The following is a 121,896-nucleotide window of genomic DNA, read 5'->3' as shown; positions in this document are numbered from 1 at the left end:
AGTAAAGAATCTTTTACCTTACCTTGTGTTTGGTTTGAAGGAAAAAATAGGGAAAGCTAGGGAAATCTATATAAATTTTATATTAATTTTCCTATTTTTTCCTTCATTTCTCCACCTTTTCCAAACATAACATTAAGGTTATGTTTGGTTTAAAGGAAAATACAAGGAAAGGTAGAAAAACCTTTACAAACTTTATATAGATTTTTCTGTTTTTCCCTTCCTTTTCCTTCAAACCAAACATAGCCTAATCGTCTCAGAGTGAAATTGTCATAAGGAGGGAAAGTTCGAAGAGCATGTCTCAAACAGCCAAAGTTTCCCTGTGGGTACTGAGTAGGTGAGATACCGTTTCCCCCGGCCATGTAAAATCTCCAACTCCCAGTCCCCCACCAATAATATACCCGATTATTCTCTTCCCTGCCTAAGTCCTAACTACTATTTCCCTGCGTATTGTCTTCGATTTTTGTTTTCTCCATTTTTATCCTCTTCGATAATATACCCGATCCATGATGGCTTTGCAAAACCTAAACTTCCTCCCGAGTCCCATCTGTCCAGCCACTGAGAATCATGCCGTTACAATCTCATCCTCTTTATGCTCTTCTCCTAATGAGCTCCGGATTTATCGGGGGAGAAGTACACGGGTGCCATCACTTTCGCTGGTGGTATGGGCTTTAGACAAGAACAGCGGCAGCAGCCGCAGCAATAACGCTGGTAAGAAAGCGGCAGTACCCAACTCAAATTACGTGGTGCCTCTAGACAAGTCCCCTTGCTTTATGCGCCCACTCGAAGAGATTCTCAGAGACCTCAACAAGAGGGTCCCCAGCAAGATCATTGATCCCGATTCAAATTACATCCCCTGGTACGAAAACTACATACTGATTTCTTGAATAACAACACATTACCCCCCCCCTCTGCCCTTGTTCCGTTTTTCTAGAACTGTACCGTCAGTTTTTAATATTTTATGATAATCTCTCTTTGTCTAACCATTCCTATTGGACGTTGGCCATCCAATGTGAATTTTGTAATTTTTAGCGCATTTGTTCTTTTGTTTCTTCTTGTAGGTACCATGCTAACAGGATGTTGAGCTTCTATGCCCCAGGTGAGCACTTCTTCCTCAGCTGTTTCTTGTGCAAGAACTCATATTGCATGCATGTCTAGGCACTTTACCACATTTATGGTTACTGATTCGGTGATGATAATACATTGAACACTATCACTGTTGCCTCTTCCTCTCCCTCAATCGAACACTTATCACACTCCAGATATCTTAGAATGCAAAACCACACCTTTAGTCTTTAGATAACCTTGCATCTCTCTTATTCTTCCCTCTTCCCATCAGGAGATTAGGTTATTGGAAAAAAAGATTTAATCAATCACGATAAGTGAAAAATACCAAATAATGGCTTCGAATGCCCATGAACTATACGGGCATCCAGTCCCATTAAACTTCAATTCTATTTTTGATAGCCAAAACTTCAAAAGTATGCTAAAAGGTTCATGAAACCAGTGTTTTAAAAATGCAAAGGGGCTGCCTGAGGCACGAGGTGCAAAGCACAAAATTTTAAAAAACTCAAAAAAGAAAAAGAGTAAAAAATTCAAACTAAATTAAGAAAATATTAATTAAAAGGAAAACTTTCATTTTAAACTAAATATTTTAAGAAAGCTCATTAACGTATAAAACACATTCAAACCGAAAATGCAAACAATAAAATCAAACATAGCATATAAAACGTATTCGATATGTAAAACTTTTAAATTTCTTTATTTCTTTCCTAGTTGCACTACTTATCATGGATAATGTGATGTTAAACATGTTTCATTCCTAATCTATGAGCCGCCTTTTGTATTTAACTCCTTGAGGCAACACAAAAAAATTTATGTTAGGGTCTTTAATTCTTAACCCCTACAAAAAAGTGGTTTTGTAATTTAATGATCTTTTAGAACATATCTTCTATTAGGAAGAATGAAATGAACAATATTAGCAAATAGGAAGTTCTTGGAGCCAAGGGGCAAAACACACTAGGCACGTGTCTTTTCAACGGGGCTGCTGCGCTTGGGCCTAGGTGAGCCACAAACCCTAAAATGCACCTCACTTGTGTGCCTAGGCATGCCTTCTAAATTACTGATGCTCATTCAAAAGATAGCATGGTTACAGGTGCATGTCCATAGGCATTTATTATATTTGTTTCTAGTCCATCTAGTTCACTTATTCTATATACAGGTTTTCTGATTACCTCATTGAGACTTGAATTCCAATTTCCACAAGTTCAATGTATTAGAATCATGAAGATCAGTGAAAAGATGGCATCAGAATACGTGCACATCCATTGGCACTTATTATTGGTTTCATCCATCTAGTTAACTCGTTCTACCATAAGGATTTTATACTTGAGACTTAAGTTCCACTTGCCTCACTATTTGGGAGTCTGCTTCATGAACCCTGATTCACATTTACAGTTCTTTTTTTTGATAATATAAAAATTCATAAAAAAGAGAAAAAAATACAGTATACACGGAATATACAAGCTTTGTGGCTGTTAATTCTTGGTGACACCACAAAAAGGACTAAGAGAGCAATTCAACACTAGCAAAAGGAATGATGATTAAAGGACTTTTGTGCATAAAAAAAAGGTCAAACAAAGAATCCATATTTACAACTTCCCTTCATTGTTCTGGAATGAAAGCCAAACCACCTCCAACCTACTGGTGACAATTGTCACAAATATTCTCCAACAACCCTCCTTGAGCTCTTACATAGCACCAAGTCTCCACTAATCATATTCACTCCTTCCCAATAACTTCTCATCTAACCTCATTTTTCTTGTCCAAATGTTTGCCTATTCTTCTCTTTCCAAATTATCCGGCACACCATGAAAGTGATTGCACTCCTAATAATCTTCAACTGCTTATTACATCTAATTTTAGGCCATGAAGCAAATATCTCATTTTGTTGACCTGGAACTGTATCTCTGACTCTTAAAATTCCTGCAAAATATAAAGGAGAGGAAGCCTAGTCTAGACATGGTTCGCCCTCGAGGTCAGAGAGGGCAAAGAGTTCAAGAAATTGATCTTTTAAAAGCGTTTTCCCTATCCAAAGGTCTTCCTAGAAACATATTTTGTCATCCCCTGCCCACATCATAACAGATAGATTTAAAAAGAAGAGTATACCTCATGAATTGCTTTCCACTGAGAAGCTAAAGTTGAGTGATAATTAAATTTTGCATCCCAGTTATTACCCTCCAAACCATGAATACTTACTATTACTTTGTACCACGGCCTAGCTCTTTCAAATGGAAATCTCCACAGCCACTTACCCAACAAAGCAATGTTTCTAAAGACAATATTTCCAAATCTTAGGCCTCCTTTCTCCTTTGGTTTGCAAACCTGTTCCCACTTAACCAAATGATCTTCTCTTTCCTCTCCCAGTTCCCACAAGAAATCCCTCATATATTTCTCTAGTTGATTTGCAATCTTGGTCAGGATATGGAAGGTGGAAAGGAAGTAAATAGGTAGACTTGCTAAAGTAGTTCTAACCAAGGTAATTCTTCCTCCTAGAGAGATATAATTCCTTTACCAAAGAGATAGTTTTTTAGCAAACCTCTCTACCACTAGCTTCCAAAAACTATCAGATCTCGAATTTCCCCCAAGGGCAGACCTAGATAGGTTATAAGCCAAGCCCTAACTTCACAACACAGCACCTCCGCAAAGCTTTTTTTTTTTGGAAAAAGGTAAGGTAATTTATTCATCACAGAAAAACGATGAAAAATACAACAAAACCCAGGCCATAAAGGTTGCCTGGGCCCAAATCAAACTACCTCCGCAAAGCTTAGAAGTTCCCTTTCTTCCAAGTTGAGATTTCCAACAATTCCACTTTTTTTCCAATTTATTCTCAAATTTAAGATTTCCACAGTTTTCAATCAATGATTTCCCTAAACAGTCTTTGTGCATTTGCTTCCACAACCTTTCTACTCAGGACCTCTGTCACTAGGGTGAAAAGGAAGGGGGATAAAGGGTCCCCATGTCTTATACCTCTCTTAGCTGGAAAGAAGTCTTTTACTACCCCATTAATAAGAATTGAGTAATAGACTGAGTTGACACAACCATTTTAGCCATAGCCTCCATCTAGCTCCAAACCCTAGTTTCTCTAAGACTTTTAATAGAAACCTCCAATCTACTAGGTCATAGGCTTTTTCTACATCCAATTTACACACCAAGCCCTTCTCCTCGCCCTTTCTTTTCTCCACAACATATTCATTTGCCACTAGAATTTGGTCTAATATTTGTCTACCTTCCACAAAGCTCCTTGGAACAAAGAAATGACTGATGGTAGAACCTGCTTGAACCTTTCAGACAAAACCTTTGCAATGATCTTGTAAAGACCCCCAATCAGACTAATAGGTCTAAAATCCTTGAGAGAAAATGCCTCTTTCTTCTTCAGAATCAATGAGATGAAAGTTGCATTTGCTTCAAAGGGGATCTGCCCCTTTACAAAGAATTCATCAAAGACCTCCAGGATCTTAACCTTCATAAAATCCCAACATTCTCGGTAAAAAGCCATAGAGAAACCATCCGGACCAGGGGCTTTAGACCTATCCAAAGAAAAGATTGCTTCCTTCATTTCTTCCATTGAAAATCTTCTTTCCAATAATTGGGACTGATCCTTAGATATTATGTTCCAATCCAATTCCGACAAGCTTAATCTAGGGCCAACAGGTTCAGAGAAAATAAATTTAAAATGATTTACAAAAATCCTTACAACCTCCCAATATTCTCTTATCTCTTGTCCATTCACTACCACACTATGAATGGTATTCTTCTTTTTTTCCATTTGCTATTGAATGAAAGAATTTAGTGTTACCATCTCCTTCTGTAATCCATTTGCTCCTTTATTTCTATTTCCAAAATATCTCCTCTTTCCTTAGAATTTCCTTAAGCTTCACCTTTTGATTCCATCTTTCCTTCCTTTCCTCTTCTGACAACATTCTAAGAGACTCTTTCTGATCTAGCTCTTCAATCCTAGAGGAGATTGACTCTTTGAGCTCATCAACTCTTCCAAAATGCTCTTTATTCCACCAACTTTTTGCAAAGCTTTCTGGTTTTCTTTCTCCCTAAAGGCCTGGACTCTTCCCACCAACTTTTTAACCTTTCCATAAACAAAGAATCCTCAAACCACATATTTTCAAAACAAAAAGGTGAAGGACCTCCAAAAGGGGCTTCTTTTCCAGTATAAAGAGGGCAATGGTAATAAAGCCGTGGTTTGGTTTATTTATTTCTCCCGAGAACCTGATCACATTGAAATCTCCCCCGAGACACCAAGGGCTTGCCTATAGCCCTCTGATAGCAGACAACTCCTCCAAGAAAAGAGCTTTGTTAGTGCCCATTCTCTCCCATTCACAAAGCTTTTAATTTTCATAGAAACTGAGAATTTCCCAATTAATTCCTATAAACACTCCAACTCATTTTTCCAAATTGTTAGAATCCCCCCCGGAGGCTCCCCAAGAGGATGCCAATGTCCATCTAAGACCCCTGGTTCTCCAGGTACTTCTGATTGAATTTCTGTCTATCTCTGCTAATTTAGTCTCCTAAATCAGAACTATATTTGGTCTTTCTTTCCTCGAGACATTTCTTATTAATCTTCTCTTCTTTCCACTTCCTAAACCTCTCACATTCCAGCTCAATATCTTCATTTCAACAATCTGAAGGTCCCAGTAAAACTGCCTGTACTCAATCTCCCCTTTTTTTCTATTCCCCTCCTCATAACTTATACCAAACTTGAGCTTTTTAAATTCACACTTCTTTCTCTTTCTTTGTTTCGTTTTCTTCCTCAAGTAGGCTTTTGTTTCCTCCTTTTTTTCTTTCCTCAACTCCATTGTCTTTCCCCTCACTTCTTCCTCCTTTGGCTAATGGAGCCACTTCCTCCAGGGTAGGTTGCTTTTGTTGATAAGGAACTTGTTCACAGGGTTTTAGATCTTCTATCCCAATTCCCTCAAAAGTCTTCACTAAGTCCAAGGCTGAAGGTTTTCTAGGATTAAGTTTATGATTCTACCCCTCTTCCTCAATATCCCTATCTGAGAGATCATTGGCGCCAAGGCTAATGGCAACATGATAACAACGTTTTGCTCCAGATTGGCTTTGACTGGATCTGCAACAGAAGAGAAGTCAGAGTTAGAAGGGACCTCGGGACAAGAACACAAATCAACATCCACTCAATCTTGCTGATGACTACTCCAGGAGAGGCAGCTGAGTCTTCAAATACACAGCTGTTTCTTTCCTTCCAAAAACCCCCAGAGCAAAGCAAGGGAAAGAAGCCTCCATAATATCTTACCTTTGGAAAAGAAGCCTGTTGTATGTCAGGGAGCTAAAAGAGAAGGCATGTCAGGTGGTACAAACCAGTGCCTTCCAAAGAGTTGCAGAAAATGGACCCAAATCCAAAAGGTGAAACTGCAATGAATTACGATATGACTAGTGAATTCCTGGTCTGTACCACACAACTTGCAGCCAGTTGGCACCACCATACCTAGTCCCTACTAAGTAGGTGATCAACTGTTAAGAATCAGTCACAAGCTGCCATTCAAAGAAAGAATATTGTCTTGGTTAGTGTGTTTTCTCTCCATATCCATGTCAAAGAATTGGAGGCCCAGCTGGAGCCAAGAACAATCCGTAACAAGACCTCGCTGTGAAGCTGCCCAAGGAGTTACCCAACCACACTCTAGAGTCTGGGTTATCCGGATGGATGTGTCTCCTCATACCCATGCAATCTGGATAACAAGGAACCAAAAGCTTCCACCTCCCAGTCATTCATATTTCTTCTAAAAAGAAAGATTCCACACCACCTGGGACCCAGTCCCTTAGTAGGATTCAGCTACTTGTACCTCTTTTCATTAATCAAAGTATTTCTGTTATTTATCAAGAAAAAAAGTATTACAAGTAGGCAACAGCAAGTATGTGCAGTACAAGCAACCCGAAGAGAGGCACAAGACGTGACCCCTCCCTTCATAGAAAGAAAAGCAATTATATATGCACTCCCCCCCACACCCACACACAGACACACCAAAAAAATATCAATAACAGAGTTTCATTAATTAAGAGGAAAATTTACACAAAAGAGGAGCGGTTGCCTTTCTTAACTATCATCACCAAACTTTATATAAAATTACAACTGTGCCCAAAACAATTGATTTCTTCCCATCCCTTGTTAGAGCATGATCTCAAGGTTCTCTAGGAGAGTGGTGTGTGTCAATACAACCACCAGGTATAGTCAAATGTGGAACCTTGGTTTTAGAAAAGGCCTTTGGGAGGGTGATGCACTACACTGATTAACTTAGTTGCTTTGTTGGAGACAACTTTTCTGGGCCCAACCTTAGAAGATTCTAGAATTTGGACTGGCTCTCCTTATGGTCTCTTTCACTTGTTCCTCTTTTTTTCAAGCTTTTAGCCTACCTAGTTCCCAAGGGGTGGACTTCCCTGCAAAAGAAATTTGGAGTAAGCCTATCCCACCAAAAATTCAAGCCTTCTGCTGGGAAATATTCCTTGGAAAGGTTAATACTTGTGATATGCTGCAGAGAAGAAGGCCCTCTCATTGCCTCTCTCTTCATATGTGTTTCCTTTGTAGGGATAGTTGAGAATCCTTATCCCATTTATTTATCTCTTGTTTCTTTGTTTCTCATGTTTGGGAGTCTTTCTGCTCTCCGTTTGGCTACAGATGGGTCTCTCCTCAAGAGGTGGGGGACATTTTCAACCCAAATTTCCTGAGGCAACTAAAGAAAAGGGGAGATTAATGTGGAAAGCAACAAAGGCAGCAGTTATTTGTGTGATTTGGGAAGAGAGAAACAACAGAATATTCAATGGAAAGATTAGAACTGTGGAAGAAGTAATAGAGGCCATAAAAATAAAGGCTGAAATTTGGATTAAAACCTTGGAGAGTGCTTTCAGAACATTACAACTAATGATATCCTACGGGTATGGAAGGTGGTAGCACAGTCCTCTAGAGAAAAAGAAGAATATGATTGGAGTGGAAACCCCCACAAGGCAGCAAAGTAAAGTTGAACTTTGATGGAAGCTCCTTAGGCAACCCGGTATGGCAGGAATGGGTGGGGGCAATCAGAAATTCCGAGGGCAAGATATTAGCTATTTATTCAGGTCCACTTGGAGCAACTAATTCTGTGAAGGCTGAATTGTTGGCTCTTCTTTATGGTCTTCGGTTAGCAAAGCAACTGGGTTTCAGACAGACGGAGGTGGAAGGGGATTCAAAAGTAGTTATTTCTTGGGCGAGATGCAATAAACATATCCCTTGGACACTCAAGAATGCTTGCAGGGAAGTTGAAAGGCTTGCAAGAGAACTAAATGCTGATTTCAAGTGGGTAAGGTGTGCAAATGAGTTAGCTGATTCCCTTGCTAAACAGGGAGTGGAAAGGCAACAGTTGTTTTAGGCTTCTATGTAATCTAACAAACTTACTTAGGATGACTTTATGGTCATCAAATCATACTGTTATCTCTCTAATAATTAATTATTTCAATAGAATATTTTGCTTATAAAAAAAATACCCACCACTGTTTTGGGGTCTCCCCCTGCAGTCATATTCCTATATAATTGAGAGTCTTACCCACTCTTAACCCATAGAGAAGTGCCATTATTTCCACCTTTGGTGAGTCTCCATGTCCAATTGGACCCAAGTATGGAGCTATTTGCATCCTCATCAGCTTGTCTAAATACATCCCCAATGCCTGAATTCCTAAGGCTGCACTCATCAAAATTCAACTGATTCTTGATGGATCAAGTGGCTGCGAAGGAATCTTTAATCTGGCTCTAGAGGAAGAAGATCCAGCTACCACCTGCCAGTTCCTTGCTATATCATTGTATGAGACATCAGAAAATTATGGCAATGTTTTTACCTAGCAGACCACGCTAACCAAAATAGATTTTGCTACAGCTTCCTTGATTAGATATTTGTCTTCAAATATTCTCTTCTTCCTTTCTTCCCAAGCTGTCCACAATAGCTGCTCGTACACACACACACACACATATATATATATAAAGAGGAAAGAAGGGAGACACACACACACACACACACACACACACATATATATATATATGGTGAGGGTCCTCTGCATATTTATTTTTATATTAAATCATTGAAAACCTCATGGGTCTTTATTGTCTCTCATAAAATCCATATTTACTCTCTAATAAATCTCTCTTTCTTTCACCTTAATAGTCAATGTATGTAACATCTCTCCTCCCCATTAAATCGTTATTCTCCTCTGAAATATCTCTTAATCCCTTTTGACTCTCTCTAATAAAGTAGCTTCTATATTAGATGGGTTTATGTGCTTCTCATAATATATAATAAAAAGCAAAATTTGAAGCTCAATAACTAAAAACGAAAAAGAATTTTTTCTACTATTCTACACATAAAAAAGTAGAAATACAGCATCCTGTGCATCTCACAGGTCATCGCTAGTACCTCCATAAAGCCTTACCCCCTTTTTTTTTGGAGGAGAAAAGAATAAGGTTTTGAACAAACTTTTCAAGTCATCTACAGGAGTCCACCTACAGTCAAACTACTAAGAAAAGAAAAATCCCAAATAGCAGAGACAAAGGGACAGGAAATTAGCAAGTGTGATGGGGTCTCACAACTTGCTCTACAAAGGAATCACATATTCGGAGAGATACACCAGTTTACAAAAAGCCTTTATTTTAAAGGGTATAGGACCTCCCTAGACAGCTTTTAAAGGAAAATCTTGACTCAAAGCAGGGTTACAAGAAAGGGCACTGAAAAAAGAAAAACATGAAAAAACCATCTCTCCTAGACCTAACCAAAAGGGATTGAATAAGAGACAAAATCTCAAATTCCTCCTCATCAATAAGACCTCTTCTGAAATTCAGTCCCAAGAAAACCCAGAGTCAGAAATAGAATGGCATTCATGCATCAAAGCATCCCTGGATCAAGAAATAGAAAACAGGGATAAAACTTATCCTTTAATGGAAGACTCCCCCACCAAAGTTTGTGCCAAAATTTGGTTCTATCCCCAGATAGAACCTCCATTGTTGTGAGACTGATAAACTCGGGGAAAATAGAAGAAATTGCTCCATAAGGAACATCCAAAGGTGATCTGGCAGTCAAGCTCGTGTCCTATCCATTTGATGATGATCCAGGGATGCTTTTTATTCCCTCGTGCCACAGCAGCCACACCTATGAGCCTCAATTAGAAACCTGCATAACCACTTGCTCAACGGTGCTTTATTTTTTAGCCCCAAATTATCCATGCCTAGCCCTTCTTTCTTTTGCACACAGTACCCCAATTTATTAAGTGATCCTGTCTAGTTGTGCTTGGTTTCCACAAAAAAATTCTCCAATCATCTTCTCTAGTTTCTTAAAAATCAACATGGGAATTCTAAACAGGAGGAAATAAATGTGCAAGTTTGCTATAGTAAAGTAAGGTCATTCTGCCTCTAAGTGATATAAATTTTTTTCTAGGTAGCTAGTTTCTTGGAAAATCTATCCACTACCAGGTTCCAAAAGCTATGGGCCCTAGGGTTTCTCCCTAATACAATCCAACACTCCTGCATGTTTCTCCACCACCTCTACCTCCATATTTGTTCCCATTATACAACTATTCTGCCAGTTGACTCTTAAGGTTTGATATCTTTTCAAAGCAATTGATTGGAAACTATATATTTATGGTCCCTTCTAGCCCTGCATCCTCACAAGAAATAATGAGATCACCAGCAAACTGCAAATGAATGTCCTTCACATTTTCTCTTCCCATCTTCCAACCTTTCAACAAGTTCATCCTATCTGCTCTAGAAATAAGATGACTGATCACTAGAGACTGTTGTGAGATATATCTGTGGAAGGTTTATTGATGCAGGGGTGTAATTGTAATATTACTCTATTTTTAAATCTTTAATTTTTCTTTCTTTCTTCTTCTTTTCTCTCTCTCTCTCTTCTTTTCTTCTGTTCTTTTTGTAGTTTCTTTCTCAATAGATGACATAGTGTCAGAGACATATCTATTCTTGAGACTACTAGATTTTCCACTACTTTTGACAGTTTTCTTTTCTTTTATCATCTTCACACTACACAAGGTAGGAAAACCTATACCAGATCTGATCCGACCCTTTGTTCTCCTTTTCTTTCATTCTAACCTTGCCTGTAAGACCAAGGTTTAGTTCCTCCGTGTCTCCTCTTGTGATTGAAGGTATGTGAAGGGCAGCTGATAAAAAAAAGGTATTTGAAGGGCTGTTGGTTGCATTATCTGTTTGTGGGATCATATTCAAGATTGGTTTGATCTGATGGACTGCTGGAATGCTACAGGAAAATGTTAGTAAGGGTGTTGATTGTCTCTTGAATGCAGTGAAATACTCTTCTACTGTTCTTTGAGTGGTTAGTTGCTGTTTGGGAAGAAAAAGGTGTGGTTGAAGCAGACTGGACTGGTTCTAGTGGCAGTACAAGGTGCAGAAGCCATGGTAGAAGCACCGCAGGTGTTTGTTGTTGTTGTTTTAAGTCTTAGTGAACTGGGCGTTTTGTAGTTTATTTCATATGTTCTTAGTGGGCCTAATGGGCCTGTTTTCTCTTTTTTTAAATTTGTTATGTAAAACCCGCCTAATAGGGGGCAATCTTGTATTTTTTTTCCATGTTTAAACATGCACTTAAATACTAATTAGGGCTGGACAGAAGCTATTCTTCTATCCCATTCTCCAAGCCTCTCTCTCTTTCTTCTCCTTTCTTTCTGCTTGTTTCTCTATAACACTGGTTAACTGAAACCCTAGTCTGTTTGTGAGCTTCTAGAAGACTTTTTTTCTCAAACTCTAGGGTTCTTCTTGGAAGGAAGGACCAAGAAGACCCTAAGGCACCTTGGTTATGCCCTGCTAGGGTGAGATAGAGGATGAGCAGTCTAAGGACTGTTAGTGAGACCTAAATTTCTGGTCTAGTGCAGGACATCAAATGTAGCAGCCCTGGAAGTCTGCTGGACAGGAGGTACTGCAACTAGAAATTGATAGAATATTGAGCGAATGTGTTTTATGTTTTTGTTTACATTTCGAAACTTAAAAGACTGAAGCTGGACTGCTGCTAACAGCTCCTAGAAGGCGGTCAGTTGTTTCTTGCTGCTGTTTAGAGTTTATTTTTGTGTGTGAAGATGGTATATTCTGCTGCAAGGATGTCTACCATCAGTGAAGTTTCTTCTAAAGAAACCAAGTCAGGGGAGAGTCTTCTTAGTCTTGAAAACCCCACTCTTTAGATCGCCAATATTAAATTAGACAAGTTTAACCATGTTGACTGGGCTATTTCATCCAAGCTTACTATTACAGGTCGAGGAATGCTGTGGTCTATTAATGGACAAATTGCTGAGCCCAAGGAAGATCAACCTAAATTCAAGATATGGTGTAGAGAGAATGCCACTGTTATGTCTTGGTTTCTTTGCTTGTTGACACCTAAGATTGCTAGGACTGTGCAACATTATAGCAGAACCTATAAGATGTGGGATATACTCCTAAAGGCTTATGGGTAGAGGAAAAATTTTGCAAGGGTTTATAGGCTGAATCAGGATACTGTAGCCATGAATCAAGAGGAGCTTTCAGTTTCAACATGTTTTTCACAGTGTTTTAGAAGGCATACGCTTGGAGGTGTATGCTAGAGGCGCTGATGCCTTTGAGGCATTCGCCTTATGTGCCTCATCCACGCTGTTGGAAATATCATTTCAGTTGGTTAATCAGGACTTAATCAGTCCAATTCTTGATGTGAATTTAATAAGAAAAAGTAACAGAAAAGAAGAAGAAGAAGAGAATAGAGAGAAGAGAGAGAGAGAGGAGAAGAGAGAAGAGTGTGGGTTGACCTCAGTTGCCGCACCACTCAACTATTTATATTAATATCAAAAAATAAGGCAGCAATTACATTAATGCCCCTATTGCTTACATAAGCAAATAACTAACAAAAACTAACATCACTAACACAGCCTAACAGCAAATATAAAGTAGCAAACAAGTAACAGCAGCAAGGGGGACCACAATAAAACAACTGACAGCAATATAACAACACTAATTATTGCTCTATATCTCTATACTCCCCCTCAAGTTGGGAATAGATTTATCATTCCCAACTTGCGTAAATCTGTTTCCAACTTGGTCCTTGTAATTGCCTTGGTGAAGAGATCAGCAAGCTGCATATCGGATGCAATATATGGAAGACACACTTCTTGAGAGGCAAGTCTCTCTCTGATAAAGTGTCGATCCACCTCAATATGTTTGGTTTTGTCATGTTGTACCGGATTATGGGCAATGTTAATAGCAACTTGATTATCACAATACAACATCAGGGGCTTCTCATAAGCAATTCCCAGTTCCTCAAACAAGGACCTCAACCATAATACTTCAGCCACACCATGTGCCATAGATCTGTATTTTGCTTCAGCACTGGAACGAACTACAACATTTTGTTTCTTACTCCTCCAAGAGACAAGATTTCCTCCTACAAAGGCACAATACCCAGAAGTAGATCTCTTGTCATCAACACACCCGACCCAATCGGTATCTGTGTAGACTGCTATCTTCATGTGACCATTATTTCTGAAGAGTATGCCTTTACCTGGACATTTCTTCAGGTAAGCAAGAATTCTCTCAACTGCAAGAAGGTGAGTGGTTTTGCGGGAATGCATATACTAGCTAATTACACTGGCTGCATAAGAAGTGTCTGGTCGTGTGAGGCAAAGATAAAGCAGTTTCCCAACCAACCATTGAAACATAACCTTGTCTTCAAGGGGCTCTCCACCTTCGGTCCTTATCTTGTGGTTTTGTTCAATGGGTGTGTCAGCAGGTTTAACACCTAGCTTCCTAGTTTCTTCCAGAAGGTCAAGAACATACTTCCTTTGGGAGACAAAAATTCCATGTTTGGACCGGGCTACTTCAATACCCAAGAAATAACGTAGTTCTCCCAAGTCTTTGACTTCAAATTCGTTGTGAAGCAGTTGCTTAAGAGAGTCAACCTCACGGGTATCACTCCCTGTCACCACAATGTCATCCACATAGATAGCAAGTAGAGTCAAGGAGGAGTCTATTTTCTTAATGAAAAGAATGTGATCTGATTTGGCTTGGGCATACCCAAATTTTCCAAGAGTTAGTCTAAATCTATCAAACCATGCTCTTGGAGACTGTTTTAGTCCATATATGACCTTATTCAACTGACAGACATTCTTCCATGCTTTTGTACTGTAGAATCCAGGAGGTAACTCCATGTTTACCTCCTCTTGCAAATCACTATTGAGGAAGGCATTTTTAACATCCATTTGGAACAGTGGTCACAAGAAATTTGCTGCAATAGACAATAAGACTCTGATAGTGTTCATCTTGGCTACCGGTGCAAAAGTCTCTAAGTAGTCTATGCCATAAGTCTGTGTAAACCCCTTTGCAACTAATTTGGCTTTATACCTCTCAACAGAGCCATCAACATTATGTTTTACTTTTAACACCCATCTACACCCAACCGGTTTCTTCCCTTTTGGATGATCAACTAACTCCCATGTATTGTTTTTGAGGAGGTCATCCATTTCTACTTTCATGGCATCTTTCTATTCAAGTATTGACAAGGCCTCTTGCAATGTCCTGGGAATGGGAATAGTAGAAATAGATGCCAAAAAGGACTTATAGGATGGAAACAAATGATCATAAGTCAGAAACTGAAAAATACAATGTGTTGTAGATGAAGTACAATAGCGCTTCCCTTTGCGGACTGTAATTGGAAGATCAAGATCATCTAAAGGAGGAGAAGGCTCAGTAATGGGAGGCATCTCATTAGGCTCAGTGATAGGAAGTATCTTTTTTTTGGATCATTAACAGTAAACTTTATTAATTATGTGACTATTTGTGAAAACTTAGATACAAAAGGGGAGGTAAAAAAACTTAACTCCCCACTATAGAATACAATGATAGGAAATAAGAAATTAGCCCAGAAGATAGCCTCCCTATTCACCCCCTGCTTGGCCAGCCCATCTGCAATTGAGTTGGCAGACCTCTTCACCCATCTTTAGTGTATCTCAATGTCTCTATTCAACCAACAAAATTTTTTCTTTTCATTGTTATATCTCCACATCAAGGTTCAAAATATCGATATGCCCGATACATTGGTATGGGCGTATCGGGCGAATCGATATAGTGTTTCAGGCCCTTTTTTTAATTTTTTTTTTGCAACCGGTTCTGGGGGCCGGTTTAGGTCTCCTCCACCCCTTGAACCGGTCAGACCTCCAATACACCCACTGTAGGGGCATATCGGAGGGGTCCCAGAACGATACATATTGGCCGATACAGGCTGATACGTGTTGATACTTTGAACCTTGCTCCACATGCCACTGTCCTCTTTCTTACGCCAGCTAATCACCACCTTCGAGTCACCTTCCAAAACCAAGCGTTTGATATTTAGTTCCTTAGCTCTTTGAATTCCTTCTAGAGCTGCAAGGATCTCAGCCCTAAGAGAGTCTCCTTCCCCAATGGGGCCGGAGAACAAAGCAATAATGACCCCCTCATTCCTAACACTCCCCCAATCCCTGAAGGTTCTGGATTCCCCAAACTACAACCATCAAAATTCAATTTTATAAATCTAGAGGGAGGAGGGGACCATGAGGGACTAGGAGACCTCTTACACATAGCAGAAGTAGCTATCTCTTTCCAATTTCTTAAGAAGTCGGCCATAGGAAAGTTTGAAAACTGATCCAGAGATTTAAGTCAATGGGCAGCCTTTAGAAGTATTAGATCTAATAGGTTTGACAGGGACCTGTTCATGTCTGAGAAAATTCGTAAATTCCTTTCTTCCCAAAGGGACCAACATACAGCTTCCCTAATGCTCCTCCACATAATCTTCCCTCTCTTCTTAGGCCACCTGAGAAACGTAGGAGAGAACAACCTCTGGATACTCTCGGGAGGATTCCATGAGCATCCAAAGAGGGAAAGAGCCCATTCCCATACAGTTTTAGCAACCTTACAAGAAACCATAAGGTGGTAACCAGTTTCCCCGTCAACTTTACAAAGAATACACCAATTAGGCAGTAAGCAAGAGTTGGGTCTCTTTTTTTGAAGTAAATCCAATGTGTTACATCTTTCCAGGAAAGGTTCCCAACAAAAACTACCAACCCGAGGAGGAATGAGCTTACTCCAAATCTCTTTAACTGGAAAGGAAACCCCTAATGTGACAGGAGGCTGAGTTAGAGTTTCAAAAAAAGAAGCACAAGAGAAAGAACTTGAGGTGGAAGGAGTCCAGAACCTAGTATCCTCCTTATTAGGATCTAGGTAGACATTCTCAAGGATGGGTAACAAAGATAAGATGTTGTCCAAGTTTGAATCCCTAAGTTCTCAGGCCTTCTCAGGCCTAGGTTCCAACACCAGAGGTGGAATCTAAAGGACCTAAGAAAGAAGAAATAGGTCCATTTTTCAGGTCTGGCAAAGCATACAAGGAGGGGAATTGGTCCTTCAGAGGTGAATCCCCTACCCAAGTCTGTTCCCAAAATTTTATTCGATTACTAGAGTTAAGACCATACTTGACCCAAGGGAAGAAAGCTGGAAGCAAGTCATGAATGGATTTCCAAGGAGAAGTGGCTTTAGCCCTTGCAGCGATTCCAAGATCCCAACCGTTGTCTTCCAGCCCATGTATGCTAGCCACAATCTTAGCCCACAACTTATCTTTTTCCATTGTAAATCTCCACAGCCATTTCCCCAGCAAGGCCATATTCCTTTTCTTGATGTTACCAATCCCAAGGCCTTCTAGCTTTTTACCTCTAGTTACCACCTCCCAACTCACCCTGTGATCTTTTTTTTCCTCTCCAGGCTCCCAAAGAAAGTTCCTCATTAATTTTTCCAGGAGGTTGGAAACCTTAGTGGGGATCTTAAACACTAATATAAAGTAGACAGGAAGGTTAGCTAGGGTAGATTTAATCAAGGTGATTCTCCCCCCTATGGAAAGATAATTTTTCCTCCAAGATGCAAGCCTCTTCTCAAATCTCTCCACTACTGGGTTCCAAAAGCTTTCATTCTTAGGATTATCTCTTAGGGGGAGGACCAAGTACTTCAAAGGCCAATCCGACATTGCACACCCTAGCACACCTGTATATTCGCTTAACTCCCTCTCCATATTCACTCCCACTACACAACTCTTGTCAAAGTTCACCTTGAGGTTAGACATCTGCTCAAAAAGTTGTATTGCTGATTTCAAATTCCGGATCCAATCTATGTCCCCACCTTCACAGAACAGGATTGTGTCGTCTGCAAATTGCAGATGTGTCAGAGGAACCTCCTCCCTCCCTACACGCCAACCTTTTATTAAATTTCTTGAGTCATCTCTATGGATTAATCTCCCAAGTACATCAGCAATCAGGGTGAACAGGAAAGGGGAGAGTGGGTCCCCTTGTCTAATACCTCTCAAGGCAGGAAAAAAGTCAACCACGATTCCATTCACCAAGATAGAATAGTGACAAGTCCTAACAAAACCCCATATCCATTTACACCACTTGTCTCCAAAGCCAAACCTCTTAGCACCTCCAGTTAGAAAGACCAATCAACTAAATTGTAAGCCTTCTCCAGATCCAATTTGCAAACCACTCCCTTCTTCTTAGATTTCCTATAGCTCTCCAAGCTCTCATTAGCAATGAGGATTTGATATGTGATTTGTCTTCCCTCTACGAAAGCACCCTGGTTGGGTGCAATAATAATGAGGGGAAGGATCTTCTTTATCCTGAGAGACAATACTTTTGCAATTATTTTATATAGGCTATTCACCAAACTGATAGGCCTAAAATCCCTTGGTTGTGAAATCTCTTTCTTCTTTGGGACTAGAGCAATGAAAGTTGAGTTCAGCCCCAGATTAATTATTCCCCTTCTGTGAAACTCATCAAAGACTAATCCAAGATCTTTCTTCACAACCTCCTAGCAATCCTGATAAAAAGCCATTGTAAAACCGTCTAGGCCCGAAGCTTTTGTCCTATCCATTGAGAAAATAGCCTTCTTTATCTCCTCTAGATCAAAACTCTTTTCTAGCCACTCTCTTTTCTCTGCACTCAAAGTTGGCCAATCCAAACCCTCCAACCACACCCTCTTATGTAAAGGTCTTCTAAAAGTAGATTTGAAATGATTTACTAAGGCCTCAGCAATTTCTACCGGGTGGGATAAGACTGCTCCTTTTACTTCCAATTTTGATATAAAATTCTTTCTCCTCCTACCATTTGCCACTGAATGGAAGAATCAGGTGTTTCTATCTCCCTCCTTTAGCCACTTACACCTGGATTTCTGCCTCCAACTTATTTCCTCTTTAACCAGAATATCTTCCATTTGCCTCCTCAGATCCCATCTCAACTTCTTGTCTTCCTCTCCAAAAGATCCCCTTTCTTCCTTCATATCCAAATCCTCAATCTGCTCTAGCAATACTTGTTTTCTTTCCTCTATTCTTCCGAACTCCAACTTATTCCACTCCTTTATTTGTGATTTTAGGAACTGAAGTTTCTTATGGAATTTCATTCCCTTCCAGTCTATTGTGGATTAAACTGCTCCCATTACACTCTGATTTTCTCAATGAACCCCGGATGGGTTAACCACATATTCTCAAACCTGAATGGGGTAGGTCCCTCACCTCTCAGTTCCTCCTTGCAAATCACTATAGGCCAATGATTTGAAGTAAGCCTTGGGAGTGCTCTAGATGTTAGATTACCCCAATGTTCCTCCCAATCTAATGAGAACAAAAATTTGTCCAGCTTTGAGCATATTGACCTAGATTGAAGGTTGGACCATGTGAAATTATTATTTAGGAGTGGAAGTTCTTTCAGCTCAAATGTATCCACGAATTGGTTGAATTTCCTCATACTTGTTGTCGGTCTTCGTCTAGGGTTGTTGGTTTCCTCTGTGAACCTTACTACATTAAAGTCCCCTCCCACACACCATGGTCCTTCCCTGAGGCCCCTAACATCACTCAGTTCTTCCCATAATTTCTTCCTCTGCCTATAGTCATTGGGGCCATATACATTTGTTAGTACCCATTCAAATCCATCTTCCACCTATCTGAACTTTAGACAGGTGGAAACTGGAGTGGGATGTAAAGGAGCTGTGGTACCTGGATTTGGAGCCGCAGAGGAAACTGGAGTTGGCCTGGACTATTGAGGACCGAAATCAACCTGTCTCCACTGCTTGTGAAACATCCTCAAATCCCTACACTTATGACAACCCTTCTCACTACACTTCCCTTTAGTGATTGGGACGTATAATGGAATTTTTGATGTGGGTGAACCCATCTCACTACTCTCCCCCTGAGAAGAAACTCTATGATAATAGGGAACACCCTCAAAGAAGGTGACATCCATAGAAACAAACTGTTTCCCAAAAATAGGTTCATAGCAACAATATCCCTTTTGATTTTGTGCATACCAAAGAAAGATGCATTTGGAAGCTTTAGGATCAAACTTGGAACGAAGAGGCCCGAGAATCTAAACAAAACAAGTACATCCAAAAGTTTTAAGGGGAATGGTGAGCAAGTTCTTATCGGGATATAAGAAGTTGAATGGAATTTTCATATCTAGGACCTGTGAAGGAACCCAATTGATGAGATACACGGCTGTATGGATAACATTCCCCCAGAAACGTATAGGAACATTGGAGTTTAGCATAATGCTTCTAGCTACCTCCAATATATGCCTATTCTTCCTCTCAACAACTCTATTTTGTGGAGGTGTACGGGGACAAGTGCTCTAATGAATAACTCCATGGTCAAGGAAATATGAGGCCAAAGGTTTTGCAAAATACTCTTTGGCTTACTTGATATGAAACTTTTGAGTTTGACTCCAAACTAGGTCAGAACCATCTGTTGGAAATTCCGAGTTAGGGTAGGGACCTCATCTCGAGAGTGCATAAGATAAACTCATGCGAAGCGAGTATAGTCATGAACAAACAACAAAAAGTATCGATATCCCCCATATTAGTAATGTGATATGGTCCCCAAAACATCAGTATGCACAATTTCAAATTTCAAAAGGAATAATACTTCTTTTATTGCTCAAAGAATAGGTTGTTCTATAATGCTTTGAAGTTCACAACTCTCACATTTTAAACTCGACATCTGGACTGACTCAAATAAACTGGTAAATAAACTCCTTAGAGACCTAAAAGACAAATGACCTAATCGATTATGCCAAAGCATAATTTGATTCACAAATTGAGAAACAAGAGACCTTCCAACTTCTTTGTTTTCTCCATGCAGATACCCTTCAATCAGGTAGACCATTCATCTCACAGCCAATCCCAATCACTTTCCTTGTCTCTAGATCGTGAAAAACACACAGATTAGGGAAAAATGTCATTGAACAATTTTGATTTTTAGTGATGCTACTAACTGACAACAGATTACTACTAAGCTTAGGAACATGCAAAACCGAGGACAAGGAGATGGCATCCGATAGTCTAATGTCTCCATTCCCATAAATGGGAACGAGGGATGCCTTTGTTAGAGGATTAGCAATAAGTTGTAAACAGAGAAGATAAGCCTGTCATGTGGTTAGATGCACCTGAATCTATGATCCAACAAGGTCCATTGTTACCTGGGCTTGAAACATGATATGCTGATGCCCTTGTACTTGAATGAGCAAATGCTGAAGTAGGAGTAGCAGATGTAACCGGTGGCTGAGATGAGGGGTCTGAAGTGCCAACTTCACTTTCTAACCGAGTCAGAGTAGCTCGGACAGAAGCTAAAGTGTCTAGGGATGTAGCTGTTGTGCTGGATGAGGATGCACCATTAGTGATAGCCACATTGGCATTCTCCTTTTTGTTTCTGAGCTTTTCTGGAATTAAATGTGAATATAACTTCCAACAAGAGTCCTTGCCTGGTTTCTTTACATCCTCATTCACATAACCTAATTTCCCTCTGCCTCCAATTGCCATCATGGCTGACTAAGCCCATTCCAAGTAATTAGAACCATCAAATTTAACGGTAGTAATCTGAGAACTGTTTTCTGCCATGTTTCCAGTCCCCAAAACACCTTCCTCTTGGGTCTTAAACTCAGCTCTTGCCATTTCTATAAGAGGTTTATTGGAAGAAACCAGTTCTCAGCAAGAGAAAACCCCAAAAAGAAAAAAAATTGTGCTGAAACAGATCTGGTAATCACCCAGAAAAAATTTGGAAGCTGAAACTAGCCTAGAAATCACCCAGGAAACAATTTGGAATGCTGAAACTGATCTAGGAGTCACCCAGAAAATTGTTAACAGTCAGGTCTGATCATAGGGTTAAGAAAAAACCCTAAAGAAAACTCTGAGAAAACAGAAAACTCTCAGCCGCCTCTTCTAGATAGGTCACAGTCAGGTCTGATCGTAGGGTTAAGAAAAACCCTAGAGAAAACTATGAGAAAACAGAAAAAACCTCAGCCGCTCCTTCTAGATAGGTCTGATCTATCTCTGATTGGTGTCGATCTCAAGGAAAAATAAGAACTTACTCAGAAAAAAACTGATCGCCACTTCCAATCCTAGTCTGAACCCTAATCTTGGTCTTTCTTGTTCTTCTCTGATTCTTCCTGATTACCAGACACTCTCCAAGCCTCTACAAATCCTTGGACAACTGCTAAACCCTTCCAGTAACCTCCAAGAATCAGCCGACGGTCAGATCTTTTTAAACTTCCAGCCCTAGGAAGTTCTCATGCAGTCGGCTGGATTAGACATACATGAGAAACCCTAGATTAGCTCAAACTGATCGCCACTTCCAATCCTAGTCTGAACCCTAATCTTGGTCTTTCTTGTTCTTCTCTGATTCTTCCTGATTACCAGACACTCTCCAAGCCTCTACAAATCCTTGGACAACTGCTAAACCCTTCCGGTAACCTCCAAGAATCAGCCGGCGGTCAGATCTTGTTAAACTTCCAGCCCTAGGAAGTTCTCATGCAGTCGGCTGGATTAGACATACATGAGAAACCCTAAATTAGCTCTGGTACCAAGTTGGCTAATTAGGACTGTAATCAGTCCAATTCTTGATGTGAATTTAATAAGAAAAAGTAACAGAAAAGATGAAGAAGAAGAAGAGAAGAGAGAGAGGAGAAGAGAGAAGAGTGTGGGTCGACCTTAGTTGCCGTCCCACTCAAATATTTATATTAACATCAAAAAATAAGACAGCAATTACACTAATGCCCCTACTGCTTACATAAGCAAATAACTAACAAAAACTAACATCACTAACACAACCTAACAGCAAATATAAAGTAGCAAACAAGTAACAGCAGCAGTGGGGACCACAATAAAACAACTGACAGCAATATAACAGCACTAATTATTGCTCTATATCTCTACAATTTCCATGTACTCATCTAAAGCCATTTTGTGCCTTTGTACAGTTTCTTTGATCAATAGAATAAGACTTTTTGTTAGAGGCATCCTTGTTATTGCTTGTTTCTGTTCTTTGTTATCTAGTTCAAAGGTTACATTGTAGAGCATTCGGGTGATGAGTGAGACTCATCACGGGAGATGTAGATGACTCAGTTCCTTGTAAACCTAGAATATCCCAACAAAGGGTGGACTTGGGCAGACTACTATATGGTTGGCATATAGATAGTTAATAGTGATATCTCAATTATCGGGGTGAGTCTCCAGGATGCCATGTGGATGTGTATCTTATACACATTGATACTGATCCAACTGAGTTTGATCCATCATAGTATCTCTTGGTCATTGTCAGCTAATAGAATCATTCAGATGCGTGGACTTTTTTGCCGTTGAACTTGGGGAATCCTCAGGGTTGTTGTATCATAATTAGTTACTTTATGTACTATTATAGGTGAGGTCACCATTGGATTGTCACTAACATACTCTATATGTTGGGAGGTTGAAAGTGATATTGCAGTTCTGGTGATTGCCAATAAGGAATCCATACCCTTAGATAAGAGGAGAGTGTCACAACCAAGAAGTTGGTTTACATTAGGACTCTGGCTAGGAGTCCTAGTTGAATTAGGACTCTAGCAGTAGAATCTTAGCGAGAGTAAGATTCGTATACAAGTCTTTGGATAAAACTGAAATGAGTATGTCAGAAATCTTAGTCAAACTGGGACTCTTGGGGTGCAATCCTTGTTGCACCAGAACTCTTATATTTTGGTCCTGGATCACCCTGGGATGAGTATGGGAAGAATCCTAGTAGCACTAGAACTCATAGGAAAGTTTTTTTTTTTTTTTTTTTTTTTTTTTTTTTTTTTTTCTGATATCTTTTGAAGGGCTACACAACGGGGGTAGTCCATCCCCCAACCCATAACCTCCCAACCGAGGTGCAGGCAGGATTTGATCCCAAGTTTCCGCTACAACCAGCAGGAGATCTTACCAACCAGCTGGTTGGCACCTTGGAACTTGTAGGATAGTTTCTAAGGCTTATCCCGCACTGTCTTGATTAACTAGGGAAACTCTAATATACCCGGGTTATTATTTGCTTGCAGTTGTTTTAGAAGTGTTTTTGAATAAGTTTGACATCTTCAGGAGGTTCCCCAGTCTGAGTAGAACTCTTGGATAAATTTCATATTAATGGTGGTTGGTCCAGACAATGACACACATGTGGTTTTTCCTAACCAGAATAGGATACTATTGTGTGGAGGGGCAGAGTTAAATTTATCTTTGCAAGAAAGGGTCTAAGTGATAATTTCCAAGGACTTGAGAAAAAATACCAAGGAAGTTTTGGACTTCACTACAATATTAAAAAATGTTTAAATCCTAGCCACTCATATTGGAGAAGGACTAAAGATATAAAGATTCCAATCTCTAAGTGGAGAGGGGTTTTCTTCTCTTATTATTACTTGTCTCTTAAATTTTGGAAACCTCGTGGGGATCTTACACCCCCAATTCACCTCTCTCTATATTAAGATAAAGAGGGCTCTAGAATTACAGTAGCTCAAAACCCTAGAGTGAGAAAAAGAAACTCTAGAGAGTGGAGATCGAACTGCAACTTCTGGTGCCCAACAAATCTAGACTAGAGAGCGGTGAAAGCTTGCAGACACTGGGAGTAGTGTAAGAGGAATTCGTGGGCTGGTTGGGTCATTGCTATCATAAGAGAAATTCAGATCTATCATCAGTCCAAATTGTGTGGACCAGCTTATTATAGGTATGTTTGAAAGGAAAATTAAAATAGTCAGCTTCCCATGGAGACCTTGGTCTAATTGTGAAATCAATTCATTTTTTTTGGATAGGAAACGGTAACTTTCATTAGATAAAACCAGAGGAACAACTGTCACCTTCTAAAGTAAAAGGTGACCCCTGAATAACAAATAACTTACAATACTGCACAAAACAAAACCTCCCGATTCACCCCTTGTTTTGCTAGGTTGTCAGCTAAAGCATTCGCTGACCTCCTAGACCAATACACTTGTGCACCCAGCTCCCTTGTGAGCCTCAATAATTCCCTTACATGTTGTCCAAGGGACCACGTTCCCAAACTATTTGATTGCAGCCAACCTACTACTAATTTGGAATCCCCCTCCACTTCTAACCGTTGAAAACCCAATTGCTTGGCCCATCTGAGCCCCTGAAGGAGAGCCAATAGTTCAGCTCTAAGCGAGTCCCCCAAACCTATTGGATCAGAATACAAATCTAGGATTTTTCCTTCTGCATCTCTAAACACACCCCCTGTTCCCGAAGGTTTGGGGTTCCCAGTAGAGCTGCCATCAAAGTTCAGTTTGACATTACATTGCATAGGAGGGGACCAAACTGCTTGTATGGTAGGTGATGAAGTAGAAGACCTTGCTAAAATACTCCAACCTCTAAACAAATCATCTATAAAGACATCCTTGAACAGTTCAAGAGTTTTTAGCCAATGTACTGCCTTGATGGTGATCCCTTCAATAACTTCAGGAGCTGATTTTTCTTTCCCTTGGAAAATCCTATTATTTGTCTCTTCCCACACTGCCCACAAGATAGCTGCCCTCGTTATTCTCCACATCACCCTTCCTTTCTTCTTTGGTTGTCGGAAAAAGCTAGGGTCAAATAAATCCGCTACGCTTGTGGGAGGAGTCCACCTACAATCAAAGAGAGAGGAGAACCAATCCCAAATTAGAGCACTAAAAGGACAAGAGATTAATAGGTGATTCACCGTCTCATCATTCCTCAAGCAAAGGCTATAGACATGAGGTGACAAGCACCAATTTGGTCTCTTTCTTTGAAGCACTTCCAAGGTATTGATTTTTTGGAGAACCACTTCCCAACAAAAAGCCCTTACTTTTGGGGGGACTGGAGCGCTCCATACTTATTTTATAGGAAAGGAAGATATCGGGTTAGAAGGAAGGACCAAAGCATTGAAAAACGAATAACAAGAAAAACTACATGTAGAAGTTTCAGTCCAAATTCTACTGTCAAGAGAAGAGTGGTCTAAAAAAATTGAACTTAGAAGAGAAAAAATATCATTTGCCGAATCTACTTCTGAGTCCCTCAAACCTCTCCTTAGTCCCAGATCCCAAGAATCCTCAGAAACACGAAAAGAATAGATAAATTGAGATTTTTTCAAAGAAAGGGAATATAGGTTCGGGAATCTATCCTAAAGGGGAGATTCCCCAATCCAGAAGTCCTCCCAAAAAAGAATCTTATTACCCACACAAGCATCATACCTGATGAAAGGAGAGAAGATAGGCAAGATACCAACAATATCTTTCCACGAGGAAAAGCGCGAAGCCCTTGGGTCGAGTCTAGCGTCCCAACCATTTGCTGCCATTCCATGAATACTTCTTATCACCTTATGCCGTAAACTTTCTTGCTCCTTAGGAAACCTCCATAGCCATTTGCCTAACAAAGCTGCGTTTCTTATTCTAATATTTCCAATCCCTAAGCCCCCTTTGTCTTTCTTTCTAGACACCACTTCCCATTTTACCCTATGATCCTTTTTAGTATCTCCAGGTTCCCACAGAAAATCTCTCATTATTTTTTTCAACCTGGTTTGCAATCTTAACAGACAATTTGAAGGTAGACAAAAAATACACTGGCAAATTTGCTAGTGTTGACTTAATTAGAGTGATTCTACCCCCTAAAGAGATGTAGTTCCTTTTCCAACCCACTAGTCTTTTTGAGAATCTTTCCAAAATTGTGTACCAAAAGCTAACTGACCTTGGGTTTCCTCCCAAAGGTAAGCCTAAATACTTGAGAGGCCAATCACTTACCTCACAACCTAGAGATCTAGCCAAAGATGCCACCTCTACTTCTTGCCTATTAATTCCAGCTACACAACTTTTATTCCAATTTACTCTCAAGTTGGAGACCTTTTCCAAATTCTCTACCAAGACCTTTAAAATTTCCAACTCCTCCGGATCTCCTTCACCAAAAAGAATCAAGTCATTAGCAATTTGAAGGTGGGTTACAACTATTTCCTTCCTCCCTACTCTCCACCCTCTAAGCAAATTTCTAGCATCGGCTCTAGTAATCTGGACACTCAACACATCAATTACTAGGGTGAAAAGAAAAGGAGAAAGAGGGTCTCCTTGTCTTAAACCTCTCTTTGTTGGGAAGAAATCCTTGGCTACCCCATTCACTAGAATGGAGTAGTGGCATGAAGAGATACAACCCTTAACCCACATGCACCACCTTCCTCCAAATCCTCTGATTCTCAATACTTCCAGTAAAAAGCCCCAGTCTGTTTACAGCATTTTCACTTTCACATGCCTCTTTAAGAGAAAAGAAAGAACAGAAAAGGAAAGGAAAGGGGAGGAAAGAGAAAGGAATGAAAGTTCGCCCCTAGACCTCAGACCTCCTAACTTCTTTTTTAATGCAGCCTAATTTGTTTATTTGATCAATAATAGAAACTTTTTATTAAATAGAAAAAATACAAGGGAACCAGAGGAGAGGTTAACTCTCTTAACCCTCCCCCAGTAGAAAATAGAAGCTCATATTACAACACAGCCCAAAACAGTTGCTGCTTTTATTTTTGATGTTTCCTGAAAATCATAGTTGGAATGACAAATGAGATAGATTTCTCATTTCTAAATTACAATTGTTTAGCAAGAGTATCTGCAAAGGCGTTGACACTTCTCTTTACCCACTGTAACTGAATCTATAAACCTTGAGCTAACTGATTGAGCAATCTTTTCTCATTAGCAAACTTCCACAGTCCAATATCCTCCATTTGCAGCCAATCTATAACCAATTTTGAATATCCTTCAATAATAAGCTTACGAATATTCAGTTGAATCAGTTTCTTAAGTCTTCTCTAATCCTTCCATTACCGTCAAAACCTCAGCTCTAAGTGAACCACCTACACCAATAGGACCAGAAAATAAAGCCATAACTGTCCCATTCTCGTCTCTGAAAGCTCCTTCAATACCAGAAGACCCTAGGTTACCTTCACTGCTTCCATTAAAGTTCAATACTTCAATTTAATATATCCTGAAGCTGGTGGAGACCAAATTGGACTGATCTTGGTTTTGAGAGGGACTGAATTTGCCACCCAATGGACCACTCTAACAATTACTGCTTCAATGATGGCATCCCTATTCCTTTCCTTATCATTAAAAATCCTTGAGTTCCTTTCTTCCCAAATTGTGCAGGTCTTGCTTCGCTCCAACTCACTTGCCTCCACTTTAACAAGACAACTTTCATAAAAAAAGAAACAAAACAATAGTGAGATCCTTGCTCTTCTTCTTCCCCCTCTCTCATCATTGTCCCCATTCCCCTTTATGCCTCCTACATTGTGAACTATGCCTTACACCTCCCAGCCATGAAACACCTTGCATCACACCGCCACATTTTAAAACATTGGTTTCAAAATGCTTGGAGGTCTTTTTCTGGGCAGTTTTGTAAGAAAGATTACTGGGGGCTCAACACCTACTTAGGGGTTGACAGCTGTACTTAAATCTGGAAAGTTATTTTAAGTTATAGTAATGAAGTTACCGTTTCCAATAAAAAATGCTTGAAGGTCTTTGAGAAGAGCTGGACTGGATCATTGATTAATTTTGGACTAGGAAAGCACCTAGGATAAGGAAAACATGATAAGCAGATTGAAAAAGTTAGAATAATCAAGTTTCTTGCAAGGCTAAATCCCTCTTATGATGCATTTGCTCCAAATCTTAGGGAGGGACGAGCTACCTGGTCTCCAATTGAAATGAGAAAAGAGATGGGAAGTAAGGTTCAGTTTTGGCCAACTGAACAATCAGTCCTTGTATTTGCTTTGGTTAAAGGAAGTAAGGGTGGAGACAAGAAAAATTTGAAGTGTACTCACGACGGGGAAGAAAAATATACAGTAGACACCTGTTGGATTCTTTATCCTCGTCTCAATCCAGCTGCCCTAAGGAAATATAAGAATCCAAACAAAGGTTCAGGTGGTATGAGTCATGTTGCCATTCAAATGTAGCTGATGGAAGTAAAAAGAATGCGGTTGCAGGTGCTTCTTCTCATTCAGGACAGACCACTACTCCCAAATCTAGCTTTCCTGGCCTTATGGCTAAAGAGGTAGACCTTTTTAATCAGGCTATGACTTTGTTGAAAGAATCCTCATTTGCTTCTTCTTTATTTTCTAAGACAGGTATTGCTTCCGCCTTTGATGTTGTTCAGCCCCCTTCTTCCAAAGTGATTATCAGCTGTTTGATGAAGGGTAGTAAAGCTAACTGGAACTACATAAATGAAATAGAAGATTTAAGTGCTTCTCAAGAGACATGCAATTAGAAATATAATGGGTACAAAGATCAGCCAACAGTTTGGCCAATGAGTTAGCAAAGCAAGAGGCTACTACTAGACAACAATTGTTTTGGGCTCAAATGTAAAAATATGTACTGGGGTGAGATAGCAGGGGCTATGCTCACAATTTCTATATGAAATGTGATGAGACTGCTTTCAATTTATGAGAATCTGACCTTAGTTGGCTTAGGCAAGGCTTCAGCATACTGACATGGGAAACCGGGTGTAATTTCGAGGAAGCAGGAAGCTCCAATTTGTAAGCCACCTGTCCCACTCGTTCACTCACCATGAATGGGCTAAAATACTGAGGAGCTAGCTTCTGCCAAACTTGTCGGGCTACTGAAGCTTGCCGGTAAGGCTGGAGCTTCAAATAGACCCAATCCCCAACTGCAATTTCAAGCTCCCGGTGATTGCGGTCGTAGGACAACTTCATGCGCTGTTGTGCTCTCTGCAAATGCAATTTAAGGGATCTCAATATCTCATCTCTGCTCAACAACTGGTTGTCTACCTCAGCTACTGTAGAAGTTCCCTTTTCATATGGCAGCACTGCTGGAGATTCTCTCCCATATACTATGTTAAACGGAGTGGTTCCTGTTGAAGCTTGATATGTGGTGTTATACCATTATTTTGCCCACGGAAGCTAGTAGGCCCACTGTTTGGGCTTCTCCCCAATGAAGCAACACAAATACGTTTCTAGGCACCGGTTGACCACCTCGGACTGCCCATCAGCCTGGGGGTGGTAGCTGGTTGTGTGAAGCATGTCAACATCATCTACTTACAAAAGCAATTCAGCTATTGAAAAACGTCTAGTGTGCAATTCATCGAACAACCACCGATAAAGGTTAAGACAAAAAACTTGTAAGCACACACTACCCAATGTGGGCCCCATAAACATGAATTAGAGGGTCCTCTTCATAACCCCCAAAATCATTGAAAACATTTGAAACTGAAGAGCAAATGGGTGGGTTTTCTCTGATGTCATCAGAAGGCACTTCCTTCAAAAGAGTGAGGGCCAACTCTAAGAATTGGCATATGTGACCATGAGTTTTTGGGTTCCTCAAGATGTTGTTGTGGACAAACAGGCCTTTACTTATCTCAATAGCTGGTCCTACTTGCCCGCCTCTTTGCAAGTTGTTGGTTTCTTGGTTGCAAGGAACCACACCCATAGGAAAATATCCATCTAACTCCCAAAAAATAAAAGAGAGGGACTCAAATTACCTTCTTTGGTGAGGGTATAGCTGAGGCAGGGACAATGACGACAATGACAAATCTCTTTGTAGCAACAAGATGAGCACTAATTAATCCAACTCCAAATTGCCTGAGCATACTCACAACAACAACATCTACCCAGATATAGGATATGGCACCACTGGAGATGCTAGAATGGACAAGGTGAACAACGACTACGTTAATGATGCTTGGATTCTCACCATTACCTATCATTTCACCCTTTCGTTGTTGACCTGTGTCTAGAGGTCCTGTTGGAACCAAAACCCAAATCATTGAGTTTGCCTTAGCTATTTTGACACCACTGTCAGTGATTGAAAGAATCTGCTGACATCGTAACAACTTGGTGGAAGCAAGCACATGCCCAATGCGATCTTCGTTGACGAAGGTTCCTTGACCACCGGGCTTAATTCCAACAGTGAACCAGAACTCATGGTTGTCACTAGGGAGCAAAGGTGCATTCATCATCACTGGCCTGCCATTAAGCAATCTCCTTACCTTGCATCTGATAAGGTTTGCTTGAGTTGTATTGGAAATAATAATACGGGCTGTGAGTGGGATCGAAGGGTGCTAAGGGATGCTATACAGAGGAGGGTCCCACCCACTGAAATGGAAGGGGAAAAGAACAGGGATCTGTAAAACTAGAGGGTGAGCAGAGATAGGTTTCCGGTGGCATGGTGAGATGGGTCGGGTTATGGTTGCTACCAACGAAAATGATGACCAGGGGTTGAGCAACTGAGACGGACCTTGGCTGGGTATGGACAGGCTCGATTTAAGGGAGTGAGTGAGAGGGGAGAGAACAGGGACCAGGGGTCGAGCTACATGGATAGCGATGGATGGGGTGACGAATTGACTAGGGTTGGGATGCTGGTAGATCTTGGTTGGGGGTATAATCTTCATACTGCCCTTCTGAACCACCTCCCCTATTCTGTCACCTAACATCACTGAGCTCGGTGCTAGGGTTGAAGTCTCAACTTCTGTTGATGATCTTGTTGTCATTATTGGTTTTCCAATGCTCTCTATCAGCTTCGATCCTCCATCTTCTTTGGAATGAGTGTTGATGGAAGGAGCTCGGCAACTATGCTCTTCTAGAGAACCGACCATCGTGCCAAGCTTGTCTAAAATCATCTTCAGCTCGGCCAGAATCCGTTTCTGAATCCTCTGATTTCCCTCAAGATGACTGAGACGGTCTTCAAGCCTTGTCATCCATGCATCCATGGATCTGGATGTCTCTGATACCAATTGATAACCACTTTGAATTTATGAGAATCTAAGCTGGTTCGAGGGAGCTCACCCTCCTGAAACAGAGCAGAAGAGAGGAAGAAGAGAAGGAAGAAGTAGAAGAGGAAGGAAGGAGGAGAATAGTAAAGTTTTCTTTTCCTGTCCGAATAGATGGGGGGTTACGATATTTTATACTCTCTCTTCAGTCTCTCCTGCACATGGACTCGACTGTGACTGCTAACTAACTGGAGGGACGTGGCCTCCTCACGTAAACGAACCTCAGTGGAGGTTGCACATGGGGAATCAGGTGTTTCTCTCGTGCCGGGCCTGATTGCTGTGTGTCTTGGACCTGGGTCTCATGTTGTGCGCCCGAATGGGTAGTTGAGGGCCTATCAAAATGTAAACTCACAACCTCTTGTTGTATAATTCTTTTCTAAATCAACGAATTTCCTGTTTTCTGTTGCCAATAAAAAAAGTTGTGTTTGGGTAGGGATAAAGTGTTTATTTTTTTAATGAATAACAACTCTAAATTTTATCAATAAAAGGATTAAATAGTACACTCTGCAAATATACATTCCCAACAATGCGGATAGCCTTGGCTAACTACCTTTTAAACTTTAGGGGATCTGTCCCCAGAACATATGATTTCTCAATGCCCCTTCTTTGCTAAACTATCTGCTAGTCTATTGGCAGAATGTGGTATCCATGTAGCAATTCTCAAAATGTATGCTTGTACCTCCTAGAACCCTCCTAATTTTCCTTCAACCATCCAATTACAACACACAAATCTCCTTAAATTTTGATATAAGTCAGAGCCTGGCCCTTGGTAAGTCTCCAATTCCTTACCTTCCCAGAGTTTCTTCCCAGTTTCTAAAAGTCCTGCGACACCAGAAGGGCCTGGATTTCCAAGATTGCAATAACCAAAATTCATATTTACGAGTTGTGTAGGTGGTGAGCTCTCCACCTAACTGATGGATAAATTACATAGATAAATTTCATCATGGTATTAGCTGCCTGTCTTATGTTTTCTCTTTTAGCAGGTTGGTGTGGAGAAGTACGTGATGTTATATTCTCTGAAAATGGAAGTGTGACTGTGGTTTATCGTCTCACCATACGCGGATCTGATGGAGAGGTATGATCATTCTGTTCTGATGTATATTCGTATTCTGGTTCCCATTATATTGGCACAAATACCTGGTTTTGGTCATTACCTACAATACTGCATTTAGAATATCCAAATGAAAAATGATTGATTTTTAAGCAACTAGCCCAAGCACAACCATTTCAAAGTGAGAATGTGACTACTTCAAAAATGGCATCCTGATATATATGTATGTATGTATACCTGGTTTTGGTCATTACCTACAGTACTACATTTTGGTAAGAACTAGACCGTGTCAGAGAGATTTGGGAAGGAACTTTGGTGTTAGGGGGAGATTTCAACGCCACTGTTTGTCAAGCAGACAAAGGGTTGTCACACAAGTAGCAGGAGTATGAAACTTTTTGCGGAATTCATTCAGAGATGGGGTCTGATAAATTTTCCGCTTTCTGGAGCAAAGTATACTTGGACTAATAACCAGGAAGAACCTTCTCTAGTCAGATTGGACAGATTTCTGATTTCTTCTGAATGGGAAGAAGTTTTCCCTAATTCTAGTCAAGAAGCCTTACCAAGAGCAGTTTCTAATGACATTCCTCTCTTATTAGATACAGTGGGGCTAAAAAAGAACCACCGCCCTTTCAGACTGGAGCACTGTTGGCTGGAATCAGAAGAGCTGGCAACAAACGTTCAGCAGTGGTGGGCTGAAGCTTTTTTAACAGGTTCAGCAAGCCATATATTTTTTTAAAAAACTGCAATGACTGAAAAGAAAAAATAAATCCTGGCAGCAGGAAAGGGCAAGGTTGGATGAGGAAAAAACAAAATGTTTGAAAATAATAGCTGATATTGATGCGGAGGAAGAAGGAAAGTTTTTGGATGAGGAGGAAAGAAGAAAAAGGAGTGCAACAAAGAGAGTTTTTGACTCCTTAATGGTGTGTCCAGAAGCGTGTTGTTAACCACTTTGAAACACCGGTTTAATATTTATAATTTTTACCGTTTCTCAAAGAACTACTAACCTAGTAAATGGGTGAGAACGAGTCGTATCCATAGGGAAGTAAGTGAAAAATTAATATATACTTAGATCCGGACAAGAGAATGCAATTGGGAATGGTAGAAAATACAAAAATAAAATCTATTATTGCTGAAATTAAATGTTTTCAATTTAAACAAGACAATAAATAAAGATTAGAATATAATAAAGTATGGGAATCAACAAAGGAAATAAAAGAAATAAATAAAAAAACGATTCGGAATCCGGATCCGGTGGCGGTAGCTGTAGATTGGCCAAACAGCTTGCTGAAACCCCTCCTGACAAGAACTGGGCGTTTGTCCTTTCTACAACCCTCGAACCCCTCGAGACACCTTAGCCTTGAACCGAATGAATTCAGATCTGCAAAATAGAGAAACGAACAAGAATTAAATCTAAAAGATTGCAGAAATAAAAATAATAGAAAATAAAATAAAGAAAAGAAAAGAATGGTTGATCAGATCCAGTGGCGGTAGTTGCAGATTGGTTGAACAGCTTGAAGGAACCCCTCCTGACAAGAACTTGGCGTCCTCCCCTTCTACAACCCTTGAACTCCTCAAGAAACCTTAGCTTTGTTAATTGGGTGAACTGACCAACCCCTTCTCCAGGGCCCCTAGAGTCCTTTTTATAGAGAAGGGTGGACACAACTGGGAATAGAGAGAAAGAGGGGGGCGGCAGTTGGGTTTTAGCAAAGTTATGGGCGCTCTAGGGTTTCTGGAGAGTTAGGATGATTCTGGAGTGACCCTAGCGCTGAAAAGAAAAGAAGAGGGCGCTCAATATTATGTAGGGATGAGATTTGGGCTTCCAGAAATGAATGGAGGAGAGGCTCCTAAGGTTGAAAGGTGGAGATTAGAAGAGGTGGGAGGCACCCTAGAGTGGATGGCTGAGATAGAAGATGGATGGAGGGCTGAGATCTAGTGGTTAGGGGCTGAATGGTGAGGATTAACAGTTAGGTGGCGCTCTAGGGTTTAAAAACTACAAAAAGAGTGCCCTAGAATGAGTGGTTGAGATTAAAAGAGGTGGAGGGTGAAGATTAAACACCTAGGGGTGGCTAGGGTTTGCTAAGAGTGAAAAGAATGGGTTAAAAGGTGCCCTAGGGTTTGTTAAGACGTGGGGAGCATGCTAATACAGTAGGAGGGGCGCCAAACTGGGTTTAGCAGCTAGGAGGCGCCCTCCTGCTTTCAGTTTTTCACAAAAACACCCCCTCTCTTAGTTGGACTTCACACCAACTTCCCAAAATCTGCATTTCAGCCATGAAGATTTCCCAGTTTTCCCCAGAATTTGCACAAAGACCCTCAGAGGCCACAACATTGCATTTAACTGGGAAAATGACACATCTTGACTATTGTAAGGCCGGAAATACCCCTGAATTGATGCCCTTAAGGCATCAAAATGCAGAGTTATGACACCCCCAACTTAACCATTGCTAGTCCCTTAGCAATGCAGCCTTAAAATTACATTGAGCATAGAGATCCTTCCCATCTCAAGATCATCCCTGATAGAATTAGCCAAGCATCCTGATTCTAGCATTCTCAAATTCTGTATAGATCGGTATTGGGCCTTAGGGGTAAAACCGTATTGTTTTGAATATTACAGAAACTTGGCTTAAAAATCTTATATACCCTTCCATTTGCAGTCTTGATAATTTGAGATTGATTTTAAAATCAGATAGGTATTCTTCTTATCATTTTTGCCAATGGATTTCTACCATTGAACTTGATTTGCACACTTATTTCTATTGTTACCTTCCACCGTTTGATGCGAATCAGTTTGAGCAGCAGTGTTTACAAAATTTTGGCCAAAATTCTAGCTAGCAGACTAAGATAGGTGATGGATACACTGATCTCTAAGTATCAAGGTGCCTTTGTCAATAACAAGCATACACACGATGTTGTTCTCATAGCCAATGAGTTAATTGATTCAAGAAGTGGGAGGAGAGGGCTTGTCTGTAAAATGGACCTAAAGAAGGCTTATGACTATGTCAATTGGGCTTTTTTGGATTATTTGTTGGAGAGAATGCATTTTGGCTCTAAGTGGAGAAGTTGGATGAAAGTCTGCATAACTACTCCAAGATTCTCAGTCCTAATTAATGGTTCAGTAAGAGGCAACTTCAATAGTTTGAGAGGTTTGAGGCAAGGGGATCCCTTGTCACCTCTGCTATTTTTATTAGTAATGGAAGGTCTCGGTAGAATGGTTGATTGGGATGCAGAGCTAGAGATGTTTGAAGGTTTTGAAGTGAGAACTAATGGCACAAAAATTCCCATTCTGCAATATGCAGATGACTCTTCTTTTTGTAATGCTTTGGAGGACCAAATCATTAACCTGAAACATCTATTCTGGTTCGAGATAGTATTGGACCTAAAGGTGAACCTAGCTAAAAGTGAAATGATAGCTGTTGGAGAGGTTTCCATTACTCAGAGATTGGCAGATTTGTTGGGTTGCAAAGTTGGCTCTCTCCCCCCAAAATATTTGGGGTTGCCTCTCGGTGCCAAATGTACATCCAAAGCCATCTGGAATCCAATTTTAGAAAGGATGGACCAAAAGCCGGCCATTTGGGAAGCAAGATATCTCTCCAAAGGTGGGAAGATAACTCTAATAAAGAGTGTGTTAGCTAGCCTTCCGACCTACTTCATGGTCCTCTTTCCGATCCCTTCAGAGGTGGCAGAGAAATTGGAAAAGAAGAAGAGGGACTTCCTGTGGATGGATTGGAAAGATTCTCACAAATACCACCTTGTGAATTGGGACCAGATTTGTAAACCCCATCCCAAGGTGGTTGGGAATAAGACATATAAAGACCTTCAATTTAGCATTACTGTGTAGTTGGCTTTGGAGGTTTTCTACTGAGCCGGATAACCTATGGAGTAATAGCAAAAAAGTATGGGCTGGACAGGAATGGGTGGAATATTGGCTCACCACCTTCGACATATGGCTGTGGTTTATGAAAGGAATATGTAAAGCTGCTACACTTTTCAGAAGATGGATCAGATATAAAATTGGAGATGGCAGAAGGATTAGATTCTGGTTTGACCCCTGGATCGGTGAAAGCACACTTAAAGAGTTGTTTCCTGCTCTGTTCAATATGGCTACTGATAAGGAGGCATCGGTAGCTGACTCTTATGTGAGGAGGGACAACAACATTTGCTGGACTCCATCCTTTAGAAGGAATTTCAATGACTGAGAGGTCTAGATGGCTGAAGATCTATTCACTACTCTCCAAAACCAGGCTTTAAACCTTCAAACTCATGACTCAAGAGTATGGAAGTGGAACAAGGCAGGAAAGTTCTCAGCAAATCTTTTTACAGCTTTCTAGTGGGAGAAGGTGAAGTTTTTCCCAGTCAGGCTATTTGGGGGACAGTGGCACCCTCAAAAGTCAAGTTTTTGGGTAACAACTTTGGAGAAGTGCCTCTCCAAAGATATGTTGCTGAAGAAAGGTTTCATCTGCAATGACTTGAGATGCTGTCTTTGTAAAGTGGAACTAGAATTAGACTGCCATTTGTTTCTGCATTGCAAGTTTGCTTCAGAAATTTGGAGATATTTTTTGAAGGCCCTGAATTTAAGTTGGTGCATGCCTGCCTGAGGTGAAAGCCTTGTTTGAGGAATGACACATATCTGGATTGACTAAGAAAGGGAAAGTCTGCTGGTCCTCCACCCCAATGGCAATTCTGTGGGCAGTGTGGCTGGAAAGAAACAAAAGAACTTTTGAACACAGAGCTTCTTCTGAAGTTTGAGGTCATCAACATGGCTATAGGGTTTATTAGGAGTTGGTTGTCTATACATTACCGTATTTAAAGATGTTATGTCTGATGGTAATTTTTTGAGGTCCAACTTAGCTTTTGTACAACTTCTCATTGTATAAAGGACCTTTTGCTTTAATACAATCATACTTTACCTTTTCTCAAAAAAAAAAAAAAAACTATAGCAATATTATGTGAAGATGTTTTACAATGGCTACTTTATGGAGTATGAGAGGAATGAAATTCGAGAATCTTTATTGAGTGGTTTCACTTCATACATGGTTTCCCAATCTCCATGAGAAGACCGAAAACATACTTCCGTTGGGAAGTGAAGATGCCATCTTTAGACCTGGCAACTTCGACTCCCGGTCCCAGGAAATATCTCAACTCCCCTAAGCCCTTAATTTCAAATTTTGAGTTAAGGAAAGTTTTGAGTGCTTGGACTTCCTCTATATCACTCCCGTAACCACAACATCATCAACATAAATAAGGTAACCCGAGTACTTCTCTTAAGAAACAAGGTATGGTTAGACTTTGTCTGTCTATAGCCAAACTCAACAAGTGCAGCTTTGAATCTGTCAAACCAAGCTCATGGGGATTGTTCGAGGCCATAAAGGGATTTCTTCAACTTGCAACCTTGCCTTGCCTTTCCTTACCATACATACCTGGGGGAAGGGATATATAGACCTCTTTAGTCAAATCTCCATGTAAGAAAGTATTCTTAACATCAAACTGATGTAATGGTCAGTCACTCACTACCAAGGACAACAGGACTCTCACTAAGGTCATTTTTGCAACTGGCGACAAGGTCTTTATATAATGAACTATATATGCTTGAGTATACCCCTTGGCTAGTAGCCGAGCCTTGTACCTTTCAATGGTGCCATCAGCATGATACTTGATGGTGAACACCCACTTACATCCCACTGGTTTCTTCCCATGAGGTAAATCCATAATATCCCAGGTATTATTTTTGCGAAGTGCTATTTCAGTTTTCATAGCCTATCTCCATTCTGGCTTAGACAAGGCCTCTGTAACTGACTTGGGTATAGATTGAAGAAGATGGAGGAAGGTGGAAGAAAAGAGAAGAAAGAAGAGAGTTCAGTCCCCTCTTCAGTGTCCCAATATTATCTTTTATTCTCTTAATGGTAATATGAGCACAATTACATGAGTGCCCTTATTAGGGCATCCAGCATTAAAGACAATAATAAAAGGAAAAAGAAAAAACAGGCTCACAATTAAGGCCCACTACTTATAAACATAAAACGAAAACATAACTAAACAAAGGAAAGAAACTAAGGCCCATTCAGTCCATCATCTCTACAGGAGCCAGATGAGAAAAATGGAGAGGTGCATTATGAGTCCTATGCGATGAGAGAATGCCACTTAGGTTGAAATAAAAATTTTATAAAGTTACAAGGCAGACCAGGCCCAGGCCCCGGCTATAGCACTTATCATAGGTGCTAAGCTAGCCTGGCGTGGTCCATGATCATCCCCAGTAGCAGAAATGCAAATGTTGAGATGGATGAGTGAGAAAACTAAAGGAATAGGATCAGAAATGAGCGTAATAATAGGAACTTAGGAGTAGCTCCATAGGTGATAAATGAGAGAAAGTACATGGCTTAGTTATGTGTCGAGTAGACTATTACCAGTGGGGAAAAAAGTGATCTGTTGCTAGTTGAATGGTCTAGAAGAGATAGGGGCAGGCCATAAAGGACATGGGTTGAGTAGTGAGACATGATTTGAGGGCCTATAATTTAACAATGGATATGGCACTGAACGGTGGAATGTCAGAACCGTAGAAGTAGAACAGGGATAAGGCTTGTTGAGTTGAACTGAGTATATATGCCAAATACCACTTCAAAGAAACAACTTCACAAACACCCATTTCCCAACCAAGTGCCCAAGTGTACATTCTTTAAGCAACCCTGACTAACAGTTTTATAAACCCATGGTATTTTGCTCATAATCAAAGATTCTAGGTTACATGTTTACAATATAATAATGTTTGCATTACCAGATCCGATCTACAATTCTTTTATTGCTACATATTGATGCAGGCACATCGTGAATCATCTGGAACAGTATCCTCAAGTGATGGCAGCCTTGAAGATCCTGTTGCTGCAGCCGAGGAAATGGCTTTCTGCAGAGCCTGTGCTCGATTTGGCCTTGGCCTGTATTTATATCATGAAGATGAGACAGTATAGGAAGGGGTATTAAAAGCAGTTATAAGCTTTCACATATTTATTGTGGAACCACGACTGTCTACTTGTTATTCCACTTTTTTTTTGTTTGTTTCCTGATGGATATGTTAATCCGCTTTGTTGGGAACTCTGATTCATACGTCTTCCTTTCCGTTAATGTAAATATTGTGTAATACTCTTCATCCGGCTTTTTGTGTGATGTTGCTAGTTTGATTAGAGAAAACCATATTAGAGATTGCATTACTCTTCTAGCTAAAATTATCCCTTTGTCAATGGCTTTAGGATAAAAACATATTTTTCTATTCCTTTTTGGCATGGATATGTAACTAGCGTCAGGACTCAGGACCATTTGAGAGGAAGAGCATTCTGCAGGTGCTCCTATTTGATATTTAAGCATGCAAAAATCTCGAACTTTTGTTCAAAATGATATTTAAGCATGCAAAAACCAAGTTTCGGTTTAGGTTTTAAGCTAAATTCAAAGTAGTAGAAACATAAAGAGTATGGAAATGCATTAAGGAATTACAGGGATAAATACGAACATGGTGGAAAAATTAAAATCTGCAGAAATTTCAAATAAATCTAAAAAATGCATTAATAATACTAAATATAAGTCTGGTATATAATAAAAAAAGGGGATAAGTAGACTGCACTCCGTCTCAGAAATCTGAAATTACAGCCTTTTTCTAGTTTACTAGTAGCCCCCTCCCCATTCTGCCCGTGGATTTGGCATTGGTCCACGGTTAGTATTCATCCCACCTGTACGGTGGAGTTAAGATTTCTGGGGTGGACTGAACAGTAAAATCCTATAAAAAACGGCATATTTTAATAGACTTTATAACCAAAAAGAAAAATATCACAACATACGGTAATGTATATTGAATAACTTCATCATTGGCTCTTATTGAAAAATAAGCCACCGAAGCACTTTGTTTTCCTTTATGGAAGAATTAGATCTTGACATGTTTTTCATTTTGAGTAAAATTAGACTTTGTTCGTGGAAGGATTACTTACTAGTTACTAGTTTACAAGTCTTAAAATGCTTATCTTTCAATTCTGACCAAGGGACGGCAAACTATGCTGTTTTTTTACAAATATATTTATTTCATTTGGCTGCATATTAGAGTTCATCTTGGGCCATTCATCACTAATTCACTATTCTCCTGGTTTTCTAATTATGTATGTTGTTTTATTGATTCTAGTTTGTTTGCATGGCATAGCGTTTTAACCTGTTGGATGACCGGCTTAAATTAGAAGTTTATCTTAGCGGTAGGCTTATCTAAATCCCACACACTTATGTCCTCTTTGAGATCTTACGTACACCTGTTAGCACATGCCTTTTTTTTTTCTATTCTATTCTATAAGGTTATGTTTGGTTTGAAGAAAAATGCAGGGGAAAGAATTTTTTCCTTCAAATCAAACATAACCTAAGTATTTGTTGACAAGGTTCAAAGTATTGATATGAAATGCATATCGGCTGTATCGTATCGGTACTTAGAAACAGCCGAAATATCTTTTCTTTTTCAAATTTTGGTTTTTTGAGAATCTTAAAACATGTCTTTTATTATTAAAAAAAGTTTGGTATCCGAAACACCTGAAAACAGACATTTTGAACTGTATCTTTTTCAAAAGATATGATCGTATCAATACTTTAAACCATATTTATTGCATTAAGACAATTGCCATAATGAATCTCTCACTTTATTTAGTCTGCTTCAGTTAGCTATTTTTCGTCGCATTATTAGAGTTCACATCAACGCCCCACACAATCAAACGCAGACAAGTGTCCTCTCACACGATCCCAATCTTAAACACGTGCGAGCTAACTTGACGGATCCAAATTCTCCCAAAAGGTCAAAATTAGGGCTGTTCATAACAAGACCCAAACTGACCAACCCGATCCGATCCAATCCGAGTTGGTCGGTTTTTCTTCAGCATTGGTTGGTTTCAGGTTACAAAAAAACATAAACCGATGGTTTAGTTTGGTTTTCATGTGTGAAAATCGAAACCGAACCAACTTAGATACATATTATATATAATATATTTCAAACATATATTTGTGAAAATATATATATATATATATATATTTCAGTTTCATTTCAGAAATATACATATTATATATAAAATATCGGTTTAATCCATCAAATCATTTTTAATTTTCAGGCATCTAGCCTTTGCTTTCTTAGACTTGAATCCTTTACCGTTCACACTAAGAGAATCATTCACAAAACCAACCCAAACCGATTCAAATCGACCAGGTCGGTTTTGGTTTCATTTCTAGATAAACCGATCAGGTCGGGTTGGTTGGAAAAGCGTCAATAAACCGACCCAACCCGACCCGTGAACAATCCTAATCAAAATCCCCTTATTCCGGCCTGTTCACTCTCCTCCATCCGAGCTCAAAATCCACAAGTTCTCCGGCGCCAACGATCGTTTCGGTGGTCACACCGTCTGAAGGCACTAACTCCTTGTCTCATCTCTCTCACATCCATTATAGGTTTTGATATTACTTTTTTTTCCCATTACAAACCAGCAAGGGGAGGTACCCACCAGGCCACCACCGGCCATCACCGGTGATCACTGGCAACATTGAACAGGTGGGGTAATAGACAAATTGCAGTATTATGCCAAACTAACTGAAGCTGTAACAAAGTGTTACATCCATAAAATGAGCAGAAAATTGAACTCATGAGAGCGAAGAAAGGAAGGTTCTGTGTGCCATCCAGTGAAGTTCATTTTCTTTTTCCCCCTTTCACCTTTTTTTCTGCCGGTTTGCTCGGATCAAATATCAAATTAAACCAACATAATCCTCAGGATAGAAACTAGGTCAAACATTAAAAGGAGTTCGGATAGAAATCGGCTAACTGTTATACTGCTGATTTCCTATTTCCGCCCGTTTAATGTTGCCCGTGGTTGTTGGTGATGGCCAGTGATGTATACCTCCCCTTGTTTGTTTTATAATGAAAAAAATATCAAAACCTGGAACGGATGTGAGAGAAATGAAAGAGATGGGTAATTATTACCAATTTTAAGATAATCGGATTGGATATAAAACCGAAAAAAGGAAGAGATTTATAGGTCCGAGGTTAAATTGGAGTGATATATATACACTATAAGTCATATAACTACTATATATAATATGTTTTATAATTTTTTTATATATTTAAATACGGAAGATGGATGGTAAATGGAATGGAGGAGAATGAAAAGATACTTTGCTCGGAAGTAGAGTTGAGAGAGAGGGTCGTGCGGGAATTGGGTGGGGGATTTTGGCCTTTTGGGTGAATTTGGGATCTAACAGGACAAACATGCGGCCAATTAGCTCGCATGTGTTTAAGATTGAGATCATGCGGGAGAACAACCTGCCGTCATTGTATGGGGGCACTATGCAAACTCGATAGTAAGCGGGTAATTTGCGTGTTTCAACCGTATTTGAAAATTCGATTTTCGAAATTGGGATTCAATATAATCGAATTAAATTCAAATATTATAATTGGATAATTCAAATTTATATGTATTTGAATTTGATCAATTATTTATTCTTATATATAATTTGTAAACTATTTAAATGCTTTATATAATTTATATGTAATAATTAAATTATATAAATAATTTATATATTTATATACTTTATATAAATAAAATATTTATTTATTATCTAAAATAATTAATTGGTCAAATTCGAATCAAATATTTAATCAAATTCGAATTCAAATATTAATTTTTAATATTCGTCCAATACGAATCAAATTTTCTAATCAGATTCGAATTTAAATATTGTCTGACTCATTCGAATTCAATACATTTACACTCGTAGATTTACTTGTCCGGATACCACATCAACACTCCACAGTTGCCCCACATGTACATCTCAGCAGAGATCGACTTTTATCAAGGCAAACCTATGCACACATCGTTTTAACAGCCTTTCCCAACTTTGCATTGGGAATATTTCCCCATGAAATAAAGCACATAAGTACAAAGATACTCTCAATGCAAGACAATAAAGGCTGCTTGAGCAGGCTTTGCCTTGACTAAAGCTGAATTCATCTCAACATGCGTTTGGAAGAATTCAACTTTCGTTAGGGCAAAACTCATTTGAATAGCCTTTACTATCTTGCATTGAGAATATCTCCATACTTATATGCTTTATTTCATGGGGAGATATTTTCAAATATAAGGTTGGGAATGACTATTAGAATTAGGGGTGGATTAAAGCCGAGCCGAGCCGAACCGAGTCGAATAGTACAAGGATCAAGCTCGGCTTGTCAATGTTGTATAAGGTTAAAGCTCGAGCTCGGTTTAAACACTTAGATCGGTATGGGCACAGGTTTGCCCTGATTGAAGCCGATCTCGCGTGGAAAACATCTCCTGTACTTGTAATTGTATTTGTAATTGAGAGATGTTTCCCAAACACGGTTGGGATCTTCCGTGAGGCGCTGATGTCAACTCGCCCATGACTCGTCACTCGTAACTCATGATCGTGTAAGGTCTGGTTCTAGATTTCTAGGTCGTCGCAGTCCCTGTCCAGTTCCCCTCCACGTTATCCATATACATCTAGTATCCCTTCCTCACGCATGTTGCAGGTAACGGCATTGCCGGCAGAAGCCTATTTCTCCAAGAGAAGGCCAAAGCCAAACTTTCCCTATTTCGGTCTCCACCAAAGACGCCTACTTGTGCCACTGCTGGTGGTGGTGGTGACGGTGGCAGTTGCGTCATTGTTGTCTATCATCTCTTTCCACGGTCTTCTGAAGCTATCCAATACTCCACCAGTTCAATTTGTTGAAAGCAAACTAAATACTCAATTTACGCCATCAAATACGCTTTATCTAGCAGAAAACATCAGTACCAACAACAAAGCTGCGGCAGGACAAACAAGTATGGTGCATCCACCACCGTCGCCGCCACCTCCATCGCTTCCACTACCACCACCACCACCAACAACAGATGCAACGGGTGGTCCATACCATAATTGGGAACTTTTTTCTGCGGATTTTAATGAAATGCTCACCAACTTGAAAATATTTGTTTATCCCGATGTTTTCACCAAAAAACACTCTTCCCCCTCTGCCCCAATTTTCCTTCCCCATCCCAACCCTTTGCATCCAAAGCTTGGAAACTACTACAGCGAGCACATGTTCAAAATAGCCCTCCTTGGGAGCTCCCTTCTCACAACCAACCCAGAAGAGGCACACTTCTTCTTCATGCCCTTCTCCATCAATGCTCTTCGAAACGATCCACGTGTGCGTTCTGAGGCATCCATTGCAAACTTTGTCGCACAGTACACAGCCAGGATCAGCTGGGAGTATATATTCTGGAATGCTTCAGAGGGTTCTGATCACTTTTATGTTTTCTGTCATTCTGTTGGGCGGGATGCGGCTTCAAAGCATCAGAGTTTGTACAGCAATGCTATTCAGGTCACTTGCTCGTCAAGCTACTTCCAGAGGTTCTATGTTAGTCATAAAGATGTGGGGCTTCCCCAAGTTTGGCCTCGGCCGCCTGAGGAAGCATTAAATCCGCCAGATGCAAGGTATGACTGCCTTTGTTACCAATAGAAGGTTCAAACACTGCAAAATGGATGTAGGTGTACTATATAAAAGATATTAATAAAAACTAGTTCAAGAAAGGTTGCGTTTTGTAGAAGTAGAATGGAACGAGTAAATAATAAGGTCTATGCATATATGAATATAGAAAAGAATTTAACTAACACATCTAATTATATTAAGATTGATCGAATTTATTTGTTGTTTAGGCATATTCTAACATATTGTAGATTAGTACCAACTTGGAAAAGGAAGATGTTGTCGACACAAATTTTGTGTCACAAAATATGGAGACAAATTACAAAAATAAATTTGTAATAAAGAAAATACACAAGGGAATGAACTCTCTTTGATTTCTGTTCAATGACGTGAGCAACCTGTGATTAACGGTCAAATTCGGTGAAGACGAGGCCGTTGGCGTGTTTCTCGTACTTCTTGAAGTGTTGATGTAGATTTTCTTAATTTAGGTGCTTTCGTGATATGATGTAGATTTCTTCACTTCGGGTTTTGCGCTTGATCGGCTGTGAAGGATGCTTCTCTAAGAAGGGTCATTTTGTGGTGGCTTGATCTTCTTGGGAGAATTTGAATCCAAGTGTGTTGTAGAGAACAAAGAAGCTTTTCCCTTCTTTCTTCTCTCTTGATCTTGCAGTTGCTGGAGTTTATAGGAGATTGTGGTTGCTTGCAATCTTTAGTGTTGGTGCCTGAGAGCTTCTTGCAGTGTGTTCGTGAAAAAAGGAGAGGAGCCTCCTTCTTTCCTAGGCACGACTATTTATAACCAAGGATTAGGACTGCCATCTCAGCTTGCTTAGCTAACCAATCCCATGTGAGTGGGGTGTTGGGTTAGAGATAACTCCCATACATGCACCATTATGTAGGAGTTAGTGGATTTTCCAATGGGACCACCCTATTACAATAGGAGATGGGATAGATTGGACTTAATACACCTGGATCCTTAGGCCACCAAGACATATTTATGTAGACTTGGACCTTAAGCCCATGGAGACCCATATTAATTCAGAGGCTGTCATGTAAGTTAAGCCCATTTGTTTGGCTTAAAAATTCACATGTCTATAGATATATTGGGAAATAATCCATCAGCCCATTTTTCAGGAATAGAAAAATATTTGGGAAAAAAAGATATATTCCACCATATGACAGAACTTGAAATGAGTGTTAATTGTAAGGCGCTAGAAGTTTGATGTACATGAAAGGTGAACCTCAAAGGCACATAACTTGAAACTCATGGATGTAATTTATTAGTATTCAAATGAAATGGACACAAACCATTCAAATATCAAATCTAAATATTAATTTACTCGTTTGAATAAATCCATTGGCTGCCGCCTTTCTTTGTCAAAATTGCCAACTTTAATAAAAATGCCTCAGTCCTGTTGCCTTATTGGGATGAATTGTTGATCTCAAACCTGAAATAAGCTTTTATACCCAAGCGAAGAGATGACCATGCAAAATAATTATTGATGGATGAGAGTTGTTGCCCATCAAACAAACCCCATCCAAGCCCCTATAAATGAGTCTCATATCAAAATACTCTTAGGTTTAGATCCAAATAGAAATCATTTGGGAAGTGTCTTAGGCAAGGAATAGGTTTTTGGGAGAGAAAACTAAATAAGGTAGAGGAAGTCATTTGAAACATTGAGGTAAACTTTTGGATGAGGTGGTAATGGCTTTTACAGCTGCTTTGAGATGGGTCATGGTTATAGCTTGCCAAATATTATTGGCTGTATTTCTGTCATTGCCCTGATGGTTGGATGGGTTTGCATATGTTGATCATCATTAGTTAGAGTGGGGTCTTGGGAGGGATCTATTGTTTTGTTCGTGGTGATACCTTGTTACCAAGATTTGTATGCTTAATATATTTTCTTTTTTTGTAAATTATTTTTTTTGAGAAAAGGTAAAGTATAATTGTATTAATCAACCAGTCCTTTGTACAATGAGAAGCTGTACAAAATATAAACAAAAGGACCTCAAAAGAAGGCTACCTTCAAAAAATTACAATCCGTTGTATCTTCTTTAAATCCTGTGTGTATAGACAGCCAGCTCCAAAGAAGCACAATAGCCTTGTTAATGACCTCAGCTTCAGAAGAGGCTTTGTGATCAAAAGTCCTGCTGTTCCTTTCAATCCATACTACCCACAAAATAGCCAGGGGTAAATAGGACCAGCACAACTTCCCCTTCTTTGTCATCCCCGGTATATGCCAAGCCTCCAAGCATTCTTTAACTGAGGCTGTCATACTCTAGCTGGCCTTTAAGCTCTTTAGAAAATAGTTCCATATCTCTATTACAAACTTGCAATGTAAAAACAGATGGTTAACTGTGTGAACTGAATTCAGATCTAGGAGAAAACAGAATTAGGGGTGTCCAAAATAGTCGACCCCCACCCCAAAGAGCCTCTTTTATATTAAAGAGATAAAACGTATATACAGTTACAAGAATGCCCTTACAGGGCTGAAAGATAAAAAGAACAAATAAAATAATAAGAAGTATGATACTGTACAACAAGGACTACTCTAATAATGTACATCAAGATATATCTTCACACTCCCCCTCAAATTGATGCGTAGACATCAACATCAGTTTGCCCATAAGAATGAGATGTCGACTCTTAGTCATGGCCTTGGTGAAGATGTCGGCAATCTGCATGTGAGAGGCAACATGAGGAAGAGATATAGAGCCTGCAACAAGGAGGTCTCTAATAAAGTGACAATCCACCTCGATATGTTTAGTCCTCTCATGAAAGACTGGATTAGAAGCGATCTTGATAGCGCTGGTGTTGTCGGCATATAGAGGGATAGGAGTAGGAAGAGAAATCCCAAGATCAATGAAGTGACTTCAGCCAAACAATCTCGCTGCATGCAGAAGACAGCTCTATACTCGGCTTCAGTGGAAGACTTAGAGACAGTTTGCTGTTTCTTGCACTTCCAGGAGAGAGAGTCATCTATGAAGACGCACCACCCAGTAGTGGATCGGCAAGTGTCAGGGCAACCAGCGCAATCAGCATCAGCATAGACCCTCAACTGTATGGATGATGAAGAAGAGAAAAACAGTCCTTGAGAGGTTGTGTCTCGAACACAACGGATGATGCGGCGAACTGCAATCATATGAGGTTGTCTTGGGGCAGAGACAAATTGACTGACGACCTGAACAACATGTGAAATATCAGGCCTGGTCATAGTAAGATAGATCAAAGAGCCAACAAGCTGATGGTACAGGGTGGCATTAGGAAGGATGAGGCCTTCGGATTTGGATAGCTTGACATTCAGCTCTAGGGGGGTATCAACATGTTTCTCATTAGTGATTCCATCTAGTTTGACAAGATCAGAGGCGTATTTTTGTTAACAAATAAAATACCCTGGATTGCTACGATGAACCTCCAAACCCAAGAAGTAAGTGAGAGGACCCAGGTCCTTCATATGAAATGAGTTATGAAGTAAGGACTTCAGCTCACAAATGTCGTCATAGTCATCCCCCGTTAGGAGCATGTCATCAACATATAATAGAAGAATAGTAATACCCTGGGGTCTTCTCTTAACAAAGAGGGAGTAGTCAGAGGAACTCTGATTATACCCGGCTGCAACAACAACATCCCGGAAGCGCTCAAACCAAGCCCTAGGTACTTGCTTCAAACCATATAAAGACTTCTTCAGGCGACAGACATGTGAATGATCACTTCAATATCCAGGTGGAGGTTTCATGTAGACTATCTCCTTTAATTCGCCATGAAGGAACGCATTCTTCACATCAATTGATAAATAGTTCAGGAATAAACAACAGAAATGGCCATAAGGGTCCGAACTGTGGTGATCTTAGAGACCGGGGCAAATGTTTCTTCATAATCAATCCTATATTCCTGACTGTATCCTTGGGCAACTAACTGGGCCTTATATCGATCAAGAGAGCTATTTGATTTCAGTTTGATTGTATAGACCCAACGACTTCCAACAAAAAACATCTGGAGGAGCTGGCACAAGATCCCAAGTGTCATTCTCATGGAGGGCTTGAATTTTGGCATCCATAACTTCTTTCCATTGAGAACTTCTAATGGCTTCTAGGGATATCTGTGGAAGAAAGTACAGCAGAAAAGGAATTATGGTTTGAAGGAAAACCATAGCGGCCAGGAGGTCTAGAGATTCAGGTAGAACGATGAAGTGGAATAATTGAACTACTATCTGAAATAGGAGGATCTTGGGTCAAGGTATCACTTACAGAGGATATCTGAGATGAATGCTTTGGATTGGGTGGAAGGGGGGTTGTAGGCGCAAGAGCCGGGACACGTAGCCGCTTGCGGGTGAAGACAAGAAGATCTCTCTCGGCTGAGGAAGTAGTAGTGTCATTTGAATCAAAATCCTACAAAACAGAGATGGAAGGAGCAGACAATCTAGCAACCCCAACAAAGAAGGAGATGTGTTCAAGAAACACAACATTCCGAGAAATCCGAATACGACGAGTAGTATGATCATAACACAAAAATCCTTTGTGGTCAGGGCTATCCCACAAAGGCACACATAGCAGACTGAGCAGTTAATTTAGATCGTTCACGAACAGGAAGATGAACAAAACAAAGACATCCGAAAACATGAAGGCTAGAGAAATCTGGGGGATAACCAAAAAGTTTTTGGAAGGGAGAGGTGTTGCCTAGAACAGAGGATGGAAGAAAATTGATCAAATACACGGCTGTACTAGCTGCTTCTACCCAAAACGAAGTTGGAGTATGAGACTCCTATAGTAATGTCCGCACAACATTGAGAATGTGTCTGTTCTTCCGTTCAGTTACACCATTCTGTTGTGGAGTTTCTGGGCAGCTACGTTGAGACTGAATTCCATGACTCCTCAAATATGCCAAGAAGTCTCCATCTCTATTTTCTCCCCCTGAATTTGAGCGGAGGATAGTCACACTGCACTTGAATCGATTTTGCACCATAGTATGAAACAATTTAAATGCACCAAAAAGACTTTTGATTTGTGTTGCAGAAAATAAATCCAAGTATATCTGGTATAATCATTTATAAATAATACGAAATATCTGTACCCCAATCGTGAAGTAATAGAAGCAGACCAAACATCACTATGCATTATCTCAAAAGGTTTAATGACATGTTCAGATTTATGAAGAAATAGTAAAACATGACTTTTACTCAAACAACACGTAGTGCAAGAAACATCAAAAGTATCAACATGAGGAATTTTATTCTTAATCGAACCAGAGTCGAACAAAAGTTTTAATTTTTAGGAATATGGATGACCCAACCGTTTATGCCATAAATCCCAAATATTATTTCTATAACTCAACATAAAATCAGACAAAGAAGAACTAAGTAAAGCTGAGGATGCCCCCGGTTGAGACTTCTCGAACTCCAGTGCAAACAGACGGCCCAGCCTACGCCCCTTCCCCTTCACCTTCCTAGTGTACCGGTCCTGTATCAAGTAACCATCATGAGAAAAAGTGAGAACATTTCCTTCATCAACAAGTTAACCAACAGAAATCAGATTAGTAATAAGGTTGGGTACTAAGAGGGTTTTGGAGAGAGGAAAGGATCTGGTTGGTGACAATTGAAGGGACAGATCATTACTACCAATGATGTCTAACTTTTCACCATTAGCCGTAATAATATGTTTATGGTGAGTTTTAGTGGAAGGGATTGGGTGGTTGAGGTAGGCTCCTGTCATATGGTTGGTGGCACCTGAATCTATAATCCAAGCATGTGAAGGGGAAGAACAATATGCAAAAAACTTACCAGACAAGCCAATAGTAGAGAAAGCAGAGGAAATAGCATAAGATACCAGTTTCCGAACCCTTTCTTCATCCATGACACTGTTGATTCACCTTTCATTGATGACTCACCCTTGGTAGATACAGTGTCTATTGCTGGTCCATCTGTTGCCTGATAGGCCCGGTTCTGAGTCTTTTTCTGAGAGCCCTTAGTTGGTCAGACTGGATAGTCTGGAATGATGTGACCATGTTGCTTGCAATAGGTACACACATTCTTCTTCTTACAGTGAGATGCTATATGTCCAAAACCCTTACACTCATAGCACTGGGTTTTGGAGAGGTCCTTGGAGGTTGGCTTCTTACCCCCATGAGCAACAAAGGCTGTTTCAGCCCCAACTTCAGCCATCTTCTCATCAAGCCCGACTGTAGTGAGAAGTCTAGTCTCTTTTCTCAGAAGTTCCCCTAAAACAGAATCCATATATGGAAGTGTTCCCCTACTCAGAATGTTGGACCTGATTATCTCATATTCAGGTCTGAGTCTCATCAAGAACTGAGTTACCTTTCTCTTCTCAAAGTGCTTCTGAAGATATTTTACACACTCCACTGGATCCGAGGGTTCAATGTGAACAATCTCATATTCAACCAATAAATCAAGAAAACCAGAATAGTACTCCTGTATCCTCGTATCTCCTTGGCTGTAAGAGAATATTTCTGATTCTATCTGATATTGTTTAGATACATTGGACTGTTGATAAACCTTTTCTAGGTACATATACATCTCATGTGCTGTTTTCATTCTCCTCATGGGAACATATATATGATAGTCAATAGAACTCAGAATCCAAGAAACAAGTTTACCATTGTCCAACTTCCATTGTTGTAAAGTGTTGGCCTCGGTCTCAGCTGGTTTGGTGACCGTTCCATTCAGATATCCTTCTAAACCCTTTCCCTCAACATAAAAGTCGAAGTGAAACTTCCACATCTCATAGTTCTGTCCATTCATCTTTACAGGGATGATATCAGCTTTGTCTGAAGCCATTTCAGCAAGAAGATAGCACAAATAGGGTTCAACTGAAGATTAAGAAAATTAATCTGAAGCAAAACTTGATCCAAAGACAAGAGAAATATGCTATAATCAATCCAAGAGAGTCAAAAAACTGAGATAGAAACCCCTTACTTTCACCGGAGATTGTTCAAGATCCAAAACGAAGAGAGGCTGAACACACAGTCCAGAAAAGGAAAGTCTGGGCGCAGCAGCCAAGAAGAAGAGTTCAGATCTCTCTCAAAACTTCACGGATCTCCGTGAAAATTTCAGAATATGTTGAGAAGGGTGGGCGACAACTCCTTTCAATTCTTGCTGCAAACGAAGATCAAACGAGAGAGATCCAATAAAATCTCTCTCTTTGGGTGCGCAAAAAACAAAAGAGGAGTTCCTGGATAGATCAAAACTGTCCAGGACCACTCGACAGAGATGTAGGTTTTCAATAGATCACAAGGGCAAGACAGATCAAAGAGAAGTGTTAGTGTAGGGGTATTTCTATCTTTATACTTATGTTGAGGTTGCTGATCTGTAATATTATATTAGAACTAGTGTCCCTCACTTAAATAAGGGCACATGTGCCTTTTCCATTATATTAATAATATAAAAACATGTCTGGCCGAATGGGAGAGGAACTTTTCCCTAATTCAAACCAGACTTTTCTTCTCTTCTTTTCTCCTCCTTTCTCTCTCTTTTTCTTCCCTCTTTCTTCCTCTTTCTTCTTGGCTGTTATCAGACTAACATAACTCAAAGGTAGGCCGAATTATAACATGGTATTAGAGCTCAACTAAGCAACTTGGATCTGCCCAGATTTCTGTTCTCTACGCACTCAATCTAGGGTTTTCCCTTGATTTTTCTGCCATTGATTAGAGATAAGGGAAAGGGCTGAAAAGGAGTGGTCGCCCTCTTCCCTTGGAGGTTTCTATGCCTCCAGTTGTGTCTTGTGTGGTTAGTTGCTGTGGTTTCTAAGAAGCCCTCCCCTAATCGATGAAGAGAAGAGGGCTAATTCGTGTGGTGTGTGGGTGTCTTGTGTGGACTGATTTTCTTATCGTGTGGTTTGTCTTTCAAGTGATGAGGTAAGAGATTTCTATGCATATTTTCTGTTATGAATCAAATAGGAATTATGTTTCAGATTGTATGATGGAATTTTAGACTGTAGTGTGCTAGGGTTTATGTTGTTTTTTTTGTGTGATTTGAAGGAGGAGTGGTGCTCATATAGTGGTGAGATTTCAGGTAGTCGTAGGGTAGGGTTTGTGGTGTAAAGAGTGCAATCTTCAGCAATAACAAGTGCTGAAACCAGTGTGATCAAACAGCGTGCAGTGTGCCGAATTCAGTGATAACAGAATTCAGCAATGGGAGATAACAGTGATAGCAAATCTAATGTGATGATACCTACTGACTACCTGAATGTTCAAATGACCTCCACTAAACTGAATGGAGAGAATTATGTAGCTTGGGCTAAATCTGTAGAAGTTTTTCTGAAGGCAAAGAAGAAGGTGAAACACATAAGGAAGGAGAAATCCTCCACTGATTCTCATGAGTATGAAGACTGGGAACAAGAGGATGCACAGATTATCACATGGTTATGGAATAGTATGGAACCCAAGATTAGTGTAAATTTCATGTTTCTTGACACTGCCAAAGATGTGTGGGACCATGCTAAGAAGTTGTATTCTGGTCAAGACAATACAACTAGAGTATATCAACTGTATCAGGAATACTTTAATCTGCAACAGGGCAATTAGAGTCTTGAGGTGTACTATGCTAGTATGAGAAACATCTGTAATGAGTTGAATGTTTATCACCCCCTCACTTCTGATGTCAAAATTCAACAACAACAGAGAGAATAGCTTGATGTGACTCGATTTTTGGTGGGGCTGAAATCTGAGTATGAACCAGTACGGGCTCAGATACTAGGAGGGTCAGCTCTCCCTTCTTTAGAAGAGGTGTTTGCTCGACTTCGGAGGACTTCTATTGGATCTACTGAGAACTCTAATGTCTCAGATAGATCAACCTTTGCAGTGTCAAGGGGCCGTGGTGTTAGAGGTGGAGCTCGAGGAGCTCAGTCTGGCCGTGGTGGTAGTAGTGGTCCAGTATATGGCCGGAGTGGTGGTGGTGGACCTACATATAACCGTGGTGGTGGTCGTACTGGAGGTAGAGATTTAGGGGGAGCCCGTGGTAGAAGACGTGGCTCAGGTCCGAGGAAGTGTACTCATTGTGGTATGGATGGACATACCATTAATTATTGCTATGACTTGCATGGTCCACCCTCAACCTGGGCCAATCATGCCATGACTAGTGACACCAGTTCCAATTTCAGATAGGAGAATTGTTCAGCTGATCAGATGCCTCCTACATCCACAGATGGTTCCGGGAAGGAGATGGTGAGTGTTCACCGTGATGAGTATGAGAGGTTTGTCCAATCTACATCTCAGCAGAACACGACTACTTTCGCACACTCAGGTATGGCTTGTTTGGCATCCACACCCAATCCCTGGATTATTGACTCTGGAACCTCCGATTACATGATTAGAACTCCAGGTGTGTTTTCTTCCCTCTCTCATTGCTCAACATCACAATCTGTTACCCTTGCTAATGGTTTCACATCCTTCATTTGTTGTGTTGGTAATGCTGACCTGGACCCTGTATCCCTATCCTCAGTTTTGTATGTCCCTAAATTTCCGTTTAACCTTATGTCTGTTAGTAAGTTGACCAAGTCACTTAATTGTTCCATTACCTTTTACCCTTTTATGTGTGTTTTTCAGGATCTCAAGACGGGGATGAAGATTGGTGGAGGGCATGAAGCTAGTGGATTGTATTATCTTGACGGTGGTGGAAGAACATCAACAACTCTCCAGTCATCTCTCCTCTCTAGTGGCATTGTCGATTTTGTCATCCTTCGCTGAAAGTTTTGAAATCTTTGGTTCCTTCGTTGAGTCAACTTTCTGTTTTAGATTGAGTCGTGTCAGTTTGGGAAACACCATCGTGTTCCCTTTAGTTCTAGGGTTGATAACTGTGTGTCGAGTCCTTTTTCTTTGATTCACTCGGATGTTTGGGGTACTTATAAAGTGATGTCATACAATGGATATAGATATTTTGTCATTTTTGTTGATGATTTTTCAAGGATGACGTGGTTCTATTTAATGAAAGAAAGAAGTGAATTGTTTACCGTCTTCCAGAAATTTTATGCTGAGATTCACAATCAATTTGGTATTTACATTAAAATTTTTCGTTTTGATAATGGCCGTGAATATTTATTCTCCTATCCCTCTTACTACCTTCCAAACACACCCCTTCCAAGTTCTATAGGAGGTCAATGGCAGCTATGAATCCTCCCACAACATGGTGAGAAGAAGGTAGAGGGATGTGTAGAAGGAGAGAAATGGAGTTCGTGCAGACAGGTCAGTGGAGGAGATCCTTGAAGATAGAAGCAAAAAATTTCCTGTTCGAAGAGATGAGAATCAGGGGGAAGGTAAGCCTGAAGGTAAGGGAAGCGAAAAAGGGTACAATATTGCTGGAAGGATTAGAAGTGATCGAGTGGTTAAGAGAGTTCATAGCTGGAGCCTGTTCAAAAGGTAAGCAGATCAACTGGCAGGATTTTAGTACATTAGAAGGGAGAAGATATGTTGTTGAATGTAAGAGGAATAGAAAAGGCTTCTTCATAGTTTTGGCTGAATTTTTTGGTAAGGGACGAAGGCAACTGGTGTGTCTACCAGCAGGAAAACAGAACCAAGGTTGGGGGGAAGTTGACTGGTTGTTCAAAGAGTTTTTAGCTCAGAGTAGCAAATGATAAAAAAGCCTCCATAAGGGAGGAGAAGGCATATCTCAGCAACAACAGGGTAGAACAAGGGCCAGTGGTCATGGCAAAAACAAAAGGCTATTGCAGAATGGTGGGAGGTCTAGAGAGAGAAGAGTGGGATAGTAAGTTTGTGATACAAGCCAAGGAAAAGGTTAATTATTGGAGGAGGGTAGCTGACTTATTGGCAACCAGGTTGAAGCTGAAGAGTGTCTTCATAGTAACCCCCTTAGAGCCTCTTTTATAGTGGTGTGATACCATGTGAACTGAATTCAGATCTAGGAGAAAACAGAATTAGGGGTGTCCAGAATAGTCGACCCCCACCCCAAAGAGCCTCTTTTATATTAAAGAGATAAAACGTATATACAGTTACAAGAATGCCCTTACAGGGCTGAAAGATAAAAAGAACAAATAAAATAATAAGAACTATGATACTGTACAACAAGGACTACTCTAATAATGCACATCAAGATATATCTTCACAAACTGATTCCATCTCCCCACTGCACAGACTGCAGAAGTCATTGCACAGAAAACCTTTCTTCAACAGCATCTCTTTTGTTAGGCATTTCTCTAAAACTGCCACCCAAGCAAAAAGTTTAACTTTCGCGGGTTCCACTGTCCCCCAAATGGCCGGCTAGGAAAATGTGCATCATTTCCATCTACTAAAAATCTGTAAAAGGATTTAACTGAGAACACTCCTGATTTCTCCCACTTCCACACTCTTGAATCCTGACTTTGCAAGTTCAGAGTCTGATCTTGAAGCAAAACTAGGAGATTCCCTATCTGTTGAATCTCCCAATCATGAAAGTCCCTTCTGAAGGATGGGTTCCAGTAAATGTTTTCTCCCCTTTGAACAAAAGAATCAGCTACCAGCACCTCTTTGTCAGCTGCCGGGTCGAATAAGGTAGGAAACAACTCTTTAAAGTGATCTCTCCCCAGTCCAAGGGTCCAGCCAAAGTCTGATCCTTCTGCCATCTCCTATTTTGAACCTGATACCATGTCTGAACTGGGTGTTAGCTCTACAAATTCCTTTCCAGAGGCTGCAGCCATAAGTTGAAGGAGGGGACCACAATCCTAACCATAACTGTCCAGCCCAAATTTCTCAGCTATTACCTTCCTCCAAAGGTTATTTGGTTCTGCATTAAACCTCCAGTGCCAGCTGCCTAATAATGTGAGCCTTTCCCAAGCCTCCTTGTGAGTGGGGTTTGCATATCTACCCCCAGTTCACAAGATGATACTTATGTGAGTCTTTCCAACCCATCCACAGAAAATCTCTCATCTTTTTTTCTAATGCCTTCACCATCTCCGAAGGGATTGGATAAAGAGACAAAAAATAGGTAGGCAGGCTGGCTAGAACACTTTTTATGAGAGTTATCTTCCCTCCTTTGGAAGGATACCTAACCTTCCAAGTGGCCAGTTTTTGATCCATTCTCCCCAAAATTGGGTTCCAAATGGATTTTGATGTGCACTTTTACAAGGAATCTTATTGGATCCCCTCTAAGCTGGATAGTAGAATATGGGTCCTTGCCCCTTCCAGTTCTTTTTCATGTGCCTCTTTTAAGAGAGCCTTGTCTCAACCTTCTGCAAACTTGGGGTTAACTTTTCCTGTTAAAGAAGTATGGGGAAGGCCAGTCCCTCCGAGAATAGGGGTCTTCTGTTGGGAATCTCTTTTGAGGAAGATCAATACCTGTGACATACTTCAAAGGAAAAGACCATCCTGGTGCCTGTCTCCTAACTGGTGCACTCTCTGTAAATCCAATGGTGAGAACTGCTATCACTTGTTAATCTCTTGTCCTCTTGTTCTTTCTATTTGGGTTTGGTTTGCTTCTTTGTTTGGTTACAAGTGGAATTCTCCTCTGGACTTACTAATCTTGTTCACTTCCTCAGTCACTAGTGGGATGAAGAGAAGGGTCAGAATTCTTTGGAGATGCACCAGAGCTGCTATTTGCTGGACAGTTTGGGAGGAAAGGACTCAAAGGGTATTTTATAATAAGGAAAGGAGCTTCAGTGCAATTGTGGAGATGGTTACAGCTAGAGTGTTACATTGGGTGAAATCCCTGAAATTATTTGAGGGTATTTCAACAGGTTTGCTGCTTAATAATTGGGAGGAAGTGGCTAAATCAGCGCCAAGGAAAGATGTTCCTTCCCCATTGTGGTCTCCACCAGTTGAAGGGTTTATTAAACTAAATTTTGACGGGCAGTGAAGGTAACCCAGGACCTTCAGGTATTGGAGGTGTTTTTAGGAATGAGGAAGGTCAGGTTTTGGCACTATTTTTTGAGTTAGTGGGTGGAGGTGATTATCTTAGGGCAGAGGTCTTGGCTGTGTTGGAAGGGATAAGAAGAGCAAAAGAACTAAATGTACAAAATCTAATCATTGAAGGTGACTCCAAGGTAGTTATTGGCTGGCTGGATAAAGAAGAGAATGGACTTTGTGAATACGCAAATGAAAAAAAGGGATTTAAGTGGTTGTCAAGGGGTATGGTCATAAGGCTTTAGTGGGTTAAAAGGAGTGCTAACTCCTTTGTTGATGCCTTAGCTAAACAGGGGGTGGGAAGGGCTCATTCATTGTGGACATGCTTGTAAATCTTTCACTGAATCTTTTTTGTCCTTGGGGAGGGCTAAGAGAGTTTACCCCTTCCCTTGGATGCTGTATTCATTATTTTATTTTAATTAATGAAATTTTGGTTATTGTTAAAAAAAGAATTGGTTGGAAAATACATTGTCTCAATTAAATTTAGACAAGTGTCTGATGGCTTTGAATGGGTGTTGACAAATGTGTATGGCCCAAATGGTTATAGGGAAAAAAATGATTTTTGGGAAGACCAGGAGGACATTAGAGGTTTATGTGATGGGCCTTGGTGTTTGGGAGGTGACTTTAATGTTGTTAGGTACATTAATGAGACTATGAACCCGAGACAGAGAATAAGCACAAGTATGAGAAAATTCAATCAGTTTATTGAAGGGTGTGAGCTCAGAGGGTTGCAACTGGCCTACAATAGTCGTACTTGGTCCAACTTGTAGTCCAATCCAATTTGTTCCAAATTAGATAGATTTTTATTCACTTCGGATTGGGAGGAGCATTGGAGTAACCTAGTCTCTCGAGCCATACCTAGGATCACTTATGATCATTGGCCTATCTTAATTTTTAAGGTGGATTTGGAGGGAAGAGGTTTGACACCATTGAGGTTTGAGAATATGTGGCTATGTGCAGATGGTTTTATTGAAAAGGTTAAGGAATGCTGGGAGAGAAGCAATCCAAGGGCTGAATGGGAAGGCATGAAATTTCACTAGAAGCTGAAGGAGCTCAAAGCCAAAATTAAGGAATGGAACGTCCATCAATTTGGGAGACTTGAGGAGAGGAAGCAAGTTCTAATTAAAAGGATTGAGGATTTAGATGTAAGGGAAACTTCAAGCGTGCTTTAGGAAAGAGAAAGAAGAAAGGTGGGGCTTAAGGAGACAGTTGGAGGATTTTTTGCTGAAGGAAGAAACAAATTAGAGACAAAAATCAAGGAATAATTGGCTTAAGGAGGGAGATAGAAATACCAAATCTTTCAATGCTCTAGCTAATGGGAAAAAACACATCTCCGAATTGGTGGTGGAAGGTGTTACCTTGACCAATCATGATGAGATTGCCCAAGCCTTTGTGAATCACTTTAAATCAATCTTTAGGAGACCCTTGGATAGAAGAGTGTGGCTTGGTGGTTTAGATTGGCCCAAACTGACTGAAAGTTCTAAGGATTGGTTGGAAAGAAACTTTGAGATTGAGGAGATAAAAGAAGCTATGTTTTCTATGGATAGATCCAAAGCCCCTGGCCTAGATGGTTTTACGATGGTTTTCTACCAAGATTGTTGGGAGATTTTAAAAAATGATTTCTTTGGGAGAAGTGTGTATTGTGTGGGCAAGGTGTTGAAGATAGCTGTCACCTATTTCTTCACTGCCCTGTTTCAGTTAAAGTTTGGAACCAATATTTCTTTGCTGTACGCCTTGCATGGGTAATGCTTGGTTCAATAAAGGAGTTGCTTTGGAGCTAGGACTTAAAGGGGTTGCCGAAACTTGCTCCTGCTAGAACTTAGGTGGATTTAATTTTGATTTTAGTTGGAAAATTAATCTCTTGGGTGTCGGCAACTAAAGGGATTCATGCCTCATTGTTGGGGGCTAGACTGAATTCTAGCAACTTTTGGGATTTGTAGTTCAGGGGTTGTAGTGGTTGGACCCCATCAAGGTTTTCCTTAGGGGATCCCTTTATATCTTATCTCAATATTAATAAAATTTTACCTTACCTTTTTCTAAAAAAAAAATCTTAGGGAGAGATGTAATCAATCCGGGGCTGAATTCCACATTTATTGCCTTGATCCCAAAAAAGCCTGATGCAGTGTGCCCTAAGGACTACAGACCAATCAGCTTGATCAGCAGCTTGTACAAAATCATAGTTAAGGTGCTTTCCCAGAGAATTAAGGTTGTTTTACCTTCGCTGATCTCTCCATCTCAAAGGGCCTTTGTTAAGGATAGACAAATTATTGATCAGATTTTAATTGCCAATGAGTGTGTTGATGAGATTAAGAGATCAAGAAGAAAGGGCTTGATTTGTAAATTGGATTTGGAGAAGGCTTATAATTTGGTTGATTGGGGTTTTCTGATTGAGGTAATGAAAAATCTTGGTTTTGGTGATAGATGGTACAAGTGGATTTTCAGTTGTGTTAGGACATGTCATTTTTCGATTTTGGTCAATGGCCCTGTGGTTGATCACTTGGAGGTGTTTTTAGAGATGAAAGTGGTGTCATTAGGGCTCTTTTCTCAGGCCCTATTGGAGTGGGTGATTAGTTGAGAGCTGAAACCTATGCTGTAATGGAAGGAGTTCAGAAGGCCAAGGAATTAAATATTTCCAAGCTAATAATTGAAGGGGACTCAAAGCTCATTATTGGATGGCTTCAAAAGGAGGAGGCGGGCTTGTAGGACTATATAAATGAAAAAAGGAAATTCAGGTTCCTAACTCTAGGCATGGAGATTCAACTGCATTGGACTAAGAGAGATGCTAATTGTTTGGCTGATGTTTTGGCCAAGCAAGGGGTGGGCAGAAACAATTTGTTCTAGGCTACATTGTAATTTTTGTTTTCACCTTTTGGAGGGGAGCTAGGAAAGTTTATCTCCCCTTCTCTCTTTGTAGCCCCAAATCGGTGTCTTCTATGTAAAGCCAATAGTGAGAGTTGTTACTGCCTTTTTGTCTCTTGTCCTGTTATTGTTGATATTTGGGGATGGTTTTTCTCACTGTTTGGGCACGAGTAGAGTCAACCAGAGGACGTAAATATGCTATTTGATCCCTTAGTTTTTGCTTGGCTGAAGAGAAGGGGAAGAATCATGTGGAGGTGTGTGAGGGGCTGAGGGCCGACAACTTTGATTTGGACTATTTGGGAAGAAAGGAATGCAATAATTTTCATGGAGAAGGGGAGGAGCAAAGAAGCATTGAGAGATTGTGTGATGGTCCTGGTAATACATTGGATTAAAACTCTGGACTTATTCTCTTAGTTCTCCTTTGATGATATTTGGAGAAATTCAAGGGGGGGGAGTCTACAAACTCTTTCAATAAAGAAGGGAATATGGTTTGGTAGTCTCCTCTTGAAGGTTTTGTGAAATTAAACTTTGATTGGAGCAATCACTCAAGCCCCTCTGGGATAAGAGGGGATCCAAATGAGTTGAATATGTAAAATGTGGTGATTGAGGGGGATTCAAAATTAGTGGTAGAATGGTTGAAGGAACTGAACTCGATAATTTGAGGCTTTAGGGATGAGATGAAAAAATTCAAATGGTTCACTAGAAGTATAAGCTTGAGGATTCAATGGGTGAGGACATTGGCAAATGGCATGACAAATACTTTAGCTAAGCAAGGGGTGAATAGAAATCATTTGTATTGGGCTCAAGTGTAATTTGTAACTTACATGTTTATTGGGAGAAGTAGCATCTTGTGCCTCTTTAAGGGATGCTTGTATTCTGCATAATTATTGATTAATTGTTTTTGAAGAATAAAAGAAAAAAATTCAAGTGGCTGGTGCGGGAGATGGAAGTTAAGACATGTTGGATTAAAAGATCGGCTAATTCCCTAGCTGACGGTTTAGCTAAACAAGGGGCAGAAAGGGATTCACTGTTTTGGGCTAATCTGTAACTTTAGTGTCTTTTTTTCTTTTTTCCTTTCTTGAGGCTCTTTGTGGCTCTTGGAAGATAAGTGTGTTTGGCTTCCACTTATAAATTTTCTACTGATGATTTAATGAAAGTGTTATTGATCAAAAAAAAATTTTTTTGATAAAATAAAAAGCAGATTACAACACTTACAGCAAGGCTTGCAATGACACAAAACTAACAAAAAGAAAGAATGAGACCCCCCCCCCCCACAGACACACACTTCAGACATTGGCTAGTTTCAGCTTCAAACGTCTCATCTTGCCCATCATTGTCCTTATCCCAAACTTTTTCTTCTTTCCATCGCAAATTCTTCTTCATTCTCTCTTCCTTTTTCTCATTTCAAAATTTTCAAAACCTCCTCTAGCGAACTCTTCACCTCCCAAAAGAATAGCCCTAAACTCTTGCCAATTCTAGCCTCCCTGTCCACCATGCTCTTAATCACTTTCTCCCCCTCCTTGTCAGCTTGTTGAGACAAAGCAAGACTACTCTCACCAGCTTGACTTCCCTCGTCCTTCTTATCCCTTGGCCCTGGCCTAACCTCCAGCCCTTCTTTTGTCGAGGTCAGCGTTATCTCCCTTATGACAACTTGAAGCTCCCCACCCCCCCTCCTTTCGTCACCCTTTTTCTTCACTTCTAAGCCTTTTTAATCTCTTCCTCTTGTACACTCTCTTATATTTGTTGGAAGGACTTGGCCCAACCAAACTGTCTTTTATCCTTGACAAAAGAAATATATATATATATATATTTTTTTTCTTTATAATTTAGAGCTTATGTACTAAGTTTTTGGGGGTAAATTTCACATACACCTCACTTAATTAGACTTGTCAAAAAATAATTATAGAATACGTTAGGTTGCTTCTCAAATCTTGGTACATCACTTGGTTGATCTTTGGAGACCACTTCGTTAACCTAAATATTTAGGATGATGGGCCCGATTAGATTAAATTTTGACAAATTATTTGGATGATAAAATTAGCTGACTGATCTTAGGGTGCTATTTTGATGACTCAGATTTTAGGCTTTTTTTGCTTTGTGCCTCACACTTAAGACTCTAGGAACAGGAGGCACTTTAGTTGTGCTTCTTGCCTGAAACGTTGCACATATTGTGCCTTAACTATGAAGCCTTGGCCCCTGGCCTATGTTGAGGCCTAGGGTCAGCCTTGGCTGGGTCAGGCTTGCACGAAAAAACTTAGGACAGGGACTTGAAAGTTTTGATCATCCCCCATTGACTTGTCCTTAAAGCAGAAAGTTTTGGTCTTATTGATGATTTCAAGGTGGTGGATAGAGGAAAAGTTCTCTCACACCTGCTATTTGTAGGCTGACAGCGATTTTGTAGGGCTGTAGGTGTATACGGTTGGAGTGGTTAAAACCATACTTAAGGGCCAATGTTTTAAAATGCGGAGGCGTGACACATAGTTCAGAACGCAGGAGGCATAAGCCTCAAGTATGTATTTTTTTATTATTATAGTGGGTATGTTAATAAAAATAGATATTTTGAGCATAAAAACATATATAACACTAAAATGACTTAATTTCAATCAATATTTGTGTTCTAAATCTCAATTTTCAACTCCAACTAACAATATAACATAGTGAAAATGTGAAATAAAATTCTTTATTCAAGTATGCAGATAAAAAAAAAAAAAACTCTAAGGACTGAAACTCAATCAAAAGACTCTAAATCATCTTCTTCTAGAATAACAAAGGCATCATCATTTGCTTCAAGAGTTGCATCCACATCATGTGGTTCTTTCTCCCTATTTCATCATCTTCATCCTCATCAATCAAATTTAGTTCAACACTCTTGCCTTTCCTTGTCCCTACAAACAAAATCCAATTGCAATTGTCACCTCACTTAATAATCCTCAACTAGAAAATTAATTGGACCACTAGAAGAATAGAATCAATATACACTAATTATTACTTAGTTTGAGATTCAATAGCTTGACCCTTTTGATTTCTATGATCAAATGTCTTGTTGCCACCATCACTTGAGCCCCTCTTTCTTCCACTTGATCCTTTTTTGCTGGTAGGGGTTGTTGGCTCTACTAAATTTGTATCTGCATCTTCAACCACCTCAACTACGGCAATTTCAAGGCCCAAAGAGTGATTATCCACCCAAGAAGGATTAGTTGGAAGAATTAGATCCTCAATTTCAATAATCCATTCATTATCCTCCTCCATATGTTGTGTCCAAATGGGTTCAATACTTGCACTTGCCCTCCTCTTCATGTTTCTTTCCCTCAACTTCATGTTAATACATCACAAAAACTAAAGCATTTAACCTTTGTTGCTCCAATTTGTTTCTCTTTTCTGTGTGTATCTAGTACAAAGACAAAGTATATATTATTAATAACATTGACAAAACACAACTATTACATAAAAACCTAAAAAGTAAATAAGAAAATAAATAATAACCTGCTCAAAGGTGCTCCAGTTTCTTTCATAACCAGAAGCACTACATGTAAGACTCAAAACTCGAATAGCAAATTTTGTTAACTCTGGTGTTTGGGTTCCAAACTATGCCCACCAATCAGCTACAAAGATATCATTTAACAAGACATTAGTAAAGCTTTAAAATATCCAAAAAAAAAGAATTATGCATAGTTGCATACTAATTATCAAACAAATAAACGACTTACCAGGAGATCACCTCTTCCTCGTATCAATTGCCATGTCACAACCAAAATCTCCTAGTGCTTTATCATACATATCCAACTGGCAATCTACTAGGGCATGCTCATGCCTATCAGGAATCATCCTTTTCATACATTCAAATAATCCCTCTCTTACTTCACGATCATTCGAAAAATTTGGCTCATAGCGTAGCTGTGGGTTTAAATAATAACCTGCTGCATGAAGAGGGACATGAAGTTGAGGGGTCCATCTTTCATCAATCTTATTCCAAATAGGCATATATTTACTCTTTATCCCACCACAAGCAAATGCAATTTGCTCCTTTGCTGAATCCATCATTTCATATAAATAAGGCATTGAGGGTCTTACTTCAGAATCAACTTCTCTCAACACTACAACAATTGGCAAAGTGGTCTTTACACAAAATGCTACCTGAGGCCAAAATCTACCATCAAACATTATAGTTTGTTTTACCTTGACACCCTCAGGATGCTTACTCCAATTGCTCCCTTTCCACTTTTCACAAGCAAACATTGATTGAAGAGGTTGCTTCTGTTTATAAATGCTTTGCAATGTCAAGTAAGCAATGGCAAACCGAGTAATTGCTGGACGTAAAATCTCCTGGTTTTTTGTGAAACTCCTCATCAAGTTTAAAACCTATCCATGGCGGTAAATAAATTTTGTGACATGGTTTGCCTTCTCAATTGTTTCATTAAAAACTTTCATCTTCCCAATGGACCCTAACATTAAATCTATACAATGTGCAGCACAAGGAGTCCAATACAATTTTGTCCTCTTTTCCGTCAACTTTTTTCCAGCAAGCAGATAACTTGAATGATTATCTATGATTACTCGAACCACATTATCCTCTCCTACTTCCACAACATCGGTCCAGCAACTCCAACCTCTCTTCGATTGCAATTGCAAATAAAAAGAATAAAAGAAAAATAAGACCACCATATTTGAGACTGAGTATGTGACGTGAAGAAGAAGAAAGAAGAAAGAAGTTGCAGGCTGCAAAGTGCGAAAGAAGAAAGGAAAAGAAAAAAAATACACATACCAGATTGCTCGAAGTTGCAGGTTGAAACTGAGTTGAGACTTGTTCTTCGCACTTTGCAGGTTTCACACTTCAAAGTTCAGAGTTCCTCTCTTTCGAGCCCTAAAGGTTTGAGTTAAGAAAATAATCGAAGGAGGGATATTTTCCCCCTCTTTTACACTTAAAAACATGATCCTACATTGGGGGCCATGATATAATCGTGGCCCCACCAATTAGAAATTTAAAAAAGTAAAACAATTAAATCTTGTGCATGTTTAAATTGCCACACGTGGGAGGCGTAAGCCTCTTTCCGAAGGTGATGCCAGAAGCGTATGCCTCCCTGGAAACGTACGCTTTGTTCACGCCTCTGTACATGAGGCGGACGCCTCAATGGTATGGGTGCTTTTGTCATGCGCCTCCAGGCATTTTGGGGGCACCTCGCCTGGAGGCGCACCTCCAGGCGTACGCCTCCCATGCCTTTTGAAACACTGTTAAGGGCTTGAAAGTGGTATTGTTGCTATATATTAATCTGAAAAAAGAATGCAGTGATTGGTGTAAGCATGTAAGATGAACCTTTGATTGAAAATCGTGAAAGGAATTTAGGAGCTATGGGTTGTCTGCCTTTCTTATACTTTTTTTTACTTAGGTTGAAAACAATCAAAATTTTATTAAAACTTGTAGACTAGCAATTGCTATGTACCCCAGTTTATCCTTACATCAGGCTCCCCTCAGGACCTCATGCCAAAACAATTCTGCTCCATTTACCCCTTGTCTTGCTAATCCATCAGCCATGATTTTAGCACATCTAGGAACCCACTGAAAGTTTAATATACTTTTCTCATACATTGGGTTATTAATTGAGGCAAGCATAAAATGGTATATTTGGTATCTAATGATAAAGGAATTGATTAACAGCTTGCTGGTTGAAAGAAAATGCATCTCTTAGTTGGAGGGAGGATTAGTGTGTTCAAAAGTGTTTGTAAAGCCTACAAATATATTATATGTCACTGCTTTGAGTATGGAAAAAAAGAATGCAAAGATCCAAGAGAACTTCCTTTGTGATGGATATGGAGACAAGAAAATGTTCATCTTGTTAAATGGTAGGGATAGTCAAATAGATTTCTGCGCTCTTACACTCTTTTACCTTTTCTGTACAATATGATATTGTTTAACTGCACTGCACTTAACTGAGGCTGGTTCTTTGGAGAACATTGACCTGCTCTAATCTCAACTGGGGCTGGTGAGCTCAACTGTGTAAAACTGGCTTTGTCCTCCCATGCAAAGATTATCACCTTTCACTTAAGTTTCTACTCCTATCTCTAAAAACTCGATTGATTCAGACCTAGAAGTGCTGAAGCAAGAACAAAAACTAACTTTGATATCTAAAAAGCAAAAGGATCTGAATGTGGCGCTGGACTCTTAATCAAAATTTTCCATTTTGCTTTTCTGTACCTCTGAGTGCAGTTGAATTATTCAATATCTGAATGTTGTAATATCTGAAAGTATACTATGGCACCTGGAGTCTTTATTATGATGTTTTAGGGATGAAATGAAAAGGTTTAAATGGATAACCAGAAACATGAACTTGAAAATCTCTTGGGTTAGGAGAGCAGCTGATGCTATGGCACATGGGTTAGCTAGCTAAACAAGGGGTTAATAGGGACTGTTTGTATTGGGCACAGTTTTAATTGTTTTGATTCTATCTTCTATAAAGTTTGTGTGAGAGGTAACACCTCATGCCTCTCTGTGGATGCTTGCAGCGCCTATTCTCTTTGATATTTAATTGTCAATCTTCCAGTTTGTGAGAACACCAAAGGCTTCAGGGCTGTCTAACAGAATGAATTGACCCCCACACCCAAAGAGTATATATATATATCAATTATATGTATTTACAAAGGACCCCTTGAAGGGCTAAAGGTGAAAAATGAATAATTACAAAAAGGGCCCTTGGTGGTATGAAAGATAAAAAGAAGACAAAGACTACAGTACAACAGGGACCATAGGACTACAGTATATATATATATATATATATTGATCAGAAACGATAACTTTACAGAAGTCAACCCTTATTAAAAAAGGTTGATCCAATAAACATCAAACATTACAGCATTTTCCAGTAAAGTCTCTCCCTTACAGTCCCTTGTTTTGCTAGGGCGCCTCCACATTAATAAGCTCTTTGTTTATTTATCAAAAAAAAACATCTGAAAGTATATTATTTTACAAATTTAACCCTCTTGAATATATCTGTTTGATAAATATAAATATTGTAACTTGTATTGTAAGCTATAAAAAATATATTTTATTATAATAAATATATGTATTTTTAAACATTATATATTATGATATTTGTACTATATGTTTATATAAATAGTATTTATATAATGCTGTAACTGCAATCCCTTCTAGGAAAGAGACCTTTGAGGGTATATGAGGGAGAAAAACTCTGCTGCTAAGTAAGTCATAAGTGGTTGTGATGCTTTGATCAAGCCTCCTGAAAAAAGATCTTGAGAGGAATAACCATGAGATATCCCACTTCCAAATTTTAGTATCAAAATTGATCACAGGCTTTACCTTGTTTAATAAGTTCAGCAGATTTGTGTAGCCATCTTTTTTTTTTTTTTTTGATCAGCAAAAGATTAATTATATCAATAGGTGAAAGAAATGAGTTACAGCAGAGTGGGTATCCATTCACCCAAGAATACAGAGACCTGATACAACAATGCTAATGCCCAATAACAACTTACAATAAAGCCCAAAATAGTTGCTGCCTAAATACCCCTTGCTTAGCTAAAGTGTCAGCCATCCCATTAGTCATCCTGCTTATCCAAGTAAATGAGGCATTCAAGTCTCCTTTCAGGCTTTCTATCTCCCTTAAGGCATGTCTATAAATCCAAGGTACATTATTTCTAGAAGTGGTCCAAGAAGTAACCACTTTTGAGTCTCTTTTGACTTCCATGTTTCTGAAGTTTAATTGCTTAGCAAATTTTAAGCGTTGTAACAGCACCATCAGTTCAGCCCTTCGTGATTACCCTTCTCCTATAGGTCCCAAGTACATAGCCAACACTTTGCTTGAGGAGTCTCTAAACATACCACCAATACCTTCCATTCCCGGGTTTCCCATAGTTCTCTCGTCAAAATTTAACTTTATCTTATCCATTGTTGGGGACTTCATTCCATCATCTTTTTTTCCTTTCCTTTAGAAGAGTGTGCCACCTCATTCCATGCCCTTATTATTGTCTAGCCATCTATTTCCCAATCAAGGATAAAAAAATCGTAACGTATTGGAGCGTATTGACCTATACATATCGTATCTAGGGTTTCCTCAGTATGCCCCTACAAGGGGCGTTTCAGGGTTTGGTCTAGTTCAGGGGGTAAACCAGCCTTAAACCGACCCCTCTGAACCAGTTTCAAAGAAAAAATAAAAAATAAAAACTGACCCCTTCACATTCCAGATTTGATCCCAAGATGCATTACAGAAAAAAAAAAAAAAAAGAGTATCATCTACGAACTGAAGTAGGGCCATCTCTAACCCCATTTCCCACCTTCAAGTCCTCCTAATCGAGCTCTCTCTACCAATCTAAAAAGGGCTTCTGTCACACAAATGAATAACAACGGGGAGAGAGGGTCCCCTTGTCTTAACCCCCTCGAGCTCCTAAACCATCCAAATGAGCTCCCGTTAACCAACACTGAAAAGGAAGAAGAGGATATTCATACTTCTATCCAATTTCTCCATTTCACTCCGAAGTTCATCCTTCTTAACATGTAATCGAAAAAACTCCAGTTTAATAGAAGCGTAAATCAGGATACACTTAAGATTGGAGATCAACAGATAACTCAGTGTGACCATTTCCAGTACCTTGGTTGAATCATCCATAAGAAGGGAGAGATTGAGAAGGATGTCACCCAAAGAATTAGAGCAGGATGGGAAAAATGGAGGGGTGCATCTAGACTTTTATGTGATCGGCAATACCACTTAGCTAAAAGGAAAGTTCTATAAAACAGTTGTAAGGCCATCTATGTTGTATGGAGCAGAGTGTTGGGCAATCAACAAACATGTTTAGAAAATGAGTGTGGTAGAAATGCAAATGCTAAAATGGATGAGTGGAAAACTAGAAAGGATAAGATTAGGAATGAAGTCATCTGTAGGAACCTAGGAGTAGCCCCAATATGTGATAAAATGAGAGAAATTAGACTAAGATGGTTTTTTCATGTGCATAGAAGACCATCAGCAATACCAATTAGAACTTAGAAAGAAATGATTTGTTACAAGTTGAAGGGGCTATAGGATAAGGGTAGACCAAAAAGGACATGGGTAGAAGTAGTAAGAAATGATTCAAGCACTAATAATTTAACAAAGGATATAGCTTTAAATAGATTGGATTGGCAAAACAGGATTGTAGCTGACCCCATATAGTTGGGATAAGGCATGGATGAGAGGGTGGCCCAATGCACGAGGCTCCCACCAATGCTGGGTCTGGGGAGGGACAGATGTACATAACCTTATCCAGTTATCCCTGCACATACAGGGATAAGTCATGGATTCTCATGCTTGAATTTAGCTGTTTTCTTGTTTTGATGATTTCCTAGGTTGTTTCTCAATCAATTAATGATTTCTAGTGGATTATTATTGTTAGGAAGAGTCTTATAGGGTATACAGCTATTAGATAAGGTTATTTATGGGTTTTCCTTATTATTTTGGGGCAGGGGTATTTTTGTAATTTCAGGGTTTTATTGGCTACCGACCTAAATAGAATCCCTATATAACAACATTATCAACTAATGCTCAAAGGAGAAAAAAGAGGATATACAATTACTTCAAGCTTAAGAAAGCTATTTTTCTTCACTCTATTTTCTTCTTTCTCTTGAATTTCTCAAACAGTTTGGGTAATTTTTGCTGTAAAAATCACCTGTTCTCCTGCATTAGGTGGTATCAGAGCCTGAGTTTTCCCTCAGACATGGCCTACAACAATGCTTCCAGTGATGGATCTGAGATTCTCTTAGCCATCAGAGATACAACAGCAACAAGCTGTATCCTTTCAAGGTTTAGAAACTGCTATTAGGCAGTTCATGGAAGCAATAACTAGGACTAATCTTCAGCCACCTAGTACAGCCTCGAGCCAAGAAGAAACTAGGGGTTTGCCTGCTGTACCAGCAAGGAGAGTTGATCTAGGGAATCAGTTTCAGGCACTCCAGCCTCAAGAACAACCACGTTCCAAGCCCTAGCAACAGACTTTGATTTTAGTGAAGCTAGACAACCACATAAAAAACGGAATAATGGTGATAGGGATTACAAGGTGAAGATTGAGTTGCCAACTTTCAATGGACAGTTGCATATTGAAGATTTCCTAGATTGGATTCATGAGATGGAGAAATTCTTTGATTTTTCCAAGACAGTAGAAAATAAGAAGGTGAAATTGGTCTCTTATAAGCTGAAATGGGGAGCCACTACTTGGTAGGATCAAGTTCAGATAGAGAGAGTTAGGGCTGGAAAGCAACCTATAAGGACATGGCCAAGAATGAAGCAGTTACTTAGGGCTTAATTCCTTCCATGTGATTACGACCAATACTTGTTCCAACAATACCAGCGTTGTGTGCAAGGTACACGTGGGGTTAGGGAGTATGCATCTGAATTTTTCAGGCTTTCAGTTCGTAATGAGTTTGGCTGAAACTCCACCACAAAAGGCTGCTTGGTTTATTGAGGGCCTCAAACCAATCATACAAGAAAGAGTTGCAGCCCAAGATGTGTGGGATTTGAATGAAGCTATTCGTTTAGTTGTAAAGGCTGAAAGACATCTTGCGTGAGACATCTAGGGTTAAGACTATTGTTGAGAAGGGGAAAGAGGTTGTTAGGGAGAACCAACACTCTCTCTTGGATGCTCCTAAGGCTGGAATGCCCACTGCCTCATTCCATAACACTTTCCAACAAAAGAACCAGCCTAGAGGGGCAACCAATTCAGCCTCGAATACAATGAAACGAACCTATCCAGCAGGGTAATCAACCTAGAAGTAACAACCCCTATGCACATCCTATAGGGAATAAACGCTATAGGTGTGGGGGAAGTGGTCATACATCTAGCTCTTGTCCACAACCACGCACAAGAGGAGTGAATATGATTGAACAAGTTGAAGACAGCCTAGATTTTCAACCTCAAAATGAAGAGCCTGTTGTTGATGAAGAAGACGTTTTGGGAGACGATATTCATTAGGCTTTTCCAGAAGAAGAGAGGTCTTTTGGTGTAGTCAAATGTATTCTTCATGCAGCTAAGTAACCAATACTCGACACACAAGAGAAAAAGATCAATACACGATGTAGAATAAAAGATATTGTGTATGTCAATTAATTATTGACAGCAGGACAAAGCAAATATCATTTCCAAATCAATTGTAGAGTAGTTAGGCTTGCTAACAAGAACAAGACCTAGCACCGGTCCCTTCATTGCTGGTTGTGTGAATAGGATTCAGCCAGAAAAAAGTTTCACAACAGTGCAAGGTGGCTTTCTCTTTTGGTGATGTACATTTTGATGAATTACTATTTGATGTTATGGATATTGATGTTAGCCACATTATTTTGGGAAGACCTTAGCAATTCCATTATGATGTCACTTATAGGGGCAAGGATAATCTTTATATTTTCACTAAAGATAAACAGAAGATTGTTCTTGCACCTTTGGGAATGAAGGAACGCCCCAAAACTTCTCAAGTGGAGAGGCACACCCTTCTTACTTAGATTCTTGGAGGAATCTAAAGAGACTGGGCAGATATATGTTATTGTTGCCAAGGGTTAAGGTTCCCCACCTATCGGTGTAACGATGCCATGAAACCATTATTTGAATAATATAAAAGTGTTTTCCCTGAGGAATTACCTGATAGATTACCTCCTATGAGGGAAATACAGCATGCTATTGACTTGATTCCAAGGGCTAGTTTGCCAAATTTGCCACATTACAGAATGAGTCTCAAGGAGCATTAGATACTTGGAAGGACAAGTGGATGAACTTTTAAGGAAAGGAATTGTGCAAATCTGTGCTAGCCCATGTGCCGTTCTAGCCTTACTTACACCAAAGAAGGATGGGAGTTGGAGGATGTGTGTGGACAATCTATCTAGTTGGAAGCCTAACCAATGGGATTTAGCTCTTGCATAAGCAAAATTTGCCTATAATAACATGGTGAACAAAATCTACTGGAAAATCTCCATTTGAGATTGTGTTTGGGCACACTCCTAGACATACTTTAAACTTGGTGCCACTTCCAAAATTGCCAGGATATAGTGTTGTAGCGGAGCACTTTGTTGACAACATATCTATTCATGAAGAAGTAAAGAAACACGTAGAAGAGGCCAATGCCAAGTATAAGGAAGCAGCTGATCAGCATAGACGACCAAAGTTTTTCAAAGAAGGGGATGAAGTAATGGTGTTTCTAAGGACTGGTTCCCTACAGGGAAATACAACAAGTTGCAGCCAAAGAAGATTGGACCCTACAAGATCGTGAAGAAGATTAATAACAATACCTATGTTGTAGACCTACCTACTTCCATGAATATATCTAGAACTCTCAATGTTGCTGATCTCTTTGAGTACCATCCATCCATCTCCAAACAAGACTTGAGGGCAAGTCCTCTTCAAGTGGAGGGGACTGTTGTAGAGGCTGCAGCGCTTAATTATGAAGAAGCACAAGGCAAATCTAGAAGGAACAAGCAACTGAGCAAGTGAAGAATTCTTGTGCTTGAATTTAGCTGTTTTCTTGTTTTGATGATTTCCTAGGTTGTTTCTCAATCAATTAATGACTTCTAGTGGATTATTATTGTTAGGAAGTCTTACATGGTATATAGAGTTATTTTTGGGTTTTCCTTACTATTTTGGGACGGGGGTGTTTTTGTAATTTCAGGGTTTTATTGTCTGCCGACCTAAATAGAACCCTTATATAAGAACATTATTAGCTGCTGTTCGAAGGAGAAAAAGGAGGATATTCAATTACTTCAAGCTTAAGAAAGCTGTTTTTCTTTCTTCACTATTGAATTTCTCAAACAGTTTGGGTGATTTTTGCTGTAAAAATCACTAGAACAGATCTACTAGACCTTTTCTCCTGCATTAATAAGGCATGGGACGATGATATATTGCGGGCTGGGGTAGGCTGGGTTTTCAGAATGGGTCAAGAATGATCACACCTAGCTCGAAATCACCTCCCATTGTGCATCTCAAAGCAATCTGTCACCATAGAATTTCTGTTTCTAGCTACCAGGTACAGTGCTGGAAATTCCTCCATTGAGGGGAGGTTGCCATACCATGTGCCCTTTCCAAGGTATTACAGAACCACCAATGTCCACCAACACCTAGCATCCCCTTCATGAATTTACTGTTACTCTTCTCAATTACCCTTCAATATTTCTCAGCCCCTACTTTTCCACTATCATGCCTCTGCAAGCTATCAGGATGGGTATTGAATCTCCAATATCACTTACCAAGGAGGACCAAGTTTACTGTTTTGAGCCTTCTGATTCCTAGACTACCCTCTATTTTAGATATACATACTTTTTTCCAAGATGCTGCAAAGGCTGATATGGAATAATAATTTTAAACATTTGAAAGCAAAATCATCTCCCAAGCTTTTGGATTGGAAAGGTCAAAGTGCACAACAGTTTAAGATGAAGGCCAGACAATTCAATTTAAAGAACAAATACTAAAAGCAAATCCACAGAATTCTTTTCAGATTCTAGGATTATCAAATAGGTCGGTCAGTCTAAAGAATCCATTTGAAACTGTTAGTCCTCTCTCTCTCTCTCTCTCTCTCTTGGATCAAACCACAGAGAAAAGAATGATGATCGTTGATGCTCTCACCAAAAGAAAAAAAAAAAAAAAAACATACAGCTTGCACACGTTCACCTTCCTTCAATGTGTACAATGATGAAGTGATAATGAAAATTGGGTAGATAGGATCAAGAGATGAAAAGGTATGGGAGGTATTACAGTGACATCACAAATTCTATTTGTCTTTATCATTCAATGGAATGTGTTTTGATAGGTCTCTAGATGTATCTATAAGTGAGAGGATTATGTGGGTTATATTGGGGTCTGTATATTCCGTGATGGCTCTGTTTTTACTTGCCATCGTAAATGGCTTTATGCATTTATTTATTTTTTTCTCATTATAGGAACAGATTAGTTTTCTTTGCTGGACGCATACAGAACTCTCAAGTTCGCCAAGAGCTGGTAGACACATGGGCAAATGATACTTGCATGGACATATTTTCTGGAAATCCTCCTTTCCCATACGAGGAAGGGTTTAGGAGGAGCAAATATTGTCTCCATGTGAAGGGATACGAAGTCAATACTGCGAGGATCTCCGATGCTATATACTATGGTTGCATTCCTGTGATAATATCCAATCACTATGACCTTCCTTTTGCCAATGTATTGGATTGGAGCAAGTTTTCTGTCATCATCAGCCATCGAGACATAGCCTTGGTGAAACGGATACTGTTGTCAATATCCAGACAACTGTACTTGAGAATGCACAATAATCTATGTAAAATTAGAAGACACTTCAAATGGCACACAACTCCTAAAGGCTATGATTCCTTCCATATGACTGCTTATCAATTATGGTTGCGAAGAGGAATACACGGTTTACCTTATTGATGCTTTTGTATTCTGCATTTTGAGTTGACTGGTTTATGAGTTCTGGATTTATTTTCATGCATGAACATTCTGAAGACTCTTTTCAAAAAAAAAAAAGAAGAAAAAGAAAACACATGCAGAAGACGCAAAATACCAACGGGTTGATGGCAGATAGGACATGATAAAAGTAGACGGTGGGTATGGTTGTGAACTAGATTTTCATCCAGTACTATCCGCTTTCTTAGGGGGAGTTTTACAACATGAATGTTATTTTGTTTGTTTTTGGAATCGCCACATCAGCAAAAAAACAAAAATATGTTCTTATGTTTTATATTTCAAAGGGAAAAACAAGTTTTTTTTTTCAAAAATAATACATGTTTTTGGAACCAACACAAAACAAAGACAAATTTTCTAATATAGAAATTATATGGTTTATGGAACATCATCTTGAAAAATCAGATGAAATAAACCGGATTCAAGAACATGTTTTTAGTTTCAGTTTTGGAAACAAAAAACACGTACAATTCACGTTGTATACGTTTCCTTAGTGGTGCCCAGTCCCAACTCTGTGCTTTTTATAGAATGATATTATATGCTTTGAAAGTTCTATCAATAACAAGGTTTTCGTGATGAAAATTCTCTCTTTTCTTACTGGTTGATTTTAATTTAGGGTGTGTTGTGAGATCGGAAACAAATTAAAACCATTTAGTTTGGAAACAAATTGATTTTTAAAACAAAACTTGAAAAACATGTTATTGATTGTAAATGTATTTTTGGTTTATGATAAAACAATGAGAAAAAACGTATTCTTGAATTTCTGATTTGAAAAGCATATATTTGTTTTAAATCATATAATATATTTCATCAACATTTGTTTTTGTTTTAAAATCCGATGGTTTCAAAAACATGAATTATTCTTTAAAACAATTGGGCTGGCAGAAATGGGCTAAACAAAATGGAGCCCGTCCCCAAGAAAAAGAAAAAAAAATAAACACGCTGCGCGAAAGCAGTATTTGACTCCTATTACTATATTACAACCAGGAGGAGACTTTACGAGTGAGTGAGCTGGAACCTTTACTCTAAAGACAATTGAGGGGCCCTGTAATTTTTTGCTTTTCAAAACAAAACAACTGTCATGTCAGCAAAAACAAAATCATACCTCATGGCTACTACCTGCTTGGAAAGCATATAAATCTTCCTGTTGTACAGCTTAATTGAAATGCTCTGTGCCTCATCATTGAGTTAATCCATTGAAAATATTTTTAGTGTGCACTTGGATCTAAATGTCTCAAATTTGAAATTGAATCCATCTATTGTTTTACACCGAAATTGAAACTTTTATTCATCTTTTTAAATAGATGGTTCTTTATCCAAAGCAACAATGTTGGACGCCAATTTCCAGTTCCTATATAGGGTTGTTTGACGTGTCTTTACTAAAAAAAAAAAAGTATACACTGTTTCAAGCGTTTGTGAAAATTCGTGAAATTTAGTTTCGGACACGCAAAACTAAAATGTAGAAGGCTAACATCGAACACTTGCAAATTGCAATGGATTTGATGTTTAGATTAAAAAAAAAAAAGATTTAGGGCCTATTTGGTTCTCAGGAACATTTAACTGTTTGGGTGGAATTGGAATCTCATTCTCATTTTTGTTGGAATGGTATCAACGCACCAAGATTGAGGTGCGATTAGGTGTCAATGGACCTGTTTTGGACTGGACCCCATCCAGTCCAAAATCAATTTGGATAAATTGGGTGGACCAACAAGGCATATTGCAATGGAGTATTGGATCAATCCAGTCCAAAATATTTATTAGATTGGATTGGACCTGATTTGTCTGTAATAAATTTATGTTGGATTGGGTTGGATTAAGTCATTATGTAATCCATTGATATAAGATGAGAATATAGATATCAATGGACCGGATTTGGGTTGAAATCAATCTAAATTAAAACGAATTTGAACAGATTGGACAGTCCAGACATTGAATTGGACCGGTCCAAAATATTTATTGGATTGGATTGGACCTGGTCCATTTGTAATGGACTCACATTGGACTGGATCGGATTGGACCAAATCCAGTCCAATTGACACCCCTAGGTGCGACATAAGGTACTAAGTAGTAAGCACCCTACATATAGGGGTGCTCACGGTTCAGTTAACCGAACCGTAGGGCATTTTCTTGAACCGAACTGGTAGTATCGGTTTTTGGAAAACAGGTAACGGAACCGAATTGAAACTAGTCAGTTAACCGGTTGACTAGTTCGGTTAACCGCCGGTTCAGTTTGTCGGTTTTTCATTTTTTTAGTTTTTACAATATATATATATATATATATATATATATATATATATATATAAAATAAAAATTATTAATATATAATAGTATATTTTAAATAATATATAATATATTATAAATATATATTTATATATAATAAATATTTATTAATTTATATAATATAAAAACATATAATATATAATATACATAAATGTATATAAAATATATAGAAATATATGTATACCGGTTGGTTCAGTTAACCGCCGGTTTTTTATATTGGTTAACCAAAACCAAACCGATCAATTCAAACGTTCAATTAGCCGATTTTTCAATTCAGTTTCGATCGATTTGGTTTTTCGTTTTTTTTTGCTCACCCCTACCTACATACACCAAGATCAATTGTCCTTTACTGGCTAATGATTTCAAAGGAAATAAAGAGTTATGGGCTTAATAGTTAAGCAAATAGCATTACCCTAGCAAGCAAAATAAAACAACAAAGATAAAAGCAAGTTTATGAATGAAAATGGCAAATGGTTAATTAAAACTTAAAAACAAATCAATTAAACATGAAACCATGAATACTATAAGCAAATAGGCTAGGTTAACAAATTAGTTCTTAAACTATCATAAATAAGTGGTTTATTTAAATTGTTGTTGCCTTAAAATGCCATAAAGAAGGGAGTATTAGACAATAATATATCAACTCATAACGGACAATACATCTATCACAAATTGAACGCACGTTCAAATGTTTTTTCTTCAATTCATTATATCAAGTTTTTGTCTCTCTTTTTGTTTTTTTTTTACTTTTCTATTTTCCCTTTTTTTGTATTTTTTTTGCTTTATTTTCTTATTTCCCCTTTGTATACATCTTCTTCCTTTCCTTTCTTCTTCTGTTTTTTATGATTTGATTTTTTTCATCACTTTTTTTTGTTTGGTAAAACATTTATTACATTTCCCAAAACTTTGGTTAATTAAAACAAATTCAAAGAAATCCGGATCATCCTCATCCTCTTTTTTCCTTTTCTTTCTTTTTTATTTTTTCTTTCTTAATTATTATTATTGTTTCTAAATGTCTTATAATAATTTTCATCATTTCCTCTTTTTTTATCTTTTCTTTCTTTTTTTTTTTGTATTTTGGTTTTTTCCCTTTTTTGGGATTTTGGATTCTCTTCTTTTTTGCATTTTCTTTGGATTTTGATTTTTTCTTTTTTTTTTCTTTTTTCTTTTTTTTGTATTTTGTGTTTTAGTTTTTTTTACTTTCAATATGTTTTCATTTTTATTTACTTTTGAACTTTTATCTTCCTTTTTTGTTGTTTGTTTTTTTTATTCTATTATAATAATTTTTTACATTTTTATGTTTTTTTTGTTTTACTTTTATTTTTCTTTCTTTTTTCTCCTTTTTTTTGTGTTTCATGCTATCACTGTATACAGATCCCACATTTTACAACTTAGTTATTACTTATTTATTTTTTTATTTTTGACTCTTCGATCAATCTGAGGTGATTTTATTTATTGTTTTTTTGTTTTTTATTTGAAAAAATATATATATTTCATTTTTTCTTTTTTCTTTTCTTCTTTTAGATCTTTAATTCTTGTTTTATATTAATATTTTTTATTTGTACTTTTGTGTAATGATTGATTTCCTTAGTTACCCTAAAGAAATGTATAGAATTTCTCTTATTTAAATGATTTTTTTTGTTTTCTTTATTATTCACTTTTCTTATTTCTTTTTCTTTTCTTTTCTTTTCTTTTCTTTTCTTTTTTTTTTGCTTTTTTCTTTTCTTCTTTTTCTTTTGTATTTCTACTTTTGCTGATTTTTTTAGACTTCTTATTTGATTTTCTTTGATTTTCCCTACATTCGTAATTTTTATTCATAATTGTTATGCTTTTTATTTTGTTTTGTTTTTTTTGACACATCACTTTGTTTTTGTATTTTTTAGAAATTCGATTTTTTTATTTTTTGTTTTTTGTTTTCTTTACATTTTTCTTTTTCTTTCTTTTTTTAAGAGTTCAGCTTTAATTTTTCTATTTTTTATTTTTTTGAATTTATTATTATCTTTTTATCTCTTTTTTTTATTTTTTAATTCTTTCGAGAATATTTTATTTATTTTTCTTGCCTTTTTTATTTTTTTCTTCTTTATTCTTTTTCTTTTTTTTTCAATTTTTGGATTTTTAATATTTTTCTTTTCTTTTGTGTGTATTGGACTAACCTTTCCTATCCCTTTTATTTTAAATGCTTTTTCTTCTCTCATTTTTTTTTATTTTTAAATGTTTTTTAATTTTTCCATTTTTTTATTTATCCTTTTTAAATTTTTATGTTATGTTGTTTTTTGCCCTTTTTTATGACATTATTTTACATGGGCCCCAGAAAAGGCATGTAAGCTAACAAAACTGAAGTGGCTGACACCCTAACTGATTAAGCTGACACGTGAAGCGTGATAGGGGAGGGTTGAAATGGAACGGATAAGAAAACTAAGACAACGTAAAAAAATCATCTTAAATTAAAAGGAAGATAACTCTCAATTAATTTATATTCTATCTGAAATGAATAATCAGTGTTCAGCCAGAACAGTAAAAGAAAATGAATGACCGGACTGAGATCTCCCATCCAAGGTTCTGGAAGGACCCTGTATGATCGAGAGTGCACGTTTTTTGATCAAATAGCAAAAGAGAAAGAAAAACAAAGAAACAGAATAGAAGACACATTTCATCATGTTGCAACTATAAAACAAAATCGCAACCACATTCCTACTGGTATTAATCTCAAATAAGAACAATAAAACAGTAAGGGAGGGAGAAAAAGAAAGCAGTAATATCCTGATCTCTAACAACATTATATTCGAATCTGGACAAACATGGGAGCAGATAGCGAACTCCAGGTCAGATTGGGCTGAAGAATCTACGGAGTGGCCCAAATGGAACCTACTCCATCAATCTGTTCTAATCGTCACTGTAAAAAAAAAAAAAAAAAGAGTTTCAGTGAAGTCAACTGAGTATATCTTGCCGCCTATTCGATGCTGTAACGGGTGAACTCAACGCACTTCGTAGAAATCAGAGGGGTTGAACGAGTCCCTCCTGGTGTGAACGTGCTTTAACGGTTTCTGAGGTCGGCCGGATTCATTTGAAGCTTGCAGAACAGAAAGGAAACCCCAGTCCGCTGTAGGGAACCAAACAAGAAGACGACGCAGAAGAAGCAGGATAGAGATAATTACGTTGGAGTCGGGCTCTTCACAAATCTCGTGGGGACGGAGATGGTTTGCAAAAAAGGGGTAGAAATACCACCGCTGTTCACGGAGATGACAATGAACAGTGGCGAGAAGCTTTAGTTCCAGAGGAGAAGAAGACAAACAAAAAGAATAGAAAAACAGAGAGATTGGAGAGGGAGTTCCGATATAGAGGAGAAAACAGAGAAGCCGCCGCTTCCCTTGTTCGGACGGGTAAGGCGACGAATAGTAACTCTGAAAAACCTCTCCCTCGCGAGACTAGGAGAAGAAGAGCGAGGGGTGAAGCCGGTGTGAGGTAGCCGCCGCTCCTGGTTTTCGGGCAGGAGAAAACGATGATGAACAGTCCCAACCAGTTGCAGCGGCGGAAATAAAAGGGGGAAAGAAGAAGAGGAAGAGGAAAGAAGAAGGAACTGAGAGGGAGAGAGAACGGCCGGAGGTTTAGGGAAAAAACGTCTCTGGGTTCGCCGCCGCTGCCACGAACGAAGGGGAAGAGGAATCGTGTATTTTTTACCGAGTGCCACTTTGTTCCCCTGCGATAATTTATTAGTCGAACTTTCAAAACATAATGTTAACTAGAACCCGCTGTTAAATGGCATTTTGAATTCAAAATAAATTTCTTTCAAGTGTCATCTAATTTTCTTTATCAATTATTTAAATATTGACAAAAAATTAAGTCTTAAATCCTTCTTCTTGAATGGAAAAGCAAGGATTTGGGATTGTTAATTTTTGTCAACATTTAGATGATTGATAAAAAAAATTAAATAACACTTGAAAGGTATTTATATATTTTTCAATTACTACTTAACGGCTGGTTAACAGTTAGTTAACGGCAGGTATTCACGTTTTAAAAGTTTGGATATTGAATTGTCCCATTTTAAAGTTCAGGGACCAAAATGACACTAAGCCCAAAGTATAGGGTACCAAGGGAATTTTAACTTTTTCCAAATGAGAAAGTTATGTAATTGGTTAAATAGTAGGGCATAGGGGTAGTTTCATAATTTTTGGGAAACTTAGGGGGCATTGTTGTAACATTTGAATATTAAAACAAGTATGAGGGTCAAGCTAGGGATTCTAGTTCAATGATAGAGATTTTTGGGCCAAAAAAATGGAGGGTTGAGATGAGTTTGACCGCAGAGTGGGGTTGTGCATGTGCGGGCTAGTAAGATTAGTCAAAATGGAATCTTTTTAGATGGAAGGGTGAGTGAGGGTATTTTTTGCTGAAATTTTACAAGGTAGGGTTTTCAGACATTCCAATTTGATTAGTGGAATTGGATTGGCCCAAGTGGGCCCAAATTGGGCATATCTGGAAAAAGTTTGATTTGATTAATTTGGGGCCTCGAAATGAAATCTTTATGCAATAGAGGGGTGAACGGAGGTACTTTAGGTTGAGATTTCACAAGTGGATATTTGGGGGTGTCCAAGATCTGATGATTAGGTATGATCAGTCTTAGAGGGTCAAGATCATAGGAATTTGGGTCAACGAGATGTTTCATAATGGAATCTTGGTTCGATGAAAGGGCAAATAGGATAATTTAGGGGTGAAACTTTATGGGCAGGTGTTTTGATGTATCTGGAGTTTAATGGTGTGTTTGATCGGTTCGGATGTGTCAAGATCAAGGGAATCTGGGTTCCGAGTGTTTAGACTAACGAGAAATGTCGAAATGGAATCTTAATTTAATGGACGGGTGAACGGAAGAATCTTGAATTCAAATTTCTTGAGTAGGTATTTTGGGTTGTCTGGGGTTTAATGGTTGTGTCTGATATAGTGATTGAAGTGTAAGTGGGCGACTAGGCGTTGATCGGGACTATCAGGTAGGTTTAATGGTGGATTTGGGGGCTTTGGGGCTGAAAATTGAGATTTTTTGTGTTTTTTGATGTTTTAGAGAGACTAAAAGGGTTTGATCGAGAATTTGGAGTGAATTGGGGTTCGTGCAACGGACCAAACAAAAATCGAGTACTGACACGAGTGTTTTATTGAGCTTTTTATAGATTGAAAGTTTAAACATTTGTTTATACGTTACCAACAAATTCGTTTTATAAAATGTGAATTAGTAAATATTGTAGATTGATATGTATTATTTCAAAATTCAAATAATAAACTACTAAAATGTGTTTATCGAAAAAAATATTAAATTGTACATTCTACGTTTAACCATATTTCAGTAATGTGTTCAACTTTAACCATATTCAGATTTACTGGAAGTCTGGCACTAAGTACTGATGTAACCGTTTCTGGTCACGTATCATTTTTTCGTGATGTGTCAATTTTTTGGCTGAGTACCTCGTCATCTCGTATGCTCCCAAGTGGCATGTGACTCAGAGGCTGAAGTGGAGCTCCCTGGTGGCGAGCTACCTAGTGGCGAACTGCCTGGTGCCGAGCTACCTGGTGGCGAACTGCCTGGTGGTGAACTACCTTGATGAGCTGCTTGGAGGTTAGCTACCTTGATGAGCTGCTTGGAGGTGAGCTACCTTGATGAGCTGCTTGGTGGTGAGCTACCTTGATGAGTTGCCTGGTGGTGAGCTACCTTGATGAGCTGCCTGGTGGTGAGCTACCTTGATGAGTTGCCTGGTGGTGAGCTACCTTGATGAGCTGCTTGGAGGTGAGCTACCTTGATGCCGAGCTCCCTGGTGGTGAGCTTCCTTGATGAGCTTTGTTGCTCTTTTAGAGGCCTACAAGGAACCAAATGTTAGAGAACCCAGGGTGGCTTACCCGGCGGGGACACTCCAATGGCTAAGTTAGCATAGTATAGTAGTAGAGAGCTTGAAGATGATATAAGAGAATGACAAAGCTAGAGCAGAGATTACCCATCCTCTCTTTTCGCATCCTCCCTTTGCCCCTGGGGGGTGAGGTCTTTATATACTGGAGTCCTCGTGGGTTAGGTGGAGCAGTTCCTGGATTCCCGCTATGATGGGAACTGCTTTCGTGTTAGGTGGGGATAAAGCCACCAACTGGTAAGGTTACCCATTTCCGCCTGACTCGGGGAGTGGGTGAGCTAATATAGCCGCTACAAGTCACAATCCCGTAAAATGCGAGGTACGGTGGTGAGCTCCTCAGGGTTGTTAGGTTGGCGCCTGTGTCAGGCTGCCAGGTCAGTGCCTGGGCCAGGCCGTCAGGTCGCGCCTGGGCCAAGCCGCCAGCTCGTGTCGGGGCTAGGTCGTGCCTGGGCCAGGCTGTCAGCTCGTGCCAGGGCCAGGTCGCACTAGGGCCAGGCTTCCATCTCGTGCCAGGGCCAGGTCACGCCAAGGCCAGGCTACCAGCTCGTGCCAGGGTCAGGTCGCACCAGGGCCAGGCTGTCAGGCCGCGCCTGTGCCAAGCTACGCCTAGTGGGACACCATCAACTTAGCAAAGGCAAGTTGTTTCCAAAGTGGTCCTGGGTGTCACCTAGTTGTTCTGAGGTGCCAGGCTACATGAGGGTCCTGCCTGTAGCGAGTTGCTTGTGGCAAGCTGCCTAGTGGCGAGCTGCCTGTGGCGAGCTGCCTACTTGTCAAGAGGCTGCACTTAGTTGGCATGAGGTGTCAGGTGTCATAATGTCATTAGAGGGCCAAATCTGCCCTCATCATTTGCCCCCCACTCCCGAGCTGAAAGTAACTCGGCGAAGGGAGTAGATTTCTCCTTTTGGCCCGTAAGTCGACGAGCTCGTAAACGCTGATTCAGTTTCTTAGGCTCTGGGAGCTGCTTGGAAGCGAGCTGCCCGTAAGGTGCTGAGGTCTCTTCCAGTTCGGTACTGTAGCCCTTAGGCTCTGGGAGCGACTTGTGGTCCACTCCTGGACTTTGCCCATTCCGAAGAGGTGATTGGGTCTTATGTAGTATTGTGGCCCTTAGGCTTTGGGAGCGACTTATAGTCCACTCCTGAACTTTGCCCATGCCGAAGAGGCAACTGGGTCTTGAGTAGTATTGACCAGGTGTCGAGTTGCCTGTGAGGTGTCGGGCTGCCTGTGAGGTGCTGACGAGCTGCCTGTGAGGTGTCGGGCTGCCTATGAGGTGCTGGCGAGCTACTTGTGAGGTGTCGGGCTGCCTGTGAGGTGATGACGAGCTGCCTGTGAGGTGCTAGGCTGACCAGGTGTCGAGCTGCCTGTGAGGTGTTGGGCTGACCAGGTGTCGAGTTGCCTGTGAGGTGTCGGGTTGCATGTGAGGTGCTAACGAGCTGCCTGTGAGGTATCGGGCTACCTGTGAGGTGATGGGCTGACCTGGTGCCGATATGCCTGTGAGGCGTCGGGGTCTCTGCCAGTTCAGTACTGTAGCCCTTAGGCTCTGGGGGCAACTTTTAGTCCACTTTTGTTGATTTTGCCCATGCCGACGAGGCAGCTGGGTCATAAGCAGAGTTATGGCCCTTAGGCTTTGGAGCGACTTATGGTCCACTCCTGGACTTCGCCCATGCCGACGAGGCGATTGGGTCTTAAGCGATGAGGAAGTCTTTTATCAGTTCGTTAGTCCGCGCCTGGGCCAGGCCGCCAGGTCGCGTTAGGTCGGAGCATGTGCCAGGTTGCTAGGCTGCGTCAGGCCGTGCCAGGCCGCCAGGTGGGCGTCTTAGAGCTATGAAGCGAGAGCTTCAATTCCTTTGAGTTCATAAAAAACAGAAACTATAAAGTGAGAGCTTCAGTTTCAAAAAAAGGTGAGGACTTAGCTTTCTGGGAGAAGAGGACTTAGAGGTTTTGTAGCGTGTTCCCACAGACGGTGCCAAATGATGTAACTATTTCTAGTCACGTATCATTTTTTCGTGATGTGTCAATTTTTTGGCTGAGTACCTCGTCATCTCATCTGCTCCCAAGTGGCTTGTGACTCAGAGGTTGAAGTGGAGCTCCCTGGTGGCGAACTGCCTGGTGGTGAGCTACCTGGTGGTGAACTACCTTGATGAGCTGCTTGGAGGTGAGTTACCTTGATGAGCTGCCTGGTGGTGAGCTACCTTAATGAGCTACCTTGTGGTGAGCTACCATGATGAGCTGCCTGGTAGTGAGCTACCTTGATGAGCTACTTGGAGGTGAGCTACCTTGATGCCGAGCTCCCTGGTGGTGAGCTTCCTTGATGAGCTTTGTTGCTCTTTTAGAGGCCTACAAGGAACCAAATGTTAGAGAACCCAGGGTGGCTTACCCGGCGGGGACACTCCGATGGCTAAGTTAGCATAGTATAGTAGTAGAGAGCTTGAAGATGATATAAGAGAATGACAAAGCTAGAGAGCAGAGATTACCCATCCTCTCTTTTCGCATCCTCCCTTTGCCCCTGGGGGGTGAGGTCTTTATATACTGGAGTCCTCGTGGGTTAGGTGGAGCAGTTCCTGGATTCCCGCTATGATGGGAACTGCTTTCGTGTTAGGTGGGGATAAAGCCACCAACTGGTAAGGTTACCCATTTCCGTCTGACTCGGGGAGTGGGTGAGCTAATATAGCCGCTACAAGTCACAATCCCATAAAATGCGAGGTACTGTGGTGAGTCAGGTCAGTGCCTGGGCCAGGCCACCAGGTCGCGCCTGGGCCAGGCTGCCAGCTCGTGCCAGGGACAGGTCGCACCAGGGCCAGGCTGTCAGCTCATGCCAGGGCCAGGTCGCGCCAAGGTCAAGCTGCCAGCTCGTGCCTGTGGCAGGCCACGCCTGTGCCAGGTTGCACCTGGTGGGATACCATCAACTTAGCAAAGGCAAGTTGTTGCCAAAGTGGTCCCAAGTGTCACCTAGTTGTTCTGAGGTGTCAGGCTACATGAGGGTGAGCTTCCTATAGCGAGTTGTCTGTGACGAGCTGCCTAGTTGTCACGGGGGTAATCGTTGGGGCCCCGTGCGGCACTCGAAATGGGTGAGTAAGCCTACGAAACAAAGCAAACACACACACAAAGGCAACAAGATGGCACACGAATTAGCAAAAGGCTATTTGTATTGCATTAATCAGTGGTAAGCACAAGCACACAGTACAGTGTCGAGGGGATCTCATGCTTAACCTTTACACGCTTATGAGCTCACTCGACTACCTACCTCCCCTCAAAGAGTACGTTAAGCTTTTGGGGGAGTGACAATAGGAAACATCAAAATGATGGAAAAGCATACTAAGTAATTACAATAACGCCATTGGCGGTCCCCCTTACAAAATACAAGCAAAGCCCACCCATGACACACATGTTGACACCATGAAGGCACGCGGTTGGCACTCGGATGGCTCACTGTAGGTGCTTGATGGCACGACGAAGGAGTCACCTATGACATAGTGGCGAGCTATGTCAAGGAAGGAGTCACGCTTGAATCCAACCCAAGTGTCGATGGTACGAGTTCCACGTTCAATGTCTTGGCAACACCTACGCCACCATAACATTGCGATATCAGTCAAATACATAGCAGTTGTACGTACCTGAATTTGATTGTCAATGATGCCAGTGGCAGAGAAATATTGCTCCAATTGCCACAAGAAGTTGTCAAGCTCCCTAGCATCCCAAGCACCCGAGTAAGGTGTTGGCTCTCGGATCTTGATGTTCATGGAAGCTAAGGTGGAGGGAGTGCTTGGTGTGTTGGCCACTGCCCTCTTTAGGAGAGTCATCTCATCTCTCATCTCATCCAATTGCGGTTGGAATCTGTCTAGCAAGCCCTATAGGCTGCTTTGGGAAGGCTCAGCTCCCGAATTCTGTATGGTGGTGTGCATGTCTCTGAAGGCGCCATTGAAACGTCCTTCTAGTTCCACCACTGCATTCTCAACCGTCTCTAGGTTGAGGTGGAGTTCATCAACCCGATCTTGGGTTTCTCCCACTGTCACCTCGCAACGTAGGAGGCGCATGTCCACGGTAGCTAGTTGGTCAACTGATTTGTCGCGCTTGCTAGCTTTGGTTGTACGCCCCTTTGGGGCTTGTGTCTTGGTAGGTTCGTCAAGTGGAGCTTCGTCAGTGTCGTGGGCTTGAATCCGCCCATGTGGTGTGTCATCGGAAACGCCCCGATTGCTCTTCATTGGATTGATGTAGGGACGAAGACGGTCCAGAGTATTTGTAGGAGCACCTGTTCTGATACCAACTGTCACGGGGGTAATCGTTGGGGCCCCGTGCGGCACTCGAAATGGGCGAGTAAGCCTACGAAACAAAGCAAACACACACACAAAGGCAACAAGATGGCACACGAATTAGCAAAAGGCTATTTGTATTGCATTAATCAGTGGTAAGCACAAGCACACAGTACAGTGTCGAGGGAATCTCGTGCTTAACCTTTACACGCTTATGAGCTCACTCGACTACCTACCTCCCCTCAAAGAGTACGTTAAGCTTTTGGGGGAGTGACAATAGGAAACATCAAAATGATGGAAAAGCATACTAAGTAATTACAATAACGCCATTGGCGGTCCCCCTTACAAAATACAAGCAAAGCCCACCCATGACACACATGTTGATACCATGAAGGCACGCGGTTGGCACTTGGATGGCTCACTATAGGTGCTTGATGACACGACGAAAGAGTCACCTATGACATAGTGGCAAGCTACCTGTGGCTAACTGCCTAGTTGTCAAGAGACTGCACTTAATTGGCATGAGGTGCCAGGTGTCATGTCATTGGAGGGCCAAATCCGCCCTCATCAAGTACTAATGTATTTGTGGTGTGGAATTCTTGATAAGTATCTCAAAATTGTCTTTTTTATACTATTTTTGATGCTAATACTTTCAACCTAGGTTAGAAAATGGTTATGAGCATGGAACCAGGTCATTAGCTAAAATAGAACTCTCGCTAATGCTGCTAGTTGACATTGCAGAGAAGCAAAGGAAAGATTGTAATAAGAAATTCTGCAAAGCATTGTTCTCATCACATTAGGTAGCTATCTTACCACCCTAAGCCATCCTTCGAGAATCATAACGTTATTATTAAAATCAGGTATCAACTAAGACATCTCATAGAGCACATTTCAAACCATTCCACATTAACAAAAACAAGACATAAGAAACGGTTCATGCAGCCAGGTTTCTAACAACCCTTAATTGTAGCTGTAAACAAAGAGTGACAACCAAGACAAACGGCAATGAGAAAATATATGTAGTAGACCACAATCGGTGCCCACTCATTATAGGAATGCATCCTTCTCAAGCAGCTTCAGTACTTCTTGTTGATTGTTCAGCTTGGCAACATCAATAGGTGTTTTTCCATCCAAGTTCTGAAGAGTGCTGCAGTAAAACAACCATGGGAGTGAGCAGAGGTAATAACATGAGAAACCAATTTTGGGTGAGAGATGGCTTCTCTTACACAGCAGCACCATTTTCCAAGAGAATAGCTACGCACTCCTTTCTGCCATAGCCAGCAGCATAATGGAGAGCAGTGTTTTTATTCTTATCTAAAGCATCAACTGTTGCTCCAGCCTCAAGAAGGACCTGAGCACACTTAACCTGGTGCGACAAGAGCAAACTAGATTTAATACCTTTTCATTTAAGACAACAAATATATGACCTGAACTCAGAGTTAAAACATTGCCGTCAATTATTGTAGAAAACAAAATAAAAAGTTACCAAGGCCAGAACTACTACTCCATCCCCCTTAAGTTTTTTATCTGGTTAATAAGATGAAACAGCATTTTAGCTTGTGCAGTCAGCTAAATGCCTCTCCAAGAAAAACAATACTGATCCCTTTGTCAAAACTGAACCTGTAAATTTCTCTTGGGTGTTTGTAGTCAAGAGCATATAGTTGGGATAAAGGCTTTGATGATGATGTTTGTCATGACCAAGGTTTTGAAATGAAGTCATAGACAAGGCAGTTGGGAGTTGGAGAGGCAATGCACAAACTTCAAGGAGGTTTGAGGGGTCTCAAAGTATATATTATATATAATATTGGCACTGAATAGAATGGAATGGCGAAACAGGATTCATGTAGCTGGACCCATATAGTAGGGACAAGGCTTAGATGCTGAGAGCGATGATATTCTTTTATAGCCAATTTACATCTTTCCATCTTTATTACAAACATTCTTTTTAATTTAAAAGTATGCTTTTGAAAAGGTATTTTGCATTTTGTCTTATGTTTATAACCTTCTCTAATTAAATTAAATGGTTTTTGTACTTAATTATTTTCACATATACTTATTTTAAGTATATTAAGCATATTTAAGTCTTAATTTCTGTTTTTGGTAAAAAAATCTTATTAATTCAACCCATATGGTTGAGTATACTATACTTACCATGTTTTTTTATGTATGCTGAGAGCATAATTTACTTCTTTCGTAGTCAACTTATATATTTACTTCATCACATGTATATTTGTTTTAATATGAATCCCATGTTTTAGACAATTTATTTTATGCTTATAACCTTTTACTTAACTTACTAAAAAACAATCTTTTTACTTAATTTACATATACTAAAATAATTTATAAGTTTTTTAATGAATATTTTTCATCATATATAGCTTTATTATTAGAACTACATGGCTTGCAATTGAAAATGGACAAGAAGTGTTTAACAATTTTGTTTAACTTTTAAATTTTCTATTTATACTTTTTATTTTCTGATTTGAAGAAAAATCATGGTCATCATTTTTAGTTTGTAGATTGATGATTCCCATTGTCAGGTGTCATGGATGAACCAAAGAATGAAGATGATATTCCCCCACGTGTAGTACATTAAGACAGAGTAGCACATTAAGATTTATATTTAGTAAGAGAAAAGCAAAGAAACATTTTTGGTTGAAGAAAGATATTATGAGTGATTAATTATCAAACAAAAAAGATATTGAGAGATTTTTTAGTTCAAACTGTCTTGTTTTATTTGTAACCATCCGAATAAAGTTTTGTTTAATTTCAGGAAGTATTATATATTAATATATCTTTTGTCATATGCCTCATCAAAATGAAGCGTGAGGGCATATGCCTCACAAAATTGAGGCATAAGCCTTTAGCCACATGCACAAGACACTGAAGCAAATCAGGCATTTTGGTTCCACCTCATCGCCTTGCCTCAGGGCCTTTTAGAACCATGGTCATGACAACTTGGTTGTCAGCACCAAAATCTAGTACACGGTACTATATGCATGACAAGATATTAGAACTGCCCTGCTGTGCATCAAATTTGACCAGATACAAAATTGTTCCCAATTCCTTGACGAAACTCGGAAACATGCTAGGCTGAAATTGTAACCAACTAAAGCTGTTTTTTTATAAATAACTAAAGCTATTTTTTTTTTCAATAACCAAATTAAGTTTGTCTACCACAAACCTTCGTACCTCACCATAACCACATGCAAAATGCAAAGCTGTCCTTCCTTCAGAATCTTGTTCATCTTTATCAGCTCCAGAAGCCAGCAAATTCTTCAAACCCTACATGAATAACTAATTATTTGAACATTTTTTACTAATGGAAACAAACTATAATTGAAATAAGCTACAAGGCTTAATCATATTAAGCTCAAGGAAAAACTGTGGTAACTCTGGCTACCGAGAAAGACTGAAATATAACAATGCATCAAATAAACCACTAATAGGTCTTGGACCAACACTTTAAGATACATTGACAGGAAATAGAAACCCTAGGCCTAAACTAGATAAAAAAAGCACTTGGATTAAGCCATTTAATAGGAGAAAAGTATTATTATCCCCTCCCCAGCAATAGTCTGAAATATAACTTTGGTTAGACATTAATTGGGTTTTGAACTGGTACTCAAAAGTCTTTGAACTGAACTCCAGAAGATGAAATAAACCAGAATTAAAAACACTTGAAATAATAGTCCAAGTACTGAAAACAATGTCCTAATTATGCCAAAATTAATTTTACACTTTCCTACAATTACCTAGAAAAAAAACATCAAAATAGATTTAGATGAGCCAAAACTTGGTGTCCAGAGACTTGAATTGGCCCCAAAATGATACCCTTGAAACCTTGAAAAATCACCTAAATTGGGCTTGATTGGGCCTTCATCCAGGCCCATGAAGGTCTGAGCCAAATTAGACCAGACCAATTCTGGGTTATTAGAGTCTGGAAAATCTGGATGCGGACTGGTTTTGATCTGGTCCGGGTCTACGATGAATCAACTCATTGTGTCAACTCAGCCAAGTCAAGTGAACCAGGCAGATGGAATTTATATGTATACTTATTTGCAAGGCATTATATCAAACACATGCCATGCACATAAAATGCACATGGGGAGAGTGCCTACAAACTACCACATGGGCCCCTGTCACCTCTGTGGGGCAGCCCTAGTATGTGCAGCAAGGTAAAAAGGGGATATTCTGGGGTGTGGTGCAAAGTAAGTTGTGAGGTATGCAAGGGTGCACCACGAGGGGGCAAGCCTGGGGGGTGGTACTGAATCAGTACAAGCCTGGTTCGTGTCAACCCCTTATGGGTAATCTTCCCTACATGGTATTTCTGTTTTCTTTCTGACTGCTTTATCATCATAAAATATAAAAGAAAAACAATTTCTACGGCTTCATAATTTAGCATCTCAGGTTGAGATTGGGAAAGTTTGTAATTTGTAAGGCTCCAACATGACTGAAACAGATAATTACATAAAACCTGAGTATAAGCCAAGGTCACTGAAACAAGTACACAATAAAATAAATAAATAGAATGTTCATGTTATAGGGCTGGAAACGGAATCCTTTTGTTCAATTTTTATTTTATTCTATTTTATTTAATTATTTTTTATTTTGAGGAGAGATTATTTTCATTAAACAAAATTTACAACCAGATGTATAAGCTATCACCCAGCCTGAAAAACCAAAAAGAAGACCCTCCCATCCAACGAGGCAAAGAAGAATCACTACTATACAAGGAATCCCTATCCACCCCAGATTGTGCAAGAGCATTCGCCATGCTATTCAGCTCTCGAAGGATCCACCTGAAATGGCAATTTACCCGGGACAAGATTTCCCTAATCTCATTGAAGATGTGAGAGAATCTCCAAGGACCATCACTTAGGTTCTGCATTCAACTGATTCCTTGCTTCTCCTTCCACCACCACTGAACAGATGTTCAGAGAAACCATGATCCTCAGACCAAACAAGCTCACCAATGGAATTATGAAACATGTCCCCAATGCCAGCCTGATCCCTATGGCTTGACAGACTAACACAGCTGCCATTGAACTGAAGAATGTTCTCCAAAGGGGGCCAGGTTAACACTGTTAGCAGCAGCCAAAGAAGAACTTGGAACCTGCCCCGAGTTTCTAAATTTCCTAAAGAGATGCATCTGAACTGCTTTGTAGCTAATACCCAAGAGTTGATTTGGAAAGTGGTTCTCCTTAATAATTCCTCCAAAGAGGAACTTTTGTCTTAAAAAATTCTTTTGCTATGCTCCTCCAAATACACACCACATGGCATGGATGACAGCCTGACCAAAAAGGGAGCCTCTTTTACCCAACTTACACCCCAGTCACTGATTAAGAAAATCAATCAAATAATTGAGCGGAACCCAATAAAAACTACTGTTAAAGAGGATATCAAGGAAATGTTGCAAAAGGCTGCAAGCTACCTCACTATTGATAAGAGGCTAGTTGCTGGAATCTGCATCCTTCAAAAACATCACACCAAGTATAAATGCCCCTTCCTTCTCCTCAAAATCCTGTCAAAAGTATTAATACCACCAGAAGTTGCCTCCCACACAAAGAAACAATCAGAGGGACCACTAAGAGCCAATGTTTTACCTAGAGGCTGAACCATTTTTTGCCTCCAGATCACAGGACACCGGTTCAACCATCTGGGTTGAACAGGTCAGACATGACATAGCAGCAAATTACAAATATATACATATAAATGTATAGGTATAGATATAAATGTGTATTTTATCAATAAAATAAGGTATAATTATATTCTACATATAATATATTTATTATTTTAGATTTTCACTTTTTTTTTGAAAAGGTAAGGTAATTTATTAAAGTAAGAGCCAGTACAAAGGAGCCTAGGCCATTAGAGGCTGCCTAGAGCCACCACAAATTACAGATACAACCAGTTCTGAGATCTAAACAACAGACTCAAATTCTGATTTTTAAACAACTCCGATGCTGACACCCATGACAGAAGTTTACCCACAGCTTTCTGCACCATTTCCTCTGAAGATTTAGCTTTGCCCTGAAAAATTCTGTTATTTCTTTCAATCCAGATAGTCCAAAGCACAGCAGCCGGTATAGTCTTCCGAACCAAGATACCTTTCTTGCTGAGACCCTCAATCTGCCAATACAACAGCAGATCCTTAACAAAAATTGGCATTACCCAGCTGATTTCCAAAGGTTGGAGAAAATGCCTCCAAATATAATTCGAGACTGGGCAATGTAAGGCCAGATGTTCAGTAGTTTCTACTACCCCACCACATAAGCCACATGACATGTCTGAAATCTGAATGCCACGTTTCACTAGATTAACTTTGGATAGACATTTATTTAAAGCTATTGTCCAAAGCAAAAACTTCACTTTAGGAGGACTGAATGAGCTCCAAATCTGCCTAGCCGGAAAGTTTTCCTGACCTGAACTTATCAACTTACTGAACATAGACTTAACAGAAAACATGTCATTGGCTTCCCATTTCCATCTCCAAGCATCCTCCATGTTTGGGTCAATCCTCTGGTTCTGGAGCAGGCCCAACAGAATTGCATACTCCTCAATTTCCCAGTCAAAGAGGCGCCTCCTACAAGTTAGGTTCCAACTGAAAGAGCTACCATCCACGTTGAAATTCTCAGCCACCGAGGAGTCCTGATTTACAGAAATTTGATACAAGAGAGGAAAGGCATCTTTCAGACACACTTCAGAACACCAAGTGTCTTTCCAAAATTTGATTCTTTCCCCATTTCCCAAGTTGTAACCAATTCCTTCCTCAAATAAACTAGCGTTATTCATTATACCTGTCCAAATAGAACTTATCCCTCTTGAAATAGGAGAATTGGATCTCCAATCACCCCAGTCCACTCCATATTTGTCCACAATCAGCTTTCTCCACCAAGCATTTCTTTCATTTGCAAATCTCCAAAGCCATTTACACAGGAGGGCAGAATTGAATTTCTTCAATTTTCTTATTCCCAACCCTCCAACTTCCTTAGGAAGACACACTTGATCCCAGTTTACAACATGAACCTTCTACTCCTCCTCCCAACCTCTTCAGAGAAAGTTTTTATGTAGTTGTTCCACTCTGTTAGCCACTTTGGAAGAAATAGGAAATAGGGAGAGGTAGTAAGTAGGTAAATTAGAAAGAGTACTCTTAATCAAAATCACTCTCCCCCCAAAAGAAAGGTATTTAGCCTTCCAGGAAGCCAATTTCTTCTCCATTCTTTCAACCACTGGATTCCAAATCTGAGAGGAAGTATATTTAGCTCCAAGAGGGAGCCCCAAGTACTTGACCAGAAGATGGGCAGTTTGACAAGCCATAACTTATGCACAAACTTCTAGATTTTTAATAAGACCTACAAAGATAATCTGAGATTTACTCAAATTAACCTTAAGGCCAGACACCACCTCAAACCAACTCAAAATTCCAAGCACCACCTCCAGTTGATTAGGAGAAGGATCAACAAAGCATAAGGTGTCATCAGCAAATTGAAGAATATTGACTTTTTCTTTTCTCAGAGCAATTGCAAAGCCCTCCCAAAGCCCATTCTCAGCAGCCTTCTTGCTAAAAAGAGAGAAAATTTCCATGACACAAATGAAGAGTAGGGGAGAGAGAGGGTCACCTTGCCTCAAACCTCTTGAACTTTCAAAAAACTCCGTCGTTTGCCCGTTAATTAAGATGAAGAACTTAGGAGTCTTAACACAAACTCTGATCCAGTTTCTCCAAAGCTGCCCAAAATTCATTTTCTCCAAAACCAGATCCAAGCAGTGCCAGTTAACATGACCATAAGCTTTTTCAATATCCAGTTTACACAAAACACCTGGGGTCCCCTCTCTTCTTCTGGACTCCAACAGTTCATTAGCAATGAGAACAAAGTCAACCATCTGTCTACCTGGGACAAAAGCACTTTGGTTACAAGAGATAACACTGCCTAACACACACTTCATTCTTTCAGCCAAAACCTTAGCCAAGATTTTGTAGAAACTGTGCAAGAGACTAATGGGCCTCTGAAGTCCTTTATATTGACAGCCCCCTCAATTTTGGAATAAGAGTGATGAAAGTTGCATTCAGACTTCTCTGAAAGGAGGCATTAGTGTGAAATGCCTGAAACACCTGCATCAGATTGCTCCTCACAATATTCCAACATTTTAAATAGAATAGATTAGAGAACCCATCAGGACCCGATGATTTATCATTTTCTAGCTTCTTTACTGCACCCTTAATTTCCTCTTCTGAGAATGGTCTCTCTAGCCAGATTTTCTGCTCTTCATTTAACTTATTAAATTGGAGCTCGGAGGGAAAAGGCCTTTGAGCCCACTTCTCTTTATAAAGGTTCTTATAGAAAGTAGCTACAGATTTGACTTCAGAACTAGACTCACCACACCTGTCCTCCCACACCAGCTTGCTGATTGAAGAGAACCTAGCACAAGCATTTGCCATTTTGTGAAAGAACTTTGTATTTTTATCCCCCTCTTTGAGCCAAATGGATTTAGCTCTTTGTCTCCACTTCCTCTCTTCCTCAACTGCCATCTTATCATATCTGATTTTTGCAATTGACCTCTTAAGTCTCAGATCTTCAGACAAGGGACCCGCCTCTTCAGCTCTATCAATCTCTACAATGGTGCTCAACAAAGCCTTCTTATCAGTAACCCACTTCATATTCTTCTCCTTACTCCAAATTTTTAGTTTACCCTTGACAGCCTTTAATTTTGATGCCATAACGAAAGAACTAGAGCCCTCCACTTGCAACTCATTCCACACAGAGCTGATTAAGGGGATAAGATTTTCCTCCTCAAACCAAGCATTTTCAAACTTAAACGGGGATTTGACTCTCACGGAGACCACAAACAAGCTGAAAAGGGCTATGGTCGGACATCGATCTAGGAAGGGTAAGCTATCTGAAATCAGGAAAGAATTCATCCCAGTTTGAAGAAACCAAGAATCAGTCCAGCCTAACCAGGGTCGGGACAGATTGGTTATTGGTCCAAGTGAATCTATTACCCTGAATTGGGACGTCCATTAATTCCATACTGTTTATGAAGTCAGCAAACATGTTCATCGAACCAATTCTTCTACCCCCTGTATTCTTCTCATCTACCGAAATAGTTGCATTAAAATCACCCCCAATTACCCAAGGACAGTTCTGAGAGTCTCTCAAATCTGATAATTCCGCCCAAAAAGCCACCCGAGAGTTAGAATCAACAGGACCATAAACGTTTGTGACTTGAATAAGTTTTCCATCTTGTAGTTTCAGTCTCAGAGTGATTGAGAAATTACCAAATTTGCAAGAAACCAAAGAACAGAAAGTGGGGTCCCAAAGGCTCACAATTCCACCAGCACTCCCCAAGGCAGCCAAGGCCTTCCATCTGACTTGACCCTCCCCCCAAGCACTTCGAATTGTAATAGCATCAACCCACTCCAGCTTAGTTTCTTGGAGCAAGAAAATCTTAGACTTCGATTGCTTTAAAGAACCACATACCATTATCCTCCTCCTTCCCGACCCCAGCCCTCTAACATTCCAGGAAAGAATTCACTTCCATAAGAAAAAACTAAAGAAAAGGACCCACACCTCACATCTTCTTAGACCCCCTTGCAGTCCCTTCACTGCTCCCCACCTTATCATTCAGACCCCAAGTTAATCTCATCATTTCTCTGCTTCTCTTTGTTTTTAATCCCCCCTTTTTTGCCGCCAATTTCCCCCTCTCCATAAGCACTCTTTGTTCAATTCCTTCCAAGAACTTAATAGTATCAGCTTCCATCCCCTCCATCGAAATTCCCAGGAAAGTCCCCAGCCCCAGAAGTTTCGATGTCACCCAAGAAGATTGATTAGTTTCAGACTTACTGTCCTTGCCTACCTCCACGGATGATGAACTTGCTTTCCCCTTGTTTCCTAACAAGACTTCTCCATTGCTTCTCTTCATTTGCTTGGGGCTTACACCACTATTTCCCAACTCTTTGGATTGATCAAGACAATTTCCCACATTCCCACTATGAACCTCATTACCCACCACCGCAATAGGGGTCGCCACCAATGGAGTCTCTTCCACTGGCACCAAAGGCAGCTCTTGACTTTGTTGCCGCCTGTTGTCCATCTCCAACACACTTTTTGAAGAAGACCAAACTTTTTGAGATGAAGTAGCAGCCTGACTCAGATCACCCATCGCCATATTATCAGGGCTAGGAATGTAGGCTAGAGGAGAACCATCACTTGGATTCAACTGCTGTTTGGATGGCAGACTAACCCAAGTCGGTTCCAACCAAACCAGACTATAATTTGTTTGTCTACTAGTGAACCACCGAGGCTCACTAAAAAACTTTTTACCTTCAAGTTTCTTCACCAATTGAGTAGAGCGGGTAGACAAGGACTTAAATCTAGCTTGACCCGGATCCAGTACCTGAGTCCAAATCTGAATCTCCTCATCTTCCTTGGAATCCGATCTGGCCCCTTGTCGAGCCTCCCTCCCCTTAAACCTCGAGACCTCCACGTCTAACTCCGCGTGAGAGTTTTTAAATCCTCCACCCTCGGAAAATCCCCATTTCTTCCCTTCATTAATTCGGGCGTGCGAAGATTCAAAGCACTCAGCCTGAGGACAATCCTGGTCATCCAGCGGAACTGCTTGTGGACGGATCAGATTGATCCCACGACCATCTTCTTCCCCTCCGTTAACCTCCAGCGAGCTACTCAGTGACCTTTTAAGGAACTCTTGCGATAGTGAGCTTTCTCCCTCGTCTTCTAAGACCACCGTATTAGAGATTTTCGAGCTCCTTCCCTGCAATCGGAACTGACTGTTCTCATGAATCTCCTGCGTCCAACTTCGGACCGTCGGCAGCGGCTCAGGCCAAATACAGATTTCAAATATCGACTCCCCCACAACAACCTCCACTTTTTCAGAAATCTTCCCAGACCTTTTCACCTTCATTCGAACCCACTCACAGGTTAAAAGCTCCTCAGGGGAGTCATCGGTTTCCACGAAACCACCACAAGCATCCCCTATGTTCTTGATCACACTCGGGCACCACAGTATCAGAGGAAGACCATACACCCTCACCCAGATGGTTTTTGAACGGTTTGAATCTTCAGTTGATTCCGGATAGAAGCACCAAGCGCTTGCGCCCCACCAGTCCAGAAAGAGATGATTTCTCCCCATTTGCCATGGACCCTGCTTAAGGATCCAAGCCGCCGCTGATCTCGAAGAGAATATGAAAACCCACCCTCCACTGAAATCTTCCCACCAAGCAATCTCTCAGGAATCTCCTTCTGGCCTCTACGCCTTGTGTAAATATCATTTGTCGGTCCTCCACCTTGATTTCAGACTGCCCAAAATTCGGCCAAACTCCAATCATAACCTCCTTACGGTAAGAGAAGTTCGGTCTCCTCCTCGCCCCTTTCTCTATACCCCTGTACCAATTCCTAGCTTCCCATCTCCTTCCACCTCTCTGATCTTTCCGAAGAGATCTACCTCGAAACATCTTCACCCCGAGAACTCAACCCCGAGCACTTAGATTTTCATTTTTATTTGAAAAGATTATCAAAATTGGGACTTGAGGCCAAAAAAGGGGGCTTTTGGCTAAAATAGTGGGTTTGGCACCTTGCCACGCATAGACCTTGAAAAGTTACTAGAAATCAAAAGAAGGATCACCCTAATCGGACATCCGAACACAAAGTTATAGTCTCCGAAAGTTTGTATATACATTTAGTGTGCAACATGCGACCCAATGACTAGGTCGAACAGGTCAAAAGTTTAACCACTTGGCGGTTTTTGACGAAGTCAACAATTTTTTAAGGATTTTTGGGTTTTATGAGAACCAGACCCACGAAACAGGATTCATGTAGTCAATCAAATACAGTTTTTTTATCAATAAAGAAGGATAAATTTAATTAAATTGAAAAACAGATTACAGCCAGAAGAACACAGACACAACAATCAAAAAGAATTACAAAACTGTCCATAATAGATTTTGTCTGTACACTCCTCGTTTTGCTAGCGAGTCAGCCATCCCATTTGCAGTCCTTCTGATCCAAGTGAAAGTAGCATTGAGCTCCCTTGCTAAACTTTCAATATCTCACAAGGAATGTCTATAAATCCAGGGAGTGCTACCTCTGAAATTGGACCAAGAAATCACCGGTTTTGAATCTCCTTCAACCTCCAAGTGTTTAAAATATGCTTGTTTTGCTAGTTTTAACCCCTATAAAAGAGCATGAATCTCAGCCTTTATGGAGTCTCTAATCCCTATAGGCCCTGAATACATAGCCAGAACTTTGTTTGCTGAATCTCTGAACACACCCCCTATACCTGCCAATCCCGAATTCCCTATGGAACTGCCATCAAAATTCAACTTTAACTTATTTGCAGCCGGGGGTTTCCATTCCATCACCATCTTTTCTTTCTTCTTAGTTGAAAATGCCACTTCTTTCCAAGCCCGCAAGTTATCAGCCACAGAGAAGCTTTGGAACAGCTCGAGTGTTTTTACCCAAAGAGCAACTTTTAACTAGTGCTATGCATCGAAAGTGGCATAAGGCACAAGGCATAAAAGATTTTTATTAAAAACAAAGAAAAATGATATCCTCCTTCCTCTTCTTCTTCCTCCCCTTCCTCCTCGTCCCCCTCCTCTTAAGGAGCCTTATGCCTCCTTGTGTTTGGGAGGCTTATGCCTCTTACGTTCTGAACTACGCCTCATAACTCTAGGTAGTGGAACGCTTCACGTCACGCCTCCGTATTTTAAAACATTGCATACAAATTATTTTAACACATTACTCATTGTATAAAATATCAAAATCTTCCAGTGAATTTTACTAATAGTATATATCAAATCGCAATTTGGATAAATATCTTGTTCAAAACCAATCAGTTTGCAGCCCTAAAGACCAACCACATACCAGGTGCGTAGGTTTTCTCTCTCCCCAGTCTCCTTCCCTCCCTCACCCTCTCTCTGATCAGTATAGAACTCTTAGCATATCCTAACAAATCAAGGAATAGAGGAGTTACATTAGAATTACACCTTTTTAAGCAGTCTTATAAGACCACATTCGAGTAATTCTAACACCATCCTCCACTATATCCTCTACAAGTGATTCTTACTCTTCTAGTTTAGCATTTTTCGTTGTTTGTCATACCACCTATATTTCTCATCCACTACTGATTGCCCACAGGTATTCTTTTGTCCATAGTTCCATGTATGTTACTCTTGATCCTACAGATATTACAAGCACCATTTTTTATCAGTATTACAAGCACTATTTTTCATTGATAACAGATCAAAGTTTTATTAATTATGGAAAAAGAACAACGAAGTATGCCCAGAACCCCTTATTCACAGAGTTAGGCTAGCTCCCTGTTACCTACCCTCTATATTCCTTCCCTTTTACATAATCCAATTTGAACCCTAGGAGAACCTACTGCAAAACAAATGGTATTTATATACCCCTCTATTCAAAGCATTAACTAAACTATTTGTTGATCTCTAAATCCAAGTGAATATCATCTTTAATTGCCCTACCAAATATCTCACTTTCCTTACCATGTGTCTATATGGTTAAGATGCTAGACAATCATTTTTGGGCCCACACTTGAGTATCCTTCCACCATAATATCTTATGCCTTGCGGTAATATCAATAGTTCTTCCCTTGTAGAATCCCCATAGCTAATAGGTCCTGAAAACTCCCCCAATGCTCAACTCTCCATGATTGCCCAAGCTACAGCCATCAAAGTTTAGTTTGAGAACATTAAGTGGAGGGGGTACAGTTTAAGATTGCGATGTATGATATAGGACAAGGTAGGGATCCCACAATCAGATCTACTGGCAGGTTTTGTGGAGTAAAGGTGGGGTACTTTGGGTGATGAAGTAAAAGATACATCACTTAGAAGAAGAAATAGGTCAGAGAGGGAAAAAAAGAGAAAAGTTCCTAGCAACAAGCAGAATTTACTAAACCAAACCAAACTTTGTTTCATCAAATAAACTCTTCAATTGCAAGACAAATCCATAAGAAACCCATAGGGGCACTTAAATAAGGACTCTTAACTCCTAAAGAGCTACAATAACACATTACTAACCCCATAAACTCATGATTGAACCAGTTGACCCCAATGCTTCTGGGTTCATTTCATCCTCAAACTTCTCACTTGCAACAAAAAAGAAGACTTAGTGAACAACCTAATAACCTGGCCAATTGAACCACTGAACCGTTTGATCCAGTCAGTAGGTCACAGGCCAGACATTTATTCTCTTTTTTTTTTGATGAATAATAGTAAGTTTATTGATTCAGAAGCAAATTAGAGTGACTTCATACATCATCCCAGTGAGAGGCGCGAGCTACAGCCCCTCCTTGAAACTTACAAGTAAACTAGGAAAGAAAAACCAGAATCACAACTGAGCCCAAAATAATTCTTCCCTATTTACCCCTTGCTTAGCTAACACATCTGACAAGGTATTTGCTAATCTCCCCACCCACTGTACAGTGACCAACATATTCCTTGTCAACCAACTAAATTTCTTCATTTCATTCTTGTATTGCCACATAGCCTCTTCAGAATTTTTCAACCAACCCACCACCACTTTGGAATCCCCCTCGATTATTAGTTGTTGTACCCCCAGTTGGTTTGCAAATTGGACCCCTTGTACAGCAGCTAAAAGTTCTGCCCTGATGGAATTCCCAATTCCCAAAGGACTTGAGTAGAGCAACAAAATCTCTCCCTTCTCATTTCTCAAAGCACCCCCCATTCCGGATAATCCTGGATTACCCATGCTGCTTCCATCAAAGTTCAACTTAATTGAGCCTTCGGGTGGAGGAGACCAGCTTGTAATTGATTTGGCCTTTAAAGATGAGCACCTTGCTACTGCTAACCAATTTCTCCAAATGTCATTAAAGGAAAATTGACGAAAGATTTCCAAGGTCTTCAGCCAATGTATTGCCCTGTTTAACACACAGTCTTTCAAATCTTGGTTGTTCCTTTCCTTATCTTGAAAAATTCTGAGATTCCTTTCTTCCCAAAGAGTCCAAGTCAAGGTAGCACGAGCACATCTCCACATAATTCTCCCTATTTTTGTAGGCCAATAAAAGGTAGAATGGTTGAAGAGCATGTGAACTTCTGCTGATAGACTCCAACTACCCCCAAACAACGAAAGTAGCCAAGCCCAAAGGTCTGCAGAAAAGGGACAAGATACTAATAGATGGTAACAATCCTCACCGTGAGCTCTACAGAGTATACACCAATTAGGACAAATACAGAGAAAAGGTCTTCTCTTTTGTAGGTTGTCTAAAGTGTTTACTTTCCCATGGAAAACTTCCCAACAAAAAGCCATAATTTTTGGGGGGACTGGCCTACATCAAATTTCTTTTGACGGAAAGGGTTGGTGAGTAGAAAGTTGAGAGATGGACTTGAAAAAAGAAGCACAAGTGAAGGTTCCATTGGGTCTAGGAGTCCAAACCCTCTTATCTGGCTTGGAGGGATCCAAACAAACCTGATTAAGACACCCAAGCAAAAAAGAAAGAGACTCAATTTCAGCATCCCTAAGTCCTCTACGAAAACCAAAATCCCAAGTAGGATCTAAGGGTGTTCCCAAGGGTGAGACAAATTTTGAGACCACCTCTTTTTTGTACAAAGAAATAGAAAAAAGTGAGGGAAACAAATCCTTTAACGATGAGTCTCCTACCCAAATATCCTCCCAAAAAATGAGCCAGAACAAACTTCATACTTGATAAAATTGAGGAATTGAGGAAGGGTGTTGTGAATAGTCTTCCAAGGTGCTGCTAGGTTAGCTTGCCTCGATACACCAGCATCCCATCCATTCTCTGACCTCCCATGAATGCTTCCCACCACCTCATGCCACAATCTCTCTCTTTCCAAAGGCCATCTCCACAACCATTTCCCTAACAAAGCTTGATTCTTTCTAATTACCCTCCCAATTCCCAAGCCCCCCTCTTCTTTACTTCTGCACACAATTTCCCAATTAACGAAGTGATCCTTTTTCTCTTGTCCCGGCTCCCATAAGAAGTCTCTCATCAACTTCTCCAGCTTCCTAGCTTCCCTAACTAGTATCCTAAAGACAGACAAATAATAGGTAGGTAAGTTAGCCAAGGTAGCTCTTATTAGGGTAATTCTTCCTCCTAAAGAAATATAGTTCCTCTTCCAGGAGACTAATCTCTTCTCAAATTTTTCTAACACTGGGGTCCAAAATCTACTCTCCCTAGGATTTGCCCCTAAAGGAAGCCCTAAATATGACATAGGCCAAGCAGAGGTGGAACACTCAAGACACTCCACAATAGCCTCAACCACCCCTACCTTCAAATTTATACCTGCTACGCAACTCTTTTCCAGATTTATTCTCTTTTGTGTATTTTTACCTATTTTCATCATTAATTACTATAATTCCAATTTATCATACTTCTGTTTAACATCATTAATAATATAATATCATGCCAAATTTATTTTGCAAATTTTCTGTAGTTTTCTAGATTTTCTGTATTTTTACCTAATTTATGACATCATGGGTTGACAAATTTGACCCAGATTGTTGAACCATTGAACTGACACCCAAATGAAAAGTGGTTCCATTCTGGGTCATTTTTTTTCTTTTTCCTTTTTTTGGACAGAAAGCAAGGTATTACTATTACTATTACTATTACTATTACTATTACTATTACTATTACTATTACTATTACTATTACTATTACTATTAAGTTTAAACAAAGAAAAAAAATAGAGTTATTTCCAGGAATCAAAGAGGCAAGACCGACGATCAGGTTTGGGTTATTACGAAGTTCGAGAGGTTTGGAAAGAAGAGGGTGAATGTTGTCGAGAGGCTTTCAGGAATGAAAAGTAGGAGACCAGACAAGGGGAAAAGGCATGAGAGGCATGAGAGGCATTCAGGAATGACCATCCATTTTGGGCCTTTTGTGGTGGAGAATCCCTCTATTCCACCGCAAGCAACCAGTTTGGCTTCTTCTGATTAGGGTACGATAAGAACCGAAGGAGAAAATAAAGGTAAGAATGTAAATTTTGGGGAAGAAGAGGGGGAGATGTAAGAGGGGTAGATGCACTAAGAAGGGGAGGAAAGGAGGATAGGTAGTTAAAGAAGATGAAGTCAGGAGTACAGAAGTTTGCAACCCAGGGGAGGAGGGTAAAGTCACAAAGAGGAGCCTTTCTGATGCTAGCAATAATGTTTTAAGAATTGATGTCCAAGTAGGCAGATTTGGAGTGGACTTAGGTCAACGAAGGAGACAAGTGAGCACAGAAGGGGATGAAGCTGTTTCAGAGATGGCGAAGAAAGCCAGAGATTCAAGTAGGGTCCAAATTGTTCATGTTTCAAAAGTTTTTTCAAGATTAAAGGATGGTTTGATTGGTACTGGTCCTACAAAAAAGAGGTCCTAGGGTCGGAGGCCTGAAGAAGAAGCTTGTTGAGAATTGGGGTGCAGAGTCTCAAGGTATAGACAAGGAGGATCTACAACCATGTTCAGTTCCTGTGGATGGTGTGGTGACCAGATTGCAGTCAGAAGAAAAGGAAGCTGAGGTTGATCAAGATCGTAAGACGATTCTAATTGACTTTGCATCTGCCAGGGTGGAAGATAAAGGAGGTATGGTAGAGATTGAGAGTTTGGCAGAGAGGGATGTTAGGGTTGGATAGAGTTTAGGCCCTTTTTTTTCGTGGAAAGGAGTTTGAGGATGGCTTTCGAAGCATTTGAAAGAAGCAAAAGAGAAGAGAGTCTCAAGAAGACCGTTGGTGGTGAAGGTGGAGAGGTGTGGAATGAAGATGGGGACGGGCAAGACAAAGCTTTTGAAGTGGAAGATTAAGATTTCGGGGCCTTCTATTGTTTTTGTTTTGTTATCATTTGTCTGCTTTGTTGTTTTGTTGTTGGGGTGTTATCTTAACACCCGGTTGTTACACCAAATAATGGCAACCAGGACAGGTAGATCTTCAGAGCTGGTGAGATGCTTGCAAAAAGAAGTGACTAAACTTACTAAACGTAAATTAATTTAAAAACACCAGAACATACTAAAAATAGCAAGTCCATAAGTTGCCATAAATACTAACTTTTTAATAACAGTAAATTTGTAGAGAACTTAGAACCCTATTCTTGAAACACTTAGAACTAGAAAATAAATTAAAAAAAGTAACTCAAAAGTATTTTTCTGACAACTGGCTGAATAAATTTCATTAAAAACTCAAAAATATCAATATCCTTATCACCCAAAAATTCTGAAATTAGTGTTAGGAATTAAAATAAAAAATATTTACTTCATGGATTCATTGCTTCTGTATATGCATCAATGTGTCTTGTTGTTGAAGATACCTACGAATTCATTTCTTCTGTATATAATCCACCAAAGTGGTGCAAAGAAGCCATGAACACCAAGATGTAGACCATATAGAAAATGATATGTCAGAATCAGATTCCCATCCAAAAACATATCTTTGGTACATTGGTATGGAGTAAATGGGTTTTCTCTGTGGTGAAGTTGTCTAATAGGAAAATGATACCATAAAGCCCACTTAGTATCTCATGTATATAAATGAGAGTATTGAACAGCCTTGACAGTTATCACTGAAGTGAAGCTGGACCTCTCCAAGGACCATAGATAGTTGAGTAAGTCTTTCAGTGGAGCTACCTACAAAGGACCAAAGCCTTCTCTTAGACTTTGAACTCTTTGGAGATGAACCAAAGCCTTCTCTTAGGCCAAGTCTGAGTTGTAGGGGCAGTTGAAAATCAATACAATAGCTTACCAACCAAGAGACTTCATTCAAAATAAGTGAACTGACCAACAAAAACCAAACCAAGCTAAAACAGGTTATGAGTTTGAAGTACCTCAACATCACCGATACTGGCAGTGTGATGCACACTTGACTCATCCTCATTCCCAGTTTCTTCTTCCCCTTCATCTGGTCCAGAAAGATCAGCTGAAGTAGCAGCTTCTCCCGGAACCGCAAGACCCATGGCTTGGCCTAGCTTTTGTAATACAACAGGATCATTCCAGTACCTAGAATGGGGGGAAACCAAAATCAGATCAATGCAAAGAAGGAAAAGAAGAATAAGGAACAAGATTCTCTTGGAAAAGATATTAACTGATAAACTACGGGCTTAACAATTAAGCATGTTTGCAAGACCCATACAGGGGCTGTTTGATGATAGCTGAAGTGACCAAACTGAAAAACATATTGCTTTGTCTTTAGTACATAAGGTTTTAAGGAGGCCATGTGCTCCTTAATGGCTTATGCTGAATTTGGGCAGATTACTTTACCTTCAAACATTTAATTATTTGTCCATTAAAAGACAAAGCTATAAGTTGTTCAGTTCAGAACATTGAATTGTTATCTAACAGCACCTTATGTAATTAACTCCATTGGCTGAACATATGGCAGAATTCAGATATAATTGCCATGTCAGCTACCTAACATATCATTATTTTTTGACATGGTAGGAACTATCTGTCATTAGGAACTACATATAAAACAAGTTCTTTCTATCTCTATTCCGTAACTTCATCATTGCAGCTGGACCACCACTCTCAATCTCCTCTAGAATAGGCTTCAATGATGGGTCTTCTTTGATGCGTGACATTCGCTCTTCAAGATCCTTATGTGACGGATTTACTAAATTCTCCAGCATGCCAGACATAGATGGATCCTGACAAAACATATTGAAGAAATTCCATCTTATTCAATGACATCCTTTCAAATGGGCATTCTCATATAAAAAGGATTTGCCAAACCATGCAAAACCAAATACCTGCATTAAAGCATTACCAAGTCGCTCAGCCATAGTCATGAACTGAGGATTTTGCATAACCTGTTGCATGGTAGAGTAATACTGCTGTGTGTCAAAGTCAGGAATACCATCATCGCTAGTGCCACGAACACTCTTCTGGAGCTGCTCAGCCATTTGAGTGAATGCAGGATCTTTTGCTATTTGTTCAGCTAATTCTTTTATGACTGGATCCTGCATTGATAACATCACATAGGAAATAAAACGAGGAACTTATAATATAAACAAAGCTATGCAAAGTTAAACAAATACAATTTAGAATAGAGACACTAATTTACTATAACAGAAGTATATAAGTTGAAGGGGTGTTTGCATGCTGCATGGAAATACATAAAATAACTCCAAGCCATAGAATATAAAGAATGAATATCAAAGAAGTTTACAATAAAGAATGACTATAACTTTTTTTATGAATAAAGTTAAAATTTTATTGATAAAAAAATAATAAGTAACAGTTACAAGCATCCCAAGAAGAGGCACGAGATGCAGCCTCACACTTAAAGAAAAGGCAACAAGAGATTTATAACTGTGCCCAAAACAACTGATCCCTCATTACCCCTTGCTTGGCTAAAGAATCAGCAAAACAATTAGCTTCCCTCCCCACCCATTGTATAACAGATTCATATGTTGTGTTAGGCATTTGAACTTCTTCATTTCATCTCTATGGTACCATATCATTGAATCGGATTCTTTATCCAGCCCACCACCACCTTAGAGTCACCTTCTAGCACCAAGTTTTCAACACTCATCTCTTTTGCTATCTGGACTCCTTACAATACTGCATATAACTCAGCCATAGTTGTCAAGGCGACGCCTAGGCGACAAGGCGCCCTTGGAGGCTCGCCTCTCCCAGTCGTCTAGCAGTTTTGTGCACTGGGTTATAAAATACTTTTATATTTTTAATTTTGACATTATAATTATAAAATAGACATTATTAAACTAGAATATTCATTTTATGTGTTTATATACTAATTTCTTTTTATTATTTTCTTATTTTCTTAGGGTTTAATCAATGCAACATTGCTAACTGCTGTATTGAACCCATGGTTCACAGTATTGATACACCTTTGTGTATTGGCAGAGGTGTATCGGTACTTATAATGATACTCCCCCTATTTTTTTTTATTTCTTTGGTTTTCAATTTCATTTTTAAATATATATATTATTTAAAAAAATGAGTCCCCCAAAAACACCTGTAAACAGGTATCAAGACCCCAAAGATACAATACAATACACCCGATATGGGGCGTATCGTATCGAAATTTTGATCCTTGATTGAACCCTCAAAAATTTCAAAACCTGAACCTATAAGCAAAGGAAGAACTTAAAATTTTGTCTAATCAACACATTTTCTTCTTCCATGTCTTCTTCTTCTTCTTCCACCTTTTCTTTTCTTCTTTCCTATAACAAAAGTAGAGGTTCAGCCCCTATATTTTTTGAATTTTCTTTACTTTGTTCTTTTTCTTCTCATAAAATGTTGATTTTCTAGACTTAAACATGAAACTTATACTTTTCTTATGAAAATTATGAATAATTAGTAAGGAAAGATGGTTATGGAACCTAGGGAACTACCCTAGGATACATGGTTTTACTTAAAAAAATTCATCGTCTAGGCAACGCCTAGGCGCCTCTCTCTAAACTACTGTAGCAGCCCAATACATGATTTACTTACACTCAATTCGCGATGAAGAACTAACAAAAAATGATGGAATTTATGAAATTTGAAGAAAAATACTCCTAACTTCTCTAGAGACCAATTTGAAGAAAGGTAGTGCCTCTTGAACCATTTCCCCAATATCCTCCTCCCAATCTCCTGAAAAGAGGAATCTATCAAGCTTTCTCAATATTGGTAGGCATTGCCCATTTGTCCAAGTAAATCTGCTGTGTGGAGGATCAATTAAACCCTTCCTCCTAATGAAATTGTCAAACCTTCTCATCCCCAAACTATCCCCCCTCCCCCATTTCCCCTATCATTCTCACTACATTGAAGTCACCCCCTAAACACCAAGTGCCCCCCCCCCCCTAATTATTGTCTCAACCCCTCAAACTCCACCCTCGCCTCCTTCATTTGGTCCATAAACATTTGTAAGCCCCTAACTACACTGCCCTTCCATCATTTAAAAGTAAATTGAAATTGAAACCCTGGATCCCAACTCCACCCTCGCCCCTTCTCCAACCTTTTTAAGAACCCTTGGATCCCAAATAACCACCAGACCACCGACCCGACAAGCCCTATGCATTCACCTCCACCCATTCTCTATTACTAGAACACCAAATTTCAGCCCTGAAGAACCTGGGCTGCCCAAACTACATCTAGCAAAGATTAATTTGATGTAACTAGGGGCTAGGCTAGGGATCCAAGAGGAATGACTCGTTATCCTCCTAAATATGTTTTGTCAATTCACCCATGACTAATGATAAAACTTCGTGAAATCCGATCATAACTGGAAAGTCTGAAGTCCCATATAAAAATCCCTCTTCTTCTTCCTAAACTTCTCAGCATATTAATAAAAAGACTGCCTCCATGGTGATCTCCCTGGTATGAAACCAAATTAGTTCTCTAGTTTCATGCCATAACCTCTGTTCAGTTACTCCCTCCCCAAGTTTAGGTGTACATCATGAGATTAATCCCACGATTCATGTAGCATCTTTTTTGTTCTCATCATCTTATTAAATAGTTTAGCCAGCCAAAATAGGCTTATCTAAATTTTAGCTTCAATCACTTTCTTTCTTACATTTATGAATTTTTATATTTTTTCCATGTTTTCTATACTTTTAGTCTTTTGCGAATTTTTAAACACATCCATTTTGCTTTCATTAAATATTGAACATCTTCATTCCACACACTAAGTTTCATTAGCACTTTGCCATTTTCCTTTAGATTTGGCATGTCTCTAATATAGCATATTCATCATATGAAATAAAATAAGTGTAACAAATGAAAGCTATTGTTCTTAATGATAGAAATAGCTACAAATTCAAAAAATAAACAGGAAAAAAAAAAGAGATTTAATACCCATGACATGCTGACAGGATTAAATGGTTTGATGTTTTAACTGCATGGATCAATGGGCCATTGACTCAGCTAACAATTGTTCATGCATATAAATGGTTAAGGGGCTAAACAGACCCAGAAATCAGGCTGGTAATGAGTCAACCAATCTGACCAGCTGGGTCAATGATGGGTTGAAAACAATGAGAAAGACAGAAGAGTGTGAAATAAAGGATCAAACAAAAGAACAAAACATGTGGTAAAGATCATTTTATGGCCCCTTAAGTTGAAGTCTGGTCTTTTTTATGCCCTTTTACTTATTTATAGTTTATACAAATATAGCATGATTCAGCCGCAAATATGGAAAATACCAAGGTGAGGCACAAGGCAGTTCCCAAAAAAAAAGCCTTATTGCCTAGGCATCACCTTGACAACCATGTCACTAAGTAACAAGAATGATGATAACATTAAAACCCAAGGTGTCCAGCCTTCCATATGAGACATTTGCACCACAATAAAACAAAGACGATGTTAATCTTTGATATTTGACTTAACCAACAGAAAATTAAACTGTGGTATTTTATCAGCAGCTGAACATGATATATTCAATAGAACTATGCAAAAGGGGGTAGACATTGACAACCTTTCTGCAATTGGTATATAAATCATTATCTTTTTCAAGCCAAATAACTATGGTGCAAAGGAACATTGTAGAAAAGAGAATTTACATTAAGAACATTAGACATTGCAGAAAAATCAAAAGAATCAGCAGCAATTCCAGTTGCTGGCCCAGAAGCAGCGCTTCTTTGTCCTGATTGTGGCTCAAGAATAGATGTTTCAGATTGGGAACCTTTGTTCTCTGGTGAACTTGAATTCTCTTCTGAAAAATAAAAGGAACTCATATGAGACAAAGCCACTTGATAATTGCTTTTCAGGAAAACAAGAGATAAACTACATTATAACCACAATATACCAACTGTGAACTCCAAAAACAATATTGATATGCAATAACATAAGAATTAAGAAAGAAGATATCAACTGCATCCAGCCCTTCGAAAAACAAACAAATAGGTCTGAAAAAAAAATCTACAGTCTTAAGACAAAGAAACTCCCATAACCGAAGTAAGACAAGTCAAAAGGCAATCTGGAAAATCCCAAGCTGCATGAAAGGAAAGCCCTCAGAGCAAAAACAGATTCATCTCAACCAAGTTTTACACCCTTAAACTATAAAAATTGTTATAAACCTATTTAGACACCATGCTCACAAATATGTTTGAAAGGACTTAAATTTAAATATGTTTTCTACTGCTACTTCATGTGCCATTTATATGTTTCCTATTGCTATTTCTCTTGAGGATAAGAAAACCCTTTTTCGGTTCTATCGCTCCGGATTCTCATCTCTTTTGGATTTTGATAGTTTATATTCCTTTCTTATCCCCCGGTGGATGTAAGCAATCTGTCAACCAAGGAAACCTTGTGCTCCTCTGTGGTTTGCTTATTTTTTAAATATTCTGCCTCTAATATTGCTGTAGTGAAGTCAATGATCATTTGTCTGCATGCCAAGTGCTACAAGAGATTGTCACTCCGCACAAGTGATATCAGAGCTTCAGGCCAGCCATCACAAAATGAAAAGAACGATACTCGTCAAAGAAAATGAAGGAAACGCTCAAACCCCATCTTTTCGTTAGTTTCAAATTTGAGGTCTAGAAAATGGCATCCATTTCAATAGATTTCAAGCATCCATTGAAATCCCGGTTACATCGTAAGGACAAACAAGAAAACAGAAAAAGGCATATATGGATAAGTTATAAATCTTATCAAGTAAAACAATGATTACAAGAGGAAGGATCGCAGTAAATTCTAGACTATAATTCTCTAGACACTCCAACGACAACGAACCCATAAATTCTATATTGCATACCTTAGAGGGAATAGGAGTAAGGGAAATTGGGGATTTGCAAATGAATTTCAGAAGCTATACAGTTAATATGCATACCCGCGCTGCAAGAAGCCGGAGCATCCTTCTGAAAATTTGACGCCATGAAGCAGCTGCGTCGATGTAAGGATAAAAAATAAATCAGAAAAGAATACGGCACGGATCAAGCTCCTAAGGAACCAGATCCGCTCCAGGAAGCAACTTGTAATTTATAAAATAATACCTAAGAGGTTCCAAACTTGACGATGGAATCACCAAACAGATTGAAGAAGCACTCTACACAAGGTTAAGGAAAAGCGCCCTTCTATCCGTATAAAGTTCAAAACCCTATAAACCACCGAAGCCAATAAGTGGATTAGAACTTCCGTGGGCTATCGCTATCCTCAGTTCCTCACACGGGGAATTGAATGTCTCTTCTGAAGACGCAATGACCATTTTATCCCCTAAACTTCTTTCAAGGGTTTGGATAAATTGTAGATAAGTATTCTACATCGGAGTATTCTCACTTTAGGGTCTGAACTTTGAAATGTATCACTTAGTGTTACGATAAGGGGTAAAATTACAAAAATCTCTCTTTTCTTCACTTTCATCTTTATGTTACCTTTGGACTTAGAATACAAACCCGTGGCAGCAAAGTAGGCGTTCGAATGTGATATTGCCCCAATGGATAGACTGAGATGCTTAATATGTAGTTGCTAATTTGCATTGGAAGTCTAACCGTAGAAGAAGATGAATAATGAAAAAAAAAAAAGAAAATCAAAATTTGGGCATTTTTGTAGTTTTATCCCTCATTGTAACATTTGGTTAAAGGTTTTGGACTTAAATGTATAGTTTTGAAAGCTTATGCACCAAAGTGATCCATTTGAAAGTTTAGGCCCTAAGGTAAAACTACCCCAAAGTGTTAGGCACCCTCTCTCTTAATTCAAATCAAAGTTTTAGCTTATAGTTTATAATCAACAAGAATGTTTGAAATGAAATTTCACTTTTTTAACAATCAAACGAAGGAGTTTGGTCAAGAAATTTGGCATATCAAGGTTTTGTGGGTTTTAGAACAAAATGGTGAGGTCTGATTGGTCAAATAGGGCCAATATGATGGAGATTTATGGCCAACAAGTTTGTATTAATGAAATTTACTGAAATAACATCTTTGTTTGATGGTGGGTTAAATGAGGGAATTTCATAATGAATTTGGCATTTAACACTTTTTTACGTCTTAAATCTAATGGAAGTTATGGATCTTTGATCAAAGGTGTGGATTGAAAGATTTGGTTTAGGTTCAGGTTTTAGCCTATGGTTTATCAATCAATGAATATGCTTAAAATGGAATTTTGATTGTTTTAGGAAAAAACCAATGAATTTAAGCCTAAATCTGATGGGTGGTATGTTTTGAGGATTTTGGGCTTGGGATATGACTTTTTGTGTAACTTAATCATAATCGTAAAATCAAAATCTTTGTTGATTAGATGATTAAAGAAGGGAATTTTGAATTGAAATTTGGTGCGTGGGTATGGATTAAGGTGAAGAGTCAAGTGGATGGTTCCAATATTATAAATAAATGGTTGATCTTGGTTTTCTAGATCTAGTCATTCAGGGCTATCAAAATGGAATCTTTATATTTCTAAGGTTGATTGTTATAGATTTGATGTGGGATTTGGGGTTGATAATATTTCAGTGTCATTGGGTCAATGAATGTGTTGGATTTGGATTTGGCATAGTCAAGGTTTGAACGTTGTATAGATTGGGGTCGTCAAAGAAGCGCTTGATGTGATGAAGTGCAACTAAGATTTAGTTTCCTAAGCCTAGGAACCATGTATAATTGGATGTTCGATGTTGACTTCAATGTTTTTGTTTGTCGTATGGATTGCATCAAAAGAAATAATTTTGGGTTTTAGCAAGTATTAGGTTGGTTTGACTTTGTTTTCAAGTTTTAGGGTTTAAAAGGAAGGTACAAAGAGGTAGGGTGAAGGGACTAAGCAAAAATTGGGTGGTGACATATTTGTTACTAATCAATTACATTGGGGGCAAAGGTCATTACAAAAAGGTATCCTCAATTATCAACAAGTATTACTGATCTTACCATAATGTACTATTTTCTATGATGATCTTCATGTGTGAAATGAGAAAAGGATGTAGCGCCTAGGTGGGCAGGTGGAATGGATGAGTGAAAGGTGTCATGCCATGCCATGCCATGAGTGGTGAATATTCCAAGTCTCATGTAAGACAATTAATGTACCTTAAGGTGCTTCAAAGGATATGATAGGTTATATATTCTTGAAAAGCAAAATCGAGTGTCGTAGGTGGTAAATATTCCATGGAGGGAGTCAGTTAAACTCATGGGTTGAAGGTGTCGTGGGCCAAACTCAAGTTATCATGATGTAGGTGTATCACTCCCCTCTTTCAATTGGCCTTGTCCTCGAGGATATATCCAAGGAAACATTTCACAAGATCAATCCTTGTCATCAAGGGTATCACTCCCAACATTCCCAAGTGGCATCTCACAGTGGGGTCCCATATAACACTTAATTACAACTCCATTACCCTTCTTCACCATTCTCAGGGAATAGTGTTAGACAGTGTTATACTGTTGTGTTTCTGTGTAATACCCTTAAACTGGACACTTATGAGACTCGTGTTAGTTTAGAATGTTCACAGTCGTTGGATAAGTCTATGGAGATTTATCCTATTAAAGCTGACACTGGTGTGCCGCCAAGTGTTGGGGTGGCTTGTCTCGGCTTTCAGGGCGAGACCCAAGGTACATGCAGTGTAGGTTTACTTAAAACCCTGAATCGGACCAGATTTTCAGTATTGCCCTGGACCTTGGTGATTAATGGGCAAAACTAGAAAGTTACACCTGACCCCCATACTCGATTATGATACTACACTAGGTGTTGAATTGGGCTGTCTTTGATATGCCAATCAGTGAGATCCTTAGAGGGGGTCAAAACCTAGGTATGTTGGGACAGTCAAAGAATTCATCTGAGTGGGTGATCATAGTGATAGGATTAGCCCATTTGTCGGACAAAGGTAATGATCGGGGGTGCACTATCTCTGATGGAAACCAAGACTACCGGCAACCAATTTCAATCGTTGAAATTTGTTTTACAAAATTTATTTTATACAAATATAAATATATATATTATGGTTTCAAAATGTTTGCAAAATGTTTTAATTCCCCAGATCCATGTGAGTAGAGAGTGCAACACTGTTCCTTGCAGCCGAGGGAGAGGTCCTCTCTTGTCGGGCAATGTATGATCATTATGGGCTGAGAGGTTAAGTATAAGACCATTGAGGGTAATACCTGATGGGCTAATCTTGCATCTGCCCATAATCCCTGGGTTTTTATAAGGTGACTTGGCCCAGGGACCACTTAGTGTAAGTATTGGGCCCATTAGGAGTCCATGTGATGGGCTTCAGGGGGTTCACTATCCTTTTAGTGAATTCGGCCAAGCCTTGTAACAGAGGCTGGGCTGAACCCATGTGGCTAGTGTGTAGATCAATGTTTGGGTCCCACGCCATACAAAGAAGCCCAACTGGGCAGCATGTTGGAAGCAGTTTGAGCACTTAGACTTATTGGGCCTAAAGCCCATTTCGAACTGGCCTAGTTTGACTAGTTAAATAAATGGGGAGGATCTGGGATTAAATCAGCAAATAGGATAGGGTCTTACCCTATCCACTCAAAGAGTCCAGATCTGAATTCAGATCTGGAAACCTCATAATGAGTTTATGAGAGAGTTGATCTAATTTGCAGATAAGATAATGGCTTATCCTTATCTCTTAAAGAGAACTCCTTATCCAAATACAGATTTGGATTAGGAAACTCCTAATGATATTAGGAGTTCTCTTTAAGGCTATAAAAGGAGGAAGGGGCGAACCATTCAGTTCATCCCTTAGCATCCCAAGCTTCTCAGAGATCAGATCTCAGAGCACACAGAGAGAAGACAACAACAGTGTGACTGCGCCATCTTCTCCCTGCGTTTCCTCCAGTTGCCGCCATACTGCCAGTTCGATCTCCTTCCTTTGTAGGAGCGGTCAAGAGGTGTCTCGATATCAGTCTTTGGAGAAAGGCTGATCAGAACTCGTGTTCACTGCCTCCATCGAATTCTTGTTGAAGAATTCGGTTCGTTGGATGGACCCTACTGATTTTGCTCCACCATTCACTGTGTCATCTTCAGTGGGAACAGTCTTTGAAGTCTTTCTTTGGGCGTGAACACCTTTGTTGGGAGATATTGCATTTTTGTATTAGGTATATCCCTCTCCTACAGTTTTGGTTCAGATCTGGTTCGGTTCTTGGTTCAAGATTAAAACAGGGAATGTGATTCCCAGATGGGAGAGAGGAAACTTTTTAAATTTCGCCCTACCTTCTTGCAGGGTTCGGCCATCCATATGATAGATCTCTCATCCCTTCAAATAGTCTATGGGTTAGGCTTGAGGGTTCCAACAACCATTAGTTGAGGGTGTGTGGATCTTGAAATGTTATAGGCACCCGACTTCTTTTTGATTAATGAGACATCAAATACTAGGTGTAGTTTTCACCCAATAGATAATTCCAACTTTTAGGACATCAGGCCTATGCACTAAATGACTTTATATAGCCCATAAAATGGTATTTCAATTTCTAAGACATTTTGGCTACCATGTTCCTTTGCCTATATGGATGAAGAGATAGGTAGACTAATTCACCAATGTTGAATTGCCTCTATATTCTTCGCGAATATTCCATGCGCTTCATATGATTTTTATCTTATTTAAACTATCATTGAGTTTTGTTAGCACTTTCTCTCTTTCTTTGAGTTTCCTCGATCAACTGCACCTTGGTTGTCCCTAGGACATAAGAGAGTAAAGTGGGGTTAGGGCCCCATAGACTAGTTGAAATGGTGTGGTTTTAGTGGTTGAATGGTAAGTGGTGTTGTAGCACCATTTGGCAAGAGGAATCCACTTCACCCATTAGTGGGGCCCTATAGACTCGTTTAAATGGTGTGATTTAGTGGTTGAATGATAAGTGGTGTTGTACCCCTACTTGACAAGAGGAAACCACTTCACCCATAGGTGGGGGATGTGAACTAGTGAAGTAGTGGAGGTAGGTTTTAAGTGTGCAGTTGAGGACTTTGGTTTGGCTATCCATTTAAGGACGGTAAGCCAAATCATAGTTTGGTAGTATATAGACAAAAGAGCCCCTCCTAAACAAATGAAAGTAGCATCCCATTCACTATTGAGATGAGCTTCCCATGAAGTTTAAACATGCCTTTAAGGACACAGTTAAGTAACATATTGGACAATGTGAGATGGGCCAGGGGTAATAGGTGCCCATACTTGCTCAACTAATCTACTACTATCGTTATAATTGATTTATGGTTGGAGACTAAGAGACCCTAAATAAAATCCTAGTGTTGGGATATTTTTTCAGTCTTGTTGAGCTAGCAAACTTCACAATTACAAACCCATGTCTTAACCTTTTAGCAAACTTCACACACACACACATATATATATATCCCTTTTAGAAGCACAAATTCTTCAATTGATGCATTGTATTATAATACCCATAATGCTTACTCAAAGGTGAAGGATGGGTCTCTTTGAATAGTCTAAACCTAAACTAAAAGGTTGGGCTTAGAATCACCTTATCGTCGCACTACATAAGCCCATGTTTTACCTCATATTTGGACCTTGGTTTTTTCCCTTTAGCAACGGGCTCTATGATTTGCTATAATAGTAGGTCCTAGGCTATCCCTTCTCTTACCTTCTCAATTCACTTATAGTTCCATATGGGTTAGGATAAGGTAAGCAATTTGTTAGACAGTGTATGCCCTCAACTCGTATAAGAATTATGTAAATTGACATTTGTTAATTGAATAAATTTAGTTCGTTGTTATTTCATGTGCATTATGGTGTGTTTCTATGTAATACCCCTTAATTGGACATTTATGAGACTTATGTTAGCTTAAATGTTCTTGGCCAATTGATAAACTCAGGGAGTTTATCATGCCAAGACTAACACTCTTGTACTACTGAACTGGTGGAGGAGTCTGTCTCAACTACTCAGGTTAGACCTAAGCTACAATGTGCAAATGTTTGAGAAACATTGAATGAAACCATTTATAGTTAGATTTTGTACCTTGGAGATAGAAAAGCACTGAATGGAACCATTTTCGGTTAGACCCTAGGTATTAAACTAGCTTGATTTTTGATATTCCAACCAATGAGATCCATTTTGGGTCAAATACTTGGGTATGTTGGAGTAAACTAGAAGAATACTTGATTGGGTGATCATTGTGATAGAATCAACCACTTTGTTAAACGAATAGAATATCCTGATTTACACTATCTTTGATGGAAAACTAGAATTGTTGACAATGGATTTCAACTTGTTTTGAAATTAGTTTTGTAAAATGTATTTATAGAGAAGGGTGGACATAACTTGGATTATCGAGAAAGAGGGGGGCGGCAGCTGGGTTTGTTTTGTTGAAATATGGGTGTCCTAGGGTTGAGAATGGAGGGTTTGGATTGTTCTAAGGTGATCCTAAGGCTGAGAAGAGAAGGAGACGGTGCCCAATATTATGTAGGGCTAAGATTTGGGTGCCTAGAATTGGATGGTGGAAATTTGAGTGCCTAAGGTTGAAAGGTGGAGATTAAAAGGAGTGTGTGGCGCCCTAGCGTGAATGGCTGGGATAGAGTGAATTAGAGGGCTGAGATCTAATGGCTAAAGGCTGAATGGTGGGGATTAGGAGTTAAGTGGCGCCCTAGGGTTATAATGCTAAAGAAAGAGTGCCCTAGAATGGAGGGTGGAGATTAAAAGGAATGGAAAGTGAGGATTTAGTAGTTAGGGGCAGATAGGGTTTGTTAGAGGTGAAAAGAATGATTGGGGAGACGCCCTAGGGTTTGCTAAGGAGAGGGGAGTATGCTAATACAGTAGGAGGGGCGCCATTATGGGTTTAGCAAATAGGAGGCACCATCATGTATTCAGTTTTTCACAGAAACTCCCCCTTTCTTAGCTGGTATTCACACCAACTTCCCAAAAACTGCATTTTAGCCTTGAAACTTCCCCAATTTTCCCAAGATTTGCACATGAACCCTCATAGGTCACAATATTGAATTTAAATGGGAAAATGTCACATTTTGACTATTCTAAGGCCGAGGTAACCCTAAAATGATGCCCGTTAAGGCATCAAAATACAGAGTTATCAACATGCAGTGTGGGTTTTCTTGAAACCCTGAACCGGACCAAATTTCAGTATTGCCCTGAACCTTGGAGATAGATGGGAAAAATTGGAATGTTACACCTGACCCCTATACTCGATTATGGTACTGCACTAGGTGTTGGATTGGGCTGTCTTTGATATGCCAATCAGTGAGATCCTTAGAGGGGATCAAAACCTGGGTATGTCGGGACAGTTCGAGAATTCACCTGAGTGAGTGATCATAGTGACAGGATCAGCCCCTTTGTTGGACAAAGTGAATTATCGGGGAATGCACTATCTTTGATGGAAACCTAAACTACCGGCAGTTGATTTCAAAATGTTGATATTTGTTTTTGAAAATTATATTTATATAGAGATATACATATATATTATGGTTTCACAAAATGTTTGCAAAAATGTTTTAATTCTCGGGATCCATGTGAGTAAAGTGTGCAACACTGTACCTTGTAGCCGAGGGAAAGGTCCTCTCTTGTCGGGTAGTGTATGATCATTAAGGGTTGAGAGGTTAAGTGTAAGACCATTGAGGGTTATACCTGATGGACTAATCTTGCATTTGTCCATAGTCCTTGGGCCTTCATAAGGGGGATGGACCCAATGACCATTTAGTGTAAATATTGGGCCCATTAAGAGCCCATACTGATGGACTCAGGGGTTCACTGTGTTCTACAGTGAATTCAATTAAGCCTTGTAACAAAGGTTAGGTTGAATCCATGTGGTTGATGTTTAGATCAGTGCTAGGGTCCCACGCCATACAAAGAGAGCCAAGCTAGCCAATATTTAAAGGGAAAGTGTGCTATGTGACTAAATGGACCTAAAGCCCATTTTGAATTGGTTTTAAGTAAGTTAATTAAAAGGGGGCGAATTTTGACTTATAACCTGATCAGGATTAGCTAAAGGATAAGATAAGTCTTATCCATTTAAGTGTCCAGATCCAAATATTAGATTTGGATAAATAAACTCTCTCCTATTTGGATTAGGAGGCTGATCCAAATAAGGCTATAAATAGGGGGCGAATTCATCAAGTTTAATACACTAAGAAATCTGTAGAATTATTCCCAATTCTTACCGCCCCTACCCAGTTCGATCTCCATTCTTGGATCTGATTAAGAATAGTTCTTGATATAGTTTCTTGCTAGAAGAAACAATTTAAATTCGTGCTCACCAGCCCCTTGTGTGATTCTTGCTGAAGAACCACTTTGCTGATCCTGCCTCACTGTCATCTTTAGTGGAGGCGGGTTTTGGTCAACTCTTTGGGCGTGGACACCTACGTTGGGAGTTACTATTATTCCGTATCAGGTATTTCCCTACTTGCTTATTTTTAGTTTCAGATTTGGTTCGGTTTGTTTCAAGAACAAACCTTGAAAAATGTAATTTTTCTAAATCAGGGAAATGGATTCCCGGATGGGAGAAAGAAATGTTTGAAATTTCGCCCAGCCAGCCTGCATGGCTTGGCCATCCATATGATGGATCTCCCATCCCTTTCACATCTCTGGCACCCTGAACAGAAACTCTGAGAAGAAAGCCTGCAATAAAGCCATACCCAAACGGTTAGAACACCGAGCACAATCATAAGCCAAATAAAAACAAACAAACAATGAAATTTACCAATGACTCACCTTTGGATTTACCTCGTCCTCATCAGACTGAGCTTCATCGCGATCAACCCACTTCAGAATGAAAGATTGTTTTACAGTTAGTCCTTGCAATACACAACAGACTGAGTTGTCCCTTTCGGACATCAACCGTGGCCTTTCCTGTAGCTAGGAAGGGTCGACCTAGGATAAGTGGGACGTCAACGTCCTCTTCCATGTCTAACACTATGAAGTCCACAGGAAAAATGAATTTATCAACTTTAACAAGTACATATTCTATGATTCCCCTAGGATGCTTGATGGACCTATTAGCTAACTACAATGCAACTCTAGTGGGTTGGGGTTCACCCAATCCTAATTTCTTAAAAATCGAACATGGCATCAAATTTATACTAGCTCATAAATCACACAATGCCTTATTAATTTTCAAACTGCCTATAGTGCAATGAATAGTGAAACTCCCTGGATCTTTCAGTTTATGGGGCAGCTTGTTGAGGAGGATTGTTGAACATTTTTCATTCAGTGCAATTGTAGCCACGTCTCCCAGTTTCCTTTTGTTTGCCAATATCTCCTTCAGGAATTTTGCAAAGTGTGACATTTGGGCTAAAGCATGTGCAAAAGGAATGTTAATATTGTAAACTCTTCAAAATTTTAAGAAACTTACCGAATTCCTTTTCCAATTTGTGTTGCTTAAGCCTATTGGGAAGTGGTACTTGCGGCTGTTGACTTTTCTCTTTATTTGGTTCAGATTGCTCTTCCTCCTTCTTTTCGGTTTCTAGGGTTGCACCCACCTTGCTTTCTTCTCCACCTCTTGTAGCTCCTTACCACTCCTCAAGGTAATGGTCTGCACCTGCTATCTTGGATTTTCCTCGGTGTTGCTGGGCAAAGTGCCTGGTAATCTAGCCGATAGCATCTATGCCAACTGCCCCACTTGATTCTCCAAGTTCTTGATTCCTTCATCTGGGGTTAAAAGCACGGGGTACTAATTGCCTTGCTGCCTTTGCAAGTTACCAACATAATCTACCTGCTCGGGGGACTGTATGAACTGATTTTCGACTTGACATTCAGTACTGATGTGACCTCCCCCACACCATTCACAGGCTATGGTCTGAACATGCATGGCTGCCAACTGCATTTCATCTACCTTCTTGCTGAGGGCACTGATTTGTGCAGACAGTGCTATATAGGTGTCTACATTATGAAGTCTGGGTTGTCTCCTAACTTGGGTTCTCTTGGAATGCCATTGATAGTTGTTTGC

General features: G+C 39.6%; 3 protein-coding genes across 5 annotated transcripts; 2 read left to right on the top strand and 1 right to left on the bottom strand.

Annotated features, from left to right (window-relative positions):
• The first annotated feature begins 295 nt into the window (after positions 1-295).
• On the top strand, positions 296-39,370 carry LOC104592664 (DNA repair RAD52-like protein 2, chloroplastic). 2 transcript variants are annotated; one of them, XM_010252101.3, is made up of 4 exons: positions 296-856; positions 1,059-1,096; positions 32,110-32,201; positions 38,987-39,370. In XM_010252101.3, exons 1-4 carry the CDS (start codon positions 504-506, stop codon positions 39,131-39,133), a joined length of 630 nt encoding a protein of 209 aa, XP_010250403.1. In that variant the 5' UTR covers positions 296-503; the 3' UTR covers positions 39,134-39,370. The 2 variants fall into 2 exon arrangements, with proteins under 2 accessions (XP_010250403.1, XP_019052477.1); XM_019196932.2 differs by having other exon boundaries at positions 369-856; positions 32,107-32,201.
• A 4,052-nt stretch (positions 39,371-43,422) lies between these two features.
• Positions 43,423-74,780, top strand: LOC104592663 (putative glycosyltransferase At3g07620). Of its 2 annotated transcripts, none has more exons than XM_010252098.3 (2): positions 43,423-44,657; positions 74,239-74,780. In XM_010252098.3, exons 1-2 carry the CDS (start codon positions 43,705-43,707, stop codon positions 74,717-74,719), a joined length of 1,434 nt encoding a protein of 477 aa, XP_010250400.1. In that variant the 5' UTR covers positions 43,423-43,704; the 3' UTR covers positions 74,720-74,780. The 2 variants fall into 2 exon arrangements, with proteins under 2 accessions (XP_010250400.1, XP_010250399.1); XM_010252097.3 differs by having other exon boundaries at positions 43,424-44,657; positions 74,233-74,780.
• A 13,209-nt stretch (positions 74,781-87,989) lies between these two features.
• LOC104592662 (ankyrin repeat domain-containing protein 2B-like) lies at positions 87,990-112,343 on the bottom strand. The gene is made up of 9 exons (XM_010252096.3): positions 112,074-112,343; positions 111,911-111,963; positions 110,643-110,794; positions 106,887-107,096; positions 106,639-106,784; positions 105,966-106,137; positions 90,354-90,446; positions 88,388-88,527; positions 87,990-88,308 (listed from the first exon to the last, which is right to left on the bottom strand). The coding sequence occupies exons 2-9, from the start codon at positions 111,954-111,956 to the stop codon at positions 88,209-88,211; spliced, it is 1,059 nt and encodes a 352-aa protein (XP_010250398.1). The 5' UTR covers positions 111,957-111,963; positions 112,074-112,343; the 3' UTR covers positions 87,990-88,208.
• Positions 112,344-121,896: the final 9,553 nt, after the last annotated feature.

This window comes from Nelumbo nucifera, chromosome 3 (assembly GCF_055504915.1).
Source record: "Nelumbo nucifera cultivar China Antique chromosome 3, China Antique-T2T, whole genome shotgun sequence".
Taxonomy (NCBI): domain Eukaryota; kingdom Viridiplantae; phylum Streptophyta; class Magnoliopsida; order Proteales; family Nelumbonaceae; genus Nelumbo; species Nelumbo nucifera.
Note: the sequence above shows the minus strand (reverse complement) of the source record. Positions and strands in the feature narration are given on the sequence as shown.

Bases quoted from the DNA above. Each gene is read 5' to 3' on its own strand.
- LOC104592662 (XM_010252096.3), bottom strand. From the start codon at position 111,956: ATGGCGTCAAATTTTCAGAAGGATGCTCCGGCTTCTTGCAGCGCGG. The intron at 107,097-110,642 runs GTAAATTCTCTT...TTATCAATGCAG, and splicing joins CAATGTCTAATGTTCTTAAT to GATCCAGTCATAAAAGAATT. The intron at 88,528-90,353 runs GTACGAAGGTTT...TTGTCGCACCAG, and splicing joins TTGCATGTGGTTATGGTGAG to GTTAAGTGTGCTCAGGTCCT.
- LOC104592664 (XM_019196932.2), top strand. From the start codon at position 504: ATGATGGCTTTGCAAAACCTAAACTTCCTCCCGAGTCCCATCTGTCCA. The intron at 857-1,058 runs GTACGAAAACTA...TTCTTCTTGTAG, and splicing joins GATTCAAATTACATCCCCTG to GTACCATGCTAACAGGATGT. The intron at 1,097-32,106 runs GTGAGCACTTCT...TTTCTCTTTTAG, and splicing joins GTTGAGCTTCTATGCCCCAG to CAGGTTGGTGTGGAGAAGTA.
- LOC104592663 (XM_010252097.3), top strand. From the start codon at position 43,705: ATGTTGCAGGTAACGGCATTGCCGGCAGAAGCCTATTTCTCCAAGAGA. The intron at 44,658-74,232 runs GTATGACTGCCT...TTCTCATTATAG, and splicing joins TTAAATCCGCCAGATGCAAG to GAACAGATTAGTTTTCTTTG.